This window comes from Capsicum annuum, chromosome 8, assembly GCF_002878395.1.
Source record: "Capsicum annuum cultivar UCD-10X-F1 chromosome 8, UCD10Xv1.1, whole genome shotgun sequence".
Taxonomy (NCBI): Eukaryota; Viridiplantae; Streptophyta; class Magnoliopsida; order Solanales; family Solanaceae; genus Capsicum; species Capsicum annuum.
In genome coordinates, this window is record NC_061118.1 from 125,107,393 (window position 1) to 125,251,571 (window position 144,179).

Here is a 144,179-nt window from a genome sequence, read left to right on the forward strand (position 1 = left end):
CTTGATGCTGACGATTCACAAACCCTAGGTAGTTTCTCCTCTCTTATTTAAGGAATGATGTTAAGGGATTTACAGAGATGAAATAACACATTTTAATACCCTATAATCGTCCAAAAGGAGTTGGTAACATTTTAGGGATATGAAAAGACTTTAGTGCCTATAAAATAAATCAAAATGGAGTAACTTTTGATGCCCAAAAAGGTGTTCGTGATGCAGACCCATCGTGGACCTTAGGATTTGAAATGTGGAGCTAGAGATCCATGGTGTGGAGCATCGCAGACCTCATCCAGTAGCCCTTCACGAATATCTGCGTGATCCAGTCCTTTGTAGAGTGTCCCATGCGCGACGCACACCCATTTTCATCATCTAAAAGCACCCTCAACATGTTCCATAAGGACTTAACCTGATATACCATCAATATAGGGGCCTTAAGGACTCATTTTATGCATTATTTAAGTGAAAAAATTGGAGACACAGGTTCTCAAACAATGAGGACTCACCAACCGCAGAAATGTAGATGAAGGTACTGAAAGATCACTGTCGTTGCTGAGACTGAGCACCTGAACCGATAGCATGAGGTAATATATAATACAAAGGAGTATGGGAGTCAGTACTTAGGAATGTACTGAGTATGTGAGGGTGGATGCAGGATTTTAAATAATATCATAAATGTATAAGAAAATCATGCATGCTAACAATAATAACTCTCTTCGCCTGAATTATCTAAAACATCATTTTCGGATGTCATCAGTAATAACATAAGCTTCATAAATCTCATAAATCATTTAACTCAACTCAACTTTGACTCATAACTTAGAGTGACTTGGTATCTCATGGTACTTAGATCATTATGGACATGAAAGTTTCATATAATCGACATGACTACACCATGTGAGCCACATAGAGTCTAATGTTTTGCCCTCCTAAGAAGAGAACCCCACATTGGCAGGGGTGTTGTACTCTTGCCAGGGATTATAACCTTAATCTTGTTATCGTAATCCCATACTCGGCCTCTGTCCCATAATTATCAACATTATCCTACGGTGGAACATAGTTTTGGGGAAATACTATATTTCCCGCTCGGTGCTAAATACTCCTCCCAGACTCAGCTCAGAACGTGTTAGGAAAACCACCTTAATTAATATCAAGTCATGGGTTTATTTTAAAGATCAAAACATAAATATATAGATATATATATCATCTACAAATAATAAACATCTTGTGGATTCCTAACCCGAATCAACTTAAAACAATCTTTCTCAACATCAAGTACATTTGCTTTTTGAATCATTTTCAAATATCAAACCTTCAAGAAAACATCATAGGACTCATTCTTGACTTTCATTCTCAAATATCGATATATATATATATATATATGTATATTCAATAGTCAAATTTCTCATGGAAAGGCATACCTCATGACACTTGTCTTAAATCCTTAGAAATCATTAATATGTACTGACAATATACAACTCACGGAATAAATTCTCAATTTAAGAAACATGATGGTGAAATAATCATAAATATCAAACTTATTCAACTCAAATCTCATAAATCATAAATAAATAAATTTGGGTGTAAACCTACTTACGAAATCATGTAAATCAATAATAGAAAGTAAATCTTTAGGCACAAGAACGAAATGAGTGTTCTTGTTCAAGCCCCACATACCTTGGATTATAATTTTGGAGATGTAGAAACTTGTTTGGAACTTCTTCCTTACATTTTTGAGCTAATATCCTTGATGCCTTTGACTAGGGAAGCTTAATTCTTGGACAACTTGGAGAAATCTATGGAAGATCCTTGAATTTCTTGGAAGAAGATTGAATTTTTGGGTTTTGGAAGAAACCCTAATTTCTAGATGTTTCTTGGAAGAGGAAAGGAGAAAAATGAATGGTTATTCTCTACTAGGATATATATAAGACCATATGGAGTGGAAATGACCAAAATTCCCTTTTAAAAAAAGCTGAAATTCTCTGATCGGGGCCTGTGGTGATTGATCTGATGGTCTGTCAAGTCTCTTGAAGGTCCACTAGATCATCCGTCATTTGAGTACTAAAACTGGAATGTTCTGCCTTGATGTGATGGTCGAAGTGATGATCAGTCAGGAAACCTATGGTCCACCAAGTCGTCCATCACTCGAGGGCTAGAAATGAGACATTCTATCTCGACCTGATGAACCGCTTGACGGTCCGTCAACTTTTTGACGGTCTACCATCTTGGACGTCACATGGTTACGAGGAAGAGGGGTCACTACCTTGGCCCGACGGGAAACTTGACTGTCCACCAAGGACGTGAAGGTCCGCCAGGTCAACCTTCAGACCTGGGCGATCCGATATCGCTGAGTAAAATAGCTATAACTCCCTTGTTTGAAGTCAGATTTCAATGAAATTGGTATTGATGGAAATCTTATTCAATGCTCTACATGACAAAAAGTAGAAATTAGAGAAATACAACATATTTTAAACATCAATCACTTTGGAAGTCTTACATATCCACTAAAAATATGAATTTAGGCTTCAGAAACGATTAGGGTATTACAACCTTCTTTCTAAAGAGCCTCAAAAGGAGCCATTTGGATGCTAGAGTGATAGCTATTATTATAGACAAATTCTATTAGCGGCAAGTGATCTACCCAACTACCTTTAAAGTCAATGACGTAAGCCCTTAGTATATCTTCAAAAGTATGAATGGTAAATTCCACTTGCCCCTCCATTTGTGAGAGGAAGGCGGTGAAAGGTTTACTTGGGTGCCCAAGCCTCTCTGAAATAACCACAAAAACTGGGAAGAAAATTGTGTACCACTATCCGATATAATGGATACTAGAGCCCCATGTAAACAAACTATTTCCTGAGTAAACAACTTTGCATAATCATATCTCGAATATTTAGTCCTCACAACCAAAAAGTGAGTAGACTTGGTCATGCTATCTACAATTACACAAATAAAGTCGTATTAGTTTCGGGATCGTGGAAGCCCTGCAATAAAGTCCATGTTGATCATCTCCCATTTCCATAAAGGCAAAGTTATGTCCTAGGAGGTACCACCTGGCCTCAAATGATCCATCTTAACTTATTGATAATTCAAACACTTAACCATAAGTTAGCAACATCTCTTTTCATGTTGATTCGCCAGTAAATCTCTTTCAGGTCATGATACATTTTTGTGGAGCCATGGTGAACAACATACCTGAAAGTATGACTTTCATTAAGAATCCTTTCACACAACCCATCCACATTCGGTACACATAACCTACCTTGGTATCTGAAAATTCCATCATCTCCAATTTCAAATGCCATAACCTTTTATTGACCAACATTCTCTTTGATCTTCATCAATACGGAAACTTTGTACTGCTTTTCCTTAACTTCTGCACATAGGGATGACTTAGCTATCTATTGGACAAACAAACCTCCATCCTCAGAGTCTAAGAGTCGGACTCCCAGATTAGTAAGACGATGAATATCCTTTACCAAATTCCTCTTTTCATCCTCAAACTAAGAAAGACTTCCTAAGGACAACCTACTACGAGCACCAGCAACCACATTAGCTTTACATGGGTGATAGTGTTGGGGCATGTCATAATCCTTCAACAATTCCAACCACCACCTCTACCTAAGATTCAACTCCTTCTAGGTAAATACATACTATAGACTATTATGATAATTAAAAAAGTCAACATCCACCCCAAAAATATAATGATGCCAAATTTTATGTGCAAACACCACAACCGCCAACTCTAAATCATGGGTGGGATAGTTTTCTCATGTACTTTTAACTGCCTGGATGCATAGGCCACCACCTTACCTTACTTCTTAAGTACACATCTAAGTCCCACTCGAGACACAACATAGTACCTCATAAAATCTTCTATTCCCTAAGAAAGGGTCAACACATGTGTAGTAGTCAGTTTGTCCTTTAACCTCCCAGAACAATTCTCACAAGAATTAGACCATGAAAACTTTACTTTCTTCTGATTCAATATGGTAAGCAGAGCATATATGGATGAAAAATTCAGTACAAAACTCCTGTAATTCCCTGCTAAATTCTGGAACATATCCTTACTACCTCAAACTTTTGGGGATCAACCTTAATTCCTTTCCTAGAAACAATATGCCCTTGAAAAGCTATTGCACTAAGCCTAAACTCACATTGAGAAAATTTTGCATATAACTCATAGTCCGTAAGAGTCTAAAGGATGATTAAGAGGTGATTGGCATGATCCTCTTCATTTTTAGAGTAAATAAAAATATCGTCAATGGAGACTACAACAAACAGGTCCAAGAACTGATGGAACACCTTATTCGGGAGATCCACAAATATTGCAAGGGCATTAGTCAGTCTGAAGGACATGACCAGGAACTCATAGTAAACATATCAATTTTGGAAAGATATTTTAGAAATGTCATCCTCCATATTATTCAATTGGAGGTAACCCGAACGAAGGTAAATCTTAGAGAAATATTTAGCACCCTGAAGTTGGTCAAAAAAATCATCAATTTGGGGAAGAGGGTATTTATTCTTAACTGTGACTTTGTTCAGTTGACAGTGATCTATACACATATAAAAGAAGCCATTTTTCTTATGCACGAAGAGTACAGAGGCACCCCAGGGGTGGGCACTAGTACAAGCTTCCTTCTTGGTGCAAGAGAATGCCCCTCCCACTCTATGACTATTTCATTAGGAAAATAAAAGGTGGCCTTTGTGGTTTTATAGTCTAAGGTAGTGTAAAATGAGTGAAGACAGTCCATCCCTAAAAGAGTATCAAAATCAACCATATCAAGTTCTATAAAATAATCCATAGTATCCTATGGAAAACAGACACCACACACTTTTTATAAACTTTTCTAGAAATAATAGTCATCAACAAAAGTAGAAAAGGAGAAGGGTTTAGAAATAGTTTATGGCTTAAAACCAAAACTCATTGCCACATAAAGAGTCACATAATACAAAGTAGACCCAGGGTCATGTAACACATAGACATCACAAAAGAAGATCTATAATATACCGATAACAACGTCTAGTGAAACCTCTAAGCCCTAGAGAGTAGATAAGGAATACAAATGGTTATGAACCTCACCTGCTCTAGAAGTGTTCTCCTTAAACCCTAGGGTAGAATATATAGAAGTTGGGCCCTTACTGCCCCCAAATTTTCACCTTCTTGAGGGGGAATCCCTCTAAAAATGACCAGGTTGGCCATAAGTGTAGCATACCTTATCTCTAAAATAACACCCCTAGGTGATTCCTCCAATAATTACAAAGTAAGGATAAGGTATAGAGGGTTGATTTACACTCTCATGAGACTTAGTGCCCTGATGTCACGGCTCACCATTAAGATAGGGCCTCTGTTAACCAAAAGACTTAGGTGCAGGCGCACTAGCTAATGAAAAATCACTGCCCCAAAATTTTTTCTTGGACCACTACCTGGCCTATTTACCACTCTTCTGGTCAATGACATTCTTATCCACTGACTTAGCTTTCTTAGTCAGTCTCTTTTCATCCCCCATTTGCTTTTTATTCTTCTCCTCTACCTGTTTTATGTACACTATTAACCTGGAGATGTCTATATCCTTATTTAGTATTTCCCTATTATAGTCTAACACCAAATCATTATAGAGTACAAATGTGAACTTTCTTATATGAACCCTTATGTTTCACACCAACTCTATAGCATAGCAAGAAAGCTGGGAAAATTTTAATTCATATTCCTTGACGCTCAGCTTTCCTTGTTTTAGATTAACAAACTACTCGGCCTTGGCTTCCCTCAATTCCTAGAGAAATAAATGATCTAGTAAGGCTTCTGAAAACCCCCCCATACAATAAGTTTAGCATTTTTACCTCTCCACTCTTTTCACTTATCGTACCAGTTGTAAGCCACGTCCTTCAGCTGACAAGCCATAAATTCTACCCCCTCAATATCACTGGCATGCATTACTCTTAGTATTTTCTACATCTCATCTATGAACCCTTGAGTCCCTCTTCAACCTTTGTGTCTATAAAGGTAGGTGGGTTTAGCCTTAAGAACTAGCCAACCCGAGTGATTTTAGAAGAAATAGGCACAAAACTCACATCTCTAGATCAATGAGACTGAAAAGCCACATGTTGGACAATCATATGGATAGACTATTATAAATCAACATTTGAAACCTCTCTCTGTTAGGACTGAGTACGATTAACACTAGATAGAGGAGACTGAGGATGGATAGTTTAGACTGGAGGAACACCTGGAGTAGTAGTGAATTCTTGGGTAGGTCTTTATAACGGGTACATCCCATGAGTAGGATAGACATCTTTTGCATTAGTCACAAAAGTGATAGAGGCCCTGACTGAGGTGTTCTACTCATTGGATGTACAGGAAATATGATATGACACATAAAAATTCAAGTGTTAGGAAATATTCAGACTTTATAGCATGAGCTAGAACATGAAGAAAATGGAAAACATTACTAAATTCCTTGTAGCTTTCCTCTTAGAAGCATGAAGCGCTATATACCCATAAAAATGACTCTACCTGACATAACTTTGTAGAAATCCTTGGACCCTGAATCGTGCTCTAATACCAAGCTTGTCACAACTCGAGTTGGGGACCTGGTCACGAAGGTGTAATGCCCCACAAAATTCTCTTCTAGTCTGAGCCTTAGAGTATATTCAGTAAAGTGAAAATCTGAGTCTAAAAGTTTCAGAAATATCTTCCAAAGTACGACATACTTTGGATCATATGGAATTTTCATAATTTCAACTTTTTGTCATGTAGAGCATTGAATAATCTTTCCATCTATACAAAATTTGCCCAAATCGGACACTCAGGTGAAGAGTTAAAGCCATTTTAGTGTGACAGTGTGCCACCAGGCCCTTCAGCACATCGTGGAGCCAGCCAAAATGGCTATCATCAAAATCCAATGAACCTTCGCGATTCCACCACGTCACGATATAGTTTCAGTTCGCAACCAAGGGGCAAATACAATTTCCACCGCGTCGTGCCGTCATGCAGTTTCCTAGTTGTCGAAATTCCAATGAGCTGGTGTGATTATGGCACATCGTGCCAACATGTAAAATCGGGATTTTTTAGCTTAATTCCAAGGAATTTTTGGTCTTTTCCCCTTATCCCCAGCCTCAATAAATACTCGGTTAAGGAATCTTAGCCTCATTTCTCTCCTTCCACTTCAAAGTTGGGGTTTTTAAAAAAATCAAACCCTCTCTTCTTCTCTAACCAAAAACCAAGAAAGACCAAGAGAGAGATCAAGAGTCAAGGGAAATCAAGAAAATCTCTTCAAAGGATTTCAAGAAAGAGTTTCCCCAGGTATGTAGATGTCAATTCTTGGATCCCTTTCATATAAGAAGCTCAAGTACCCTTTTCTAAAACTCAAAGATTTCATGTTTATGAGTTGTTAATGATTCTTGTCAGTTGAAATTGATGTTCCAGCTGTTTCTGAGTTTTGATTCATGTTTGTTTACAAGATTTATGAGCTTTGACCCTAGTATATGGAATTTATATGATGTTTATAATGAGCCCTCTTGAAGTGGTTTCCTATGTGATGTGTCCATGTTATTTGGGTATAGAAATGGTTGAATAAGCAAAGCATGACCCCAAAAAGTTTGATAAAGATCTTAGGTGAAGCATAAGGGATATTATAGTATCTTGAACAGGAAACCCCCAAAGTGGGAGCTAGTCTAAGCATGCCTAGTGTTTGATAAAATACCTTAGTGAGTAAAATGTGCCATGATAGTATGAAATCCCTAAGAAGGTGTAAACCTATACTTGATTAGTGTTGTTGAAAAACCTTAGTGAACAATTCAAGATATTTTGATTGTAAATTCACCAACTATGTGCTCTCTAATATATGCTAAGCTTCTAATACATGTCAAGTGGTTATCAATTAAGTTGAGACATGATAGTAAGAAGTTTTTCCCAAATCATGTGATGTCCAAATACATGCCAAGACTAATATACGTGCAAAGTATTTGATGCAAGACTTTGTTGAAGTAAGTATAATCTAGTAGCATGTTTTCCTACGCTAGTATATGTTGATGTTTCCTAAATGCTTGATGCGATGTCTTAATGATTGTAAAGATAAAGGTATGTTGATGTTTCCTAAATACTTGAAGAGATGCTTTAATGATAATGATGATGAATGAATGATAGTGATGATGAATGAATGATTTTTATGATGATAATGAATGAATGGTTGTGATGATGGAGGAATGATTATGCTTTATTTTACGTTATCGAGTCTTGGGGGTATTTATACCCAATAACTTAGCTATTGTTTAGAGCCCGTATCAGTTTCATGATAATTCCAGTCAAGCCATGACTCTTAGAACTCAGTGAATTATAGAACACTATATCCTCAAATAGTTACAGGACTTAAGAAATCTCAGTTATCTCTGTAATCTCCATATTGCTAGTAATCTAGCCTTAGTCCTGTTCTCAGCTCAGATATAACAGTATGCAAGTGTTCAATTCTTATCATGGTAGTGACCAAATAATTTATTCAATCTTTATACCGTCCATCAGATACCGCGACCAAATAATTTATTCAATCTCTATACCGTCCATCAGATATACCAGAGAGTATTCGACTATTATATTACCTTAGGTCAACTTTCTGGTAAGGGTCATCCGCTAGAGAAGATTGACCAGAGAGAGGTCTTTACCCGTGGCACGGTATTGACACCTTTCTAGATAGGGTTATAGGTTGGACCCCACCTATGGTAGGTTGGGGAATATCGATTATGTAACTACTTCCCATAGTTTTAGTTTTAGTTTCAGATTCAGTCTCAGTCTCAGTATCAATCTTCAAAAATCAGGACTGTCAGATACAGTTATCTATCTCTATGAGGAACTCAAATAGTTCCATTGATTCATAGACCATCCATCAGATAGGCTTGGTCACATATACAATTATTTGATATCATACTCAGAGATATGCTGCCAGACATTCTTGATCACAGCCTCAGATTCTATTGAGTATTCTTGTTTTCAGATTTAAATATGATCATTTCTTTACCACTGATAATAGCTTCCTTAATCATCCGTTAGAAAGGTTGATCTTTAATCTTGTTAGTTGAGAGCAGTAAACTCAGAATTTAGTCATTGATGTAAGTACATCCAGTTTATAAGTCATCAGTATCAAATGAGTCAGTGTCTCAGTATCTCAGTATCAATAGTGAGTTAAGTCTCCAGTAAGACAGTATCTGAGTTTCAGTCTCTAGAGTTGTGATAATTGTGACTATTGCCTATGCATTCATGTATGTGTATGTGTTCTCGTGCAGTATTTTCATGATTATTCAATTTAGATATTATGCATGCAGGAGCCCTTGCATTTAGCCTTACCCTGTCTACATACTCAGTACATCCCTGTACTGATGCATTTGTGCTATGGTTTTTTATTTGGCACCATAGGTTCAGAGGCATGAGACTCAGAGTTTCCTCAGTAGTTAAGTCCCAGTCAGCAGCAGTAGTCATAGCAGTGAGTCCTCTTCTTTTGAGGAGGAATCTCTGTTTACTATTATTGCATCAGACTTTGTATATATTTTTAGTAAATGGAGTTATTTGAAGGCATGTCCCATCAACTCCATAGTTCACTTCAGATGGAAGTATTAGTATTTAGTTTTCAGTTTTGAGTATTCATAGATGTATTGAACCTAATGGCTAGTTTCTACATTTTGTTTAGATATTATGCAGTGCACAGGTACTGATATTAGTAAAGGGTTAGCTTGTGGTCTTTCGGGGTCAGAAGCACCGTGTGACATCTTAGGGTGTTATAGAAGGGCATCTAAAACCATGAAGGTTTGAGAACCGCTTAGCATACGATCATAAGCATAATCCATAGAAAGTGAATATGTGGAAGATAAATTAAAACACAATAGGGCTCTTAGTAAAAAGAAAGAAAATACATCATAATTTCAATCTATGAAAATCAACTTCAATCAAAAATAGTCTATGAAGCCTCAACTAGGTTAAACATACTAGTCTGTCTAAACTAGGACAAGGCCCCTGGCCGAACTATAAATTAACCAAAACATACATATGGATAGAATTTCTTCCAAAGTAAGGGAGGCTTACTAACTTTGGAAATCTAAGAGTACTCTACAATTGGACAATGACTCAGAATCAATGACGTAGGATGGTCAATACTTGGAATGTATTGGTGTGTAGAACAATTCAAAAGTAGTATATATACACATCATATACCATAATCAAGAGCATTATGAAAAATACGTTAATGCAATAGAAGTCAGACTTATGGGAATACTTAAACAGCTTTAAATTATTCTTGGAAAAGAATTGATTAAACTCTTTACTTTAGTTCTCAGCTAGATGGTTCACCTAACAATTTTAATTACCCAAAGGCTATATGGGTCCGCCCTTAACTTGGTGGCCAAACCTCCAATCCAAGTTTTCCATAAGAATTGGAATTTACATAAGTTGGTATACCTTTTTGCAGGTATACCATTGGCATCACTCATACATGATATCCTAATTATCCCTCTTGCAGGATAATATTTGTATCAGCAAAACAAGATTTCTGGTGATAAGCCTTTACTCTCAAAAATTCTTACTTTGGGTAACAATTTAGCTCTCTTTAAGACCAATTTTAGTTTTTTAAAATCATTCCATGTGATTACAAACCTTTACTTTTTTCATTTTTAAGGGCAGTTCATATTAGGTACCATTATATGTAGACTTTCAAGCCATAGTATATTATATACTATAATATACATATCATATCCGTAGCAATCTTCATTTAAAATCATGGTAATGACCACCAAGACAATATTTATGTATCACAAGAGAATTCTTATTTCAAAAACATAGAAGAACTTATGCAAAACACTCTTCTTTTATGACTTTAATACATTGTGGCCATCTCTTTTATCCATCTCATGAAACCTTCCATTTAATATGAATGAAAATTTAGGAAGTAGAGAAAATACCCTTTTAGAAAGAACCAAACCATGTCAATTCATTATTAATGATAAAGCATTTGATCCACACTCTTAATCATGCATTTAAATATTCCATACTATCTTAAAGCATGTAAATTTTCATTATAAAAGAGGGAAAATATAATTCATTCTCTTAAATTGATTCTCAAAACTCTTACTTATACACATACATAATTATTCTTTGAAAATCCATAAAGAAGACAAAATTTAGCCAATGATACTTAGAACAGTTCTACACACCTTGTATTAGAGAAGATGTAGTGTAAAATCCATCCTTGAAGCTAAGGATTCTCAAAACCTAGGTAGTTTCTCCTCTCTTGTTTATAGAATATTGTTTAGGGATATAGAGAGGTTAAATAACATATTTTAAGACCCTATATTTATCCATAAGGAGTTAGGAACATTTTAGGGATGTGAGAAGACTTCAATGCGCTTAAAATAAATCAAAATAGAGCAACTTTTGATGCCTGAAAGAGGGTTTGCGACACAGGACCATAGCGTACCTCAAGATTTGAGATATGGGCCAAATATGTAGCTGGATGTATGAAGCATAGAGCTATCACAGACCTTATCTAGGGGCCTTTTAAGGCCTCTTCTATGGTACGAAGCCTTTGCAAAATATCCCATGCATGACGTACTCCCTTTTTCATCATCTAAAAGCACCCCTCAATGAGTTCCATAATGACTTAAAATTATTTACCATCTGTATAGGGGTACTAAGGTATCTTTTATGCATTATTTGAGTGACTGATTTGAGGTGAATTTATGCTGCTCTGTGTTGTTGTCTAAACTTATTTAGGCTTTTTTTGAGGATGTTTTATGTGCTTAATGTGTTGATAATGATATAACTACACATATAAGTTTTAAATTACTTTATTACGATGTTTAAGGTATTTTTCAATCATTTAGAGTCTAAACAAGAAAACTAGTGTTACTAGCTTTAGCTAGGTGTCATTCTAGTTGATCTCGATGGATTCTTGTGTTTATGATGATTTCCTGATGGTGTAATTATACAATTATATGTGTAAAAACTTGTTTATAGTGTTCAAGGTTCAATTGAATCAAGCCAAGGTTTAAAACACTAAGCTAAAGATTAAAGGGCGAAAACTAGTTCTTAGCTTAAGTTTCTAGTTTATCGTCTTGAATTGTATGTTGTTTTGAGCTCTAATGTTTGGTGTTTTATGATATAGGATGCTTTTTGAGTTTATTAGGATGATATATGGATGAATTACAAGCTTTAAATCAAGCTTAAACAATATCACAAGGCTTGGACTGGAATAAACAAAAGCATGGGGCAAGACCTGATGTAAAACGGACACATTGTAGTCCATGGGCATGTCGTGGAGCATAGACACTTCTATGTGGCACTTTTCATGCCTTGGGATCTTCCTAATAGACCAAAAACATTTTGTATCTATAATTAGTGTGAATCTCACACCCTATGTACCGCGATAAAGGGTGCCACGGGGACCCTAGTCAAATTTTAGCAGATTTGTTCTCCTATAAACAGGACACTTAAATATGACCTAAGACACCTTGGACGACTTGTAAACTTTGATATAGGCTAGAAAAACTTCAGTTTTCTTTACTTTAGTTTTTTTGCGGATTTTATCATGCTTTCTATCTTTGTAATTCCGGTTATGTCCATGAGAGGCTAAAAGCCCCTTTCTGGGGTTAAGGCCAAGAATGTGATTACTATTACTTTGAATTGATTTTTTTATTATTGTTTATCATTTTTAGTTATTTATTTATCCTTTTTATCACTATTTTAAGGATTATCTACCCTTAGAATTCATTCATAGTAAACTTGTGAGCCCGAGAGAAGGAACAAGAAGATAATAAGTAAGGATGAATAGAGTAGGATAATAATCTTCTATAAAACGAAGTTATAATTTCTGTGTAGGATAGAGATATACATACATGACCTATTTGATTCACTTACAGGATGAAATATAAATGTATTTAACTCAGTAATCACATCCACGTTATACAATGTAGTTGTAGAGGTAAGTTAGATAGTTGATTAAAGGCTTGAGATACTATAATCATAATATCAACCCTGTGAATCAACAACCAAGATAAATCACTTAACCACTGAAGTTCAATATCATAGTATGACTGTTCATAGTGCTTGAACCCTGGGATTCATTATCATCGATTGTCCAAGGCATTTACCTTTCTGCATTATCTATTTTACTTTTTGTTTACAACTCTAAAACTTTTTTAGTTACTTTCACTTTAATCTCAATAGTAAACTAGAATTGGATAGTTAATTGACACAAGTACCTATGGGATCGATATTTGGATTATTTAAGGTCACTGTATTTCTTGATGAGACCACATACATTGGCGTGTATGATTGGGATCAACAAGTTTTTGACACCCATGTTGGGGAGTTGTAAATAGGCAACTATTTTCTTTTACTTTTTTGTCACACTATATGTCAGCCTGGGATAGATAGTTTTTGAGTGATGATAATTCTTGTTGTTTTTATTGAGGACCCCATTAGGAGAGTCTTTGTCCAAATTTTAATGGAAGTGTATGGTTGGTACATTCACAAGATGAGGTAGATATTGTCCTGTCTGTGGAGAAGACACAAGAATTTCTTGAGATTGACATCGAAAAGGTGAATAAGAGTGAGTATGTTGTGGAGTGTGTAAATTTGGAAGTGGGATTGATTGGTCCTTATTGAAAGCATTTTTCTATATTATGTTTAGATAATGACATGTCTGTGGAGTCATCTTGAGTAAGGAAAGAGTGTGAAGATGAGGAATAAGAAGCCTATATTCTTAAATTTGCACTAGACAAACAATACAGAAACATGCCTCACTTTAAGGCCGAGTGGTTTAACATGCATCCTCCATTACTCAGTTGTTTAATCTTTGTACCACCACCTATGAGCAAATCAAAAAGATGGATGCAAGGTTGGAGATAAAATTCATATACTCAAGGTAGAGAAAAAAATTAATGTGGGTCATGTCGTGGCACTAAATCAGGTGTTGCTTGAGAGGCAATCCAAGTTAAGGTAGATCTATATTTTCAGTATTTTTAGTTTTTACTTCACATAGTTTTTATTTTATTTGAGTCACGGGTTGATGAGAAATTTGAGTACCAAAATCCTGAGCTAAGGAGTATGGTGAACACTAAATATGGGGTCCCTGGATCCTCTTGATGTATAAAGATGCTACTATCTAGGCCTAGAGGCCTCTGGGAGTAGTTTTATCTCTACTATTAAGTATACTTTGGCAACAAAATAGAATTTTAAGTGTGAGGTGAGCAAATTCCCATTGTTTCGGGTGAAGTGATGTTGTTGGGTCTTGAGTCTTAGTTGTTTTCTATGTTTTTGGTTAAATTTGAAAAAAATTTAAAATTACAAAAGATTATCTCTTTTTAGTTTTTAGTTTATTTGGGTCATTCTAGTAGGTGCACACTTCACCTACCCCACGGTTGTTCTTTTTGATTCTTTTTAATAGAGGCTCCCTTTGAACCCAGTATCCTTTTTCTTTTTAGGAGTAAATTTTATTGTTTCTTTGTGTAGGATAAGTGAGATGTTCTTGTTGGTGTTATGTGTGATTACATATGGTAAGAGGTTTCTATTAGAAGAGAATGTTTATTGTGTGAATTATTACTTTTGACACTCTTAGGCTCTAGTTTATGACTTTTCTACATCTTTGCTTAATGTTGAATTCATGTGATTTTTCAGTTAAGATTCTATGATAATCCTACTTAAGTTGACCATGTTTCATGTGTGTGTGAGGTTGTTGTGTATTCCTTGTTATACCTGATTTCTAGAACTTGCCTGGTACGTACAAAGTAAAATAAAAACTATTGATTTAGGAGATAATATATGTATTTCTTTGATAGCCATGTTTCATACCCTCTCTTACCTACCCTTTTTCATAATCTTAGTTAATTCTGTTGAGCCTTTAGCTTATTTTCTTTGGTAGTCTTATATATATCCTGTATCTCCTTATTTCATTGACCGTAATTTGATCCAAAGCTCCTAAGTGCTTTAGTTGAAAATAAATTGACTTGAGGAGTTTGAAAATTCAAGTAGGGAAAAGGTGAAATTGAAGCCCCAAAGTATTAGCTCTTGGTATTAAAAATTAATATTTGTTGTAGTTGGGAGTAGTGTAATGAAAAGAATTAAGAAGTGTTCAAATAGAATAAGATATGAATAGAAAATACTCCTTTCCATACTATATGAGAGTGAGCTTAATGATATTGGTAAAAACAAAAGATGTGAGTAGACACAAGTGAGAGATAAAGTTTGTTGTAGAGATTGTTCTTAATTTTATAATGTGATGTATTAAAGCGCTTAGGGAATATAGTCACTATTCTTGGTCAAAGTAGTTCCTACCCTTCCCTTAGCCTACATTACAATCCTTAAAGACCGGTTTGATCTTGATATTTAATAATCTAATATTAGTAGAGTACTACCCCAAGGGCAAGCTTATTGTTCATCTTGTGTAACTTGTGAATTCTTTGTGAGAGTGAGCGTAATTTGATTCTTGTACCCACTTTTTGATAATTGTATCTAAGTGAGTGATTATGGGTAACTCTCATGTAGTGAGGGAAAATGTTTGATGATAGTTTGTTTATTTATATGATGTCTCTTATTGAGCAATATGTGTGAGTTTTCCAACTTTGTGAGTCAATTCTTGAGGTCAAGATGTCTTGAAGTTGTGTTCGTAAGCTTTTAATTGTGTATATAACATGTTTATTGTAAAACATTGCATTCTGTGTAGTCATTGTAGTACTAGACTAAATGTATTGCTTGTTATAGAAGTATGGGGTGTCCTCTAATTATAATGCTTAGAGCAAAGAGTTGTTCTAGGACGAACAAGCCTTCAAGTATGGGGTGATGATCTGAGGTGAATTTATGCACCTCAGTGTTGTTATTTGAACTTATTTAGGATTGTTTTGAGGATGTTTTGTTTTCTTAATGTGTTGATAATGATATATTAGAGCATCTAAGTGTTAAAGTACTTGATTAACATGTTTTTCAAGCAAGTTTAGAATAAAATTGGTCACTTACTGTCTAAACAAGAAAACCAGTATTACTATCTTGAGCTTGGTGTCGTTCTAGTTGATCTCGATGGTTTCAAATATGTATAATAAGTTACTAATGATATGATTGTATAATTATATGTGAAATTTTTATTTTGTAGTGTTCAAGGTTCAATTAAATCGAGCCAAGAATCAAAACCCTAAGCTAAAGATTAAAAGGGCGAAAACTAGTTCTTAGCTTAAGTTTCTAGTTTATCGTCTTGAAGTGTATGTTATTTTGAGATCTAATTTGTGGTGTGTGATGCTATAGGATGATTGGTAAGTTTATGATGATGGTAAGTTTATAGGAGCACTAACGTAGAAATTTAAAAAGAAAAAAAAGTGTATATTAGATTTTAAAAAGGATATGACCCCACTTTATATATATATAAATATATATATATATATATATATATATATATATATATCCCAATCCTAACCATCTTCTTTTTCATACCGGTTCACCCCTTACCCCTAGTTTTTCTTCTTACACCCCTCTACCTCCATCCCCATCCCTATCCCATTTCTCCTTCACTTTATCAATTTCTTCAAGAAAAAAATATGTGTGAAAAAGTTGTGAGTTTTAACACACACTTTTCAAAATTCATTATTGAGAAGAAGAAGAAGAAGAAGAAATAGAAATATATAACCAATCCATTTTTGTTTCTTTGTTGCTGATTGACTTTTTCATGTGATTTTAGTAATGGGTATTTAATTTTATTGCTAAATTTTTCCTAAAAATGAATGCTGAAGCTAGTTTTTGTACTTTATTTATAGTGGAGTTCACTTCATTTTTCTGGAATTTTATTATGGGGTTCTTTAAATTGGTTGTTAAACTATTTCATTAAAGATTTACTTGATTTAAAAATAGGGTTCTATGATTTGGCCCAAAGAAGAAAGAAAATGGGGTGAGAAATTTTATTTTATTTTTTATATATGACAATTGAAATGGGGAAGAAAAAGGTATGGGGGTAGGTGGGAAGTTGCAAGGGATATAAGCGTGAAAAAGAAAGACCACAGATGAGGGGGATGGGGTGAAAAAGAGAACCTTTTTTTTAATATATATATATATATATATATATGACATTATTTTTAAAATATATTTTTTTACGTGGCTTCGACGTGGCATTCACATAGTGCTAATGTGTAGGCACGTTTAATGCACTCTCCATTGTGAGAGTGGTATTATATCTTTTAGGTGGTATTTAATTCACGCAAAAGTTGTTTAGGGGGTAAATAATTACCTATAAAGTTAAATTACTAAAGTAAGTTGTGGCAACAAGTTCAAGGGAATATTTATACTTTTTTGTCACGACCTGAGACTACCTCCTAGTCGTAACAAAGTTCTTAAGGCCACAAGTAATCCCAAGCTAGCCCATGATCTGGCACAAGCTGTAAATACTATAAGGAAAGTAACTAAATATTGTGTAAAAGTCACTTACAAAGTGTTTAAATAGTTAATTCAAAAACAAAGGAGTCTGAAACACATTACTAAAAACATAACTAACTGTCTAATTGTCTGAAAGCCTCTAAGCATGATGATTTTTTGGAACAGGTCCCCAACTAACTCTGGATACTGAATTAATCATGAAATGAAACATTAGAAATCATGATAAATAATATAATTAGTCCTTCACTGATAAGGACTCACTAATGTTGTAGCTGAGTGGCACACAAGCTGTCTAAGTATGACTGGGGAGCTGAGTGTCTGAACCAATATTACAAAACAACATAGCGCAAAAGAGAGTAAGCGGTCAGTACTTTAAATGTACTGGTATGTGAGATGAAGACTACCTGATGTGTGTTTATATAGAGCATGAATGCATGAACATGAATATCGAATGTAAGACCAAGTATAAGAATATACTGAAATGATCTGAATAACTAAATAACTAATATATGGACACCTAGTCATGCAAACCTGAACTGATATGATCTTAATACTTAACTGAAATCGTAGGAGCTATCATACAACCAACATACCCCAATCTAATCTAATTTGGGTCCAACCTATAACCCTAGTTGAAAAGGTGTAGTACCTTATCACGGGTTCCAACACTGGCTGTGTGGATCCAATAATATGTTGTCCTGAAGGACTAGGCTTTTAGTTCTCTACTAGTGGATTAACCTTAATAGAGTGTCATTCCTCAACTTGTGGGTAACCTCTCATAACCTATGCTGACTACCTAGTTCTGTAACTTAGGGACTTCTACTAAAGGTCGCAGTCCTTTACAGGAGAAATTAAACTGAAAGTGAATTAAACTTAAGAATTTGGAGAACTTTGGGACTCAATTGGTGAAACTAGCCCATTGATGAATATGCCACATACCTGAAGTAGAATCCTTGAAGAGGTATTCTATAGAATTGGACTTGCTTGAAGAACCCTAATTTTCTCTCGAGGGAGAAAGAAACCGTTTCTTTGATTCCTCCTTGATGAAATTGATAATTATGTTATGATTTGGGGATTTGGGATCTTTTATACCACCCCTTGTGAAACAAAAATGACATGGGTTTATCTTTTAAAGGAGTGTGCAAAGATATAAAAGTATTTGAAAAACTATACGGGAAAACACGCTCCCAGTCATTACGACTCTCCTCCCTACATGTTACGGCTGGTTAAAAGTCATGGTCTGAGTTGTAACCTAGGATATTGGGATTCTGAACACATTCTATTATGACTACGACTCACTACCTAATGACTGACTATGAGTCATTAGGTGAAGTCGTAGTCTAAGGCTTGATTCTTGGATCCTTTACTGGTTAGGGTACGGGTCCATACAATGACTTGTAAGGTCTGACTATGAGTCGTGTGCTGGAGTCATAACCACTTGAAGAGATTCTTGGTTACATATTGCTATGACTATGAGTCTTTCCGAATGACTCGTAGCCATTTATTATGGGTCATAAGGAGTAGTTGTACGCATTAGGATAATACATGGGGCTTTCACTGGAATGGATATGATTTATTTGAATTACTCGTCATGTATGATAATAAATCATCACTATGAGTCATTGTCACATCAGTGTTTCGATCCCCTAGGAAAATCTTCCATACGACATTAGATTGAGATAAGACTTAAAGCAGTGGAGCGCTAACTTAGTGCCCTATCTTTTAAGGGGTCTAGATCTTGAAAATTTTGGGTATTAAAATATCTCCCCCTTAGGATCATTTATCCTCGAATGATACTAGCGGAGCTAGAGTACAAGGAAGACTGAGATCATGCACTGAAAACTTATGAGTTGAAATGAATTCATTAATTTATAGTATGACATAAGGATGGTAAGATAGCTAAGATTTAAAAAGATTGAATTTATCTAAATGACCATTACCTCAAGTTGAATCTGAATTCATAGAGAAGAGATAGGGATACTTGGCTCGAAAATTATCTTTTGCTTCCCAAGTAGCTCACTTAATGGACTGATTTCTCCACAAAACCTTTACTAAGTCCACTTTTTTGTTTCTCAACCTAGGAATCTGATGGTCAATGGTATGAATTATGATCACTTTATAAGAGAGATTATTTTCCACGCATAATTTCTAAAGGAACGACAAAAGATGGGTTACTAACTATTTCTTTAACAGAGAGACGTGAAATACCGGATCCATTTTATGCTAACTCTATAGTCAACTCTAACTAATAAGATACCTATCCAAAATAGATTGAAATCATATAGAGGCTAAAATAGCGGGTACTGAGCTTTCCCTTCTTACCAAACCTCTTCACTCCTCTCATGGGTGAAATTTTTAGATACATAAAATCCTTAACATCAAATTCAAGATCTCTTCTCCTTACATCTGCATAGGATTTTTAATGACTTTAGGTTGTCTTCAGTTTTTCTCAAATGAACTGAACTTTCTACATTGCCTTGTATTTTGAATTTGGCCCTATCAAAGCAACCTCACCTACCTCAAACCAACCAATAGGAGATCTACACCTCCTACTATACAGAGCCTCAAATGGGGCTATGTTAATACTGGAGTGATAGTTGTTATTATAGAAAAACTCAAACAAATGTAAGTGATCATCCCAACTACCATTGAAATCAATTAAACAAGCCCTCAACGTTTTCTCTAATATTTGAATGGTCCTCTCCGCCTGCCATCTGTTTTTGGGTGAAAAATTATACTGAGATGAATTTGAGTACCAAGACCCTTCTAAAATGATGGTCAACAAAGCCCCATGAAACCTTACCAACTCCCTGAGATAGAGTCTAGCATGATTCTCGACTAAATATGAATTATAAACTGGCAAGAAATAGGCTGATTTGGTTATTCTATCCATGATGACCCAAATCAAATCCTGTTGATGACATGCATAAGATAACCCTGTAACAAAATTCATATTCACCGCTTCCCATATACAAGTGGGGATGCTAAGATCTTGAAGTGTACCATTAGGTCTTTGATGCTCAACCTTAACTTGCTGACAATTCGAACACTTAGCCATGAATTTGGTAATATCCTTATTCATATGATTCCACCAAAAGACTTCCTGCAAATCACAGTACATCTTAGTGTCTCCTAGGTAAATGAAATATCGGGAACCATGTGTCTCGGCTTGTATCTACTGTATCAAATCATCTATATTTAGAACACATAACCTACTCTAACAAGAAAGAATACTATCTCCCCTTTGGGAGAAAACCTCAACCTTCTGATCTTGAACTGCCTCCTTTAACTTAAGAAAAATAGGGCCTCTATCTTCCTGTTCCTTCACCTCGGAAACCATGGAAGATTTTGAATCATTCTGAACCCATACACTACATTTAGCTAAATCAACCTACCAAACACCCATTCCATCTTAATAATGAACCTTGCGAACTAACTTCTTCTTAATACCCTCAATATGGGCAACACTTCCCATAGACATCCTACTAAGGGAAATAGCCATAATATTGCCCTTACCCGGGTGATACAACACACTCATATCATATTCTTTCAACAATTCAAGCCATTTTCTCTAACAAAGATTTAGGTCTTTCTGTGTGAATGTATACTGCAAACTCTTATGATCAGTAAACATATCTATATGGGAACCATAGAGGTAATGCCTCTAAATTTTTAAGGCAAAAATAATTATCGCCAAGTCAAGGTTAGAAGTCAGGTAGTTTTTCTCATAAGTTTTGAGTTGTATAGAGGCATAGGCTAAGACCTTACCTCGCTTCATCAACATACACCCAAGTCTTACTATGGAAGCATCACAATAAACTACAAACCCATTTGAACTTTTGGATAGAGTTAATATCGAAGCAAAAGTGAGTCGAATCTTCAACTATTGAAAACTCTTCTCATACGAATTTGACCATTAAAACTTGAGTTTCTTGTGATTCATTTATATATGGGAGAGGCAATAGAAGAAAAATCCTCAACAAACTATATGTAGTAACTCGCTAAACCCAAGAAACTCCTAATATCTGATAGAGAGATGGGTCTGGGCTAGTTTCTTACTGCTTCAGTCTTTTGAGGATTAACTTGAATACTATCACCATAAATGATGTGACCGAGGAAAGATAGTGATATCAACCAGAATTCTCACTTACTAAACATGGCAAATAGTTGATGATTCTCAAGGGTCTACAAAACAATCCTCAAATGGCATGCATGATAACTTTTACCATGGGAATAGACAAGGATATCATCTAGGAAGACAACTACAAACATGTCCAAGTACTTATTTAACACTCTATTTATCAAGTCCAAAAAATCTTCGGGAGAATTCATTAGTTCAAAGACATAACTATGAATTAAAAGTGACCATATCGAGTTCTGAAGGTTGTCTTCGAAATGTCACATTCTCTAACTCTAAGTTGATGATATCCGGATCTGAGGTCAATCTTAGAGAAATAGTTCAATCACTGATATTGGTCGAACAAGTCATCAATCATGGGGAGAAGATACTTATTCTTGATTGTGACTTTATTTAACTGACGGTAGTAAATGCAAATTCTGAGAGAATTATATTTCTTATGCACAAAGAGAATGGGAGAACCCCACAGGGAGACACTAGGCTTGATGAAGCCCTTATCTAGTAGATCTTTTAATTCCTTAAGCTCAGCGAGAGCTATTCTGTATGGCAAAATTTAAATAGGTTGTGTATCTGGAAGGAGATTTATTCCAAAGTTGATTTCACTCAGGAGGAACTCCGAGAAAATCTTCTTGGAACAATTTTGGAAACTCATTCACTACAGAAACTGCCTTAAGACATGGAGTTTTAGAATTTGAGTCCCTGACTCAGACAAGATAATAGATGCAACCCTTAGAGATCATCTTCCTTTCCTTCAGATAAGATACGAATCGACCTATAGGCACTGAGGTACTACCAATCTATTCTATGACTACCTCATTAGGAAACTAAAACTAGACTACTCTATTTCTGCAATCAACTAAGGCATAGCTAGAGTGGAGCCAATGCATGCGAAGAATTACATTAAAATTGGTCATCTCTATTTCTACAAGATCAACTAAAGTAACTTTTTGAGATACTATGATTGGGAAATTTTTGTATACCAGTCTAGCTATAATAGAAATACCGACTGGAATAGACACTAAAAAGGTCTCTAAAAGAATTTCTGGGTTGACAATGAAGTCTACTACTATATAAGGAGTCACGAAGGATAGTGTAGTTTTTGGATCTGATAATGCATAAACATGAAGGTAGAAGAGTTGTAATATACCTGTTACCACATCAGGAGAACCTGCCTAATCACGTCAGGTCTGTAGGGCATAGAGCCGATTCTAACATTGCCCACTGGTGGCTGACTTCCTACTTATGGGTCAACTTTATGGAGCTGAAGAGAAATTAGTCTAACCCTGTTGACAAAAACCCTTACCCCTATAGGCAACCACCATACACTCTCTGATCTGTGGCTTGACTTGCCACACCCAAAATATGTGTCACTACCGTCCTTACACTCACCTATGTAATTCTTAACGCATTTCCTGTAAACGGGGTTAGTGTAGTGATAAATCTCAAGTTACACATCCAATTAATTGCAAGGCGGCTGTTGTCAATACAATTACCCAATAAGAGTTAGGTTCGAATCCACGAGGAACAATGTGAGTGGCGATTGAGTAGGTTCAAACTAAAAGTTACATACTAAGCTTAAACCTATGATACAAGATAGTTTGGGGGTTTTCAATCTTTGTCAAGTGTGAAGGAAATTCTTGGGCATCTAAGAGACTAATTTGAGACTAAGAATAATTAGAGTGTAATCAATTAGAACGGATATTAGGATTATACTTTCCAAGGGGAAAGATGTGCATGGGAACATGATAATTCGATCTAAATTCTAATCATTAACGATATGGTAGGCTAGGTCTAATGTCCTTGAAGCTAGTTTTTTCAACAAAACCATAGGGATTTCACCCATTGGCTCTTTTGAGCACCTAATAAGTGTGTCAATCAAAACCACCCAATACCTCAATCAAGGCATCCCTACTTCTAGGATGATACTCGTGGTATAGTTAATGTCACAACCACCCTTATGTCAAAGATAGTGATAGATTGGTAAAATATACACATAATTATGTATTGTTGATTTGGTGTCCATATCTCTCTTTCAAGAATGATATGGATTCCTAAAGTTCACCCAAAGCTCTTCTTTCGAAGATGGTCTTAAGCTTTCTAGAATTTGGAGCTTTCACCCATCAAACCCATTTAGGTATTTGGGGCTTTCACCCATTAAATCCCAACCTATTTAATCAAGCAATAATTGAACCCATCATCAACAAACTAAAATCTACACAAATACATCACAACCCACACACTTGCACCCTATTCAAACATAATCCTAAGATGAAGAATTAGCAAATAATAAAAATAATAGACACAAATAAATCATGAATTCCATCAAATAAATTCATGAAGGATAAAAAGAATGCAAACAAAATTTTAAATCTCCACAAATCTCTAATGACATTAACTAATTCTTCACTTGAAAGTCACTTTAATGTCTTCTAAGGCCAAAATTAGTACAAATTAGGCTCCAAGCTCCAAGAAATTACAAACCCTAATCTAAGATAAGGTGGAGGAGTAGGGTTGTAGTATGCTTGATGATGATCCTACAAATAAGGGTTTTAAGCCTTTAAATGGGAATTTGGGGTCAGCTGGCCAAACTTTTGTTTCTTTCCTTGGGCAATTTTTTGCTCTCACATGATCACGACAGTTTAATCAGAATTGCACTTACTATAATCACGGTTAGTCCATCATGATCGCATTTGGTTAACTAGATTGACTTTCCGCGATCATGGGTGTTACTAAGGGCTAGATCCTGATCCTTCTTCAGCTTGTCCAGCTTTTGCACTTCGATTCCCTTATTGATCCTTTTTAGCTCAAGTTTGCTTTTTTCTTTTAAGCACATGTACACCTGCAAAATATAGGAAGTAGTACATTTAACCCAAATATGTCTCACTTTTACACTAAAACCATAGTAGTGTGTGTGAATGTTTAGTGCATATGAGTAGTAAATTGACCAATCATCAATAGCCCCAACTTAAAAGCTTTGCTCGTCCTCAAGCAACACTACTTTTTACCATTACCCAAATGATCATGATGATATCAACTTGATTACTACCACAAATAACTCTTAAAATATAGGCAAGATAATTTTCACGACACCCCTCAACATAACACGCAATTTTCAAGGATGCAAAAGACTTTAAAGAGAAAGTTTCTAACAATCACTAATACTCTAGAAGTAACTCCTCTTTGACCCCATTCATATTATACTCCCTTTTTCGTCATTTTTTTGGTAGATGACAAAATCACCCGCCTTGAATTGTTCATATGCCTCCTTACTAGAAAGAAAATGACACACACCAAGCTACCACATATGCAATAAGGGATTTAAGTGTAAAAACTCTCTGCCTCACAAAGGAACTCTCTACGTTAAAAAGTTTCATACCATAGGCTTGCCCCTATTTTCAATCTCAACTATACAGAAAGTAAATGGTTGGAGATCTCAAAAGACTTTTTAAGCTTGTAATATAGGTTTGAGTTAGGGTAGGATACCATTTGGGTCAACAAGGCTACTCCTTTCCTTGAACATTTACGTCTCATTAATCACTTTGCCTTTTTTACTATGGCCCACTCTTATTTGTTTTCTCTCTTTTATCAAGCCTGCTTTTTGCTTCCTTTGTTCACATATTTTTCTTTCAATTCATTTTTGTTGCAATTTTCATGTAATTCTTTCCTTTATTGGATCCTTTATTTTTCTATCCCTTTATTTTCAACACTTAGGCACATTCAGCATTTCACTAACACTTTATGGCCCTAAACTTCCTTCCATCAATTTGCACCACCCCCAACTTAGCCTTTTAGCCTCAAGATGCATTATCAAGTTCCAGGAGGGTATGGTTCAAAAAAGAGATAAAAAGAATGGTTCACTACTTGTAATGTATTTTCCAAAAGAAACTCCAAAGGCTCAAAATGGGTAACTAAGGATTACATCTATGGATAGATAGGCTTTTTAGGCTAAAGCGGTTTCCAAAGATACAAAGAGCGCATAAGATCATTTCTCCATCCAAATACAATAAAAATTATCTTTGAAAGACTAATGACGGAAGTTCTAGATATCACAAGTTATACATCAGATATAGACAAATTATCTCACTACACATGGCATGCAAATTCCCCAAGGAGGCTCAATTGCCCTTCCGATTAGAGAAATAAAATAAAGTATCTATTAATATTAACAAGTCAAAATTAGTGGAGTCACAAAAAGAAAAAAAGTTTTGTTACATGGTCGCTCGCATCCATCCCTTTAATTATTTGAAAATTTTTGGACGGAGGGGTTTTTTTGCTTTGCATCAGCACCCTGCTTAATTCGCTAAACATGACAATGCCAAAGCTTTAGTCTCACAATTGTATTTCATATGGGCCACCATATGGGCACCCGGATTCTGCCATAAGTATACAATGCAATCCTAATTTTGTAATCGACAGGTACTCAGACTTCCTCTGCAACCCTGACTCAAAACTCTACTACGAAGAGCTTCCCTTAAGAATGTTGTTACTCAATCCATCTTAGGGAAAGGATCATCCACTATCATTATTAAAAAGTAAGAGAGAACTAAGAAATAAAAACAATCAGTTCACAAAATATCAATGCTTTACATGAACTAAGTTCAAGTATTGAAAACCAATTAATACACACAAGGGTAGAGCCACACCCCAAACAAAAGGACTTGTAGTGACCTCACTACACAATTTAAAAGAACGAGAAAGGTGATAAGACTCCCTAAAACTGCATCGATAACCATGTTGAAAGATGGACACAGATGTGTGATCGTGGCCTGAGTGGTGCGATCGTGGTGTCGTGATTGCAGCATGTGTCCTACAATCATAGTACCTGAGGCCATCTGCTCCTCTATTTTGCTCTATTTTTTTGCATGGCCGCTACACTTCCAAACTTGGTTTTCCCTTGTTTTTGGCTTCCAACATACCCCAAAGCACCTACAAAATATTAAAAAAAAATTATTTATTCAAAAGTAAAGATGCAACTATGAAAATGATGGGTTTCCTCCCAACAAGCACTTGATTTAACGTCGTGGCACAACACCTTTTTAATCCTCATTTGTGTCTCCACTTAGAGAATTTACACATTTTGCCCAATATTTGATCATTCCATCTTCGATGCTCCTTGAACAAAAGTAGGGGCATGACAACACATGTTATATCATGCCACTTTGAAGACTTGAATCTTTTTCCCAATTTTATGTCAAATTTTTGAGTGGGCTCCTAGGGTAAAGGTAGAAACATCAATAGGCCACTAATTGAACATCGAAAGTTAAGATCCTTAGCCTTTGGGTGTGGTGTTCTCATGTGCTCCTTTGGGATGTCGAACCCCAAAATATAGGGATGGAGTTCGTTCTCCCCCAAATTAATCATCTTCTTGGGTGGATAGACTTTCTTCAAGTCCACCAAGCATAATGTTTAAAAATGGTTAGAATGGGTCTTTCTCTCAATTCCAAAATTGTATCCCTATTAGCATCACTGACCAAAAATAGACTAGAGTCGTCATAAGAGATTTACTTGGTTTCTTCTTTTGACTCTAGCACCCTTTTCTTGACTTCAGTATCTTATCTCATGATTGGTTCGGTTGGTTGGTAAATCACCAAGGATTCATAAAAATTGAGCTTATTTTGAAGGGTGGGCCCACTCGTGGTATCTAAAAGGTTATCCTTAACACCCACTTTTTCTATCCTTGTGATTTCATCATTACATGACCCCATGGATTGAAGTATAATAGTTGTTTCCTCCTCTACCATTGTTGTCAACTCTAAGATATATTGAAGCATTGCGTCAACGCCACTCTTTCCCATGCTCCATTCTTCTATTTCTTCATCATAAAACCTATTCACATCAGAAAAAAATAGCAATTGGGTTAGTATAATGGGGAGATGGGGAATTCGGACAATCACTCTTATGTCCATATAGACCACCACATAGAGAACAAAGATACACCCTATGAGATCAAGATGGTTCACACATTCTTCGGGAAGCATATCCATATCTTGCCAAAAGTGGGTTCCATTATATTATGGATATGGATTGTCACGATAGGATTTCCAACCACCAAACTCACACTCATTCCAAGATGCCATAGTAATAAATAAACAAAAATAAAAATCTACCTATGGAAAGAAACATAAGAAAATATCAAATAAATATTTACAAGTTTAAAGCAAAGAAAGAAAGCTAAAATTCCAAACTAACTCAACACGCTAAATTATTCCCCAGCAACGACACCATTTTTTGATAATGTTCAACTTACACATCCAATTAAATGCAAGGTTGTCATTGTCACTATAATTATCCAACAAGAGTTAGGGTCTAATCCACGAGAAATAATGTGAGTGGCGATTGAGTAGGTTGAAAATAAAAGTTACTTACTAAGCTCAAACCTATGATACAAGATAGTTTGGGGGGTTTCAATATTTGTCAAGTGTGAAGGAAATTCTTGGGCTCCTAAGAGACTAATTCAAGACTAAGAATAATTAGAGTGTAATCAATTAGAATGGATCTTGGGATTATACTTTCCTAGGGGCAAGATGTGCATGGGAACATGATAATTCGATACAAATTCTAATCATTGATGATATGGTAGGCTAGGTCTAATGTCCTTGAAGCTAGATTTTTCAACAAAACCACAGGGATTTCATCCATTGCCTCTTTTGAGCATCTAACAAGTGTGTCAATCATAACCACTCAATGCCTCAATCAAGGCATCCCTATTTCTAGGATGATACCCGTGGTATAGTTAACTTCACAACCACCCTTATGTCTAAAAGAGTGGTAGATTATCAAACTATGCATAAAATTATCTATTGTTTCTTTGGCCTCCACATCCATCTTTCAAGGATGATATGGATTCCTAAAGTTCACCCAAAACCCTTTTTTCGAAGATGGTCTTGAGTATTCTAGTGTTTGAAGCTTCCATCCATCGAACCTATTAGGGTATTTAGGGCTTTCACCCATCAAATCCCAACCTATTTAATCAAGCAACAATAGAACCCATCATGAACAAACTAAAATCTACACAAATACATCACAACCTACACACTTGAACCCTATTTTAATATAATCCCAAGAGGAAGAATTAGTAAATCATAAAAATAATAGACCAAATAAACCTTGAATTCCACCAAATAAATTCATGAAGGATAAAATAATGCAAACCAAACTTTAAATCTCCACAAATCTCCAATGGAATTAACTATTTCTTCACTTGAAAGTCACTCTAATGTCTTCTTAGCCCAAAATTAGTACAAATTAGGCTCCAAGCTCCATGAGCCCAAAATTAGTACAAATTAGGCCCAAGCTCTATGAAATGACAAACCCTAATCTAAGATAAGATGGAGGAGTAGGTTTGTAGAATGCTTGATGATGATCCTACAAATGAGGGTTTTAAGCCTTTAAATAGGAATTTGGGGTTACCTGGCCAAAATTACATTTCTGCCCTTCGGCTATTTTCTGCTCTCACGCAATCGTGCCAACTTGATTGCGATCTTACATACTATAATCGCGTTTAGTCCATCGTGATTGAATTTGGTTGACTAGCTTGACTCACCGCGATCATGGGCTAACCCGCGCGATTGTCATGACTGAGGGCTAGATCTTGATATTGCTTTAGCTTGTCCAGCTTTTCCACTTCAATTACCTTTTTGATCCTTTTTATCTCAAGTTTGCTTTTTTTTGTTTTTAGCACTTATACACCTGCAAAATATGGGAAGTAGTACATTTAACCCAAAATGTGTCTCACTTTTACTTTAAAATCATAGTAGTGTGCGTGAATGTTTAGTGTAAATGAGTAGTAAATTCACTAATCATTATGCGACTACTATTAAGACAACCTTGGGATATAGATCCTGGTACTCTATCCCAATAGTCCTATGCATAAGATGGGTCTGGGGATGAAGATTTCAAGAAAAACTGAGAACTATTTCTACCATCAGATATTTGCTAAGAAAATTTCAAACTACCTATTTTGGACCTCTTATTCTCCTTTTTCTTTTATTTGATCTTTTATCCTCAGTCTATTGAGTATGAACCATCAACATGGAAAGATTAATCTCCTTAATCGACATAGCTATTATGAACTCTTTGACTATATCCTTAGATACACCATATTCAAACTTGCTCATCCTGGCCCTAGATCAGCCACCATGGTCAGAGTATACTTTTCTAACTAGGTGAAGTTGAGTAAATAATCCTTTTTACTGATTCTACCTTACTTTAAATTAATGAGCTTCAATACTTTGCACTCCCTCAAATCTAGTGGGAAGAATCTGTCTAAGAAATCACTAGCAAACACATCCCACTCTACAAGCCCTACATCATTGCCTCTATCCTTCCTCTATTGCTTCACCTAAGTATGAGATACTCTTTGAAGTTGGTAAGTATCTAATTTAGCACTTTTCCTTGTAGTAATACACTTGATATTTTTCACCTTTTACATTACATTCATAAACCCTTGTGCATCCTCCTTAGACTTAGATCCACAAAATATTAGAGGACTCATCCAAGTGAAGTCCTAAATTTTGGATGTTGCTGTATTTGCTATAGGGTTGGATGGGAAAATAGCCTGCTGGTTATTCTAGGAAGCCATAGATTGGGCTAAATCTATGAAAGCGGCCCTGAATGTAGCATGGGAGACCTACTTATTCAGAGGGTTATCCTGGATAGGTGGTGTAAGCTGATCCCTATTTCTCTTTCTGTTTGCCCTTTTTGGGAGGCATTTTCTATAAATGGTAGAGAATGAGTTAAAGGAGAACTATAACGAAGCTCATGCATCATCATACGACAGGAATACTAATAGAAGGGAAACATTTCTAAAATGTCCCATAGCCTCTCACCCATAAGTGTGGAATGCTTAACACCCATGAACAAGACTTTACTTAATACGTCTTCAGATACCATAGGACACTTTAAACCTTTTTTTATGATACCAAATATGTCATGACCCAAGTCTACCCCTAGTCGCAACACTATGTTTAAAGCCAATAGTGACCCCTAAGCTAACTCATGACCTGGCACAAGCTATAAATACTAAAAGAAAGGTAACAAAATGCTAAGCAGAAGTCATTTAATAAGTGTTTAAATAGTTAAGTCAAAAACAAAGGTGTCTGAAACACATCACTAAAACTATAACTAATTGTTAGACTGTCTGAAAGCCTCTAAATATGATGAGTTGTTGGTATAGGTCCCCAACAAACTCTGGATATTGAATTAATCATGAAATGAAATATTGGAAAGCATGATAAATAATATAATTAGTCCTCGACTGATGAGGACTCACTAAGGCAGCAGCTGAGTGGTACACGAGTCGTCTAAGTATGATTTGGGAGCTGAGCATCCGAACCTATGTTATAAGACAACATAGCGCAAAAAAGAGTATGTGGTTAGTACTTTGAATGTACTGGTATGTGAGATCAAAAACTAACTGATATGTGTATATATGAAACATAAATACATGAACATGAATATCGAATGTAAGACCAAGTATAAACATTCACTGAAATAATCTGAATAACTAATATATAGACTCCTGGTTTTCCAAACCTAAACTGATATAATCTAAATACTAAACTAAAACTGTGAGAGCTATTCTATAACTGACATGCCTCAGTTTGAGCTAATTGGTTCCTACCTATAACCCTAGTTTGAAAGGTGTCAGTACCTTACCACGAGTACCAACACTGGTAGTATTGATCTATTAACATGATATCTCAAAAGACTAGGGTGTTAGTCATCTACTGGTAGGTGACCCCTAAGAGAGTGCCAGTTCTTAACTGAAGAGTGACCTCTCATAGCCTACGTTGTCTACCTTATTCTAAAATTTAGGGACTTCTACTAAAGGTCACAGTACTTTACTGGTAGATTAACCTTCATCCTTAGGTTCTCTTAGTTCTAAGTCCTAAAACTAAACTGACAATGATATTGATGAAAGGCTTAACATGACTAATGCTGACATATGCTCAACTTGATAGTATTCATAATTTAATGATATAAGTATGTTCTGAATGACTTGTAACTTGACATCTAACACATATATGAATAGAATATCTAGGTATTAGGTGTTCATAACTCACTAGAACATTCTAATGCAAACTGATCTTTGACAAATATTGAACTGAACAATCCATGGTATGGGGAAAAATCATGATTAATACTCATTATTTTAATAATTAGGCATGATGTAGACATTTTCATTATCAAACATATAGAAGCACAATTATTATGAGGGTATATATTTTCATGGAAGAACGTGAGAGTTTAACTTAATAAATTATGAATTTCATACTTCTCATGGAACCCTAGACAAAAAAGGAAATTAAACATAAGAATTTAGACAACTTTGGGACTCTATAGGTGAAAGGAACCCATTGATGAATATCCCATATACCTGATGTAGAAGAGTTGAAGAGATCTTCTTGAGAACTAGACTTTCTTGAAGAACCCTAGTTTGCTCTTGAGGAAGAAAGAAATTATCTCTTTGATTCCTCTTGGATAAAATTAATGGTTATGTTATGATTTGGGGATTTAGGTTCTATTATACCACCCCTTGTAAAGCCAAAATGAAGTGGATTTGGATTCTAAGGGAGTGGACAAAAACATAAAGGTCCTTGGAAATACATGTAGGAAAACACGCTCTTAGTTGTTAGGATTCACCTTGCGACTTATTATGACTGGTTACGAGTCTTGATCTAAGTCTTAACTGGGATCTTGGGATTCTAGAAACCTTCTGTTATGACTACAACTTTCCACCTAATGACTCATTACGACTGACTATGAGTCATTGGGTGAAGTCATAGTCTGAGGCTTGATTCTTGGATCCTTTACTGGTCACGCTATGTGTCCACACAATAACTCGTAAGATCTAACTATAAGTTGTATGCTAAACTCATAAACACTGGAAGGTATTCTTAGTTACATATTGTTATGACTACAAGTCCCTTCGAACGACTCATAGCCACTGATTATGGGTCTTAGGGAGGAGTTGTAGGAACTAGGATAAAACATAGGGTTTTCACTAGAATGGCTATGATTCACTTGTGACAACTCTTCACGTATGGCAACGATTCGGCATGACTGAGTCATTATCACAACAGTGTGTAGGGCCCGTAAAAAAATTTTCCACACTACATTAGATTGAGACGAAACTTGAAGTGTTGGAAAGTAAACTTAGTAGCCTGTCTTTTAAGGGGTCTAGAGCTTGAAATTTCAATGTTTTACATTTTTCCCTTTAATATTTTCCACAAATACAGTTAAAAAATAATAATAATTAATTGTAGGGATTTTTTATTATAGTTAATTAGATAATTAATTGTAGTTGATTTTTTATAATTAATAATAACAATTTTTGTAGTTGTTTTTGAAGAATAATTTTTTTGAGGTTTTGACTATTGGTGTTTTTGATTTATAATTATAATTATTTTAATAATAAAATTTATTGGGGTTAATTCATCATAAATTAGTCATAGTAGTTGTTGAATAAGCACCGTAAATAATTATAGGGATGCTCATACTCTAGAAGCCATCATAATAAGTTGTTGGTGTCACTTTCTACCGCAAATTGACAACTATTTTTTAGTTCATTTTAATTTTTTCTATTTTATTCTATTGTAATACAACATAGAAATAAATATATGACTTTTGTTAGTTAAAGAAATTAGCATCATCCCAAAAAAGGTTAATAAACACCTTTTCATAATGTCTTTTATTAGATAATGCAATGACAAAATATTTAAAAAGCTTGTTGCAACTCTTAATAGTTTTGAAGGTTCTGTTTATAATTTTTTTTACTTTAGACTATCATGATGAAGTTTAGAAATTTTATCTATTTTATTTTTCTTAAATATTGTTCTCCCTTAGTTTCAAAAAGAATGACCTACTTTTCTTTTTAGTCCATTTCAAAAAGAATGACCCCTTCTCTTTTTAGCAACTTTTAAATTTTAACTTTCCACATGGAATGTTTAAGACCACAAGATTGAAGGATATTTTGGTACACTTGACATATCACTAATTTAAGTTAATTGTAGACTTAATTAATATTTTTAAAACTTTCTAATTTTTTTAAAAATATAAATCAACCCACACTCACGAAACTCTCCTCTCTCTGGAAATCAATCGTCTCTCCTTTCTTTCTCTCGATAGTTTCTCTCTCTAACTTCTCCCAACCAACAACTTTCTAAATTTCACCCTTCAATTATCTACAACTTCAACCTCTGGATACAAATAGTTTTGAGTTCTTTCCCATTCCTTTTTTACTTTCTACCATCAGTCAACGTGACAACATTCTATGGTGGCAACAACTTTGAGTTCTTCTTTGTTTCTTTTTTATTTTCATAAGTAAAAAATTTGGGCGTTTTAGTTATAAAGAAAATGAGAAACTTGAGTTAACTTCTTTTCTAGTATTAGTTAACAATTTCAATATTTATTTCTTAAATTTGCGATGGAGACTCAAGAATACCTTAATTTGTGGTATTTCTTTTTTTCTCTTTTGAAGTGAAATATGATTTTTTTATTGTTACTGTAGTTGTTGTTGTCAAGCATTGTTGTCAAAATAGGGAGAGTTGAATTTTTATTTTTTTAGAGACATCTATTGTTACCAAATCTAACAAACAACTGTTGATTTATTGGTGTTTGCTATTTTTCTATGTTTTTGTTATTTGTATTTGTACAATATTGATGTTGTTGGTGTGTGTTATTTCATAGGTGATTTTAGTAAGTAAAATTATAATTTTTAGTTGAATTTCTCATCTGGGTGTATCTGCTACTGCTATTTTTTCAACAATGGATAAAACATATGACTCATCTGCTGCAACAGTTACCCACATGTTGTTGCAATATATGACTCATTTGTTGTAACATACTACCCACATCTACTAGATCACTTCCATATAACTAGCATCACTAACCAAGCAATTATTATTTCCACTTTTATGATCATCCACTGTTCAAACTTAGTATCTAGTGCTAGCTATGATTAACCACAACTTCACACACCATTCTTACATGTCAAAACATCATGAAATAGTAGTCCACTAGAACCTTATAATAATGATATTTGATCATAATCTTATAGTCTATATAATTATAGTCCATAAGCGCATCTCTCTTCTACACATCTCTAGTACTTATCCATCCATATATTTAAATTATACCAATAGCTCTACAAACCTCACCCAATTTATTTTTCACAACTACACGGGGAACCTGATTAGTGGTGATTTTTACCACTCATTTACATCCAACATTCATACACTTTGCCTTGATTTAAATAATTTAGTGAGACATAAATGTGATTAAGTGAATTAATATCCACTCCTTGAAGGTATAGAGTTGAAAATATAGAAAAAAGTGGATTAAAGCTTGAAAAGATCAAAAGAGAGCAGAAGAAGTGTAGTCTAATACACAAAGCCGAAAGGACCTCAGGTATCTTGCTCATAGGCGGAATACTGTGATTGCTATCAGCCAAGCAGAGAACCTATTTAGCTTCTGGTAATGCGATCGTAGTGAGAGGGACGCGATCAAAATCGAGTAAGTTGGCCAGTATCATGAAATCTCTTGGTTATAACTGGGACCACAGTTGTGTAATCACAATCAAGCCCTACGACCACAGCATAGCGGGCTAAACAAAGGAAATATAGTTTGGTAAATTATATAGCTGAGTCAAGATTTATATGGAGAATTCAAGAAACTCTAGACACATAGGGAGAAACCCTAGAATTTGGGAAAGAGAATAATAGAACTTTAGATAGTTTTTTTGTTATTGTGATTTTTGTTTTCAAAGAGAAATTAGTGAAATTGGATTATGGAATTGAAGATCATTTTATGCTCTCTTAGTATAAATTCCATGGTTGAATTACTTGGTAACTTTCTTTTCCCTTATCTAATGAGTAGCTAATTTCTTTAGTTTTGGGATTATATTGAATTAGAGTATAGTAGTGAGCGGGTATTGTTGTGTTTGCATGGATTTTAGTGGTCGAGTATAGATTACACCATTTCTTGAGCTTATGTGTTAGAATTTTATGGGTGAAAACTCCAAATCTCCAAATGGGTTTGATGAGTGAAAGCTCCAAGCTCTAGAAACCCTATGTCATCCTCGAAAGAGGGATTTAGGTGAATATTATACAACCCATAACATCCTCGAAATAGGGTTATCGGGGGACAAAGCAATGGTGAACAACTAAGACTATGGTTTACTACCTTTTGCAATCTTAGAAATAAGTGTTTAGGATGTGTGAATCGGGCCAAGAGTATCATCCTATAAATAGGGATGCTTGGTTGAGGTTTTGGGTGGTTATATAAACTACACACTTGTTAGGTACTCGAAAGAGCCAATGGGTGAAATCGTTGGGGTTTTATTGAAAGATTGACCCCAATGAACTTAGACCTAGCCTATCCATTAGTTAACAACAAAATCCCATGATAAAACAATATTATCCAACATAATTTACCTCTAAGGAGACGTAATCCCAAGATCTCTCCAAATCTGGAATTCGAACCAAAGATAGTCTTTATGTAATACCCCATATTTTCCTAGCATAATTTAAGTCCCAATACATGAGTATTCATATGTAAAATTTTCTAAATACCTATTATTATTTAGTTTAGATCCATCCAATGTGTAGGAAATTCAATTATCTTTCTAATGATATAAAATTTGCCCAAATCCAATAACCGTGTAAGAAGTTATGGCGATTTTATGTTTTAGTCGTTAAAAACCATCATTTTCGTCACTAGTTCATTGTGAAGCAAGTATAAATGATAATTTTCAATTTTCAGTAAGGGACCGCGATATTGGCACATCGCACCAAGGACCCAGTTCATATTTGGTAATTCCAGTGAGCCTCCACGATAATATCGCATCATGGAGGTGGCCAAAATGGCATTCCAAAGGCTTACCGTGATTTCATCACGTTGTGCCAAATTCCAGGTCCCAGTTGTCAATTTCTAATGGCCCAACATGATAGCACCGCATCAAGTAGGAGCCAAAAATTGGGATCTTCAGTTTCCAGCCCGAGATTTTAAATTCATTTAGGGGTATTTGGATTTTTTTCATGGCCCTAATCAGCCTAAAACATGAGATTTAACCACTAAGTGACCTAAATAATCATCATTGATTCAATTCCTCTCAAAATAAATGATCCCCTTCTAAAGAACAAGAAACCCTAGTTCTCTAATTCAAGGTGAAATCTCAATGTCATTCATATGGGAGTAGGATTTAGCACCAAGCGAATGTAGGGATGGCAGCTTCCCTTTCAGATAGGCAGGGTCATTAGTAGCAGTCCCTATACTCAAGAACTATATAGCCAGCATAGGATATGAGAAGTCACCCATCAGTTTAGGCTTGACTATCTCGCAGGTGTCACCCGTTAGATTAGGCTTAACACCCTTCGTTCTTTGGGGAAATACAGTCTACCAGACTAGTGGATCCACATAGCCATCATTAGTACCCATGGCATGGTAATAACACCCTTTCAATTGGGGTTACAGGTTGGACACCAATCATCTCAGATTGGGGCGTGTTGGTTAGACGATAGCTCCTATAGTCTTAGTCAAATAATCAAACCAGTTGTTCAGTCACAGTGTTGTTTGACCAAGGCATACAAATATCAATTATTTTAGTATTTTAGGTTACAGACTTTTATTTAGTTCATGTTATATGCTTAAACATGCATCCCCAATATCTACAGATTTCACGTACCTTCAGTATTTGTAGACTTCCATGCATACACAGTATTTATAGATTTCACATATTTTTAGTATCTATAGATTTCATGCTCTCTATTTAGTACTTCATGTTTTATATATATATTTAGAAAGTTGTTATTCCTATTCATGAAACCATGCATGTCTGGCTACCTCATTTAGCATACCAATACATTCAAAGTACAGATCACATACCTTGCTTTTGCGCTATGATATATTATATCATAGGTCCTAAGGCTCAATTCACAGATCGTGCTTAGACTTTTTAGTCTCTCAGCTGTAGCAGTGGTTAGTCCTCATATTTTGAGGATAGACTATTTTACTTTATGTCTTAAGTTCAGTAGTTAGTGAAGTTATTTGGGGTTTTTCCTATCAACTCACAGTCAGTTATTTTAGAGGCTTTCAGAGGTTACAGTTAGTTATTCAGTATTAAAAATTTAGTTGGCATGTAAGTCAGTTACTTAAATCCATAATTTAGTATTTGTTTCAGCTATTTAAAACCTTTTGGCATATCGGTTATTCTTGCACATTTATGATTATGTTATTCGATTCTTACCATAGGTACCAGCTCATGGGTTAGCTTGTGGTCCCTCGAGATTGTAAGCATCGTGTGACGCCTAGTGTGTACTCTTGGAGCATTATAAACTTGGTATCAGAGACTAAGGTTTTAAAGTGTCCTAGGAAGTTTGAAAGTCGTGGCATGTACAGTCTTGTGCATGAGTGTGTAGTGCACCACAATTATGGGCAGGAGGCTATAAGGTAGTTAGGAAAATCTTCCCTTCTTTCAGTATTTATGTCGTATGAGTAAACATGATCTTAAGTCAAACTCTTAGTGTAATCTATTTCTTCCTTTCATTTATAGAACATGCCTCCCAAAAAGAATAACAGAAGAGGAGAAGAAAACCAGCCAGCACCTTCGCCCATCTAGGTACACCTTCTGGACGAGCATGTTTCTTATGCAGAATTTTGAGTTGCATTCACCACTCTATAAAACTCCATAGAAGCTCAGAATGAATGGCCAGCTGTTGTTCAGGCCAACCCATTGGACCTTACTATTGCAGCCAGGATTCAGGATTTTACCTGAATGAATCCTTCTTCCTTCACAGGATCCAAGTCTAAAGAGAATCCATAGGAATTCTTAGATATGGTGCAAAAGGTAACGGATATTATGGGGGTAGCATATAGTGAGAGTTCTGAGTTGGCTGCATATCAGTTATAGGGTATAGCCCATACATAGTTTAAGTAGTGGAAGCTAGATAGAGGTGTAGATATAGATCCTGTAGAATGGGAAGAGCTTGCTACAACTTTCTTATATAGATTCTTTTTATTGGAGTTGAGGGAGACCAAGGTATTAGAATTTATTAACTTGAGGTAGGGAAACATAAGCGTGAAGGAGTATTCCGATAAGTTTACTCAGTTAGCTAGATATACTCCCCATTTAATAGCTCATAATAGAGCCAAAATGAGCAAGTTTATATCTGATGTGTCTAGTAATGTGGTCAAGGAGTGTAGGATAGCAATGCTGATTAGGGAGATGGACTTGTCTAGGTTGATAGTCCATGCTCGAAAGATAGGGGAGAAAAAGATTAAGGAAAGAGAGAGAGAACAAGAGGGCTAGGATGGGTAGTTTTAATTTTAGTTAGCCAAGGTCAAAAAGTGGTAATTGTCCCCAATTCCATTAGAGGTCTTCAGCCCCAGCTCCCTCTTCAGCCAGTGTGCCAGTACCTAAATTCAAAAATGATAATCGGGATAGGGCAACACATTCTAAGTCCTAAGGTAATGTTAATAATGCCCATACGAATCCTCTGTATTAGAAATATGGCAGACACCATTAGGGTGAGTGTAAAGCAGGAAATGATGTGTGCTTCGGATGTGGCAAGCTAGGCCATCGGATTTAAGAGTGTTGGGTAGTTGCTCAGAGAGGTAGGGAGTTGGGTCAACAGGGCCAATCCAATCAATTGTTAATTACATCCGGTTGCCTAACTCAGCAGGGTGCCACTTCCAGTGCTAAGAGTGGTCAGCATCCAAATAGATTATATGCTCTTCAGTCCCGCAAAGATCAAGAAAATTTTCCTAACAAAGTTACTGGTACGTCACAGGTCTTTCACTTACATATTTATGCTTTACTAGACCCTGGAGCTTCTCTTTCTTTTGTAAATCCATATATAACCATCAATTTCAGAGTCAGTCCAAAACTCTAATAGATCTCTTTTCAGTATCTACCCCAGTCGGTGTTTCCATTGCAGCCAGACAGGTATACAAAAACTGTTCGGTCATAACATCTCATAAAGTTACCTTAGTTGATCTCATGGAGTTAGGGATGATGGATTGTTACATCATTCTTGGTATGGATTGGTTGCATTCATTTTATGCCTCACTTGATTATAGAAATAGAATAGTTCATTTTTAGTTCACAAATGAACAAGTCCTTGAATGGAGGGGTAGTACTACAACTCTTAGGGGTCTACTTGTTTTGTACCTTAAAGTGAGAAAGATGATATCCAAGGGGTGTATTTACCATCTTGTTCGAGTCAAAGACTCGATTCGGAGACCAATCCTTATGTCAGTTTTTGTAGTCAAAGAATTTCTAGATATGTTCCCTAAAGATCATCTCAGAGTTTCTCCGGAAAGGGAAATTGACTTCATAATAGACCTTCTTCCAGACACTCATCCCATATCTATTCTGCCAGATAGAATGGCTCTAGCTGAACTCAAAGAACTAAAAGAACAGTTGAAGGATCTCTAAGATAAAGAATTTATTTTACTTAGCGCCTCCCCATTGGGCACTAGTTCTATTTGTGCATAAGAAAGACTGTTCTCTCAGAATGTGTATTGATTACCGTTAATTGAACAAAGTCACCATTAAGAATAAATATCCACTTCCTAGAATCGATGATTTCTTTGACCAACTTTAGGGAGCCAGTTATTTTTCTATGATAGACCTCAGATCAGTCTATCATTAGCTCATAGTAAGAGAATGTGACATTCCAAAAATAGCTTTCCGAACTCTGTATTGTCACTTTGAATTTCTACTCATGTCCTTTGGTCTCACCAAATGCCCCAGCAGCCTTCATGGACTTGATGAACCGAGTGTTCAAGCAGTACTTGGACATGTTCGCCATAGTTTTCATTGATGACAGTCTTGTTTACTCCCGTACCAAAAATGAATATGCAGACCATTTCAAAATTGTGTTATAGACTCTTAGAGCTCACTAGTTAGTCGCTAAATTCAATAACTATGAATTCTAGCTAAGATCAGTAGCTTTCCTTGTCCATACTATTTCTGGTGATGGAATTAGAGTTGATCCTTAAAAGACCGAGGCAGTGAGAAACTAGCCTAGACCCATCTCTCTATCAGATATCAGGAGTTTCTTGGGTTTAGATGGCTATTACCATTGGTTTGTTGAAAGGCTTTCTTCTATTGCTTTCCTCATGTCCATATTGACTGAAAAGAAAGTTAAGTTTCAATTGTCAGATTCCTTTGAAAAGAGTTTTTAGGAGTTGAAGACTCGACTTTCCTTAGCCCCACCTCTGACTTTGCCAGATGGTTCAGATGGGTTTGTTGTGTACTGTGATTCATCCATAGTAGGTTTGGGTTGTTTCCTTATGTAGAGAGGTAAGGTTATAACCTATGCCTCTAGAAAACATAAGTCCCATGAGAAAAATTATCCTACTCATGTTCTCGAGTTAGCAGTTGTAGTGTTTGCCTTAAAGATTTGGAGGTGTTACTTGTATCGGATGCATGTTGATGTGTTGATGTGCTAGATTTTTGTAGAAGCTTTAAGAATTTTTAACTTTAAATAATTGTAAGTTATTAAGTAATATTGGTGTTTAGCTGTGATTTTGTTATTTTATTACCTTAACTAGGATTTAGTATAAATAACATCTTTTAGGGTTTTTGATTAATTCATAATTCATCTATGAGACAATTAACCTAGGGAAGAGAGGCACATAACATTGCGCTCTTACATCATTTATTCTTCTTGTTTTTATCAATTATTTTTGGGTTTCTACCTTGTCATTCAATTGAAGAAACTACTTGTTGTTTTCCATCTAATCGTAAGTTATCTTTATCATTATAAATTCAACTTGTGATTTCTTTCATCAAATCATGATCGGCTAATTCTATTAGCCGGCGTTATGGGATATATGGATTAGGGTTTGATATGATACTAGGTGTTAAATGGATTCAAAGAGTAGTGGAACATCTTGAAATTCTATTATTTTAACTGAAATCTACTGGTTGCAAACATTAGGTTATGCCTTAGGTTTTATTTGCTTCTAACGGAGAAATAGACTAGAGGACGTGAATTATCAACAGGGACTCGGAAGCTACCAACCTTCTGTTTAATGATTCATGCCGTAATTGGATTAATCTACCTGAGACAAAACTCTATTGGAAAAAGATAAGTTATCTAAGTTTGAGAGAATTAGATAATAAATTGTCTGGTGAGGTCGAGAGATAAGTCAGATAGTATAATCATCAGAGATTTTCTGTTGTTCTAATCATTCCGAGAATCTCTAGCATTACCTAGTAGCTGTCAGTACCCAAAACCCTTTGTGAACATAGCCCTGGTTTCCCATTTATATTGATTATAAACATTAATATTGAAGTGACAACATTACTTCATACTTTCAAAACCCCATCTTAATTTTATATTTTCGTACCATTTGTTTGAATTGAACTTGTAGCTATAGCTTCAAATTAGCTTAATCTCCACTCACGTTTTCCTTGTGGATTCGACCCCAGCTCCAAAGTTGGGTAAATATATTGAAGACGACCTCCTTACACTAATTTGAGGTGTAAGTTAAGCGTTATCATGTGTTCACAGATCACAAGAGTTTGTAGTATGTGTTCTCTCAGAAAGATTTGGATTTACGTTAGAGAAGGTGGTTAGAGTTATTGAAAGATTATAATATGAGTGTTTTATATCATCCAGTCAAGGCCAACGTAGTGGCTGATGCTCTCAGTATGTTGTCGATGGGTAGTATTGCTCATGTTGAGGATAGTAAGAAAAAATTATTTTAGGAAGCTCATCAGCTTTCCCGACTAGTTGTCCACGTAGTCGATTCAGTAGAAGGTAGTGTATGGGTGTAGAGTAGTTTAGAATTCTCTCTAGTTTTTGAAGTAAAGGAAAAGCAGGATAGAGATCCCAATTCAGTTAAGTTAAAAGAATCAGTCAGAGATTAGAAAGTAGAGGTTGTCTCCGAAGGGGGAGATGATGTGCTGCATTGTCAGGGTCAGCTATGTGTACCTGGCGTAGATAACTTGAGGTAACAAATTCTTGCATAAGAACATACGGGAGACCTATTGGTGGAGTGTGATAAAGAGAGATATTAGAGAGTTTGTAGCTAAGTGCTCTACATTTTACCAGGTTAAGATTGAGCACCAGAAGCCTAGTGGGTCCATGCAGGAGTTCAGTATTCCCACAGGGAAATGGGAAAAAGAGAACATGGAATTTGTTATGGGTTTGCCTCGTACTCATCATCGGAATGATTCTATTTAGGTTATCATAGACAAGATGGGCAAATTAGATCATTTCTTGCCAGTCTATAAATCTTATTTAGACGAGGACTATGCCAAACTTTATCTCAGAGAGTTGGTTAGGTTGCACAGTGTTCCCTTATCTATCATCTCAGATAGAGGTACCCAATTTACCTCTTATTTCTAGAAATCATTCCAAAAGGGTCTTGGTACCCAAATCTACCTCAATACAGCCTTCCACCCTCAGATAGATGGTCAAGATGAAAGGGCCATTCAGAATCTTGAGGATATGATGAGAGAATGTATAGTTGATTTTAAAGGTAGTTGGGATAATTACTTGTGTTATATTGAGTTCGCATATAATAATAACTATCATTCTAGTATCCAGATGGCTCCGTTTGAGGCTCTTTATGGTAGGAGATATAGATCTTTGATTTTTTAGTTTAAAGTAGGTGAGGCCACGGTAGTATGGTATGACTTGGTGTTTAATGCGTTAAAAAAGGTCCAGTTGATCAAACAAAGGCTTAAGGCAGCCCAGAGATGACAAAAAATGTATACAGGTGTGACGAGAAAGGATCTCGAGTTTGAGGTTGGTGATTTTGTTTACTTGAAAATATCTCCCAAGAAAGGGGTAAAGAGGTTTGGCAAGAAAGGGAAACTAAGTCCCCGATATATCAGTCCCTACAGAATTCTCAGTCATTTTGGAAAGGTAGCTTATGAGCTTGAATTGCCTTCAGATCTAGCTTCAGTACACCCAGTGTTCCATGTATCATTCTTGAAGAAGTGTATTGGTGATCCAGCTATAATTGTTTCCCTACAAAGTGAATATGTTTAGAACAGTCTTTCCTATGAGGAAATTCCAGTCGAAATTCTTCAACATCAATTTCGTAGACTAAGGAACAGAGAAGTTCCACTAGTCAAAGTTCTTTGGCGGAATCAAACCATTAAGGGAGCTACTTAGGAAGCAGATGCAGATATACGGACCAAGTACCCTCATCTTTTCTCTAAAATTTCAGATTCGGTTTAAGGTACTAATCTTCTAAATATTTCTCTCTATAATGATCAGTTTTAGTTGCACATCATGTTCATCTCAGTCGTGTATTTATAGATCAGTCCAGTCATGCATTCCATGCATCAGATAGGCATGTTTAGTGTGTAAGCTCAGTCCATTAGTTTTCCTCAACTTAACCAGTCTCATTTAAGAACGAATGATCCCAAAGAGGAGATATTATAATACCCCGTATTTCCCTATCATAATTTAAGTCCCAATACATGAGTATTCATATATAAAATTTTTGAAATACCTATTATTTTTTAGTTAAGAGTCTACCATTGCGTAGGAAACTCAATTAGCTTTCCAATGATAAAAAATTTACCCAAATTCGATAATCGAGTAAGAAGTTATAGAGATTTTAATTTTCAGTCGTTAAACAGCGTCATTTTGGTCACTAGTGCATTGTGGAGGCGGTCTAAATGACAATTGTCAATTTCTAGTAAGGGAATGCAATATTAGCGTATCACGTTAAGGACCCAGTTCATATTTGGAAATTTCTAGTGATCCTCCGTGATAATGGTGCGTCGCGGAGGTGGCCAAAATGGCATTCCAAAGGCTTACCGTGATTTCACTGCATCGCTTCAAACTTCCAGGACCCAGTTGTTAATTTGCTATCATACCAGAGGCAAATCGGGATCTTCAGTTTCCAGCCCGAGTTTTAAAATTCATTTAGGTGTATTTGGGTCCTTTTCCACGGCCCTAATCATCCTAAAACACAATATTTAACCCCTAAATGACCTAAATAATCATAATTTATTCAATTCCTCTAAAAATTAAAGGTCCCCTTATCAAGAACAAGAAACCCTAGCTCTTAAATTCAAGACCAAATCTTAAGAACTCATTATCAATCATCTGAAATTCATTAACCCAGGTATGTTAGATATTTATCCATGGGTTCCATTCACCCATTGAGTCCAAATATATGATTTAAATTGCTAAACTATGATCCTTTCAAGTTATCTTGATTTTAAATTATGATTAAACCATGAATTTCAATGAATCTTGTCCGATACCATGTTTTAGCGAAATTGATGTCTATTACTACACTCCATATGTTTGAATATTGTTGTCCACTAATTTAATTTATGATTTGTGATAATGGTATTGAAGTTATGCTGTACTACAAGATTTAAACTAATTCCCATGCTCTATATACACCATGCATATCAAGTGTTTGATAAAATGCTTACACGAATGAATATTTAATAAAAGCCTTTATACTATGTCTTCCAAGCTTTAGTGTCATTTTACTGTTATATCTTTTAAGTTTTTGGGGTATTAAATAACCAAAAACCATTGTTGCTTACTTAGTCGCATCTCAGTATCTTCAGAACAACTTTAGAATACATCATAAGTATTACTAGATCAGTCAGTTAAACTCAGAAATAGTCATTAACTAAGTGTAATTTAGATGGGAGTAGGATTTATCACTGAGCGAGTGTAGGGATAGAGGCTTCCCTGTTAGATAGGCAGAGTTGTTAGTAGCAGTACTATATAACTACATAGCAAGCATAGGATATGAGAAGTCACCTATCAGTTTAGGCTTGACTATCTCGCAAGGGTCACCCATCGGATTAGGCTTGACACCCTTTGTCCTTTGGGGCAATACAGTATACCAGACTAGTGGATCTACAGAGCCAGCATTAGTACCTGTGGCACGGTATTAACACCCTTCCAACTGGGGTTACAAGTTGGACCCTAATTAGCTCAGATTGGGGCATGTCAGTTAGATGATAGCTCCCACAGTCTATGTCCAATAATCAGACAAGTAGTACAGTCTTAGTGTTGTTTGACCAAGGCATACAAATATCAGTTATTTTAGTATTTTAATTTGCATAATTTTATTTAGATGATCTTATATGATTTTTCATGCATCCCTAGTATCTACAGATTCCACGTACCTTTAGTATTTACAGACTTTTATGCATACACATTATTTACGGATTTCACATATTTTCAGTACATATAGATTTTATGCTCTCTATTCAGTACTCCATGTTTTATATGTAAATTTAGATAGTTGTTAGTCCTGTTGATGAAACCATGCATGTTAGCCTACCTCATTTAGGATACCAGTGCATTCAAAGTACTGATCGCATACCTTTCTTTTGCGCTATGATACATTATATCATAGGTCTTAACACTCAGTTCTCGAATCGCGCATAGACTTTTTAGTCTCTCAGCACTAGCAGCGGTGAGTCCTCATATTTTGAGGATACACTATTTTACTTTATTTCTTAAGTTTAGTAGTTAGTGGAGTCAGTTGGGATCTGTCCTATTAACTCATAATCAGTCAGTTTAGAGGCTTTCAGACATTATAGTTAGTTATTCGGTATTCAGACTTCAGTTGGCATGTAAGTCAGTTATTCAAATTCATAATTCAGTATTTGTTTCAGATATTTATAACCTTATGGAATATCAGTTATTCTTTCGCATTTATGATTATGTTATTCAATATTTACAGACTTTCATGCATACATAGTATTTATCGATTTCACATATTTTCAGTATTTGCAGCTTTCATGATCTCTTTATTTAGTACTCCATGTTTTATATGTAAATTTAGATATTTGTATTCCTGTTCACGAAACCATGCATGTCAGCCTACCTCATTTAGCGTACTAGTACATTCAAAGTACTGATCACATAACTTTCATTTGTGTTATGATGTATTATATTATAATACCTATGCTTTTTCTTAGCTTTAAGATAATCTCAAGGATGTTATAACTTGATTTTAAGCAATAATTCATTCTATCACATAAAAAATTGAATAAGCTGTCCATCGATATATAATTTGCCCAAATCCGACACACGGGCGAAAAGTTAGAGCCTTTTTAGTGATACAGTGTTTGACCTGAGTCTTCAGTGCGTCAGGGAGATAGTTCAAACGGAAATTGTCAAATTTCCAGTGTTTCTCCATGATACTGGTGCATCGTGCCAAACTTCCAGGTCGTAGACAAGGTGGCAACGCAATAGCTCCGCGTCGCGCCACCATGCAGTTTCCTAATTGTCAATTTCCATAGATAGGCGCGATAACGCCGCATCGCGCCAAGGGCCCAATTCGGGAAATTTTACTGAAAATTTAAATTACGTGTCCAGGGTTAAAAGGGCCAATTTCCCCCTTCCCCCGCCCCTATATTAGCTTTCAAACACGAGATTTAGCCCTTATTCATCAAAAATATTAATCTTTTTCTCAAATACTCTCAAGAACTCAAGCTAGGGTTTTCATAGAAGGTCCAATTTCAAGAAGGTTTCACCATCAATCTTCATAAAATCACGAACTAAGGTATGCATAGTGTTCATTCATGGACTCCTTTTGTCCATGAAGTTCAAGAATCCCTTTTCAACTACAAGTTATGGATTTTCTTCATGTGTTCATGCTTTGTATGTTCTCTTTCATGTTGATAAATGAGGAATTGATTTCTATTCCATGATTTGATGATAAATTCCATGTGGGTTGATTAGTATAGACAAAGATTTACGAAATTACATGACTAAAAATGTTTGATTAAATGCCTAGATGAAGGAATATTGTCTAACTGGCATGATATGATGAAATCCTGATGTATGTACAAGATCGTGCCTATTACATATTTGATGAAATGCTCTTATTATTGTAGTATGTATGAAATGCTCTTATTATTATAGTATGTATTACGATGTTAGTCAAGTCTTCAAGTAAATCATGCTATGTCAGTTTCCTTCTATCGAGTCCTGGGGGTACTTATGCTAGAAATATTAGTTTTGTGCCTCGATCCATGTCATGTTTTCACGATACTCTCAGTCAAGCTATGAACTCTTAGATTTCAAATAGTCTTATGACTCAAGAAAAATCTCTATGATCTCATGACTCAGTCAGTTGTCAGATATCAATAGTATTCTGTCAGCCATGAAAATTCAATAACTCAGTCCATGCTCAGCTCAATTCAGTAAATCATTTCTAGTGTCTACTCAAATAGGAGTAGGAATTAGCATCGAGTGAACCCAAGGATGGGGACTCACCTATTATATGAGGGAGTGATTCTTAGAAGGAATCCTTACATTCCAAAACTATGTAGCCAACATAGGTTGAGATATCATAGCCTGTTATATGAGCATAGATGAGGTGGCTTAACCTATTATGTAAGGGTTCCCACCGTTCTCTCTAGAGTTACCTGCTATATGAGGGTTACTCACATATTGTCCTTACCAATGGCGAGGTATTGATACCCTTCCAATTAGGGCATAGTTTGGACCCCAGCTCAGCTATTATAGCATATTTGGAGTATGTCAGTTAGATACCACTTCCCACAGTTTTATGTTACAGAATCAGGACTGTCAAATACAGTCAATCAGTCTCAGTAATAGAACTCAGATAGTTCTTCATATTTTAGGACTGTTAGATACAGTCAACTCAGATACAGTACGGAACACAGATAGTTCCATCAGATTCAGGACTGTCGACTACAGTCACCCACGTTATTAGTTATACTCATATATAGTCATTCATGTTACCAGTAATTTTATGTTATCAGTATTCAGATTTAGTAATCACAATATCACATTTTCAGTTACAGTTACATAATTATGTATGCATTCTCACGTTTATGTTTCACAGTCAGTTAGCATTAGCATACATGTGAACCCTTGTATTTAGCCTACCTTACATGTATACTCGATACATATGTACTGACGCATTCGCGCTATGGTGCTTTCTTTTTATGTTACACCATAGCTTTAGAAATACGAGTTCCAGATCAGCAGTAGATTCCAGATTCAGCAGTCAGAGTAGAAGTGAGTCCTCATCTTTCGAAGACATAATGATTTTCTATTATGTCATTAATTAGATTATTAGTTGGAGTTAGTTGGGTACATGTCCCATCAACTCCTTATTCAAATTCTTCAGACAGTAGAGGCTTTCAGACTAGATACAGAATATCATATTTTAGACTTTATTTTTGTTTTGGGTATTCTATTACCCCCACACAGATGTTACATTATTCAGTTATGTTAATGATCGAATCTTATGGTATTTTAGTACATGTTTCCGCATTATTATGTTATCTTATGCACTATACATGTACATATATCAGTCATAGGTTAGCTTGTGGTCCCTCAGAGTCATGAGCACTGTGTAGCATTCTGGTTCAGCAAATCGGGTCGTTACATATATCATAGGTTCTGAAGCTGATTTCCTAGATTGCACTTAGACTTTTCAGACTCTAAGCAATAGCAGCGGTAAGTCCTCATATTTCAAGGATAGACTATTTTACTTTATATCTTAATTTCAGTAGTTAGTGAAGTTAGTTAGGGCCTGTCCTATCAACTCAAAGTCAGTTAGTTTAGAGGTTTTCAGACATTATAGTTAGTTGTTCAGCATTCAAACTTCAGTTGGCATGTAAGTCTAGTTATTCAAATTTTCTTTATCTTATCAGATTCAGATAATCATTTCTTCTGATACATAATTCAATATTTGTTGTAGATATTTAAAACCTTATGGTGTATCAGTTATTCTTCCACATTTATGATTATGTTATTTAGTGCTCACAGCAGGTACCAGCTCATGGGTTAGCTTGTGGTCCCTCGAGACTGTAAGTATCGTGTGACACCCAGGGTGTACTCTCGGGGTGTTACACTTTTCCATGTACTGATTAAAGTTTGTATGAAGAATCTTCAAACAAATTGCCCCCATTTAATTATACATGTTTTTTCCATTAGCATTCCGGGTAACCTTATACTAACTTAAGCACCCATAGGTTTGAAGTCTATAGCATTCATTTCCTTAGATTTGACCCTAATCTACATTGGGTTACTTGACAATGACCGCCTCACACCAAAATTATGGCAGTGAGTTGAGCGTTATCAAATCCCTACATTAACAATCCCTAATATCCTAATACCTTAATTAATGACCTATTCTTTTCTAACACCATAACATACCATCAAGATCTCCTTTCCTACTTCAAGCAGACAACATTTCACTTTAACTAGTAACTCAGTCTCTGCCATCCACCAAGAAAATAATACTACATTCATTACCCCTAAGGTGACACACAAGGATGTTTTATCATAACACAAACTCGATAGCATGCATAAATTCATATATATACTTTTGATCAATCGGATTCCCACCTTTCTTGTCACTACACTTCTAAACCCACACTTCTAACTATGAGAATGTTCTACTACTTATAAATCATAACACTCTAAGTTGTAATATCCCTCGAATGCAAACTCTATCTAATAATAAAGGTTCACACTATCTCCACTCATGAGCACTATCTGTATTGAAGGGTTAATGAGGAATCTGAATACATATCTTACTCTATCTTAACTGAATAACTCATAAGGTTGAGGAAATAACTTTCAACTTGAGAATCTTATAACATACTAGCGATCTCCTCTCAAGCCCCTCATGTGACTTCTGAAGTTACTGATAGTAAATCTGAGAGCATCATATTTGGAGGAATTGAAACTTGCTAATCATGTTATCTCAAGAATAAATCATAGATAAAGGATTATGGAGTAACACACAAATCGATAGAAGTTTTTGAGAGGAAAACTTCATAGCATGACCTAGCGCATGAAGAATGGAAATATTTCTTAAATACCTTGTAGACTCTCGAAGAAAATAACAAACGTCACCATACCATTTTGCAAGAATCTACTAGACACGACTTTACAGACACCCTAGGACACTTGAACACTGTGCTCTGATAGCAAGTTTGTAACGTCCCAAAACTACCCCCAGGTCATCACACAGTGCTTAGGACAACAAGTGATACCTAGCTAACCTATGTACTGGTATAATTCATGAGCAACTGAATAAGATACATAAATCTTGAAGAAATGAGCAAAAGAAAAGTCTTTAGCTAAACATCTTCAAAACAAAAGAATTAAAATGATTACAACTCTAGTTATCCAAAACAAAACAGAAATCAAATACATCAACTCTACTAACTGTCTATGAAGCCTCTACTAGTATTGACTATAGGTAGTCGGTACATGACCACCATTTATCCCAAATCAATAGACTGAATAAAGAAAATAAGATTCTACTCAAACTATGATTGACTCAATCCCTTAAATCAGGAGACAATGTAGCACAAAGACATATATGTGGATTAGTACATCTAGAATATACTGAATATGTGGGGATGAATGCATAAGTAAAACAACACTGAATATACTTATAAACTTTCAAATAATGATGCTAAGTGTAAATAACTCACCTTGGGCTTTAATAAAACCAAAACTACGAAATAATAAACATAAGTAATAAAGCATAATGATAAACTTTGTTTGCCATAACACTTAGTTCTAAAAGCTTTACCTTTATTCTTTCTTAGGAAGGTTCTTCTAACTGACATACACCATGTGAGCTATCATAGAGTCCAACAACTTACCCACGAGGGGGAAAGATAACATTGGGAAAAGTTGTCCTACCCTTGCCATCAGAATAGGACCTTAACTTAAGTAATCACTGTATATAACCCATATTGGGACTTTAAACCTATGGTGGCTCATAGTTTTGGGGCATGTGACCTTGGACTCTTAACCAACTCGGTGTTAAATACTACTCCCTTATTACTTATATGCTCATACTTTAGGAAATCTACCTTAAAATAACATAAGGGTTTATGATGATAACCAATTATGCATCTATTTGCTTTAAATTATAATCAAGATAAACAAATGTGGGTTCCATAACTTAGCTTAGGATCAAAAGATCACTTTTTTCTTTAAATCTTGATATAAACTTATCAAAGAGAACTTAAGAGAATGATCTTCTTGAAATATCAATACTTAAACTTAGGGCTTGAAGTTCATGCTTTAAAATCATGATGATTTATAACAACACTTCATGATCAATAACAATCTTGAAATACTTTAACAATATCAAATCAAGATAGTGCAATCACATTTATAATAGAAATCTTATAAGTTAAAACATAAACATAAGCACTTCTTAGTAATCTTAAAGCTTTAAATCTCGTGATAATACATGTTTCAAGAATATAGAAACTTAGGTATGAAACCTAATTCAAAACAAGAAACTTTAATCTTACAATCATGCGGCATAAGGGTAAAAGGATACCCTTGTTCATAACCCCACATACCTTAATAGGCTCGATTTGATGGAGAAAACTTGACCTTGAAAGCTTCAATGATGATCTTGAAAGCTTTTCTTCGAATTCTTATACTAGAAAACTTGAATTCTTGTTTATGTTGAAGATAATGTAACTTGAAGTTGAAGTTATTAGGAGGAGTTTGGGGTTTGTTCTTAGAGAAGAATGCTTTCTTGGAGAGAAATTATGAATAAATGAGCCAATAATTCTCCTTGGGGGATTTAATTATGTGCTATGGACGAATTTGGGTGGGGGTAAATGACCCATTTTCCCTTAAAAATTCGGAACCAAAATCTGTAAAATAGGGGAGGGTGATGAAGTGTGTGTTGTGGGCTAATCGCGCGTCCTCTCTGCCTTTCTCAGGAAAAATAGCCATAACTTTTTGCTCGGGTATCGAATTAAGGAGAAATTGGTATCATTGGAAAGCTGACTCAATTATCTATAATTTCTTAGGTCTTGAGATGCAAAATTCTATGTATATCCAAAATTATGTACGTTCAATGTATACCTTTGTAGAATTCAATACCAAACTTAGATGAATCAAAGGCTATTAGCTCAACTTTGTTCTAAGTGATTCTTCTAAATATTTTTCACCTCAAAATCAATTCACACACTAGGATAAAGATCATGATATGTATATTCAAACTAAATTCATAGGATTAGAGTTTACACTCGTAAGAACGGCGCTTCAAACTCTAGCCAGAAAATGTAGGGTGTCACATCTCTTTACACCCCTGAACATGAATTAACTCAAAAACTTACATCTCGGGATCAGGAAGTTCAATTAAAAAGTCCTCAAAGTTAAGAGATTAAAAGCATGAAAAAGTCTCCAACACTTGGTGAAATTTTCAGGTTGTAATCCTCTTATGCATACACTAAGAGTTGAACTGAACTAAGGATAATACGGGGTATTACAATATAATGCATCATATTTTATGGAAAATCAATTTAGTAAGTAATCATGTCAAAATTTACAATTGTACCAAAAAACCTCTTTCAAAAGCTTGAATTTTGAAATCAATTTCATGCCTACAATAAGGTACAAGTATAGAGACAAATATATAGTCAAGCTCTATAATCTAACCAATCAAATGACTGGACCCCCACTCCATATCCATTCATGCAACCTGACTTCCCCACCTAAGTCACAACCTTTCCGCCATTTTATTCCTTGAGTCATCAACCTCATCTAACCAATAAATTCACTTCTACAATTTTTGCATTTCTATCCCCAAACTTACACGCTTCCTTTACCAAGATCAAGCATCCATATTCAAATCTAGGACCTACCAACTGCCATGTAGTACTACCATAGTATCCTATTTAAAAGGGAATATACATATAAGATCCTTCCCCATTAGAAGGGCACCTTAAATTTCTATGTCCCCAGACCGATAACTTATTCTTTATTAAGGAAATCATTCCCCCTTATGCCTGAAAGCACAAAAGCACTCCACGGAGAGATACTAAAATAGATGGAACCTTTATCTAAAAGATCCCTTAATTTCTCATTAAGCCCATTGAACCCACCCGGAACCATTTTATAAGAAAGGAATAAAATTTGGACAAGTTTCAGTTGTACATCATGTTCATGTCAATTGTGTATTTATAAATCAGTTCAGTCATGCATTCCATGCATTAGATATGCATGTTAAGTTGTAATTTTAGTCCATGAGTTTTCTTCATCTTAACTAGTCTCATTGGAGGATGAATGATCCCAGGAAGGGGGATATTGTAATACCCTATATTTCTCTAGCATAATTTAAGTCCAAATACATGAATATCCATTTATAAAATTTTTGAGATACCTATTATTTTTCAGTTTAGAGCCTGCCATTGCATAGGAAATTCAATTAGCTTTCCAACATAGCCATTAGGCTTGACACCCTTCCTCCTTCTAGGAAATACAGTATAACAGACTAGTGGATCCACATAGCTAGTGTTAGTACCCGTGGCATGGTATTAACAACCTTCCAACCCTGGGTTATAGGTTGGTGATGATAGGCGAAATTACGCGCCTATATCAATATATTTTGCCCATATTTTAGCCTAGTTTCGAGAACTAATTATCTATTTCGTACACTTTTAGTCCTTTTTCCTGTAAATGAGCTAACAAATGTGATTAGGAAAGTTTCAGGTATAAATGATGCAAAATACAGCAATTTATGGCTTACTTGACGCAAAAGAAAGCTCACAAACGAGATGGAAAGGAGCTGGACGCATAAAGGACTAAATCTGCTGCATGGAAAATCTGTCCCGGGCTAAAACAGCATTTCTGAAGACTTTGGGACTTACAGACACAAAGCTGGATTTTGCCATAATACATTAACCTAGTGCAATTAGGTTATGTGTTTCATCATTCTATTTGGATTATAATTTTGTAACCTTACCCTAGTACAATTGGGTCAAGGATTTCATTAGTATATTAGGATTTGGTTATTTATTTTATTAGTTTAGTAGGAGTAGGATAGGAGTATTATAAATACCCTATCATGTTAGAGATTTTAAAGAAGAGGGGAGACATTCTGACAATTCATTCATCTCCTTACAATTAAGACATCTTCCTACAACCCATTCTCAATTCTTCATTCTTCTACTCTTAAATTCCACAACAAGAGAATCGTTACTTGCTACGGAATCACTAAAACCACACGCCAAACACCTACTATTCACGCCATCCACCATGCAAAACGTGATATCCTTCGCATTCATGGGTAACTAAATCTCTTAGTTGGGGTTATGGAAGCCGAATGAGTTACTATCTATAGCTATGAGTTTGTGAGTTCAAGACAAGTATATTGCTTATATCATTATTCTCTTCATCTTAAATCTACATTCTTTGCGGTTCAAACACAAGAACACGCCATTCTAACATCTAACCTGTTCGAGAGAAAGGTTATTTGTCTAGAAAAGAAGACGCATAGACCAACGCCAGTCTAACATCTGACTTGTTCGAGAGAAAAGTTATTTGTCTGGAAAAGAGATAATGTCAAGGTAGTAGGACACCCTTTCCTATTAAAAAGCTAGTGCCGTACCTGGACTAACTTCTTGGAGAATTCGTACCGTTAGTCACGCTTTAAGCTCGAGAGAGTTAAAGTGAAATAGTCCTTGTTTAGGTCGAGAGACGCTTGGATTTACCATCGACTACAATTCTCTATAAGCAATTACATGTCAAGACTCTACACACTCATAGCCAATAGAGACGTATACCTCAGAAGGTGGACATAACCCCAACGCCTCAATTCTCATTGTTTCACAACCTACGAAATACTCTCTTTTTACTTTATTATTTTCAGCTTTTATTTCATTACTTTGGTTACTTATTACAATCCCCCTTTCTTACGAGACTTGCACCAAAAATCTAATAATTTCACTTACTTGTTGACCAAGCTATTCTCTGTGGGATCGATACCCAACCCAGTTGGGTTCTATATTTGCTAACGACCGCTTTACACTCCCACGAGAGCTGTAGATTGAGCGTTATCAGTTGGACCCTGATTAGTTCAAATTGAGGCATCTCGGTTAGATAAAAGCTACCATAGTCTCAGTCCAATAATCAAACCAGTAGTTCAATCTCTGTGTTGTTTGACTAAGTCCTATAAATATAAGTTATTTCAATATTTTAGTTTACAGACTTTTATTCAGTTCAATTTATATGCTTGGTCATGCATCCCCAGTATCTACAGATTTCACATACCTTCAGTATTTATAGACTTTCATGCATACATAGTATTTATAGATTTCACATATTTTCAATATCTACAGATTTTATGCTCTCTATTCAGTACTCTATATTTTATATGTATATTTAGACAGTTGTTATTCGTGTTCATGAAACCATGCATGTCAGCCAACCTCATTTAGTGTTCCATTACATTCAAATTACTTATCATATACCTTTTTTTTGTGCTATGATGTCTTATATCATAGGTTCTAATGCTTAGTTCCTGAATTGTGCTTAGACTTTTTAGACTCTCAGTATTAGCAATGGTGAATCCTCATATTATAAGGACAGACTATTTTACTTTACGTCTTAAGTTTAGTAGTTAGTGGAGTTAGTTGGGGCATGTCCCATCAACTCACTGTCAGTCAGTTTAGAGGCTTGCAAACATTACAATTAGTTATTCAGTATTCAGACTTCAATTGGCATGCCAGTCAGTTATTCAAATTTTCTTTATCTTATTAGATTATGATAGCCATTTCTTTAAGTTCATAATTCAGTATTTGTTTTAGATATTTAAAACCTTATGGCGTACTAGTTATTCTTCTGCATTTATGATTATGTTTTTCAGTGCTCACAGCAGGTACCAGCTCATGGGTTTGCTTGTGGTTCTTCAAAACTTTAAGCACCATGTGACATCTAGGGTGTACTTTCGAGGCATTACAAACATGGTATCAGAGCCTAAGGTTTTATAGTGTCCTAAGAAGTCTAAAAGAAGCATCAAGTAGAGTCTTTTGCATAAGTGTGTAGCGCACCACACTTATGGGAAGAAGGCTACAAGGCATTTAGGAAAAGCTTCCCTTCTTTCAGTATTTATGTTGTGTGAGTAAGAATGAGCTTAAGTTAAACTCTCAGTATAATTCATTTCTTCCTTCCATTTATAGAATATGTCTCCCAAAAAGAATAACAGAAGAGGAGCAGGAAACCAGCCAGCACCTCAGCCCGTCCAAGAAGAGCCTCTAGATGAACATATTTCTTAGAAAGAATTCACAGTTGTGTTCGCCACTCTAGCAAACTCTGTAGTATCTCTGAATGAATGGCTAGCTACAATTCAGGCCAACCCAGGGGCCAATACTATTGTAGTCAGGAAGGATTTCACCCAAATGAATCCCCCTTCCTTCATAGGATCCAAGTCTGAAGAGGATCCATAGAAATTCTTTGATATGGTGCAAAAGGTAATGGATATTATAGAGGTAGCATCTAGTGAGAGTGCTAAGTTGGTTGTATATTAGTTACAGGATATAGCCCATACATGGTTTAAGCAGGGGAAGGTAGATAGGGTTGTAGATGCAGGGCTTGTAAAATAGGAAAAGTTTGATATAGCTTTCTTAGACAGTTTCTTCCCATTAGAGTTGAGGGAGGCCAAGATGTTAGAATTTATTAACTTTAGATAGGGAAACATGAGTTTGAAGGAGTATTCAATCAAGATTACTTAGTTAGCTATTTATGCTCCCCATATAGTAGTTTATAATAGATCCAAGATTAGCAAGTTTGTGTCTGGTGTATCTGATAAGGTGATCAAGGAGTGTAGGACCGCAATGCTAATTAGGGAGATAGACTTGTCTAAGATGATGGTCCATGCTCAATAGATAGAGGAGCAGAAGATTAAGGAAAGATAGAGAGGGAACAAAAGAGCTAGGATGGGTAGTTTTAATTTCAGTCAGCCAAGGTGAGAAAGTGGTAATCGTCCCCAATTCCATTAGAGGTCTTCAACCCCAGCACCCTCTTCAACCAGTGCCCAGTATCTAAATTCAAAAATGATAATTGGGATAGGACAGCAAGATCTAAGTCCCAAGGTAGTGTTAATAGTTCCGTATGAATTTTCTATGTCAAAAATATGGCAGACACCATCAGGGTGAGTGTAGAGTGGGAAGTGATGTGTGCTTCGGATATGGCAAGCCAAGCCATCAGATTTGGAAGTTTCCAATACTTTCTCAGAGAGGTAGGGATTTATGTCAACAAGGCCAGTCCAATCAATCATCAGTTCCATCCAGTCTCCCAACTCAGCAAGGTGCCACTTCCAGTGATACCAGTGGTCAGTGTCCGAATAGATTATATGCTTTTTAATCCCACCAAGATTAGAAAAATTCTCCTAATGTAGTTACTGGTACATTACAGGTCATTCACTTACATGTTTATGCATTAATAGACCTTAGAGCTTCTCTTTCTTTTATAACTCCATATATAGCTATCAATTTTGGAGTCAGTCCTAAAACTCTAACAGAGCCCTTTTCAGTGTCTGCCCCAGTAGGTATTTCCGTTGCATCTATGAAGGTATAAAGAAATTGTCTGCTGATAATATCTCATAAAGTTATTTTAGTTAATCTCGTGGAGTTAGAGATGACATATTTTGACATTATTCTTAGCATGGATTAGCTCCACTCATGCTACGCCTCAGTTGATTGTAGAAATAAAATGGTTTATTTTCAGTTCCCAATTGAACCAGTCCTTGAATGGAGGGGTAGTACTACAGATCTTAGGGGTCAGCTTATTTCGTACCTTCAAGTGAGAAAGATGATATCCAAGGGGTGTATTTACTATCTTATTTGAGTCGAAGACTCAAATTTAAAGACTCCAACCCTTATGTTAGTTTCAGTAGTCAGGGTATTTCTAGATGTATTCCATGAAGATCTTCTCAGAGTTCCTCCCAAAAGGGAAATCAACTTTGGAATAAACCTTCTTTTAGACACACAACCCATATCTATTCTGCCATATAGAATGGCTCCAACTGAACTCATAGAACTAAAAGAATAGTTAAAAGATCTCCTAGATAAAAAATTCAATAGACCCAGTGTCTCCCCATGGGGCGCACCAATTTTATTCGTAATAAAGATGGTTCTCTCATAATATGTATGGATTACCATTAGTTGAAAAATGTCACCATCAAGAATAAATATCCACTCCCTAGAATTGATGATTTGCTTGACCAACTTTAGGGAGCCAGTTATTTTTCTAAGATAGACCTTAGATCAGGGTATCATCAACTTAAGAGTCAGAGAATGTGACATTCCAAAAATAGCCTTTTCAAACTCGGTATGGTTACTTTGAATTTCTAGTCATGTCCTTTGGTCTCATGAATGCCCCATAAGCCATCATAGACTCACTGAATCGAGTGTTCAAACAATACTTGGACATGCTCATCATAGATTTCATTGATGACATTCTTGTTTACTATCATAGGAAAAATGATCATCCAGACTATTTCAGAATAGTGTTACAGACTCTTAGAGCTCACCTGTTGTTCACTAAATTCAGTAAGTGTGAATTCTAGCTAAGAACAGTATCTTTCCTAGGCCATACTATTTTTGTTGATGGCATTAGATTTAATCCTTAAAAGACCGAGACGGTGAGAAACTAGCCTAGACCCATCTCTCCATCAGATATCAGGAGTTTATTGGGTTTAGCTGGCTATTACTGTCGATTTTTTGCAAGTTTTTCTTCTATTTCATTCCTCATGTCCAGATCGACTCAGAAGAAAGTTAAGTTTCAGTGGTCAGTTTCCTACGAAAAGTGTTTTCAAGAGTTGAAGACTCAACTCACCTCAGTCCTAGTTCTTACATTGCCAGATGATTCAGATAGATTTGTTGTGTACTGTGATTCATCCAGAGTTGGTTTGGGTTGTGTCCTCACGCACAGAGGTAAGGTTATAGTCTATGACTCAAGAAAACTTAATCCCCATGAGAAAAATTATCTTACTCATGATCTCGAGTTAGCAGCTATAGTGTTTTCCTTAACGATTTGAAGGCATTACTTGTATAGGGTGCATGTTGATGTGTTCATAGATCACAAGAGTTTATTGTATGTGTTTACTCAGAAAGATTTGAATCTGGGTCAAAAAGGTGGTTAGAGTTTTTGAAATATTATGATATGAGTGTTTTGTATCATCGAGGCAAGGCCAACATAGTTACAGATGCTCTCAGTAGGTTGTCTATGGGTAGTATTGCTCATGTTGAGAATGGTAAGAAGAAGTTAGTTTAGGAAGTTCATCAGCTTTCCTGACTAGGTGCCCGCCTAGTCGATCCAGTAGAGGGTAGTGTATGGGTGCAGAGAAGTTCTGAATCCTCTCTATATTCTGAAGTACAAGAAAAGCAGGATAGAGATCCCAGTCTAGTTAAGTTTACAGAATCAATCAAAAATCAGAAGGTGGAGGTTTTCTCCCAAGGGGGAGATGGTGTGCTACGTTGTTAGGGTCGACTATATGTACCTGGTGTAGATTACGTATGGCAACAAATTCTTGCAGAAGCATATGGTGCGTGCTACTCTATTCATCCAGGGGCCACTAAGATGTACTTCAGTTTGTTGTGGGAAATCTATTACTGGAGTAGCATAAAGAGAGATATTGCAGTTTGTATCCAAGTGCTCTACGTGTCAGCAGTTTAAGATTGAGCACCAGAATCCTAGTGGGTCCATGTAAGAGTTCAGCATTCCCACGTGGAAATGGGAAGAAGTGAAAGAAAGTGCACGTGATCGTACAAGTAATATAGTGATTTACACAATCAGATATTGTTCCCCCAAGGACTGAACAACTAGAAATTTAACCAGTTTTTAGTTTTAGACAATGAGTATTAAGTGTTGTAAAGTATCAAGATGGTTTTGAAATTGAGAATAAAAATGTAAAATAATAAATAAGAAATAAAATTTAATGACTAGAGCAAAGCACGCAACGATTGTAAACAATAATGATAAGAATTCCAGGGTTGAGTCTTTTCGAACAGTCATACAAATCTCAATTCTTATAGCAGTCTAATTGGTTATCGGGTTGTTGGTTCACAAGGTTTAAGCTACGATTTTTGTCTCCCAACCTCAAATCTTCTATCTATTGAATATTGTAGCTACAAATCCCACAAAGATACAAGCATTCTTCTATATTCATTAAGTAATCTTCTTGCAATTGAATAAAATAAGGCTTCTAGGTATATCTCTATCCTAGATGCTAATTCAAACCCCTTATTTTATAAAAGGGTAAGAACCTTGCTCCTTAATTTCCTCATTCTAATCGACGATTCTCCTCGCGGATTCACATAGGAATATAAATTTATTCTAATGGCAGCCAAGTATTAAAATAGTAAGCTCAAGAAATTAAAAACAACCCAGATGATAATCCAAAAAGAAACTACTATAAAGAATATCAAAGAGTAATCATGTTCTTGGCCTCAACCCTAGAACAAGGGTATTTATCCACTCATGTTTGAATTCAACATCAAAAATAAGAAATTAATCATACCAAGAATAAATCTTGAAGTAAAGAAGGTGAAAAATATGTCTAAGAACCCTAAAAGAGAGAACTTTATGCTTTTCCATCGTTCCTCTACTTGCCAAAAGTCCCCCCAAATTATCCTGGATTTTTCCTTTTATAGCTGGGACAAAATACTAAAAATCTTCCCGATTTCGCTAGACGGTGCATGGCGCCATGCCATCCAATGCCATTTTCATTTAAAATCTAGGCAATTGTGGAGTATAATTATGCAGTGAAATTATGAAATACACCCTCAACGCGATGCGCCACTATCACGGTGAGCCACTGGATTTAGACAATTGTGAAATATCCTTCCTCCGCGATGCGCTAAAATTCCTAGTCGCACAAATTGACAATTGTGACTGCACTGCAATGCGATGAAATTGTAAACCTATACTGGAAAGTCACAACTGTGACTTCCTTCATCTCCGAGATGTTCCATAATTGCGGACCAACACTGGATTTTGCCTAATGGGAATTTTAGCTTCTCTGCGTCGCACCATAATCATGCTCCACCATTGGAATTCAACCAACATAATTTTGTTGGTCTGTGCAATGCGGAGACTCTGCAAATAGGAATTTTTGACTTCCAGCTTTCCTTTTTGAGATATATTTCAATACCTTCTATTCCTCCAATAATTCTATATCATCACTGTATCCAATTACATCAAATTCCTCACGATTTTAACCTGAAAGCACTAATCATATCCATTAGGCATGAAATGGAATTATAGCTGAAATATACTCAAGAATTTATATAAAAGTTCTCGAAACAAGTCCAAATCAGGGTACATATTGTTTCTTTGAACATATAAATATGTCCAAGATCACCTCCCCACACTTAAAACCTTGTTCGACCTCAAACAATTTAATTCAAATGCACAATCACTTCCTCTTTACACCACAATCTTAAAGTTATGTTGCAATAGGCACTTACACTTTGCAATATTGTATTCTAACACAAATATGTCATAACACTTTTAGCGCATAAGACAAGTTATTTCAAATTTTTCTATCTATACAATGAATTTCCAACATATCGGCAAACTCAATTTAAGTACTCAACACGGAAACACAACAAGTACCTCGACTTTTATCTGCATGTATCCTCTGTCAAAGAAACCTTCCCCATACTTAACTCACAATAATATAAATACACAAATTAGGGGAGTATCAAAATCAGTTCACTCTCTCTCAACAAAGAATTCATACATGTTAGTTAATGAACCATAAGCTTGCCCTTAGTGTACTACTCCACTAATAGTTGGGTATTGGGATGGAGGATCAACTAGGTCTTTTCGGGTTGTAATAAAGGCTAGGGGATGGGTAGGTTCTATTTGTGAAATAGTGACTATCGTACCTAAGCTCTTTAATATACAACTGTCAAATACATCACTATTATCTCCCCATTCTTTTATTTTTCACCCCCCTTTTTCATTTATCTTATTCACTCAAAACATGGTGGGAGTATTAAATTTTTCCTCAGAAATACTTTCCTTTTTTTCACACCAATTTTATGCTATGCACCCCTATTATAGCCACCCTTAAGTTTAGCAACTTATCTTCATTAAGGTGCCCATCATCCAAAATGGACCAGGGTCAAAACAAGTTCATTGTAACAATTCTGGCTCAAATTAGAAACTTTTTAAAGCACAGTTTCTTCTTACTAACTCCCAAGCACACCACGAACTTTCAAAATCAATAACCACTACTTTGGGGCTTTAATTTCACCTTTTCCTTCTTATTTTTTCAGACTCCTCATACCTCTTTATGTTGTACTAAAATGCTTAGGAGCTTATTTTGATCAAATTAAGATTTATCAAAGAACGGATAGGGCAACTTATACGGTAACTAAAGAATAGGCTAAATGCTCAATGGGGATGAATAGGACTATGCACAAGGGTAGGTATATTAAGGCTAAAACATGGCTATCAAATAAATACCTACATAACTTCCTACACCCAATACCTTTTATTTCGCTTTATAAACATATCGGTCAAGTTCTAAACATTCCTATACATGTAGAATATAGGCAAATCCTCATACAAATAATGCATACACAGAATCAAATTGATTCCTTAAGGTTCCCGATCTTGTCCTTTATTGAATTCAAAATTAAGCCAACACACCAAATTTTACCTATCGAGATTGAACCATTTGTACTTAATTAACCTAAGGTAAAATATGGATAGTGAGTAGCGATTCCCTAAGTTTGAGAGAATTAGGAAATTAGACACTTGAATAGGTCGAGAGACATTTGAGCATATCATTGATAAATATAGCTTGTCATCCTAACCACCGTGAGAATCTTGAGTCACCTTTAGCATCTTTCATGTACTATAAGCCCTAGTGAGCATAATTCTGGTTATTTCATATACTCTTGATTGACAAACACTGAAATTAAAGTGACCAAAAATTATTTACTAATCTCTAAAACCTCCATTTTATCTTTTTATATCATTTGTATGAATTTAACTTGTAGCTTTAGTTTCAAACTAGTTTAATCGCCACTCACATTGTTCCCTGTGGGATTCTACCCCAACCTAGTTGAGTTTTATATTGACAACAATCGCTTACACCCATTCAAGAGTGTAATTTGAGCATTATCACTTGGAAATCATCCCCAAACTCAAACTTGGCCTCTTTCTCCAATAATTTGCACATGGGGCTTGCAATCTTTGAGAAATCTTGAATGAACCGCCTGTAGAATCCTGCATGACCCAGAAAACTTTGCACTCCTTTGACTGTGACTAGATGTGGCAAGTTTTCATTCACTTCAACCTTTGATTTATATACTTTTAGTCCTTTACATGACACTTTATGTTCTAGAATAATTCCTTCCTTAGCCATAGAGTGGCACTTTTTCCAATTTCGCACCAAGTTTGTCTCTTCACGTCGAGCTAGGACTCTGTCAAGATTCTGCAAGCACTTTTCAAAAGAATTATCATACAAAGAGAAATCATCCATGAATACCTCCATAAAGTCTTCAACCATGTCGAAGAATATCACCATCGTACATCTCTAAAATATAGCAGGTGCATTCCATAGGCCGAAGGGCATGCATCTGAACATGTATGTGTCGTATGGATAAGTGAAAGTGGTCTTCTCCTGGTCTTCCAGTGCTATAATAGTCTGATTGTAGCCAGAGTACCCATCTAGAAAAAAATAATACTCTTGTCCCGCCAATCTATCCACTATTTGGTCAATGAAAGAAATAGGATAGTGATATTTGTGAGTCGCTTCATTCAACATCCGATAGTCAATACAGATCCTCTAACCGGGAACCATGCGTGTGGGGATCAACTCATTATCATCATTAGTTAACACAATTATCCCTCCTTTCTTTTATATACAGTGCACTGGACTCACCTATTTGCTATAAGAAATTGGGTAGACAATGCCACTATCTAACCACTTGGTTACTTCTTTTCTGACCACCTCCTTCATCACAAAATTCAACCTTCTTTGTTGTTGCACTATCGATCTATAATGCTCTTCCATGTAGATGTTATACATGGAAAATGTTGGATTGATTCCTATAGTTTTGGACATTTGCCAACTAATTGCCTTTTTCACCTCATTAGAACTACTATGGATTCCTTTACCTGTATATTTGATAATCCTGCAAACAAAGTAACAGGCAAAGTATCTTGATCACCAAGAAAAACATATTTTAAATAAGGAGGTAGAACCTTAAGTTCTAGTTGAGAAGCTTCTTCAACTAAGGCTTTGGGTGATGGGCTAATTGGCCTAATCAATGGCTCGAAAGGCACTTTCTTCATCTCAATCACTGCCAAATTCATTACCTGGACCAATTCCAATGCTTTCACAACTCCATAATGATTATGACCCATCAGAGCTCTCTCTAATAGACCATCATAGAAATGAAACTGCCATTTCGAATAAAGATCAATACCGATACAGATGACAACTCCTCATATATAGTTGGCAGTTTCAGCCCCTTGTACACATCAAAGACTTCTACTTTATCATACGCTCGCATTGTTATTTTCCTAGCTACTACATCAATTAGTGATTGCTCCATTGCTAAGAAGGGTCATCCCAAAATAAATGGAACCATAGGATCAACCTTAAAGTCAAGAATTACAAAATCCACCAAAAAGATTAAAGATCCTACTTTCACCAACACATCTTCAATAATACCGTCCGGCCTAGCAAATGATCGATCTGCCAACTGCAAAATAATAGTAGTGGGTTTGGGACTCCCAAGACCCATCTTCCGATACCATGATGTGGACATAAGATTTATGGTAGCTCCCAAGTCACACAATCCCCGTGAACTAATGGTCTGTCCAATGATAATCTACAAGGTGAAACTACCTAGATCCTTAATCTTTGTGGGCAATTTGTTTTGAATCTTGGATATGCACTCTTGAGTAAGTGCAACTGTAGTATACTCAGTCAACCGGTTCTTATTCGTAACTATGTCCTTCAAGTATTTTACATATTTTGGCACACTCTGCAAAATGTCAACAAGAGGAAGATTTACTAGTACCTGCTTCAAAAGATATAAGAACTTCTTGTAACTTGCTTCCTCTTAATGCTTCCTTGCCCTTTAAGGAAAGGGTAAGGGAAGAGTCTTTTTCTCCATATGAATTTCTCCACTTGCCGCTTTTTTCTTAACTTCTTTCTCTGCATTGTCTTTAGCACTCTAACCATTGATTGTAGGACTAACCTGCTCCTGAATAGTCTCCTTAGTTTGTATCCCACTCTTTGGTGTAACTGCATTTACCTGCTTGGGATTTGTCTTTGTATTTCTTGGTAATTCTCCTTTAGGTCTTGTATTCTATGCACCTGCAATTTAACCCAATTGCAACTCTAGATTTCTCATAAGCAATTGTTGACTCTTTAACTTCGCTGCAAACTGTGCTTGTTGAGTCTTTATTTTTGTCTCAAACTGCGCTTGTTGAAATATAAACTGCTTTATTAACTCCTTTATATTACTGGTTTGAGTAGTAGCTTTATTGTTCTGAGCTAGATGTTGACTTGGTTGCCCTGGTCCGTTGAACTGATTTGCATTCTGCTGATTTCCATCCCATAAGAAATTAGGATGGTTCGTCCAGTTGGGGTTCTACGTGTTACCAAAATTTTTTGTCCCTGCCGATTTGCATTTCCCACATAGTCGATAGAATCTATATTAACAGAATATGCATCTATTATATGCTCACCACTTCCGCAAACCTCACACTAAGAATTCACCTATTGGACTGCATTCATTATGGCTGCTAGTTGTGTAACACCCAACTTTATGTTATTAAGTTAAGTAATCATATGATTTTGCATGGTTACGATCTGTGCCTGTAATGCGGTAAAATGTTCTACCTCCAATACCTCTGCCACCTTTCTAGGAGTACTCCTCAAATCTGTATGCCAGTTAGGGTTCCCTTGTGAAATCTAATTCAGTAGTGTGTACAATTCTTTATATGTCTTCTTCAGAGCCTATCCACTGGCTGCTAAATCAAAAAAAATCTTTGTATTTGGCTTCAATCCCTTAATGAAACTATGCACAAGAACATTGTTTAACTGATGATGGTGAGGGAAATTTTTGAGTCTCTCCCAACCTCAGATCTTCTATCTATTGAATATTGTAGCAATAACTCCCACAGAGATACAACTATTCTTCTAGATTCATTAAGTAATCTTCTTCCAATTTAACCAAACAAGGCTTCTAGGTATATCCTTATCCTAGATGCTAATTAAAACCCCTTATTTTATAACAGGTCAGAACTTTGCTCCTTAATTTCCTCGTTCTAATCTATGATTCTCCTCCCGAATTCACATAAAAATATAAGTTTATTCTAATGGTTGACAAACATTAAAATAGTAAGCTCAAGAAATTAAGAACAACTAGATGATAATCCAAAAAGAAACTGTGATAAAGAATATCAAAGAGTAATCATGTTCTTGGCCTCAAACCCAGAACAGGGGTATTTAGCCACTCATGTTTGTATTCAACATCAAAAATAAGCAATTAATCATACCAAGAATAATTCTTGAAGTAAAGAAGTTGAAAGGAATGTCTAAGAACCCTAAAAGAGATCACTTTGTGCTTTTCCACCACTCCTCTGCTTGCTAAAAGTCCCCCTAAATTATCCAAGATTTTTTCTTTTATAGATAGGATAAAATACTAAAAATCTTCCCAATTTTCCCGACAGCGCGTAATGTCATGCCATACAATGCCAATTTCAATTAAAATATGGGCAATCATGGAATTCAATTATGCAGTAAAATTATGAAATACACTCTCACCGCGATGTACCACTATCGCGGTGAGCCACTAGATTTTGACAATTGTGAAATGTCCTTCCTCCGCAACACGCTAAACTTCCAGGTCGCACAAATTGACAATTAGTACTACACCGCGATGCAGTGAAATCGTGAACCTACACTGGAAAGTGAAAACTATGACTTCCTTCTTCTCCGTAATCTGGATTTTGCCAAATGGGAATTTTAGCTTCTCCGCATCGCGCCATAATCCGCTTCGCCACAGGAATTCAACCAACGCCATTTTGTTGGTCTGCGTGATGCGGAGACTCTGTAAATATGAATTTTTGAATTTTTGCTTGCCTTTTTAAGCTATATTTCAATACCTTCTATTCCTTAAATCATTCCATATCATCACTATATTCAATTACGTCCAATTCTTTATGATTTTAGACTGAAAGCACTAATCATATCCATTAGGTGCGAAATGGAATTAAAGCTAAAATATACTCAAGCATTTGTATAAAAGTTCACGATACAAGTCCAAATCTAGGTGCATATTGGTTTTTTGAACATATAAATATGCCCAAGATCACCATAACTCTTATTCAGCCAAGGGCTATGCCAAACTTTATCTCAAAAAGTTGGTTAGGTTGCATGGTATTCCTATAGCTATCATCTCAGATAGAGGTACCCAGTTTAGCTCTCATTTCTAGAAATTTTTCCAAAAGGGTCATGGTACCCAAGTCCACCTCAGTACAGCCTTCCACCCTCAGAAAAACGGTCAAGCAGAAAGGACCATTCAGACTCTTGAGGATATGTTGAAAGCATGTGTAGTTGATTCTAAAAGTAGTTGGGATGACCACTTACCTTTGATTGAGTTTGCATATAATAACAGCTATCATTCCAGTATCCAGATGGCTCCATTTGAGGCTCTTTATGGTAGGAGATGTAGATCCCCAATTAATTGGTTTGAAGTAGGTGAGGCCACGATACTTGGTCCTGACTATGTGTTTGATGCATTATAGAAGGTCCAGTTGATCAGAGAAAGTCTTAAGGCAGCCCAGAGCCGACAGAAATCATATGCAGATGTGAGGAGAAAGGATCTCAAGTTTGAGGTTAGTGATTTTGTGTACTTGAAAATATCTTTCATGAAGGGGGTAAAGAGGTTTGGTAGGAAAAGAAAACGAAGTCTGAAATATATCAGTCCTAACAAAATTCTCAGTCATTTTAGAAAGGTAGCTTAGGAGCTTGAGTTGCCTTCAGATCAAGCTTCAATACACCCAGTATTCCATGTCTCATTGTTGAAAAAGTGTATTGGTGATCCAGCTGTAGTTTCGCCCTTAGAAAGCATAGATGTTCAGAACATTCTCCTCTAAGGAAATTCTAGTCGAAATTCTTGATCATTAATTTCATAGACTAAGGAAAAAAAGAAGTTCCACTAGTCAAAGTTCTTTGGCAGAATCATATCGTTGAGGGAGCCACTTGGGAAGTAGAAGCAGTAATGCAGACCAAGTACCCTCATCTTTTCTCTGCAAATTTAGATTAGGTTTAAGGTACTAATCTTCTAAATATTTGTCTCTATCATGCTCAGTTTCAGTTGCACATTATGTTCAAGTCAGTCGTGTATTTACAAATTAGTTTAGTCATGCATTCCATGCATCAAATATGCATGTGCAGTGTGTAAGCTCAGTCCATCAGTTTTCCTCAGCTTAACCAGCCTTATTCGAGGATGAATGATCCTAAGAGGATGATATTGCAATAACCTGATTTCCCTAGCATAATTTAAGTCCCAATAGATAAGTATTTATATATAAAATTTTTGAAATACCCATTATTTTTTAGTTTAGAGCTTGCCATTACATAGAAATTCAATTAGCTTTCCAACGATATAAAATTCGTCCAAATTCAATAATCGGGTAAGAAGTTATGGCAATTTTAAGTTTTACTTGTTAAACATAGTCATTTTGGTCACTAGTACATCGTGGAGCCAGTCTAAATAACAATTCTCAATTTCCAGTAAGGGACCGTAATATTGAAGCATTGAGTCAAAGATCCAATTCATAATTGGCAATTTCCAGTGAGCCTCCGTGATAATAGCGTGTCGCGGAGGTGGCCAAAATGGCATTCCAAAGGCTTACCGCAATTTCGCCATGTTGCGCCAAACTTCCAGGTCCTAGTTGTCGATTTCCAGTGGCCGGAAGTGATAGTACTGCATCGCACGAAGCTAAAATTGGGATCTTCAATTTCTAGCCCGAGTTTTTAAATTTATTTAGGGGTATTTGGGTCTTTTTCCATGGTCCTAATCAACCTAAAACATGAGATTTAACCCCTAAGTGACCTAAATAATCATCTTTTATTCAATTCCTCTAAAAATTAAAGATCCCCTTCTCAAAAACAAGAAACCCTAGCTCTCAAATTCAAGACCAAATCTCAAGAACTCAACATCAATCCTCTCAAATTCATTAACCCAGGTATGTTAGATGTTCATCCATGGGTTCCTTTCACCCATGGAGTCCAAATATCTTATTTAAATTGCAAAATTATGATCTTATCAAGTTATCTTGATTTTAAATTATGATTAAACCATGAATTTCGATGAATCTTGTTCTATACCATTTTTAGCGAAATTGAAGTCTATTACTACACTCTACATGTTTGAATATTGTTGTCCACTGATGTAATTCATGATTTGTGATAATGGTGTTGAAATTGTGATTTACTACAATCTTTAAACTAATTCCCATTCTCTATATACACCATGCATATCAAGTGTTTGATAAAATGCTTACAAGAATGAATATTTTGATAAAAGCCTTTATGCTCTGTCCTCCAAGCTTTAGTGTTATTTTACTATTATTACTTTTGAGTCCTGGAGGTATTAAATACCCAAAAATCATAACTATTTACTTAGTCTCATCTCAGTATCGTCTCGTCTCAATATCTTCAAAACAACTTCAGAATAAATCATGAGCATTACTAGGTTAGTCAGTTAAACTCAGAAATAGAAAGTAACTCGGTGTCGTTCAAATGAGAGTAGGATTTAGCACCGAACGAGTGTAGGGATGATGGCTTCCCTATCAGATAGGTAGAGTTGTTAGTAGCAGTCCCTATACTTTAAAACTATGTATCCAGCGTATGATATGAGAAGTCACCCATCAGTTTAGGCTTGACTATCTCGTAGTGGTCACCGGTCAGATTAGGCTTAACACCCTTCATCCTTCGGGGCAATACAGTATACCAGACTAGTAGATCCACATAGCCAAAATTAGTACCCTTGGAATGGTATTAACACCCTTCTAACTGGGGTTACAGATTGGATCCCGATTAGCTCAGATTAGGGAATGTTTGTTAGATGATAGCTCCTACAGTCTCAATCCAATAATCAGACCAGTAGTTCAGTCTCAGTGTTGTTTGACCAAGGCATACAAATATTAGTTAATTCAATATTTTAGTTTTCTGACTTTTATTTAGTTTATGTTAAAAGCTTGGTCATGCATCCCCAGTATCTACAGATTTCACATACCTTTAGTATTTACAAACTTTCATGCATACACAGTATTTATAGATTTCACATATTTTCAGTATCTACAGATTTCATACTCTTTATTCAGTACTTCATGTTTTATATGTATATTTAGACAATTGTTATTCCTATTCATGAAACCATGCATGTTAGCCTACCTCATTTAGCATACCAGTACATTCAAAGTACTGATCGCATACCTTTCTTTTGCACTATGATGTATTATATCATAGGTTCTGACGCTCATTTCCTGGATTGTGCTTAGACTTTCAAACTCTCAGCAGTAGCAGCGATGAGTCCTCATATTTCCAGGACAGACTATTTTACTTTATGTCTTAAGTACAGTAGTTAGTGGAGTTAGTTCGGGTCTATCCCATTAACTCACAATCAGTTAGTTTAAAGGATTTCAAATATTATAGTTAGTTATTCAATATTCAGACTTCAGTTTGCATGTCAGTCAGTTATTCAAATTTTCTTTATCTTATCAGATTCAGATAGTCATTTCTTCAGATTCATAATTCAGTATTTTTTTCAGATATTTAAAACTTTATGGCATATCAGTTATTCTTCTACATTTATTATTATGTTATTCAGTGCTCACAGCAGGTGCCAGTTCATGGGTTAGCTTGTGGTCCCTCAGGACAGTAAGCACCATGTGACACCCAGGGTGTACTCTCGGGGCGTTACACTTTACCATGTACTAATTGAAGTTTGTGTGAAGAATCTTCAAACAAATCCCCCCATTTAATTATACATATTGTTTCCATTAGCATTCCGGTAACCTTATAGTAACTTAAGCACCCATAGGTTTGAAGTCACAAAATTCATTCTTTTAGATTCGACCCCAATCTATATTGGGTTACTTGACAATGTACGCCTCACACCAAATTATGAGAGTGAGTTGAGCATTATCAAAACCCTACATTAACAATCCTTAATAACCTAATACCTTAATTAATGACCTATACGTTTCTAACACCATAACATACCATCAAGATCTCCTTTCCTACTTCAAGCAGATCACAATTCGCTTTAACTAATAACTCTTTCTCTACGTTCCAGCAGGAAAATAATACTATATTCATTACCACTAAACTGACATCCAAGGACTTATTAGCATAACACAAACTCGATAGCATGCATAAATTCATCTATATACTTTTGATCAATCGACTTTCCTACTTTTCTTATCACTACACTTCTAAACCCACACTTCCAACTATAAGAATGTTCTACTACTTATAAATCATAACACTCTATTTTGCAATATCCCTCGAATGCAAACTCTATCTTACAATCTAGGTTCACACTATCTCCTCTCATGAGCACTATCTGTATTGAAGGGTTAACGAGGAATCTAAACACATATCTTACTCTATCTTAATAGAACAACTCGTAAGGATGAGGAAATAAGTTTCAACTTGAGGAACTTATAACACACAAGTGATCTCCTCACAAGCCCCTTGTGTGACTTCTGAAGTTAATGATAGTAAATCTGAGAGCATCATCTTTGGAGGAATTCGAACTTGCTAATCATGTTATCTCAAGAATAAGTCATAGATGAAGGATTATGGAGTAACACACGAATCGACAGTAGTTTCTGAGAGAATAACCATACAGGATGACCTAGAGCATAAAAAATGGAAATATTTCTTAAATACCCTGCAGCCTCTCCAAGAAAAGAACAGACATCACCGTACCATTTCGCAAGACTCTACTAGACACAGCTTCACAGACACCCTAGGACACTTGAACCTTATGCTTTAATACTAAGTTTGTAATGCCTCGAGACTACCCCCTAGGTGTCACACGGTGCTTAGGATCACAAGTGATACCAAGCTAACCCTTGTACTGGAATAACTCATGAGCAACTGAATAAGATACATAAATCTTGAAGAAAAGAGCGGAAGAAAAGTCTTTAGCTTAACATCTTCAAAACAAAACAAAATAATTAAAACGATTACAACTCTAGTTATACAAAACAAAATTGAAATCAAATACATCAACTCTACTAACTGTCTATGAAGCCTCTACTAGTATTGTCTATAGGTAGTCGATACATGACCCCAGCTATCCCGAATCAATATGAGTGAATAAAGAAAACAAGATGCTACTCAAACTATAATTGACTCGAGCCCTCAAATCCAAATGACTCATCACCTGCTAACTAAAAACTGCAAACTGTCTGATTATAATGTACATGCTACAACTTGTACCTACATTATGAGATAATGTAACACATAGACATATATGTGGATCAGTACTTCTAAAATGTATTGAGTATATGGGAGTGAATGCATGAATAAAATAATATTGAATATACTTATAAACTTTCAAATAATGCATGCTAAGTGTAAATGACTCACCTTGGGCTTGAATAAAACCAAAACTACAAAATAATAAACATATGTAATAAAGTATAATGATAAAATTTGTGAGCCATGACACTTAGTTCTAAAACCTTTACTTTTATTCTTTCTTAGGGAGGTTCTTCTAACCGACATCCACTATGTGAGCTTTCATAAAGTCCAACGTCTTACCCACAGTAGGGAGAGCTCACATTGGGGAAAGTTGTCCTACCCTAGCCATCGAAGTAGGGCCTTAACTTAAGTGATCACTATACTTAACCTATATTGTGACTTTAAACCTATGGTGGCGCGTAGCTTTGGGGTATGTGACCTTGAACTTATACCCATCTCGGTTTAAATACTACTCCCTTATTATTTATATGCTCATACTTTAGGAAATTCACCTTAAAATAGCATAAAGGTTAATAATGAAAACCAATTATGCATCTATTTGCTTTAAATTATAATCAAGATAAACAAATGTGGGTTCCATAACTTAGCTTAGGATCAAAAGATCACTTTTTTCTTTAAATCCTGATATAAACTTATCAAAGAGAACTTAAGAGAATGATCTTCTTGAAATCTTAAAATTTAAACTTAGGGCTTGAAGTTCATGCTTAAAAATCATGATGATTCATAAAAACACTTTATGCTCAATAACAATCTTGAAATACTTCAACAATATCAAATCAAGATAGTGCAAACTCACTTATAATAGAAATCTTATAAGTTAAAACATAAACATAAACCCTTCTTAAAAATCTTAAAGCTTTAAATCTCATGATTATCACATGCTTCAAGAATATAGAAACTTGGGTATGAACCCCAATTCAAAACAAGAAACTTAAATCTTAAAATCATGCAATATAGGCACAAGGGTGAAAGGATACCCTTGTTCATAACCCCACATACCTTAATAGGTTCGATTTGATGGACAAAGCTTGATCTTGAAAGCCTTGGAGATGATATTGGAAACTTTTCTTCGAATTATTGGACTAGAGAACTTAAATTCTTGTTTATCTTTAAGAGAATGTAATGTGAAGTTGAAGTTCTTGGCAGGAGGTTGGGGTTTGCTATTAGAGAGGAATTCTTTCTTGGAGAGATTATGAATAAGCGGGCCAATAATGCTCCTTGGAGACTTTAACGATTTGTTATGGATGAATTTGGATAGGGGTAAATGACACATTTTCCCTTAAAATGCGGAACCAAAAGCTATAAAATAGGGGCGGGCGATGAAGCGTGTGCCGCGGGCTAATGATGCACCCTCTCTGCTTCTCTCACGAAAATGGCTATAATTTTTTGCTCGGGTATCGGATTAAGGAGAAATTGGTATCATTGGAAAGCTGACTCAATTATCTACAATCTCATAGGTACTGAGATGTAAAATTCTACCTATATAAAAAAATTATGTATGTTCAAAGTAGACATTTGTACAATCGAATACCAAACTTTGGATGAATCAAAGGCTATTAGCTCAACTTTGTTCTAAGTGATTCTTCTGAATAATTTTCACCTCGAAATCACTTCACACACTAGGATAAAGATCATGACATATTTATTCAAAATAAATTCATGGGATTAGAGTTTACACTTATTAGAATGGCACTTCAAAGTCTAGCCCAAAAATGCAGGGTGTTACAGCTCCTTACACCCTTAAACATGAATTAATTCAAAAACTTACATTTCAGGGTCGAGAAGGCCATTTTAAAAGTCTTCAAAGTTAAGAGGCCAAAAACATTAAAAAGTCTCCAATTAGAGACAAAGACACAAGCAAGATCCATAATCTAACCAATCGAATGACTAGACCCCAAGTCCATATCCATTCATGCAACCCGAATTGCCGACCTAAGTCACAACCTTTCTTCCATTGCATTCTTTGAGTCATCAACCTCATCCAACCAATAAATTCACCTCCACAATTCCAACATAGCAATCCCCAAGATAACATAGTCCCTTTACTAAGATCAAGCATCTAGATTCAAATCTAAGACCTACCAACTTCCATGTACTACTACCAAAGTACCCCATATAAAAGGGAATATACATATAAGGTCCTTCCCTATTAGAAGGACACCATAAATTTCCTCGTCCCCAAACCGACAACCTATTCTTTATCGGGGAAATCATTTCCCCTTATAAATGAAAGAATGAAAGAACTCCACGAAAAGACACTAAAATTGATGGAACCTTTATCTAAAAGTTCCCTTAATTTCTCCTAAAGCCCCTTGAACCCAACTGGAACCATTTTATAAGAAAGAAATAAAAATTTGGACGAGTTTTTGAAACAAGACCAATCTCAAACCAACCTCTCAACTAGAAAGACACCATGAGGGATGCCAAGAAGACCTCAGGAAATTCATTCACCACTGACCCAAGCCAAAGAAGGAACTCCCAAGTTAGGATCTTTAACTTGGACCAAATAATAAAGACACTCCTTTGGAGACCAATCTCTGAGCTCTAGGATAGGATATAATTCTTTCCCTTAATAGCTACGGAAATAAAACCACCGCCCTACTCCATAACCGACTCACCTTGGAGCCTAAAGATACCCTTTACGGATCCAACAATCCAATGACGAATAGCACGATTGCAACCAATCCATTCCTAAAGAACATCATAATGCACCACATCAAAGTGAAATAATTCCACCAAAACCCCTTTGTTACAAACAAATACCACACACCCCTATACACTCTTTTGACAATTGAAGAGTCATTTACCGAGTTAGAAATAGGAAAAAAAGAGTTTGAAATAACCTTCGGACCATACCTAAAATACACAACCACTAATGAGGTCACAAAAGAGAGAGGAACTCAAACCAATTAAAGCATACACACCACCAAGAAAGGAGTTCCCAACATACCAATATCGGTATCAATAGATTCCTCAGACTCTCGAGGGATAGTAAGAACATTGAGATGATCTTGATCAATGTTGAAGATAGAAGTAGCACCCAAGCTCTACAAGGAGGATAGGATAATGCGAGTTAGGCCTTATTAGCCAGATATTGGTCACAAGGTGCCCTAGAAATATGACCAAACTAAAACAACCTGCCTCCCACTCGATTTGGGTAAAGAGCATAAGCCATAGAATAAGAGTTAGGACTTACCCAACTATTTCTCTTGGACAATTTACCACCATATTGTTAGCCTCCCCATTATTTAGAAAATCAAAACCCTATGAGTCGGACTAGATCCATCTATGTTATCCTCAAGTGAGACAGGGGAGTTTCCATGAACCTTTGATCATTAGGGAGATGACAACACACACGCAAATATATGTGGTCTACCAAGTAATATAGTGGCCTTAAACAAAGCCTAGTATCGACCCCAAAGGTACTAGTTCTAACAACTATTCAATTCTAATTCACTTATTGAGGTTAACTTGATGCAAAGTGTAACCAAAGAAGAGTTTGAAAGTTGTAAACTAAAATTAAAGTAAACAGTGCATAAAGTAAAGACGAGAGATAATCAATAGAGTAAAGGACGGGGTTAAGACACTTAGAACAGTCACACTAAACTATTGAACTTTATTAATTAGATCACTTATTTTGGTTGTTGATTCGTAGGGTTTATTGCATGATCATGGTCTCCCAACCTCTAATCGTCTACCTAACTTGGACATTACAACACCATCAGTAAGCGGGGATGTAATAATCCAATTAAGTGCTTAAATCTATCATCCTACATATGAATTAAGTAAGGATTCTAGGTATATCTCTATCTTAGTCGCTAATTCAAATTCCTTAATTCATAAAAAAATATGAACCTTACTTTATTCATCCCTATGTTCTATCTTCCTATTCCCCCTTTCGAGATTAAAAGATCAATAATATATGTATTCTAAAGGAGCGCAATCCTTAAAATAGTTAAAACAAAGATGAACAAACAACCAAATATGATAATAAATCTACATGAATTAAGTTCATAATGATAGAAACCATGTTCTTGGCCTTAACCCCGGAAAGGGGGTGTTTAGCCTCTAATGGACATAATCATCATCTAATTAATTGAGTTGATGATCCAAACCATGAAACAACTAAATATAAATAATGTTAAACCTAAAAACATATATCAGAAGGCCCTTAATTGTTCCAAGATGTCACAAAGTAGTTTACAATGAGTATAACGTCCTCTTTAGAGTCAAAGGCAATTTGGCCGTGTATAGGATTTGGTCTACGCTGCATTGTCAAGCCTACTGGAATTGGTGGATCATTGCATGGCATAAATCGTGAACTAAGACAAGATGGGAGTTTCAAATCGCATAAGGAGAGCATTGCATCACACCTAAATTGTGTAGGCTTTTTGGAATTCTTCTTTGACGCCAACTCTAAGTCTTTTACGTTGTCCTCCATCCCACACCTTTTGGTGTTGTTTGCCTTTGTGTTGGCTTGTATTTCCTTGATATATCCCCATAATCAACTCACCAAGCATCCTAAATGATCAAAAACCAAAGTTTAGAGCTCAAAAAAATACAACATTCTCAACGATGAACTAAAAGCACGAGCTAAGACTAGGCTCACCCACGTTAGTCTTTAACTTATGTTTTAACTCCTTATTTAATCCAATTGAACTTTGCACATTATAAACAATTTATTCCACATATAATTACCCAATAAGACCATTAGGATCTCCTTATACACAATAGAATCCATCAAAAATAACTAGAACAATACCTAGCTCAAGCTAGTAAAACTAATTTTCTCGTTTAGACTCTAAATGATCCTTTTAAACCGAAAATTGTTTGAAACCACCTTTAAATATTGTAATAACCTAATTGAACACTTATATGCTTATTTATATCAATATCAATACATAAGGCACATGAATCATCCTCAAAACAAGGCCAAATAAGCTAAGATAGCAACACTAAAGTATGTAAATACACCCAATATCTTCACCCCACATTTAAAGCCTTGTTCATCCTTAAACAACTCGTTACTCTATGCATCTTAAGTAGGAGACTCAACAATTTTACTACATTCAAGACACTCAAGCTAGAACTACAATGACTACACAGAATGCAAATTTCTACATGAGGCATATTATGTACACAATTGAAAGTTCAAGAACACTACTCAAAAACATCCTAGCCTCAATAATTGACTCACCTAGTTGGAAAACTCATACATATTGTTTAATAAAAGGCATCATACATATCACCCACATTCATCAAACATGTTCCCTCAAAATAAGAGAGTTACCTATAATTACTCATATGAATGTAATTTATAACCCAATGGGCAAAAAAATCAAGTTAAGCTCACTCTCACAAGGAATTCACAAGTTACACCAGATGAACTATAGGCTTTGCCCTTAGTGTAGTACTCCACTAATATTAGAATGCTGAAGCTTAGAATCAAATAGGTCCTTAAAGGTTGTAATGTAGGCTAAGAGATGGGTAGGAATTATTTTTTTATAATAGTGACTATCTTCCCTAAGCATTTTAATACATCACTTTTTACATTCAATGCACTTTCAACAACCAAATTACACCACTTTTGTTTACTCCTTTCTTTTGATCATAATCATAAGCCTAGATGTTTCAAAAGTAGCAATTCACACAATCAACATGCTCTTTACAACTAAAATGCTTGCATCATGCAGTAAAATATAGCACTTATAAGAACATCTTACTTATTTCTAACCTAGAAAATTTTAAATTTACACTAAAAATGGGAATTTCCCTGCCCCACACTTAAAAATCTACTTTGTCGCCAAAGTATATTTCAAAGTAGAGTTAGAAATACACCTTGAGGCCTCGAGGCCTAGCTAGTAGCATCTTTAAACATTAAGAGGGTTTGAGGACCCTAAAATCAGTCTTTTTCATGCTCCTTAGCTCAGATTTTTGGTACTCAGACTTCCCATCAACCTGTGACTCAACAAAAATAAAAACTAGTGAAGTAAAAACTAAAATACTAAAAATAAAACATACCTACTTAACTTAGGTTGCATCCCAAGAAGCACCTGATTTAGTGTCGTTGCACGACCCACATCAACTCAACAATATTACTTTATTCTCTTTCTCCTACTTGGAGTCCATCTTTTGATTTATTTATGACCTCTTAAGTGTGAACTCTTAAGTTATAGCTTCTTCAACTTTTGTCTTTTTAGGCTCATCAATTTGCATCATGTCAGACTTAGGTATTGGAGGCTTGGGCCCCTCAATAAGGAAGCCTGAAGAGGTCTTTTGTCAAATAGACTCCATCGCCCTACACTTATCACCTTAAATCATAGTAATCATGCAGAATTCTTTGTAATAGAATAGTGTGTTAAGTGGTTTGTACACTTTAAAAATCATATTTTCTTCCTCCAACCTCATTGTGAGTGTGCCCTCTCACACATCTATAAAATATTATCCCGCCGCTAAGAATGGATGTCCTAAGATAACTGGTACTCTTTCATCTACCTAAAAATCTAAAACAATAAAGTCAGCAAGAATAATAAATTTACCACCCTTAATGAGAACATCTTTTATCTCTTTCAGGATGGGCTATGGTCCCATTTACCTGTTGTAGTAGCACAGAGCTTGGTCTAGGCTTTCTTAAGCCCAAAGTATAGAAAAACGATAGGGTCATCAAGTAGATACTTGCCTCTAAATCACTAAGATCCTGAACCACATAGTTGTTGCCAATTTGATTGGGGAGAGTGAACTTCCTAGGGTCCTTAAGCATTTTGGGCATCTTTTGAGTCACTACAAAGCTACACTCCTCAGTAAGTGCTACATCCTCCACATCCTTCAACTTAACTTTATTGGTAACCACATCCCTAAGTACTTAGCGTACTTGGGTATTCCATGCAAAATATCTAAAACAGGTAAATTAATGTAAAGCTCTTTAAACGTGTCAAAGAACTTCTTCAAGCATAAATCTTTCTTCATTTTTCTTAACACTTATGGGAAAGATAGTTGTGGAATCTTCTTTACTTCTTTAGCAACTTTTTCTTTTGAGTACTCAAACTTTCTCGAATTTTAAGCAACTTCCTCAAATACCTTTGGGGGAATCAATTCTATATCAACATCCTTAGTTTTCTTTGGAGGTTCTTCACTCATCTCTCTCCCAGTACTCAAAGTAATTTTCACGACTTGTTTAGGATTTTTAGTATCACTTAGCAATCCACCTTGCGGCCTGGTGTTCTGCGCTACTGCTATTTGAACTACCTACAACTTTAAGCTTCTTATAGCTGCTTGCCGTCATTTTATATTTGCTTCCAATTATGCTTAAGCAGCTAAAATCTATTTCACCATCTCTTCCAGATTACTATTTATGGCCTGCTTTGCTTGAGTTTGTGGTTGCTGAAACTGCTACTGCTGGGCATTTCAATATTGATTTAACAACTGAGTTTGCCAGTTTATGTTATAGGCATTCCCATAGTTAGGCCTCTGAACATTGCCCACAAAAATCACGGACTTAGGATTTGTAGCACATATATCTACAGAATGACCACTATTTCCATACACCACACACCAAGTGCTTGTTTGCTGAAATATATTCACTATGGTTGCAAGTGGTATAGCACCCAATTTCATGTTGTTGAGTTGTGTAGTCAACTGATTTGGTAATACAGTAATTTAAGTAGATATTTTGGTAAACTGATCTACCTCTAAAATACCTGCAACCTTTTTAGTAGAACTCTTTGAGTCTAAATGCCACTCTGGATTTCCTTATGCAATCAGTTTTAACAAAGTATATAGCTCATCATATGTTATCTCCAGAGCTTGACCACCTATAATTTAATCTAGCAAAATCCTTGTGTTATGGTCAAGTGCCTCAATAAAATTATGTGTTAATACCTCATTGGACAATTGATAGTGTGGACAATCCCATGGAAGAGCTTTGAAATGCTCCCAAGCATTATATAAATTTATTTTGGCTTATTTTAAAGAACACAATCTTACTAGAAAGTCTCGTAGTCTTGCTAGATGGGAAAAATTGGATGAGAAATCTCTAAGCTGAGTCATCCCTGGTAGTGGTTAAATTTTCTGGCTCAATATTCAACCACTTTTTCACTTCCCCCAATAGTGAAAAAGGAAATAGCGCCAGCCTCACAGTCAGTTGACACACCCATACGAATGAATATGTCACTGATCTCCCAAAAGTTCCATAGATGGACTTGTGGATCTTTATGTGAATGTCGTGTGAACTATCTACTACTGATCAAAAACTGTACCATATTCTATTTAAGCTAAAAATTACCTACCACAACTGGTCTTTGAAAAGAGGAGGTTAAATTCGTTGGAATTGGGACTGCCACATCTCTAACTGTCCTGTGGGCTACTTGTTCTTCATCCATGAGAGCAGGATTTTCTTGATCTTCTTCTATTTCCAGAATATGGGAGAGAAGGATTGCTTCTCTCCTTTGTTGATGGAAGTGTTGCTCGAGTTTGGGGCTTGGTTTAACCAATTCCCGATTCCTTACCAGCTTAACAACCTAAAAACCTGTTTCCTACAAATACAAAACCAAGACCAAGCATAAAGCACCAAAGAAATCTAAAAAATAAAACTAAAACTAAAATAGTTGCCAAATTACTTGTCCCCGACAACGGCACCAAAAAATTGACATCGCACATGCAAGTATACATGGTCTACCAAGTAATATAGTGGCCTTAAAGAAAGCTTACCAAATAATATAGTATCGAATAATATAGTATCGATCCCACAGGGTCTAGTTCCAATAACTATTCAATTTGAGTTCACTTATTGAGAGTAACTTGATGGAAATTGAAATCGAAAGAGTGTGTAAAAGTTTTAAACTAAAATTAAATTAAACAGTGCATAAAGAAAAGACTTGAGACAATCAATAGAGTAAAGTCCAGGGTTAAGACACTTAGAACAACTGTACTATGCTATTGAACTTCTTTCATTAGATCACTTATCTTGGCTGTTGATTCATATGGTTTATCACATGATCATAGTATCCCAACCACTAATCGTCTATCCAACTTGTACATTACAACTACATCATTGATTGGATATGTATTAATCCAATTAAGTGCTTAAAGCTATCATCCTACATATGAACAAAGTAAGGCTTCTAGGTACATCCCTGTCCTATTCGCTAATTCAAATTCCTTATTTCATAAAAGAATATGAACCTTAATTTATTCAACCCCATGTTCTATCTTCTTATTCCCTCTCCTGAGATTAGAATATAATGCCCCGAGTCTATACCCCAGATGCTACACGGTGCTCATAATCCCAAAGGACCACAAGCTAACCCATTACTGGTACCTACTGTAATAACTTTGTAATAGATACTATAATGATTGTGGAAATAGGCAAAAACATATTCCATATGGTTTAAATCTATAAATAAATCTGAATACGGTATTAAAATACCAAAACTGAATATAAGTACTATAAAACTGAACAACTGTCTAAAAATACTCTAGTTTGGAAAGCCTCTAAACTAACTAAACTGTGGATTTGAGGGGACAAGTCCACAACTAACTCCGACTACTAAAAATAATAGCTAAATACTAAAAATAACAAGTATTTCCTCAAAGTATGAGGACTCACCACTACGCTGAAAGTTGAAGATCTGAACTGCTAAGGGTGCTCTGGAGCCCATGCATATGAATCTATGATATAAGACATCATAGTGCAAAAAGCATGATCAGTACTTTGAATGTACTGTTATGCTTAGTGTGGTAGGCTGAAATGCATAGGTTAATATGCATGAACAATACTAACTGAATAACATGAGTATGACTGAATTAGAGTACGTGCATGAATACACAGACTGTAACTGAGATAGTAAGAATACTAAGTACTTAGTCTGAATACTAATAACTGATATCAGAGTTTACTGATACTATATTACTAATTATCTAAATGACTATATCTAACATTCCTAAATTTTGTGGAACTATACTGAGTTCAGTATTGAGCTGAGTAACTATATCTGATAGTCCTAAATTTGTAGAACTGAACTGAGTTCTATTTTGAGACTGAGACTGAAACTGAGACTGTGGGAGATAATCATCTAACCAACATCCTATTTCTAATCTAATTGGGGTCCAACCTATAACCCCAGTTAGAAGGGTGTCAATACCATACCACGGGTAACAACAAGCTATGAGTTAACCCTCTCTAACAGAAAGCACTTGCATTAACCCTCATTGGCAGGATAACTCGAATGAGATATATCAACCCTCATGATATCTGGCAGAAAGATATCTCAACCTCCGCTAGCTACATAGTTCTATAATACAGGGATAGCTGCTAAGGTTCAAACTATCTACTGGTAGAAATACCCATCCCTGGGCTCGCTCGATGCTAAATCATACTCCTAACTGAATAGACACTGAACTAATTTCTAGTTTGTACTAGGCTGGACTGAACTATTACTAATAATACTATTTAACTGAACTGAACTAGATTCACTGAGTTTCATTGACTGATGGAATACTATTAAATTCTATTAGTTGACTGAGTTTACTGAGGTCTGGGCTGAGTACTAAACTAGACTGGACTAGTACTAAGTCTACTGAGTTTTTCCTGAGTTCTGTGACTGACTGAGAGTACTACTAATCGTGACATGACTGGTACCATTCTATGACTGACCATGGCTCTAGGTAAACAGCTAAATTGTCGAGTACAAGTACCCCCAGGACTCGATAGCATAAATTAAGAGATATGGCACAAACTTAAAACATGTAAACTAAGTACTTGATCATCATTCATTCATTGGCCATTTTAACAAACACTTGTATGGCATGAACTTAAATACATGCTAACACGATATAATTCCACTATACAACTCATATGCTTAATTCATCAATCACTTAAAATGCATAAAATAGGCACATAATACTAATCAACATGTGACAACACAATTCTAAATATCAAATTCACAATTTGAAGGCTTTAGCATGATCTCACGTGATAACACATATAATTTAATTAACCCCACATGAAATTTATCATAAAACATGGATTTGAAACCTAATTAGTCATTATAAACATGAATATTATCAAACCCAATATGGAATTCATGAATTTCATATACTTGATGTTTAAAAATAGTTTCTTGGACTCCAAGGGTGGAAGGGACCCTTGGATAAATACTTTACATACCTTAGTTCCTGAATTCTGAGGGATTGATGGTAAGTTCTTGAGTTCTTAATTTGAAATTGAATATCCTAGGGTTCTTGTTCTTGAGTATTTTGAGGAATAATGAGTATAATTTCTCTCCAAAGGGTTTAATTTCATGTTTTGGGGGTTAAAGGTCATAGGAAAAAGATCTAATTACCCCTAAGGATGCCATCTTTTAATGACTGAAAATATATGTTATTGATGCGTAGGCCGATGCACCGCATCATTGGCATCAATGTGATAGCCAATGCACCACTTTGAGTCCGCATTAGTTCATTGGAATTTGCACTAGGGCTGGGGGAAATTATCCATTGACGTGATGGTCAATGAAACGCATCGAGATTGCATCGACCAACTATTTTTGGCATTCAAACATGGTCTAAGTATGGTCCAAAAAATCTGAAACTCATCCAAGAACACCTATTGACCTTCTGATCATGAATTAACTTGAGTATCAATATTTAATGGATGTAAAGGTCTTGAAATAAGATTGTTAACTTTTGAAGGCTAAAATGGCACTTAGTCTGAATACTTAGCTAAAATATTCTAAGTTTGGGACCCCTTCATAAGCCTAAAGAATTGATTTAAGCTAAGAATTTTATGGGGTATTACACAAAAGGTTGAGAATATATGTATTATAAGGGCACACAAACCTTAAAATAGTTAAAACAAGGATGAACAAAAAACCAAATATGATAAACAATCTACACAAATTTAGTTCATAATGATAGCAACCATGTTCTTGGCCTTAACCCTGAAAAGGGGGTTTTTAGCATCTAATGGACATAATCATCATCCAATTAATTGAATTGAAGATCCAAACCTTGAAATAAACTAAAGATATAGAATATTAAACCTAAAAAGGTGTAGCAACAGCCCCATAATTGTTCCAAAACGTCACAAAGTAGTTTACAATGAGTACAAAGTCTTATTTATATTTAAAGGCAATTTACCCGTGTATGGGATTTGGTCTGCGTTGCATTGTTCAGGCCTACTGGAATTGGTGGCACATCATGTAGCATTTCTCTTGGAATAATCCACACTGGGCATCGCAAGTCGCATCAGGAGAGCATCATATTACACCTCAATTAATGGCATCCTAGTGTATTCAAGGATTTTTCATCAGTTTCTGGATTTGTTTGTCATTGTGTTCATAGATGGCATCCATGTGTATTCTAAGAGTATGGTAGATTATGCCAATCACCTCCGTGTTATGTTACAGACCTTAAAGGAGCAGCAATTTTAGGCCAAATTCTTAAATATGAATTTTGGTTAAATTCTATCACTTTTTTGGGTCATATTATTTCTATCTAGGGGATCATGGTGGATCCGTAAATAATTATAGTGGTTAGAAGGTTGCCTAGACCCATAACTCCAATTGATATTTGGAGCTTCTTGGGTTTGGCTAGATACTATAGGATATTTGTGGAGAGTTTCTCAACTATAGCTACCCGTTGACTCAAAAAAAGGTAAAGTTCTTATGGTCTGATACTTGTGAGGGGATTTTTAGGAAGCTGAAGGAAAAGCTAACTTCGGCTCTGATTTTGACTTTGTTGGAAGGCACTATAGGGTTTGTAGTTTACTGTGATGTGTCCCGGGTAGGACTTGGTTGTGTTATGAAACATGGTAAAGTGATAGCCTATACTTCTAGGCAGTTGAAGATGCATGAGAGGAATTAATCTACTCGTGATTTAGAATTGTTAGTTGTGGTATTTTCATTGAAAATCTAGCGGTACTATTTGTATGGAGTGCATGTGGATATGGAACACACCTAGACATCTTCTCAAATCATAAGAGTTTGCAATTTGTGTTTACTTAAAAAGAGCTTAATCTCAAGCAAAGGAGATGGCTTGAGCTTCTCAAAGAATATGATATGAGTCTTCACTACCGCCTACGTAAAGCTAACGTAGTTGTTGATACTCTTAGTAGGTTCTCCATGGGGAGTCTGTCTCATGTGGAAAAGGAGAAGCAAAAGTTGGTAAAGGATATTCACTATTTTTCTAACCTTGGAGTTTGTCTCTTAGACTTCGATGATGGTGGTGTATTAGTATATAAAGTAGTGCAGTCATCTCTTAGTGCAAATATCAAGGAGAAGCAAATGTTAGACCCTGTCTTGATAAAAATCAAGGGTGATGTAGGTGGGAAAAAGGTGATGGCAATTGAGGTTAGTGGTCATGGTACCTTGTGGTACCAAGGGCGGTTATATGTTCCTAATATTGGTAGTTTGTGAGAAAAGATATTGGCTTAGGCACATGAATCGCGCTACATTGTTCATCTTGGTTCAATAAAAATATATCCTAACCTCAAGGAGATGTATTAGTGAGATAGTATAAAGTGGGATTTGGCTGATTTTATAGTCAAATGCATAGTGTGTCAACAAGTGAAAGTTGAGCATATGAGGCCTTAAGGGTTGTACTAAGAAATTGAGTTGCTTGAATGGAAATGGAAAGTAATCAACATAGATTTTGTTATCAAGCTTCCACGGTCTTGGAATCAATTCGATTCATTTTGGGTCTTTGCGGATAGGATGACAAAGTCAGCTCACTTCTTGCCAGTGATTACTAACTTTTTTACTAAGTATTACGCGTGGTTGTACCTCCAAGAGATTGTGAAGCTACATGGGATACCTATTTCTATCATCTCTAATTGTAGCACGCAATTTTCATGTCACTTTTGGCAGTCATTTTAGAAAGAGTTGGGAACTAAGGTTAGTTTGAGTACTGCTTTTCACCCACAAATGGATGGGCAAGTAGAGAGGATTATTCAGATGTTGGAGGATATTCTTTATGCTTGTGTCATTGACTATAGTGGTTGTTGGTATGAGCATCAACCTCTTGTAGAGTTTTCTTTCAACTATAGTTACCATTCTAGTATTTGAATAGCCCCTTTTGAGGCATTGTATGGTAGGAGGTGTAGATCTCCTATTGGGTGGTTTAATCTTGATGAGGTAGATATGTTTGGTCCATACATGGTTTATCAGGTTGTGGTAAGGTGAAGGTGATTTGGGATAGGCTTATGGCTTCTCAAAGTTTCCAAAAGTCCTATATGGATGTAAGGCGTAGAGACTTGGAGTTTGAGGTTAGGGATTGGGTGTTCCTATAGGTGTCTTTCATGAAGGGAGTGATGTGGTTTGGGAAGAAAAGAAAGATAAGTTCCCGGTATGTTGGTCCTTATATGATTTTTAGAAGGGTTGGTAATGTTGCATATGAATTAGAGTTGTCTTCTAGTTTTAGCACAGTTCATCCGGTGTTCCATGTATCTATGTTTAAAAAGTGTGTTGATGATCTGTATCAAGTGGTTCCTATCAAGGACATTGGTATTTTGGATTCTCTGTCCTATAAGGCAATCCTAACTGAGATCTTGGATCATTAGGTTCGTCGATTACAAACCAAGGAAATGGCATCAGTAAAGGTTCTATAGAGGAACCATAAGGTGGAAGAGGTTACTTAGGATGTGGAAGAAGACATGAAGTTCAAGCATCCGCATCTTTTTTCCAATATGGATATTCGTGCTTAAGGTATGTATTCTTCATAAGTTCCTTATTTTCTAGTTTGGGTTAAAGAAAATGTTGATTTCTTTGCATTTTTCTTTCTAACTTGGTTTAATATCATAATGGGGGTATTGGGATATAAATCGTGCTTATACTACCTTGTCCATCATTTGAGGATGAATGATCCAAGTAGGGAAGAATTGAAACACCCTGGGTTTTGGTCCTTAGAAATTTCTTGAGTTTGGAACTCTTTGGACATCATATGACTTGGAGTATTTGATGTATGATAGGGTACAGTTTAGGGGGTCTTGGTCGTATGGTGATCAGTGTGGTTTTTTTGGGTTCTATCCAAGGTACGAATGGATCATACTAGTTGTATGTTAGGGTACGAGTGGTATGATGCCAAATATTATGATGCCTAAAGTCTAGCATAGAGGAGTCTATTCAGCTTAAGGTACAATTCTAGGGTACTAGTCGTATGTTTGTGTAACTCCCCAAATTAGGTACCCAGAATATTGCACGGTGCTCATGACCCCGAAGGACCACAAGCTAACCCATGACTGATATTTGTACCTGTTTACTGCATAATATACTGTATAAATGCGGAAACATAAACTGAAAGGTCATAAGGTTCAAATCTGTAACATAACTTATAAATCATAACATATGGATGGGGTATAAATACCCAAAACAAAACTGTCGAAACATACTGTAGTCTAAAAAGCCTAAAAAACATGAGTGTCTGAATAGGGAGTTGTGGGACATGTCCCCAACTAACTCCGACTGCTGAAATAACCAAGTACTGAAATAATGAAATAACTAATCATATCGTCCACGAAGGATGAGGACTCACTATTGACTAGCTGGTGATATCTGGAATCTACTGATGTTCTGGAGCTCATGTATCTAAACCTATAATATAAGACACCATAGCGCAAATGCATCAGTACTTTGAATGTACTGGTATGCATGTGAGGTAAGATGATTGCTTGGGGTTCATATGAATGAACAATACTGACTAACGGACTAATATGAACGTGAGAATACGTTCATGAATAAATAGTAACTATATCTGAGATCATGATAACATGAATTTATTGGTAACTAACATGACTGATAACTGAGTTCTGATGACTGATATAACTGATAACATGAGTGAATGTATCTGACAGTCCTAAATCTGATGGAACTAGATGACTTCCATACTAAACTAAGTTGACTGTATCGGACAGTCCTAAATTTTGTAAACTGTGGGAAGTAGTTATGTAACCGACATGCCTCCAATACACCATTATGGATGAGTTGGGGTCCAATCTGTAACCCCAATAGGAAGGGTGTCAATGCCGCGCCATTGGTAAGGACAATCTATGAGTAACCCTCATGTAATAGGAAACTCTAGTAAGAATGGTGGGAACTCTCAAATAACAGGTCAGGCCACCTATCTACCCTCATATAACAAGCTATGATGTCTCAACCTACGGGCTATGTAGTTTTGGAACACAAGGATTGCTTCTAAGAATCACACCCTCATATAACAGGAAAGTTCTCATCCTTGGGTTCACTCAGTGCTAATTCCTACTCCCATCTGAATAGACACTGAAAATGATTAACTGAACTGGACTAGACTGAATTCATGGAGTTTTATTAGCTGATGGAATACTATTAAGATTATCAAATTACTGAGCTTTCCTGAGCATGACTGACTGGGTTCTATGGACCATGGCTTGACTGAGGCTATTGTAAAAACATGACACTAAATCTAGGCATACAGCTATATTTTTTGGATACAAGTACCTCCAAGACTCAATAGAGGGAAACTGACAAGGCATGACATTCTTGAATACATGACCAATATCAACAATCCATAATACAATAATTGGTGATATTTCATGGGCATTTGATTATCTTAGCTTGATACGTGAATAAGATAGCATGTATACATAGCATAATTTCATAAGGCTACCTCATGAGCAATCCAACAATAATTTCAGCACATAAGAATTACATGGAAGTCATTTTGGATAACAATTTAGCTATAGTGCATAATTTCTATCCTCCTAGTCATTTTATCAAACACCTTACATGCACAACTTAAGGCATAGGTGAAATCATCAAATTTTACAAATCATAAAATACCAAATTCATGGATTTCAATATATATGCTAATGCAGGTTTCATAATTTCACATAAGGATCCCAACATGGGAATCAAACAACAACCATCACATAACTTGAGCAACCCAAAACAATATAATCATGATTCATAATTTAAAATAAGGTTCTTGAGCTTTATGGATGAAAGGAATCCATAAAACAATACAACTCACACCTTATTTCTTGGTTTAGCGAAGATTGACAGAGAGACTTTCTTGAAATTGAATCCTCAATTGAAACCCTAGCTTGTTCATCAGAGAAAATTGAGAGAAACTAGTATATTTTGGGTGGAGAATGGCTAAATCGCGTGTTATTGAGTTTAGGTAAGGGTGGAAAATTGACCCTTTTAACCTTGGATACATCTTTTAATTTCAATGAAATTTTCCCGGATTGAACCCTTGACGCGATGCGGCGCTATCGTATCGGTAACTTAAATTTAACAACTGGGAAATTGAGGGATTGCGCGATGCAGAACCATCACATTTCCACTTTATTTGCAAACTGAAAGTTTGATGCAACACGGAGAAATCATGTTGAGACACTGGAAAAAGGACAATTGCCATTTTAGCTTGTGGTACAGTGCGCCACTAACTAATTTGGCACTATTTTATGACAAGAACTTGAAATAGTCATAACTTCTTACCCGGTTATCGGATTTGGACGAATCTTATATCGATAGAAATCTTATTGAATTTCCATATGAAAAAAAGTAAAAATCTTAAAAATTCCTCATGTAATAAACATCATTCAATTTAGAAGATAATACTAGACATTCTTAAGATAAAATTAGTTAGAAAACTTCAGGGTATTACAATATCTCCCCCTTGGGAACATTCGTCCTCGAATGAGACTGATTGAGAGGGGAGAAATGATAATCTGAAGTACACACTGAATATGAACAATGAAATATGACTACATAACTAACATTTCTGAGATTCATACCGAGCATGCATATCTGATGCATAATTTCATGACTGGGCTGATACCTTAATGCATGACTGGGAGTACTGATAAGCTGATCACATATATCTGATGCGTGAATTCATGATGGAACTGATTACATGACTGAGATTTCTAATAACTGAGTCTTCTCATAAGAAGAATGCATGTTTAATGCATGAACACATGACTAATCTGATTCATGAACAAATAAGTGGATATGCAATGGTACTTAGTACTAAGTTTAAAAATGAAATCCTGAACATGAGGCTGATACCAAATCGTAACTAAAATCTAGACATGAAAACTGAAAAACATAAGAAGAACTATTACCTTGAGCTAGATCTGAGTTAGCAGAGAAGAGGTGAGGATACTTTGTATGCATATCTACTTCTTCTTCCCAACTAGCTCCCTCAACGGACTGATTTCACACAAGAATTTGACTAGAGGGACTTCTTTGTTCCTTAGTCTACGAGTCTGATAGTCTAGGATTTCGACTAAAATCTCCTTATTAGAGAGACTATTCTGAACATCAATTCTCTCAATAGGTACTACCACTGATGGGTCACCTATGCACTTCTTGAGCAAGGAGATATGAAATACTGAAAGAACTGAGGCTAAATCTGAAGGCAACTTGAGCTCATAAGCTACCTTACCGAAATAACTGAGAATTTTGAAGGGATCGATATATTAAGGACTGAGCTTTCCCTTCTTGCCGAACCTCTTCACTCCCTTCATGGGAGAGATTTTTAGATAGATATTGTCACTAATCGCAAACTCAAGATCCTTTTTACGTACATCTGCATAAGACGTTTGTTGGCTCTGAGCAGCCCAGAGTCTTTCTTTGATCAATTATACTTTATCTAAGGCATCGAATACAACGTTAGGCCCTATAACTAAGGCTTCACTAACTTCGAACCAACCAATTAGAGATCTGCACCTCCTACCATAGAGAGCTTTGAATGAAGCCATCCGAATACTAGAATGATAGTTATTATTGTATGCAAACTCAATCAAAGACAAGTGTTCATCCCAACTACCCTTGAAATCAATTGCACACGCCCTTAGCATATCTTCTAGGGTCTAAATGGTCCTTTCTGCTTTCCCATTTGTCTAAGGATGAAAGGTCGTAATGAGATGAATTTGGGAACCAATACCCTTTTGGAATGCTTTCCAGAAATAAGAGGTAAAATAGGTACCTCTCTCTGAGATAATAAATAATGGAACACCGTGCAACCTGACCAACTCTCTGATGTAGAGTTTGGCATAATCCTCAGCTGAATAAGAGGTATGAATTGGGAGAAAATGAGCTGACTTGATCATCCTGGCTACAATGACCCAGACTGAATCATACTGACAATGAGTTTGAGGCAAACCCATCACGAAGTTTATGCTTACTTCTTCCCATTTCTAAGTAGGAATAATGAACTCCTGCATAGGTCCACTAGGCTTATGATGCTCTATCTTAACCTACTGACATGTAGAGCACTTATCCACAAACTCTGTAACATCTTTCTTTAGCCCACTCCACCAATAGATCTCCCGCAAGTCATGGTACATTTTTGTTGCCCCTGGATTAATAGCGTAGCATGCACCATGCACTTCAACAAGAATTCACTACCTTAAGTCATCTATATCTAGAACACAGAGATGACCCTGACAACACAATACACCATCTCCCCATTGGGAGAAAACCTCTACTTTCTAATCCTTGACTAACTGTTTCAACTTGACTAGACTGGAATCTCTATCTTGCTTTTCTTTTACCTCAGAAACTAGAGATGATTCTGAACTACTCTGAACCCATAAATCACCCTCTTCTATATTGAATAAGAGAAAACCTAGTCTGGCAAGCTATTGGACTTCCTGAGCTTACTTCTTCTTACTACTGTTCTTAATGTGAGCAACACTACCCATAGACAGTCTATTGAGAGTGTCGACCACTACGTTGGCTTTGCCCGAATGATAAAGGACACTCATGTCATAATCTTTCAAGAGCTCTAACCACCTTCTCTGATAAAGATTGAGATCTTTCTGAGAAAAGATGTACTGAAGGCTCTTATGATCTATGAACACATTTACATGAACACCGTATAGGTAATGTCTCCAAATCTTTAAGGCAAATGCCACGGCTGCTAACTCAAGATCATGAGTTGGATAATTCTTCTTATGAGGTTTAAGTTGTCTGGAGGCATAGGCTATGACCTTACCATATTGAATTAGGACATAACCCAAACCTATTCTGGATGCATCGCAATACACTACGAAACCATCTAAACCATCTAGAAGAGCTAGGACTGGAGATAAGGTGAGTCAAGTCTTCAACTCCTGAAAATACTTTTTGTAAGGATCTGACCACTGAAACTTAACTTTTTTCTGAGTCAATCTGGACATAGGGGATGTAATAGAAGAAAATCCCTCAATAAACCGCCTGTAATAGCCAGCCAAACCCAAGAAACTCTTGATATCGGATAGAGAGATAAGTCTGGGCCAATTTCTTACCGCTTTGGTCTTTTGAGGATCAACTCTAATGCCATCACCGGAAATGATATGCCTAAGGAATGCTACTGACCTTAGCCAAAATTCACACTTACTAAATTTGGTGGACAACTAATGATTTCTGAGAGTCTGAAATACAATTCTGAGATGGTCTGCATGATCATGCTCGCTGCGGGAATAAACTAGAATATCATCTATGAAGACTACAACAAACATTTCCAAGTACTTCTTGAACACACGGTTTATTAAGTCCATAAAAGCTGCTGGGGAATTAGTAAGACCAAAGGACATGACTAAGAATTTGAAGTGACCATACGAGTACGGAAGGCTATTTTTGGAATGTCACACTCTCTAACTCTGAGTTGATGGTATCTTAATCTGAGGTCTATCTTGGAGAAATAACTAGCACCCTGAAGTTGTTTAAACAAGTCATCAATTCTAGGAGGTGGATACTTGTTCTTTGTCGTGACTTTATTGAGCTAACGGTAGTCTATGTACATTTTGAGAGAACCATCTTTCTTTCACAAAAATAAGACTGGTGCACCCCATGGGTACACACTTGGTTTGATAAATCCCTTATCTAAGAGATCCTTTAATTGTTCTTTCAGTTCTCTGAGTTATACTAGTGTCATTCTGTATAGCGGAATACATATAGGCTGAGTGCTTGGAAGAAGATCGATGCCGAAGTTTATTTCCCTTTTAGGAGGAATTCCTGGAAGATCTTTGGGAAAGACATCTGAATATTCATTCAGAATTGGGACTTAATCAAGGCTGCGAGTTTTAGAACTAGTGTCCTTAACACAAACAAGATGATAGACACATCCCTTAGATATCATTTTCTGTGCCCGAAGGTAGGAAATAAGCCAACGTTTGAAAGCGGATACACTACCCTTCCACTCTAGGATGGGTTTATTTGGAAACTAGAACTAGACTATTTTGTGTTTATAGTCGACTATGGCATAGCAGGAATGAAGACAATCTATGCTGAGAATGAAATCAAAATCCATCATCTCTAATTCGACTAAGTCTGCTGAAGTGACTTTCTGAAATATCATAACCAGGCAGTTCTTGTATACCTGTTGGGCTATGATGGTTTTACCCACTGGGGTAGAGACTAAAAAAGGCTCTTCTAGAATTTTGGGACTGACTCCGAAATCAATTGCTATATAAGGAGTAACAAAATACAAGGAATCTCCTAGATCTATTAAAGCATAAATATGCAAGTGAAAGATCTGTAACATACCAGTAACCACATCAAGAGAATTTTCCTGATCTTGCTGGGACAAGAGAGCATATAGCCGATTTGGGGGCTGCCCACTAGTAGCCCTGGAAATGGCACCCGACTAATTTGGGTGACGGGAGTTAGCTGAGGAATGGTTCTGCTGACCCTGAACACCTGGCTGAAGATAGTCTTGGACTCTGTGTCCTAGCTTGCCACATCCAAAATAAATACCACTGCCAGCTTAGTAGATACCCTACTGGTGCTTGCCACAAGTCTGGCAAAGAGGATAGGAGTGGGCACTACTAATACTGCCTTGAGACTTAGAGCCTGGAGCTCTATCTTTATTACCCTCCCTAAACTTTGGAGCTGGAGCACTAGCTGAAGAAGGAACTAAAATTGATGAGTTAGGACGAAACTTAAAATGATTTCCTCTTTTTGATTTGGTCCTTGCTCTCTTATTCTGCTTCTCCCTCATCTTAATCTTTTGATTTTCTATCTACTGAGCATGAGTCATAAGCCTAGCTAGAGTCATGTCACTATTCAACATCACCGAGCTATACTCATTGACCACACTATCATTCACCCCAAAAACAAACTTACTTATCTTAGCCCCGCTCTCTGCAACCACATGAGGGGCACATATGGCAAATTAAGTAAACATAAGAGAATACTCTTTCACTGTCATGTTTCCTTGCCTGAGGTTAATAAATTCTAACACCTTAGTCTCTCTCAGCACTAAGGGGAAGAACCTCTCTAAGAATACGGTGAAAAACTCCTCCCACTTAATAGGCCCTGCATCATCTAGACTTTCTGAGTTCCACAGCTTATACCAAGTGTGACCAACATCCTGTAATGCAGCTACTAGCTCAGTACTCTCACAATGAGTAACCCCCATGATGTCTATAACCTTCTAAATCCAATCGATGAATTCCTGAGGGTTCTCATCTGACTTAGACCCGAGAAAGAATGAAGGATTCATTTGGGTAAAGTACTGAATCCTGGCTGCAGTTGAATTGGCCACTGGGTTGGCCAGAATGATAGCTGGTCATTCATTTTGAGCAGTAACTGACTGAACAAGACAAGTGAATGCAGCTCTAAACTCTACATGAGAAACATGTTCGCCCAAAGTTCTTCAGGCTGAGGGGCTGACTAATTCCTGTTTCTTCTTTTAGGAGGCATGTTCTGTAGAAGAAAGGGAGAAACAGATTAGACTAAGAGATTGGCTTGAGATTATGCTCAATGGCATGACATGAATACTGAAAGATACGAAACTATTCCTAAAACATCTTATAGCCTTATATACATAAATTTGGCGCGCAATATACCCATGCACAAGACTCTACTAGATATGGCTTTCAGACTTCCTAGGATACTATTGAACGTTAGGCTCTGATACCAAGTTTGTAATGCCCCACATATGGTACCCAGAATGCTACACGGTGTTCATAACTTCGAAGTACCCCAAGCTAACCCATCACTTATATTTGTACCTATTTACTGCATGATATACTGTATAAATATGGAAACATGAACTGAAATTCCATAAAGTTCAAATCTGTAACAACTTATAAATCATAACATATGGATGTGGTATAAATACCCAAAACAAAATTGTCAAAACATATTGTAGTATGAAAAGCCTCTAAAATATGATTGTCTGAATAGGAAGTTGATGGGACATGTCCCCAACTAACTCTAACTGCTGAAATAACCAAGTACTGAAATGATGAAATAACTAATCATGTCATCCTTGAAGGATGAGGACTCACTACTGAATGACTGCTAATATTTGGAATATACTTATGCTCTGGAGCTCGTGACTTTGAACTTATGGTATAAGATACCATAGCACAAATAAATCAGTACTTTGAATATACTAGTATGCATGTGAGGTAGGATAAAGCATGGGGTTCATATGCTTGAACTATACTGACTAACGGACTAATATGAACGTGAGAATACATGCATGAATACATAGTAACTATATTCGAGATCATGATAACATGAATTTACTGGTAACTAACATAACTGATAACTGAGTTCTGATGACTGATATAACTGATAATATGAGTGACGCTATCTAACAGTCCTGAATCTGATGGAACTAGCTGAATTCTGTACTGTTCTGAGTTGACTATATCTGATAATCCTAAATTCTGTAACTGAAATTGTGGCAAGTAGTTATCTAACCAACATGACCCTAATACACCATTTTGGCTGAGTTGGTGTCCAATATGTAACTCAGGTTGTTAATACCGCGCCACTGGTAAGGACAATCTGTGAGTAACCCTCATATAATAGGTAACTCTAGAGAGAATGGTGGGAACCCTCATGTAACAGGTTAAGCCACCTCATCTACCCTTATATAACATTCTATGATGTCTCAACCTATGCTGGCTACGTAATTCTAGAATGTAAGAATTGCTTCTGAGAATCACATCCTCATATAACAGGTGATTTCCCATCCTTGGGTTCACTCGGTGCTAATTCCTACTCCCATCTGAATAGACACTGAAAATGATTCACTGAACTGGACTAGACTGAATTCATAGAGTTTTGCTAGCTGACGAAATACTACTAAGATTACTAAATTACTAAGCTTGCCTAAGTCACATGACTGACTGGGTTCTATGGACCATGGCTTGAATGAGGATATTGTGAAAACATGACACTAAATCTAGGTACACAGCTATATTTTTTGGGTACAAGTACCCCCAGGACTCGATGGAGGGAAACTGACAAGGCATGACATTCTTGAATACATGACCAATATCAACAATCCATAATACAATAATTGGAGATATCTCATGGTTATTTGATTATCATAGCTTGATACATGAATAAGATAGCATGTATACATTGTATAATTTAATCCAACAACAATTTCAATACATAAGAATAACATGGAAGCCATTTTGAATCAAAATTTAGCTATAGTGCATAATTTCTATCCTCCTACGCATTTTATCAAACACCTTACATGCACAACTTAAGGCATAGGTGAAATCATCAAATTTCACAAATCATAAACAATCAAATTCATGGATTTCAATTTACATACTGACGTAGTTTTCATAATTTCACATAAGGATCCCAACATGGGAATCAAACAACAACCATCACATAAATTGAGCAACCCACAACAAACCCACAACAAAATAATCATGATTTATAATTTAAAATAGGGTTCTTGCGCTTTATGAATGAAAGAAATTTATAAATCAACACAATAGATACCTTATTTCTTGGTTTAGTAAATATTAATGGAGAGACTTTCTTGAAATTGAATCCCCAATTGAAACCCTAGCTTGTTCATGAGAGAAAATTGAGAGAAACTAGTATATTTTGGGTGAAGAACTACTAAATCACATATTATTGGGTTTAAATAGGGGTTGAAAATTGACCCTTTTAACCCTGGACGCATCTTTTAAGTTCAGTGAAATTTTTCCATATTGGACCCCTGGCGCAAGACGGTGCTTTCGCGTCGTGTCACTGTAATTTGACAATTGGGAAATTGAGGGATGACGCGATGTGGATCCATCGTGTTGCCACTTTATTTGTGACCTAGATGTTTGGCGAGACACAAAGAAATCACGCTGAGACATAGGAAAATGGACAATTGTCATTTTAGCTTATGGCGCGGCGCGCCACTAACCAATTTGGCACTGTTTTACGATAGGAACTTGAAATAGTCATAACTTCTTATCCAGTTATCGGATTTGGCCAAATCTTATATCGATGGAAATCATATTAAATTTTCCACATGACAAAAAGTGAAAATATTAAAAATTCCTCATGGAATAAACATCATTTAATTTAGATGATAATACTAGACATTCTTATGACAAAATTAGTTAGGAAACTTCAGGGTATTATAGTTTGGGTATGGATGGCCTTGGTGGTCATATGTTGGATAGTGTTGGGGTCCAAAGGATGCCTAAAATACTGGTGATAGGTACCACTCATATGATAGGGTACGATTGGAGGGTGTATGGTCGTACCTTCCTACAGGAAATTTTATGCAGTTTAAGTTGGGGATAATCTAGATATTTCCCCTCTTAACCTCTCATAACCGCATAACATAAAACACCTTTTAGGGATTCATTAACCTATTTTCAATCAATCAAACTCTCCTAAACACTCTCAAATTCTCTCAAGGCTCTCGGGTCAAGAAAGGCTAGGGTTTCTTTAATAAGATCAATTTTGGGTTTAAAAGGGTGGTTTCTCTCTATCTTTTTTGTAATCTAACGCAAGTTACTCCTCCCTCATAGTTAGTTCAAATAAAGGCATGATTTAATGTATATTTTTCAAGGCATAATTGTGGTATGGTTTTGGGTCTTGAATTATATGTTTAAGGCTGGTTATAAATGGTTGGTTATGGTCTTCCCATGTCTTACTTATGGTTTTTTCATATTTTAATGGTGGTTTGAACATTTGGTTGCATGGAAATGGTAAATTGATACTTGGTTTTTGTTTTGCAAACTATATACCCTCAACATATTTGACAAAATGCCTATGAGAATGCTTTTGTTATATTATTGAACTTATATTGAAAACTTTGCATGGTATAGTGGCAATGGAACCCTAAATTGGTTTAGATGGTTTTAAATGGTTAAATGATAGAGTATTGGTAGTCATGGTTGTGGTATAATTGAAAGTCTTATGGGATACATGGGAATCCCCTTAGCAAGCATATTAATAAACTACTTGTGAAGTACATGGAAATCCCCTAAGTAAACTAAATAATAATGAAATCTCCAGGTAAATGGTAATCCCATCTTTAAACAGGGCCTATATGTAATGGGAAATCCCAAGCCCAACCAGGAATGGGAATTGCCCCCGTTACCCAACCCAACCACTAAATGAATACCTTGGGTTGGCTGAACTCTAGACCTATAATAAGATATCATATCCAACCATGTGGTGACTCTGGGATAAGTCCATAAACGAGATGACCCCAATCGAGTCAAACCAACCAAACTAATGTGGAAACCATAAACCAATACCATGATAAAAAACCAAATGTATACAAATATAACATAACAAATCTAAACCATACCAAAGTGTACAATTGTCCATACAAAGCCTCTAGACCAACCAAAGAGTACTTAGTCGGGACATGCCCCCAACCATAACCAAAATAAAAATTTATGAAATAAAAGGAATATTTAAAGTAAACTATGACATGAAATAGATACATGTTGAACTATGGAATCTCACCACTTTAATCCAATGGTTGATCCCAGATATGATCACTAACTAAGAGGAATAGAATGGTTGGTTCCTACATAGCATGGGTATATATCTGTCAGTAGATGGGTTAGTGGATGAACACTAGCATGCACTCAAGATAAGGATAAAATAATGCCAACCAATGAAAACCAAGTAAAACAATCCATAATGCATACAATTATACATATATAAGTGCTGAGAAAGGGAATTCGGGTTTAGCATGCCTTTAAAACCTTTACCTGGGCTATGTAGTTTTGCTGTCCTAAGAGACCCACAGGCAATATGGGTTCAACTCCCTCTGCTGAAAGGGCCTCAATGCGTATAGTCTCACGACCAGAGAAATATCACATTGGTATGAGTAGTACATCCCCTAATATGAGGTGTGACATCATGCACACGGTCCACCAAGACTAACCCCATATCGACAAATATGAGTTTCTAGTTTTTTTCCCCCGAGACCCCTACCTTCCACAGCTTAGCTACACCTCCTCCTTTAATGCCTAATTAAAAACTATTTCCAAACAATCCATTTACCATTTATTAACTGAGGCCATTTAGTGGTGGTATCATCATACCAACCATACTAGCAAGTACTATCCATAGCCAATCATGCAAGATTTTGAATTCCTCATGCCATGAATTTGAGTTTTCCATGCTTTATTTAAGTGAATTCTATGATAGATCCTAAATTCATGATTTTTAGTAATATTCCCATGTTTTAAATTATTAATTTCTATATGTTTGATGAAATTCCCATATCATGTTCAATTAATTTTAAAATAAATCCCAAGATATGAATCTATCCATGTTATCCTATTGTTTTCCCATGTTTAAGATATTCCCATGTTAAAGTTCATGACCTAATATATTTGATGAATCGCTCCATGTTAAAGTCTTAATCTCCATGTGTTAGATGAAATGCCCAAGTTATGGGTTTCATTTAATAATGCTTTCTCATTATGGTTTCGAAGCTTTAGTATGTCCCTATTATTATTGTTATTGAGTCCTGGGATTATGAATACCCAAAATTTAGCTTTTGCCTTAGTCTCAGTATTTTTAGAATAGTTTCAGATAAACCATGAGCCTTGTCATTCAGTTAGTATCATGTTATATTGTTGGCTTAGTTAAGCTAAGTTTAGTCCAGTAGTCAGTGTCATTCAGTTGGAAGTAGGATTCAGCATCGAGCGAACCCAGGGATAGGGCCATTTCTACCAGTTTAGGGTTTGACCCTTAGTAGTAATCCCTGAGTTCCAGAACTATGTCCCTTAGTAGTAATCCCTGAGTTCCAGAACTATGTTGCCAGCATAGGTTTGAGATTTCTTCCTGTCAGTTTAGGGTTGACACATATCTCACAAGTTTTCTGCCAGTATAGGGTTACTCATTAGTCCTTTGTGACACCAGTTTATTGGATCCACCCAATCAATGTTAGTACCTATGGCACGATACTGACACCCTTCTAAGTGGGGTCACAAGTTGGACTCCAAATTAACTCTTTGGGTTATTTTGATTAGTTGATAGATCCCACGATCTTGGTTTAGTATTCAGTTTAGTTCCCACGATCTTGGTTTAGTATTCAGTTTAGAGTTTAGTTTTAGGTTTGCTTGACCATAGCATATAGTTATCAGTTATTCAGTTGCCGATATTTTAGTATCTCAGTTTACAAACTATATCAGAATCATGTTTTATGCTTAGTCTTGCATTCTCAAATTTTATAGTTTTTATGCATTTGTGCTCAGCTATCTTATGTTGTTTAGTAGTTCATATTCATATATCACTTACTCAGTATGTATATGCTAGTTATCCCTTTTTCTTAGACTTTACTCATTCCGTCACCTAAGCGCCAGCTATTCAGTTAATTAGATCAGTTCAGTGCATATATGTTTGTTTTTGAATGTTTATGTATTCATGTTTTACCATATCCCAGCTTCATTTCTACTTATTCTACAAAAGTAAAGATTTTAAGAAACTAAGTGTAGTGATTTACCAGCTTACAAGATTATGTCTGTTGCCCATGCTTTTAAGATAATTTAGCTTTCAGTTTATTTCAGCCTATTGGTGAGCCTACTTACACTTAGCATGCATGTTTTATGATTTCATACATAATTAGTTTTACTTATTGCATTCACCCCCTCTTACACAATACATTCCAGACGTATTGATCCATATATACGTCTGTGTGGCTACATTGTTTCATAATATAGGTACTAGTTGTAGTCCACACATCATGATCAGATAGTTGTAGTTTCCAGCACACAGGGAATAAGTTCTCCTATTTTGAGGACTTCAGTCAGATATTGTTCATGTACTTTACTTTACTACTCATATGTATTGATTAGTGATAGTTGGAGGCATGTCCTAGCCATCTATAGTAAGTATAGTAGAGGCTTCATAAATATCAGTCAGAGTCAGTCATGTAATTTTAGTTCTTTCCTCAGTTTTATCAGATTATAAATTGTATTAGTATTATAATTTCTTGGATTTTATCATGATTAAATCTTTGCATAGAAGAACCAGCTCTTTAATATATTATAAATTAGTTGCTCAATAGTATGCCATTTCATGGTTTAGCTTAGGATAACTTTTGGTTCCAAGAACCGTGTGGCGTTCAGGGTGTACACTCGGGGCGTGACAAACTTGGTATCAGATCACAGAGTTTAAGTTTCCTAGGGTATCTATGAAACCATGTCTAGTAGAGTCTTGTGGAATAGTACGGAGACATTTGTACTTTTCTTCGAGGGGCTACAGAGCATTTAGAAAATGTTTCCCTTCTTTCATGTCTCAAATCGTGTAGTAGAAGTGTTCTTTGAGGAACTTATGCAGATTCTCACATTAATCCATTTATGCCAGATATGTTTTTAAATCCTTCCTCAGAATCCTTTGACAGCATATGATCTAGAATTAGAAGCACGGACCTAGAAGTTTAGCAATGGTAGAGTTGGGATAGTGTTAGCTGGATTGAGAAGATTATATATTCATGGGGCTAGTTGTATGAAAGGTGAATCAATAGGCTTAAATAAATATATTCAAGAATTTAAATTGTTAATTCAAAATTAAGTATGATTATGTGTATATGATCTAGAGGTGTATCCAAGATGATAAGGAATTCTATTATTTCTAAGTTTTAACAGTGCGTGTGCTTAGATAGTACCCTTGAGTTGTTATATGTTAGAGTGTAAGTTTGAATCTTGGATGATTGACCTAATAGAAAGTAGAGATGAAATTCTAGATGGTGTGAACTCATGGTATGGTGATACTCTAGAAAATTCTAAGTTAGTCAGTGTTTAAATTATTATATCTTGACTATTGGAGCTATAAAAAGCAAAGAGTTGTATATCAGAAGGAAGTACTAGCAGTTGGTTTTACACCTTTAGGTCCAGTTTTTCAGGGTAAGTATAGTATTTATGTGTATTATTATGTCTCAGACTCTAGAGTAAATTGATTGCAGATCATATTACAGTTTATTAAAGGAGTCCGTAGACTTAGAGTGGTGGCTTAAAGCTAAGGAGAAGATGATAGAACAAGTGACCAAGTCAGGCTCTCAAATTCTAGCAGTGATGAAGTATGTTATAGAATAGCAGTAAGGGAGGATGATGCCCAACCCATTCTTATCTCAGCATAAATTTTTTCAGTCTTCACAATATATACTCATGCTTTACAAGTCAACTCCATGATCAGATGTAATACCCCGCATTATTGGGCTAGTCTATGAACCATTGTTCTTACGTGTATAAGCTATAATCCTAGTGGTTCCCATGTGAATATAAGTTTTATGATCTTTATCCTCATTTTTGATAAGCTTTTTAGGTGAAGAATTTTCAAAGTAATCACTTAGAGCCTAGTGGAGCTAAGATCCTTTGATTTGTCCAAAGTTTGATATTCGATTCTACAAGGGTCTACTTTAAACATGTATAATTTTTTTATACATGAATTTTTTCAGCTCAAGACCGACCAAATTGTATATAATTGAATTATCTTTCCAACTATGCCAATTTCGCAAAAATCCAATAATCGAATAGAAAGTTATGGCATTTTCCATGTGAGGCAATAAGCCAACACGATCTTGATGCGTCGCATCGACTACGCCTCAACACGAAAAAATAACGCGGATCCAAAGCTATTTTACATTATAATTCAATTCTAAAAGGGCCTAGGGTCACTTTGGTCAATTCCTATCACCCAAAACCATCCAAAATACATAATTTCACCCCCAAAGAAGCAAAGATACCTCATTATTCATCTTTTCATCTTAAGAAGCAAAACCCTAGCTCATCAAACTTCCTCCCCAAGAAATTCAAATTCCTCCAAATATTCTCCAAGGAAATTCAATATTAAGGGTTCCCAATACAAAAGCTCTAAGAATTCATCACCAAAGCATCAATGAAAGTCCAAGATTCAAGCTTTTGCTTTCAGTTCATCAAAGATCATCAATTAAGGTATGTGGGGTTTGAATAAGGATAAATCTTTCATCCTTGTGCCCAAAACTTGCTTTTAATTACAAAATCTATTTGAATTTATGAGATTTTCCATGATTTAGAAATTGAATTACATGACTTTATTCATAGTTCTATGCCTTGTGCAGTAATTTCCAGATTTTAAGATGATTTATGAATGTTTACATTACCAAGTATGAATTTTGAGATGTTTTAACATGAGATTGATGCTTGGGTCATTGGAACTTATTTTAAATATTGTTGTTTCAAGATTGTTTGTGCTATAAGCACCTTATGACTAGATTATTTTCAGATTTCAGTTAAAGAATCCACTTTATTTTAGAAAGACTTGATATTTAAAGAAAAGTAAAGCATGGTTGTCTTTCTGCAAACCTTTGTGTAAATTTTAAAGTGGATTTTTTAAGATTTTTAGCATGATATTGGGAGTAGTATTTAGCACCGATATGGGTAATTTACTATGGTTTCTTACCCTAGAACTACATGATAATGTAGGATTTAGATTATTCCCACTCCTACATGGATGACTGAGATTATGATCAGTGAGATAAGATTGTTCTATTTTGATGGCAAGGGTAGAACAGCCCTAACCTTATGGGGGATAGTCATGGGACACCATGGATGCTCACATGGTGTACATGTCCGTTAGAAGAACCTCCTAAAAGATGTTCCCTACTCTTAAAATAGCTTATTGATTTAAAACCTTAAGATAAAGTATTTTTTGTTACAGAAAGCTTTATAAAGTATTTCCCTAATAGTAAAGGCTTTAAGAAAAAGATTAATAGAAAAAGCTTTTAGAAAACTAAGTGTAAAGGCTCACAACTTTATTTCAGATTATGCTTTACTAAAAGATTTTAGTGTAACGCCCCGAAATTTGGGTCCCGGGATGTCACACGGTGCTTAGGGGCGCAAGTGACCCCAAGCTAACCCTCCTACTGGCATAACTCATAAACAACTGGATAAAATGCTTAAATCTATATAAAGTTAGCGAAAATATAGAACTTCTATGAACTTGATCAATATTAACATGAACTTTACAAGATTACAACTCTACTTTTACAAATAAAACTGAAACTGAATACATCAACTTCTACTGACTGTCTACGAAGCCTCTACTGGTATTGACTTTAGATAGATGGGTCATGAATCCTAACTACCCAATCTTAATATGGCCAAAGTAAGAAAAATAAAACACTTTTCGAACTGTATAACTGACTTATGCCCTCGAATCAAACGGACTCATCACCTGCTGACTGGAAGCTGTGAACTGACTGAATGTGGTATCTGCGCTATAACTTGTACCTACATTATAAGGCACTATAGCATATAGAAATATATGGGGGTTAGCACTTTAAGGAATGTACTGAGTATGTGGGGGTGCAATTCAACATTATAAATAATATCATAAATGATTATGAAAACCATGCATGCAAATGATAACAAGTTTTTTCGCCTGAATTAACTGAAATATATTCCTTGTAAATCATCAATAGTAATACAAGCATTATAAATCTCATAAATCATTATACTTAACTCAAACTCTTAAATCATGACTTAGAGTGACTCGGTAACTTATGAAACTTGAACTCTTATGGAATTGGGAGTTTCTTATAACCGACATAACTACACCATGTGAGCCACATGGAGTCCAACGTTTTGCCCTCCTAAGGAGAGAACCCCACATTGGTGTGGGTGTCGTATTCTTGCCAAGGAGTACAACCTCAATTTATAAATCACAATCTCATACTCGTCCTTTGGCCCACAATCATCAATATCAATCCTACGGTGGCACGTAGTTTTGGGGAAATACCATATGTCCCGTTCGGTGCTAAATACTCTTCTTAGACTCAGCTCAGAATGCATTAGAAAATCCACCTTAATCAATATCAATTCATGGGTCCATTATAAAGACCAAAAATATATATATATCTCATTGGTAAATCATATATAACTGTGGATTACCAACTCTACTCAAAATCAAAAATCTTTCTCAACATCAAGATGTATCAATTTATTTAGTCATGGCAACATTAATAACTTTGAGGAAATATCAAAACTCATTATAACAACTCAATTTTATGAATCAATATACTCAATAATCAAATTTGTCATAAGGAAGATTAAAGATTGACATATGTCTTGAAAGCACTTGAAATACCAACTCATGGTAGAACATGAAATTCACAATATTAAATATCAAGTCATAATTCGGAAGTTGTAAAATAATCATGTATCAAAAACTTCAAGAAAACATCATAGAACTCATTCTTGACTCTCAAACTCATTTTCCTTGGGCTGACGAAGTTGTCAGAAATATCATCAGAAAGTGACGACGTCGTCATAAATGGCACCAGAAACGTGACAGCCCGTCAGAACCGTCGTCACCATTTTCCAGCTTTACCATGTTGGAGTAAAATGGACATAACTCTTTGGTCCGATATCATATTTTGGCGAAATTGGTATCGTTGGAAATATAATTCAATTATCTATCTTTTGATAGGTCATGATATCAAAAATTCCAAGCATATCAGAGATATTCTCGTTTGAATTTGACTATATTAATATCCTTCCCAAGAACTCAATCGGTAAGGAATGTTTTCATTCTCCCAATCGTTAGGACATATTTAAGGCCTTAATACACACCATCCTTGATTATAAAACAACCAAAGAACTATAATTTATTTATCAAGATCTTGATTCATGGTTGCACTATTGGTTAGAGTCTCGGAGAATTGCAAAATGGCTCTAACTTTCTCACCGAGTGTCCGATTCGGGTGAATCTTATGTCGATGGAAAGCTTATCCAATTATCCACATGATAGAGAGTAGAATTTATGGAAATAAAACATGAGATAAATAACAATCAATTTGAAAGTCATCCATATTCACTCAAAAGATGGATTTAGGCTTAAGAAACGATCGGGGTATTACATTTAGTTACAAAATTTCAGTTTTCAGATTTCAAATTTAAGAGTGAGTCCTTTCTACACTTATACAGTATGATTTAAAGAGAGAATACAACTACAAATTTTAAAAATAAATATTATGACTCACTAGAATTATAAAATAAGATTTATTTCTTATTATTTCATATTTCTTTATTTCAGATATTCCAGCTTATGTGAGTCATTTACATTTTGCATGCATGATTTCATAAATTGTGATAATAATAATACTTTACTTATGCATTTCTCCCCCATATACTCAGTACATCCTCAAAGTACTGATCCATATATATATGTCTATGTGATACATTGTCTCATAATGTACATACAAGTTTAGTATGCACATTCAGATTCAGACAGTTGCAGATTCCTGCCAGCGAGATGATGAGTCCTTCTACTTTGGGGACTTCAGTTAGATTTATTTCTGTTCGTTAATTTCTTAATCATACGTATTGATTAGTAATAGTTGGGGTCGCGTCCTATATATCTATAATCAGTATAGTAGAGACTTTACATATGTCAGTTAGAGTCAGTCATGTAACTTCAGTTCTTCTTTTTGGATTTTATCATATTATAAAGTTGTATTAATATTGTATTTTTACAGATTCCACCATTATTATGTTTCCGCATAATAAACTCAGTATTTATTACATGTGTAATCAGTTGCTTATTAGTATGCCAGTTCATGGGTTAGCTTGGGATCACTTATGGTCCTAAGCACCGTGTGACGTCTCAGAATAGATTTTCGGGGCATTACAAACTTGGTATCAGAGCACAAGGTTCACATGTACTAGGGTGTCTGTGAAGCTGTGTCTAGTAGAGCATTGTGGAACGGTACGGAGACGTCTATACTTTTCTTTGAGAGGCTATGAGGAATTTACGAAAAGTTTCCTTTCTTTCATACTCTAAATTATGTTGTAAAGTTATCCTTCAGAAACTTCTGCCTACTCATCTGTTACCCTAAAATTCTTCATCTATGACTTATTTTTCAGATAACATGATTAGCAAGTTCCAGTTCCTCCCTAGATAATGCTCTCAGATTTGCTAGCAGAAGATTCAGAAGTCACACAAAAGGGACTTGAGAGCAGCTCCGTAGTGTGTTAAGTTTCTCAAGTTAAAAGTGTATGTTCTCATCCTTATGACTTGTTCAGTTGAGAACGAATGATATATGTATTTAGATTGCCCATTAACCCTTTCAATATAGATATTGCTCATGAGGGGAAATAGTGTAAACCTAGATTCTTAAATGTAGTGCGTATTCGAGGGATATTATAAACCTGGAGTGTTATGATTCATAAGTAGTAGAACCTTCTTATAGTTGGAAGTATGGGTATAGAAGTGTAGTGACAAGAAAAGTGGGAATAATGATTGATAGAAAAGTATAGAGATAAACTTATGCATGCTATAGATTTTATGTTATAGTGATATACCCTAGTGTGTTCGTTTAGTAAAAGGTACAGAAGAAGTTATTAGTTAAGGTGAATTATTGTTTGCTTAAGGTATGAAAGGAGTTATTGGTGGTAATTATTGTGTTAGAAAAGTATAGATTATTAATGAAGTATTCGGTGGTTTAGTATGGTTATTTTAGGATTCCCTTGAGGTTGCAAAAAGGAGTTAGTTGAAACTTTGAGAACTATGGTTGTAATTTAGATGTGTAGAAGGATAAATAGAAATGATGTGTAGAATGAGGATGTGTTAATATATTATGATAAGATAGGCCATATGATTATGATTGATTATTGTTGTTATGAAGTTCTAGTGGATTAGTGTTTCTTGATGTTTTATTCTATATTTTTCAAGTGAGATTTATATGTGAGGTTGGGTTGTTAATCATGCCTAGCACTAGACACTAAGTTTGAATAGTAGATGGTCATAAAGGTGGATGTAATGATTTCTTGGTTAGTGTGGCTAGTTGTATGGAAGTGATCTAGTAGGCTTGAATAGTGTATGAAAGAGCTTAAGTTTCTTTTTTCGCAATTTAATATGATGTTGCAAGTATGATGTAGAGGTGTGCCCAAATGCATACACTCCAGATATGGATAAAATAATACCAACCAGTGAAAACCAAGTAAACATCCATAATGCATACCACCATACATATATATAAGTGTTGGGAAAGGGAATCCGGATTTAGAATGCACTCTAAACCTTTACCTGGGTTGTGTAGCTTTGTCGTCCTAAGACACCCACAGGGAATATGGATTCTGCTCCCCCTGCTAAAAGGTCCCCAATATGTGTAGCTGCACGACCAGGGAAATATCCCACTGGAATGACTAGTACATCCCCTAATATGAGGTGTAACATCATGCACACAATCCACCAAGACCAACCTCATACCGGTAAATATAATTTCCAGTTTCAGTTCCCTCGGGACCCCCACCTTCCACGACTTAGCTACACGTACCCCTTTAATGCCTAATTAAAAACTATTTCCAAACAATCCATTTACCATTTATTAACTGATGCTATTTAGGGGTGGTATCATCATACCAACCATACTTGCAAGTACTATCCATAGCCAACCACATATTGGTATAGGGGACCTTAGGTGCCCTTCCAATTACCACATTAAATCCACTTGGGGGAATCCATACCCCAAAGCATAACCATTTATCCATTTACCTTTCCAAACCATTTAATCCATGCATAAATCCTTTACCAAGTTTAAAAAAGCAAGAGTTCCACTTTAAAGAAGTCAATGCAATGAACATATTTTTTAAGCATTTTGTCAAACAAATTAGGGGCATAGTATATATCCAAAACCAATCCCAATTACCAAAAACTATTCCTATATAATCCAATTATCCAAACCACCATTAATGCATAGAAAAGCATAATTAAAACAATGGGAAACTATAACCAACCATTCATAAACAAAACCCCCAAATCATATTTGAAAACCCAAAATCATTCAACAATAAAATCATGAAAACCAATAGTAAAATCACGCCTTTAGTTGGAACTAAGTATGAGGGAAGACAACATGTCTTTTACATGAAGAGTCACCGAATAAATCTTGACTATTGAGAACTTTGAAGAACACTTGAGAAATCCTAGCCTCCAATCTTTCAAGAGTGAGTTTGAGAGAGTATTTTAAGTATTTTAATCCTCTAACAAGTGTTACGGAAGACCATATAGGGTTATATAACGTGAGTAAATAAGGATTTAGGAGTAGGAAATATCCAAACTACCATTGACTTAAAATTAAAATAATCCACATCCAGGGGTACAACTCCCCCTTACCATTTGTATCCTAGGATACGAGTGGTACCCCAACTCATACCCAAGACCATGCCAAACCTTACCTATTGCTTCTATACAAATCCACCTCCCTTAACTCGTACCCAAGGGTAAGAATGACACCCCCAATCGTACCTTACCAATTGTACCTTGGAAAGATTACCTGAGACCACTCAAACATGCTCCATATGACTTGCCTTGAATCACTTGTATGTTCCTATATGACTCTTACCTAGTTGAGTCATATCTTGGGTGTAGATAAGCCCAACATACTTTTTAGGGTATGAGTGAACCCTCAAGGAAGCCTATGAATCATATACAAGGGTATGAGTAACTCCCTTGAGTCGTACCAAGTCTATAAGTTCAAAACGTAATTTTTCAAGAGTCCAAGACTTGGGATGTTTCATTCTACCCCACTAGGATCATTCATCCTCGAATGATGGGTAAGGGTAAGGACAAGCACGAGATAACACCTTAGCACCCATCAAAATTTCCTCCAACCACACTAGAGGACAAGAACACAAACCATGTTAGAAAATCATCACATAACCCAAACGTGATTTAAACCCCAACACCTCTATAACGACCTCCAACTAAGTTAGAAAACAAAAATACAAGTGGAACCATTCCTCACCTTTATCCAAATCAAAAAACAAAGATGGGTTGAAGAACACATATCCAATGGACAAATTCTCAAAACAAAGAACCCATGTGGATCCTTGGACTCCATATCCCCTTCCGCATCCCAAATGGCTTTCTTGGAATTTTAGTTGCACCATGGAACCTTTAATGAAGCCGTACCTTTCATTCACAACCGGTGAACTTAACGATCCAAGATCCTCATTGGGACCTTCCTAAAGAACAAAGAATTTGAGATACCTATATTAAACAAAGGAACTAACCAACCAAGGACCATCTACACCTTACTCCAAGACAAACACATAGAGTACCGGATGAATGGACTCATGTTAGAAAACAAGTCTAATTCAACGTAGAATTTACTGAGACACATCGCTATGAGAGCTTGACTCTAACCATACACCACCAATCCGATGTTCAAGCCTATACAAAGCTAAGAGGAGTTAACTTAGGCCATCGGGCTCTACTCCTTACATCAATCTTGAAACACATCTCCACTTTCATCACTATTGTAATATGGAAACCATAAGTAAAGGACATAAACAAGCTTATATCCTATCATTATAATCGAAATCCCCAACCTATGATTGAACACTCAAATCCAAAACCATATAACCACCATGCCATAAAGGCAATTTATAAAAATCATGCCTTACCAACCCTCTCAAGAACCCAACACAACTATGGATATATCTACCAATCATAATATTCAAGCCTACCACTCATATACCCATGGTATGATCTATACATCAAAAGATCTAGCACCCTCTATCATTTTCACAAGTATTTCCCCCACCTATTCCTTCCTAACCATTTCTCGTGACAACAACTTTACCTCATCTTCCAAAACCCCAACGTTAGTAGTCACCCGAGATTCTCCCCCACTGAGGGACTCTTACGTTCCCCTGGTTCAACACATCACTATGCTCCCAAGTCACTACCACCAAAATTATAAGAAGAGTCATTAATGTACCAAAGTATAAGAATTTCCCATGCCACCCAAGGCAAGACAAAGATATTCCGAAACAAGACATGACACCATAGGCACGAAGTACTTCATAATGATAACCTAGACCATAAATGAAGAAACATCCCGATCAAACCATACCAAAAAAAGAATTCTTTAAAATAGACATCAAAAGAAACACAACCACCTATACCATGGGTAGTGCAATATAAAGTCAAAACTCATATCCCAAGAATAAGCCAAATCAAAAATACAAACCTTAAGCATAAGTATTATAAGAATACACACAACACTAGTAGAGTACTCTCTTAACCGAGATAGTAGACTATCACTAAAAAATTCAACCCGACCTTCCCTTGAAGTTTACCACTAGAAGTAATTTAAGACTAACCATCAATCTTTACCCCATTACACCTACAAACACCATACTCTACCCAAATGGGTATCACCAAGGGTGTACACTAAAAATACTTAGTTTTTCTAAACCCAAAGCCTAATTCATCCCAATGCTACCTAGAGCCCAACATATAATGTGAAAACGATTAAACAAAATTGACTCCAAGGTTTCTAATTAAAATAAAACCATTTAAAATCAAACCGTGGTCGCCAAGTCCTTTTAAAAATCATTTGAATCTAACCAAAACCAATTCATGTTCCCCCTTAAGCATTTAGACAATGGAAAGATTTATGAATCATCAAACCATATGATAAAACTATATTCAATGGCAATTTCATAAATAATTTGAGGGCATATAATTTTTCCAAAACCAAAAGCAAGTAATTGGGGAATCCATAGAGCCTCGAAATTCATTTACCATTCCTGTGCATCCCAAGATGTTCATAAACATTAACAAAGAGTATATATGCAATTACCCAAGACTACCTCTTGGGTGTCACATGGTACTTAGGACCACAAGTTATACCAAGCTAACCCTTGTACTGGCATAACTCATGAGCAACTGAATAAGATACATAAATCTTGAAGAAATAAGTAGAAAAAAAGTATTTAGCTGAATATTTTCAAAACAAAACTATTAAAATGATTACAACTCTAGTTATACAAAACAAAATTGAAATCAAATACATCAACTCTACTAACTATCCGTAAAGCCTCTACTAGTATTGACTATAGGTAGCCGGTACATGACCCCCAGCTATCCTGGATCAATATGACTAAATAAATAAAATAAGATGCTACTCGAACTCTGACTGACTCGAGCCCTCAAATCAAAAGGACTCATCACCTACTGACTGAAAGCTATAAACTGTCTGATTATGATGTGTGTGCTATAACTTATACCTACATTATGAGAAAATGTAGCATATTGACATATATATGAATCTGTATTTCTGAAATGTATTGAGTATATGGGGTTGAATGCATAACTAAAATAATAATTGAATATGCACATAAACTTTCAAATAATGCATGCTAAGTGTAAATGACTCACCTTGGGCTTGAATAAAACCAAAACTGCAAAATAATAAACATAAGTATTAAAGCATAATGATAAACTTTGTGATCCATAACATTTATTTCTAAGAGGTTTACTATCATTATTTCTTAGGGAGGTTCTTCTAACCGACATACACCATGTGAGCTATCATGGAGTCCAACGTCTTACCCACGATGGGAAGAGCTCACGTTGGGGAAAATTGTCCTACCTTTTACATCAAAATAGGACCTTAACTTAAGTGATCACTATATTTAGCCCATATTGAGACTTTAAACCTATGGTGGCTCATAGTTCTAGGGCATGTGACCTTGACTCATACCCAACTCGGTGCTAAATACTACTCCCTTATTACTTATATGTTCATACTTTAGGAAATCCACCTTAAATTAGCATAAGGGTTAATAATGAAAACCAATTATGCATCTATTTGTTTTAAATTATAATCAATATAGTTAAATATGGATTCCATAACTTAGCTTAGGATCAAAAGATCACTGCTTTCTTTAAATCTCAATATAAGCTTATCAAAGTTAACTTGAGAGCATGATCTTCTTAAAATCTCAAAACTTAAACGTAGGGCTTAAAATTCATGCTTAAAAATCATGATGATTTATAACAATACTTCATGATCAATAACAATCTTGAAATACTTCAACAACATCAAACTAACATAGTACAATCTCATTCATAATAGAAATCTTATAAGTTAAAACTTCAATATAAGCACTTCTTGATAATCTTAAAGCTTTAAATCTCATGATAATCACATGCTTCAAGAATATAGAAAATTAGGTATGAACCCTAATTCAAAACAAGTAACTTGAATCTTAAAATCATGCAACTTAGGCACAAAGGTGAAAGGATACCCTTGTTCATAACCCCTCATACCTTAATAGTCTAGATTTGATGGAGAAAGTTTGACCTTGAAAGCCTTGGAGATGATCTTGAAAGATTTTCTTGAAATTCTTGGACTAGAGAACTTAAAATTTTGTTTATCTTAAAGAGAACATAACTTGAAGTTAAATTTCTTAGGAGGAGGCTGGGGTTTGTTCTTGGAGAGAAGGTTTTCTTTGAGAGAAATTATAAATAAAAGGGCCAATAATGGTCCTTGGGGGATTTAATTATGTGTTATGGACGAATTTAGCTTGGGTAAAATAACCCATTTGCCCTTAAAATAGTGAACCAAAAGATGTAAAATAGGGGCGGGCGATGGAGCGTGCGTCATGGGCTAATCGCGCGCCCTCACTGCTTATCTCAAAAAAATGGCGATAACTTTTTGCTTGGGTATCAGATTAAGGCAATTATGTACGTTCAAATTAGACCCTTGTAGAATCGAATACCAAACTTTGGATGAATCAAAGGCTCTTAGCTCAACTTTGTTCTAAGTGATTTTTATGAACATTTTTTACCTCCAAATCACATCACACACTAGGATAAATATCATGACACGTATATTCAAAATAAATTCATGGGATTTAAGTTTACACTCGTAAGAATGATGCTTCAAAGTCTAGCCCAAAAATGTAGGGTGTTTCAACTCCTTACACCCCTGAACATAAATTAACTTAAAAACTTACGTCTCGGGGTCAGAAAGGCCAATTTAAAAGTCCTCGAAGTTAAGAGGCCAAAAATATGACTAAGTCTCCAATACTTAGTGAAATTTTTAGGTTCTAAGTCTTTTATACATTCACTAGGTGCTGAACTAAACTAAGGATAATATGGGGTATCACAATATCTACCTCTTGGGAACATTCATCCTCGAATGAGACTAGTTAGACTGAGAGTCCTGTACTAAGGTAACTGAAATCATATACTAAACATGCATGACTTGGAAGATGATTGTCTAACTGAGTCTAAAATATGATACATAAATTGAATATCATGACTAAACTAATTTCTTGAATACATGCAATGACATGAGAATAGTTATAAGGATAAGATAGAAACGAAAGAGTCAACTTATGAGTAACCATTGCCTCAAGATGGATCTGGGTTCATGAAGAAAAGTTGAGATGTTTAGGGCATGAAAACTCAGGATATTACAATATATCCTCTTTGGGATAGTTCGTCCCCCAAATATATTGACTTGCCTGAATTATAAAGGAAAGACTAAGATGATGCACGGGACACTCACGAGCTGAATCATGACTTAATATCTGAATCTAAAACTGATGCATGATGCATGAACTGAGCTAAATTTGTTATTTCCATGAATGCAGATATTTTACCTCATTGAATGGCCTTACTCATGAAACTTTGGGTAGTAAAACTAAATTGAAAGTTTAAAATCTATAGAAGCTTATCGGCTTGATTGCTAAACTGGATCACAAGCTCTATAGTATAGAACATAGACATATAAATCATAAGCTATGATAGAATTACTAGGCCTTAGGCAGTGCAACTCCTTACTTTCAAGCTTAGCAACACTTCTTAAATACTCCCTCAACTATACTATTCCCCTTAAATACCATACTAATTTGATTCAACTTAAGATTTCCACATAGGCATTGATAAATCCATCTACTAAAGACTAAACTAAACTAAATTCTCTCACCATGTTCAATCCTAACTCAAAATTATAAGATACAACTTGCTACACCATAATACTAGCCTCAACCATATGATTCAATCTTCTATATCTCTTTCATAGTTCACACCCTAAGCATAATATGCCTTACCTCTTTAATGACTAACTTTGAACTCTTACTATAGATTCACTAGCGCATATGGCATTCCTCCACTTACATCCCAACATGACATTCAAGCCTATCATTATAACCACATATGAACTTTAAGGCAAACACCCATAAATGCATACTTCTCATATTCACTAAACCTCTATCAATAATAACTTTCTTGCACTATGCTTATGATGACATAGACATAATTCTCAAATAACTATGATATATACTAAAGATTAACCTCAATATTCCTTCATCCTTTAGCCTTAGATAGAAAAGCATAAATAATCTTTCTTCATAAGGGTCATCAACTCCCTCTTAGCTAAACCATTGCTTATCTATTATCATCACTACTATCTTAACATAAGAAGAAGTCACCGAAGGGCTAACACAAAAGGACCTAAAGCATGAAAGAATACTATACATAACTTTAACACCTAACTAAGGCCTAAGAAATAGAATATCAAACGCGTGAATTTATTAAAGAGATCTAAACTGAGGACGGACATGATATAATGTAAATTTCACTAGTATCGTGAGTTCTAAGAACTGATCATACTTTAAAACATGAGTTCATACTTATCATAAGCTATTCAACATGAGACTAGAGTTCATAGATTTATAAGGGATGACTCAAATCACAGAGTGAAGCTGTTACTTACTTACTAGAAGTTGAGAATGGACTTGAATACACATGAAGTATATAAGCATTAGTCTTTGGCATAGATCTATCATGTAAGACATGAATTTTGTTTATAATGATTGAAATCCAAGGAATACTCTAGAGTAAAAAGGATCACTATCTCATCACAAATCTTATTGACATATATTACAATATAATTCTCAAAACTAGATTTGGTTCTTTACTCCACTATCTCCCCCTTAAATCAAAGCTGACATTCTAAGCTTATGGGTCTACTCTATATCCTTGAGACAGAACCATAATTTTTTTACTCTACCAGTATACACATGAATGTTCACTCACCTAACTAAACTATATCTAAGCAATACTAACTTCATTCTGGGTCACTCTCTTAGTACATACCACTTTTAACTTCCTTTAGCTTTAACAGTCATCATCATAGACTTACACTCTATTAACTCGACAAATATACCTGCCTCACTAAACACATAATCTATCTCACTAACTCAAATCACACCAAAAGGCTCAGCATCCTCTATCCCTAGCTCCTTAACATAGCCATCAAGAATATACTATATGACTAGCCTTATTCACACTTCAAAACTCACGGGCATTATCTAAGCACACATGACACTTAATAATCCTAGAAAATAATTTAATTCCTATATCACCTTGGGCATACCTCTATATCATACCTACAACATCATACTTAATTACAAATAAATGAACTTAAACTCTTACATACACTATTGAAGAAAACTAGATCATTTCCATATAACTAGCATCATTAGCCAAGCAATCATTATTTCCACTTTTATAATCATTCACTATTCAAACATAGTGTCTAGTGCTAGGCATGATTAACCACAACTTCACGCACCATTGTTACGTGTCAAAACATCAGGAAACACTAGTCTACTAGAACCTTATAATAATGATATTTGATCATAATCTTACATTCTATCTAATTATAGTCCATAAGCATATCTCTCTTTTACACACAGAACAAGGATATGGTATCAATAAAGGTTCTATAGAGGAACCACAAGGTGGCATAGGCTACTTAGGAAGCAAAAGAGGACATAAAGTCCAAGAGTCCGCATCTATTTTCCAATATGGATATTCATGATTAAGGTATGTGTTTGTCATAACTTTCTTATTTTCTATTTTTGGTTAAGATGGAGGTTGATTTCTTTTGTATTTTGCTTTCTAACTTAGTTTAACGTGGGAATATTGGTGTTGGGATGTAAATCATGCTTATACTACCTTGTCCATCATTTGAGGATAAATGATCCGAGTGGGTGAGAATTGAAACACCCTGGGGTCTGGTCCTTAGAAATTTTCTAAGTTTTAAACTCTTTAGACATCATACGACTAGGTGTACTTATCATATAATAGGGTATGATTTAGGGGGTCTTGGTTGTATGGCGATCAGTGAGGTTTGGTTGGGTTCTATCCATGGTATGAGTGGATCATACTAGTCATATTATAGGGTACTAGTGGCATGATACCATGCCCTAAGTCTAACATAGAGAGTCTATTCTGCCTAAGGTACGGTTCTAGGGTACTAGTCGTATGTTTGGGTACGGGATGGCCTTGGTGGTTATATGTTGGACAGTTTTGGGGTCCAAAGGATGCCTGGGATATGAGTGATGGGTACCACTCATATGATAGGGTATAATTATAAGGTGTATGGTCATACCTTTCTGCGGGAACTTTTATGCAGTTTAAGTTGGGGATAATCTAGAAATTTCCCCTCTTAACCTCTCACAACCCCACGACATAAAGCACCTTTTTAGGGCTTTATTAACCGATTTTCAATCAATCAAACTCTCCTAAACACTCTCAAATTCTCTCAAGGAACTCAGGTCAAGAAAGGCTAGGGTTCTTTAATAAGATCAATTTGGGGCTTACAAGGTTGGTTTCTCTCCGTCTTTTTTGTAATCAAAGAAAAATTACTCCTCCCTCATAGTTAGTTCAACTAAAGGCATGATTTAATGTATGGTGTTCATGGCATAATTATGGTATAGTTTGGGGTCTTGAATTATATGTTGGGGGTTGGTTATAAATGGTTGGTTATGATTTTTCCATGTCTTAATTATTGTTTTTTCATATTTTAATAGTTGTATGAATATGTGGTTGCATGGGAAGGGTTTATTGATACTTGGTTATGGTTTTGAAAACTCTATGCCCTCAACATATTTGATAAAATGCCTATGAGAATGTTACATTGTTGAGCTTTTATTGAAAACTTTGCATGGCATAAAGTGGTAATGGAACCCTAAATTGATTTGGATGGTTTTAATTGGTTAAATGGTAGTCTTGGTGGTTATAGTTATGGTATAATTGAAAGCCTTCCGAGGTACATGTGAATCCTCTAAGCAAGCATATTAATGAACTACTTGTGGATACATGGGAATCCCCCAAGTAAACTAAATGATATTGAAATCTCCGAGTAAATGGAAATCCTATCTTTAAAAAGGTTTGCTAAGGACATTGCTTGCAAGCTATAGTCAATATAATGATACCACATCTTATAGCCTTGTTTAATAATAAATGGAATTGGTGGTTTGTTTATGTGCTAAAATGTTTTAATTGGGCAATAATGGTGGAGTGTGATAGCTAACTGTGAAGGTGTGAGTCCCATGGACGGACACTGGAAACTCATATTTGCCAATATAAGGATTGGCCATAGCAACCACATGTTATACTTATGGGGTACTCGGGAATCCCCTAAGTTAAACATGTGTACATGTATTATGGAGAGTGAAGGGTACACATGTAACGACCTAAAAACTTGATGAAATATGTAAAATTTGTGATTTTATATGATTTAATAGTTTTACCCCTCCCCTCAGTTGCATTATGGTATTTTTGAGGTGTGGGGGTGATTGACATGATTTTGATGAGTTTTGGTATCAGTTATGCAATATTGTGGTTTTTGATGGCTTTGGGAGCCTTATTTTGGACATATATAGATATTCTTTTATCCATGTGACGGATGGTTGAACAGACTATGCAAACAACAATGGAATATCAATTTTAGTCTAGGTAGACCTTTGGTTCGGGTCCCAATTCACCCAAGCTCATTTGGATCTATGGATCGAAAAGTTGAAAAATTGGAAATATAGGTGTGAGACTAATCTGAGGTGATTTTATACACTTTTGTATTATTATTCTAGCTTATTTTCCCTTGTTTTGAGAGCAATTCGTGTGATTAACGTGTTCATATTGATATAAATAAGCATTATGTATCCAAGTATGTGATTACAATGTCCAAAGTATTTTTCACACAAGTTTGTACTTAATTGAGTAATTTAGAGTTCAACCCGGAAAACTAGTTTTACTAGCTTGAGCTAAGTGTGTGTCTAGTTGATCTCGGTGGATTCTAATATGTTTAATTTGTTCAAAATATTTTAATGGTGTAATTATAAGTGGAATAACTTGTTTGTAATATGAAAAGTTTAATTTGATTAAGTCAAGAGTCGAAATAATAAGTGGAAGATCATTGCGAATTTGGCTTATCTTACCTTTTGTTTTGATTCATTGTTGAGGTTATTATGTTCTTTTGATCATTAATATATGGTGTATGATATTGTAGGAGGCTTTGTGAGCTGAATACAGAGATATATTGATGATTTATAGGCTAAAAATTCATTGGAAATACAATACAAAAGGCATGGGCAAAGGATAGGACATGCAATACTTAACCAAAGTTTTAAAAGCAAATTCCAGTGAGTCGACGCGAAGACGACGCATTGCGTTGAAATTTCCAGTACACACAGTCCAGTGACACGTTCATCACATGTCGCACCGATGTAATTAAACACTACAGAAGCAAGTCAGCACCGACACGGAGACTAGTAATAATACAATTGCATGGTGGAATAGAAAAGGAATCTTTGAGGGTATCTTATTGGGATTTGTGTCCATGTCTAATCCCACTTAAATTTGGAATACACATAAATACTCACCTGGTCAACTTTGGAAAAAATAAAAATCTGGACACGTAAGGAAACTTGGACAATATATATTATTTTCGATGGAGAATTTTTGTGACATTCTTGGACACCTAGAGCAAAACGGAGGAAATTTGGAGCTGCTACACGGTTTTTTTTAGGTTTAATATTTTTTAATTAGATTTTAATTGTCCATATCATGTATTTAATTAATTGGATCTTGATTATGAATATTATCAGCTAAAACCCCTCTTTTTGGGGTTAAAGTCAAGAACATGATTACTATTATTTTGGACTAATTTCAATTAAATTTACTTATCATATTTGGTTGTTTGTTTATTCTTGTTTTAATTATTTTATGAATTGATTACCCGAAAATACATATATTGTCAACCTTTCGATCTTGAGAGAGGGAATAGGGAGATAGAACATGAGAATAAACAAAGTATGATTTGTATTCTTTTATAAAATAAGGAACAGAAATTAGTGTCTAGGACAGGGATGTATTTAGATGCCATACTTGATTCAAACGTAGGATGATAGATTTAATTAACTTAATTGGATTATTACATCCCCGCTCAACGATGTAGTTATAATATCCATATTAGGTAAAAGATTAGAGGTTGGGAAACTATAATCATGCAATTAACCCTACGAATCAACAACCAAGATAAGCAAGTTAACAAAGGAAATTCAATAAGATAGTATGATTGTTCGAAGTGCTTTAACCCTGGGCTTTAATCCATTGATTGTCCCAAGACTTTTTTTTATGCATTATTTATTTTATTTTAAATTTAAAAAATTAAAAACTCTCTTTTTGGCTACTTCATCTCAATTGTTAAACTAGAATTGGATAGTCGGCGAACGCAAGTCCCTGAGAGATCAATACTTGGACTTTCTTAAGGCCACTTTACTACTTAATAAGACCATGTACACTTGCATGTGTGCTTTGGCGCTATCAAGTTTTTGGCGCCGTTGCCGGGGACTTGTAACTAGAAAACTATCTTAATTTTTGTTTTTCTATATTGAGTTGTAAAAAGTTTTTATTTAGTTTCTTTTTATTTTTATATTTTTCTTTTTATCACACTTCTTGACATGGCAGCCTGGGATAGGTAGTTTTCGAGCGATGACGATTCGATATGGTGTATGGTTTGTAGCAATAGTGGTCATTCTGAACATATGTGTGCAGTCAACCCTAATTTAATAATTTCTTAATCTTTGTACCACCTTTCTATGAGCGGGGCAAAAAGATAGATGCAATGTTGGGGGTGAAATTTATATCCTCAATGTGGAGGAAAAATTTGATATGGGTCATGCCACGACACTAAATTAGGCGTTTCTTGGGAGGCAACCTAAGTAAAGTTAAAGTAGGTATGTTTTCTTTTCATTTTTTAGTTTTTATTTCATGTAGTTTTTGTTTTTGGTTGAGTCACAGGTTAATGGAAAGTCCGAGTATCAAAAATCTGAGCTTGAAGCATGGCAAAAATAGAGTGTGAGGTCCCACAGACCTTCTTCATGTAAAAAGATGCTACTAGCTAGGCCTAGAGGACTTAGGGAGTATTTCTATCTCTTTCTTTTAAATTCACTTTGGGGACAAAGTAGATTTATAAGTGTGGGGTAGGGAAACCTTCAAATTTTGGCTCAATTTAAAAAAAAAGGAATAAGATACTCTTGTTGGTGGTATTTTTTATTACATGATACAGGTGGGTTTGTTTGTAAAAGTATGTTGAATAGAGTGAATTGCTATTTTTAAGACTCTTAGGCTCATTTTTTGTGACTCCTGTACTTTTTGTCTTAAATTTAAATTTGTGCTATTGTTTGATTGGGAGTCTATGATGATCCTATGTAAGTTGAGCATGTGTAATGTATGATACGATGTATTTTTTATACTCCTTGTTGCATGTAATGTCTAGAACTTGCCTGATGTATGTTTGAAGACAAATAAAGAATATGGATTTAGGATATGATATAGGTATTTCTTTGATAGCCTAGTTTTATACTTCTTTTTGACCTACCCTTGTGCATAATTTTGATTAACCCCCTTTGAGCCATTAGCTTATTTTCTTTGGTAGCCTCATATGTAGCCTAATCCCCTTCTTTGATAGATCATAATTTGATCCAAAAAGCTCCTAAGTGCTTTAATTGAAAAAAATAATAATTAATTGAGAAAGGAGTTTGAGAAATTGAAAAAGAAAAAGGTGAAATTGATTACCCTAGGTAATAATTATTGGTGTATAATTGATGTGTGGTGGATGGTTGTGATATAATTTATGCTAAAAATATTTTCATGATTGTGAAAAAAGAGAAAAATTCATTCTTGTGGTAGTAAACTATGCGTCCACCAAGTGTTTGTGAAAATGCTTAAAATAGATGGGGCAAAAACAAAAGGTATGGATGAATGGATAAGTGTAATTTGGCTGTTAAAGATTGATTTTAAATGTTTAATGTAGTGTATTAAAGCGCTTAGAGAGGTTAGTCATTATTCTTGGCCAAAATAGTTCATACCTGTCCCTTAGCCTACATTATAACCCAAAAAATTCATAATTGATCCTAAGTTCATCATTTCGATATTAGTGGAGCACTACACTAAAGGCAAGATTATGGTTTATTGTGTGTAACTTGTGAATTCTTTGTGAGAGTGAGCGTAATTTGATTCTTGTACCCATCATATTATAAATTATATTTATGTGAGTGATTATGAATAACTCTTGTATTGTGAGGGAACATGTTTAATGAATGTGGGTGACTTGTATGATGTCTTTGATTGAGTAATATGCAAGAGTTTTCCACTAGGTGAGTCAATTCTTGAGGTTAGGGTGTTTTGGAGTAGTGTTCATGAGCTTTCAATTACGTAAATAACATGTTTTGTGTAGAAACTTGCATTTCGTGTAGTCATTGTAGTACTAGATTGAGTGTCTTGCATTCAATAGAAGTGTAGCATCACCTCAGATTTTGATGCTTAGATTAAAGAGTTGTTTGAGGATGAACAATTGTTTAAGTGTGGGGTGATGATCTGAGGTGGTTTTATACACTTTTGTATCATTATTCTAGCTTATTTCCACTTATTTTGAGAGCAATTCATATGCTTAACATGTTCATATTGATATAAATGAGCATTTAAGTGACCAAGTATGTGATTACAATGTCCAAAGTATTTTTCACACTAGTTTTTATTTAATTGAGTAATTTAGAGTTCAACCCAGAAAACTAGTTTTAAAGGCTAAAAATTTATTAAAAATACACTACAAAACGCATGGGCAAAGGATAGGACGTTCAACACTTAACCAAAATTTTAAAAGCAAATTCCAGTGAGTCGATGCAAATTCGACGCATCACGTTGACATTTCCAGTCCAACCAGTCCAGTGATGCGTTCGTCAATGCATCGTGTCGATATAATTAAACACTACAGAAGCAAGTCAGTGCCGATACGAAGACCAGTAATAATACAATTGCATGGTGGAATAGAAAAGGAATCTTTGAGGGTATCTTATTGGGATTTGTGTCCATGTCTAATCCCACTTAAATTTGGAATACAATATAAATACTCACCTGGTCAACTTTTGAAAAATAAAAACCTGGACACATAAGGAAACTTGGACAATATATATTATTTTTGGTGGACAATTTTTGTGACATTCTTGGACACCTGGAGCAAAATGGTGGAAAATTATTTGGAGCTGCTACATGGTTTTTTTTTAGGTTTAATATTTTTTAATTAGCTTTTAATTTTTCATATCATGTATTCAATTAATTGGATCATGATTATGAATATTATCGGCTAAAAACCATCTTTCCGAGGTTAAAGCCATGAACATGATTACTATTGTTTTGGATTAATTTCAATTAATTTTGCTTATCATATTTGATTGTTTGTTTATTCGTGTTTTAATTATTTTATGGATTGATTACCCATAAAATACATATATTGTCGACCTTTTGATCTTGGAAGAGTAAATAGGGAGATAGAACATGGGAATAAACAAAGAAGGATTTGTATTCTTTTATAGAATAAGGAACACAAATTAGCATCTAGGACAGGGATGTATTTAGATGCCCTACTTGATTCAAACGCAGCATGATAGCTTTAATTAACTTAATTGGATTATTACATTTCCGCTCAACGATGTAATTGTAATAGCCATATTAGGTAAAATATTAGAGGTTGGGAAACTATAATCATGCAATTAACCCTACGAATCAACAACCAAGATAAACAAGTTAACGAAGGAAACAATAACATAGTATGATTGTTCGAAATGCTTTAACCCTAGGCTTTAATCCATTGATTGTCCCAGGACTTTTATTTTTATGCATTATTTATTTTATTTTTAATTTAAAAAATTACAAGCTCTCTTTTTGGTTACTTTATCTCAATTGTTAAACTAGAATTGGATAGTCGGCGAATGCAAGTCCCTGAGATATCTATACTTGGGCTTTCTTGAAGCCACTTTACTACTTAATATGACCTCGTACACTTGCGTGTGCACTTGGGCACTATCACGGACCCACATTTGATCGAAACAATCTCGGATAGAAAATCTGACTTTGCCAGTAGATCCAGAATATTGATTTTAGGGTGTTATCATGTTTGGAATGATTTTATGATTTTTAAATCTCACTTTGACCCTCAGTTTGGAAAATTGTAATTTCAGGTTTTGGGGGTCAACTTTGTGAAAAAGATTTTTTTTTTTTGAAAATCTGATATTGTCATCATATTCGGAACATCAAATTTAGTATGGTTTCATATTTCATTTGCATGTATTGAACTCTGAACGAATTTCAGACACCCCGTCGATGTCCGATCGACCAAAGAAAAATTGTTATTGCAGAAAATCTGCTATAAATAGCAGATTTTCACCTCTTTTTGACCCATTTTGCTCATTTTCATCTTGACTCTTGGGAGTTAAACCCGAAAATAGTGTGGGAGATTAATATTAAAGTTTGTGAGAGCTTGAAAAGCTAGATTAACACCCACAACAACAACAACAACAACAAACCCAGTGTATTCCCATCAAGTGAGGTCTGGGGGGAGGGGGTAAAATGTACGTAGTTCATACCGCTACCTACGAAGAAGTAGAGAGGTTGTTTTCGATAGACCCTTGGCTCACGATAATGCATAGTCAACAAGGTCATAGTAATGCATGAAACAAAAAGGGTGGCATAACCAAAATAAGAAATGAGAAATAGTAAAAATAGAGCTAAAAGAGACACAAAAATAAGAGCAATACAAAAATAAAAATAGGAAATAAGAAATAAGAAAAGGACAACCCCTAGTAGTAGCATACACTAACGGATCGTACCAATGGATAGAGTCCTCGGATTACTAACCCAGCTAAACTAGAGCACCCTAACTACTAGTTACAACCCACACATGCATTAAAATTCTACCCTTATCCGCAACCTCCACACCTTCCTATCTAAGTTCATGTCCTCAGTAAGTTGTAACAGCCCCATGTCATGTCTAGTCACTTCTCTCCAATATTTCTTCAGCCTACTTCTACTCCTCCTGAAACTATCCAAAGCTAGCCTCTCATACCTACGAACTGGGGAATCCGTGCCCCTCCTCATCACATGCCCAAATCATCTCAACCTTCCTTCCAATATCTTTTCCTCCACCGAAGCCACTCCCACCTTCTTCCAAATTTAAGGTAAGAATTTCACCTTTTTCTTAATAATTTCTTGATTAATTTCTCAAAACCCAAAAAATCTTAGGAATTGATTTTAAACCCCAATTTATCTTCTTTTCACTTGGATAGTATTTTTACCTTATAATTACTAGTTTCTCATCAATTGAACCCTTAAAACATTTTTGATTCTTGATTATAACCCAGATTTCAAAGATTTTTACCTGGTAAAGCATAAAAATAGTTTTTCTTCAATTTGAACCTCATTTTTACTCAATTTGACTTGGGTTTTCAGCTGTTGATTTCTAAAAATATGAAAAACATATTTTTGAAGTAAAGTTCTAATTTTGTCTTTTTTTGAAAATCCGTTTTGGGGGTCCGTTTTGACCCGAAGCTAAAAGTAGTCAATATGAGTGTCGTTGGTTTTTTTTTGATGTGTAGATTCCAAATTTTATGCTTTTAGTAGAGTTAGAGATTATTTGTGAAAAGTAAGGTCATGGATTCAAAGTGTAGTTGATCGATTTTGGCTTTTGAGGTAGGTTTTGGCTTAACTCTTTCAGACTGGGTTGGATAGTAAATGATGATATAATATGCATGTTAAGGGTGGGAATTAATCATGAAAATGGCTATTTATGTGTTGTGCCTATGTGGGGCCCAATATGTGATATAATTATCGAAATTGAGTTATTATATGATATGTGTGACCGTATAGGGTCCTATGTGATATCAATAGCTATAACCCCCTGATTTTTTAAAAGGAAATGCTACACGGTGCTCATGACCCCAAAGGACCACAAGCTAACCCATAACTGATATCTGTACCTGTAAACTGCATAATATCTCATAAAATATATAGAAACATGAACTGTAAGGCCATAAGGTTCAACACTAATACATATTTGAAAAATATGGTATAACAATACCAAAAAGAAACATAAATACTGAAGTCTGAACATCCAATCTGACATCTAGTTTGAAAGCCTCTAACTGAACTGAATAAGGAGTTGATGGGACATATCCCCAACTAACTCCAACTACTGAAATAAAGTAAAAACTGAACTAGAAATGAAATCATCATGCCCTCGAAGGATGAGGACTCACGTCTAACTCTGACTACTGATCTTGGAATCTACTGCTGATTTGGAACTGATGCCTGTGAACCTATGGTGTAACATAAGAGAAAGCACTATAGCATAAATGTGTCAGTACGTCTGAATATACTAAGTATACGAGTGAGGTAGGCTAAATGCAAAGGGTTATATGCATGGAAAATACTGACTAATATGAACATGAGAGTACATACTGAACTCGTGGAGATACAGATTACTGAGTCTGAATACTGACAACATGAGTGTACTGATAATGAGATTTTGAAAGACTAAGTTTACTGATATTGATATGTAAATCACTAATAAGTGATGGATCTGATACTGTATTACTGAATACTAAGAGACTAATATTGCATTACTGATAAATGAATAATTGTTTCTGATAGTTCGAATTATGAAGAACTGGTCTGATTGACTATATCTGACAGTCCTGAAGCTGAGTACTGATAGCATGAGTTCTGATAACTATTGTGATTGATAGCATAAGTGACTATATCTCATAGTCCATAAATTTGAAGGAAACTATCTGAGTTCCATTCTATTTCTGAGTTGACTGTATCTGACAGCTCTGATATACTGAAATCTAGAAAGCTATCTGAGTTCTTTACTGAGACTGGGTAGCTATAGTTGACAGTCCTGAAATCTATAACTGAAACTGTGGGAAGTAGTTATCTAACCGACATGCCCCAAATACGCTATAATGGCTAAGCTGGGGTCGAATCTCTACCCCGACTGGAGGGGTGTCAATACCGCGCCACTGGTAAGGAAAGCTGTGAGAGCCCTATATTGGTAGGTACCTAATGAGAACGGTAGGAACCTTAAACTGATGGGTTAAGCCACCTCATTAACCCTAATCTGATGGGTTAAGATGTCTCAACCTACGCTGGCTACGTAGTTCTAGAACACTAGGATGACTACTAAGAATTACATCATGACTGGCGGGTGAGTTCCCATCCTTGGGTTCACTCTGTGCTACTTCTACTCCCATATGAATGACACTAAAATGAATAACTAAGCTAAACTAAATAACTAAACTGAACTGATTAGCTGAACTAAACTGATTAACTAGACTGATACTAGTAGTATTGTTTAGCAGAGCTAAACTAAGTTTACTGGATTCCCATGACTGATGGAATGTACTGAGTTCTGAGGACTGGTTGAGAGTACTGAAGTTACTAAGATTGACTGTGAATACAGAGGTTGCTGAGGTTACTGAGCACTAAGATTACTGAGATCACTGGACTACTGAGATTACTGAGATTTCTGAGTTTTCCTGAGTCATATGACTGACTAAATTCTATAGATCACGGCTTGACTGAGAGTATCGTGAAAACATGACATGGCTCTAGGCACACAGCTATATTTTTTGGGTACAAATACCCTCAGGACTCGAGGGAAGGAAACTAACACAACTTGAATTTCTTGAGTAGACGACCATCAATAAAAATCCATAATACATGAGTGGGGGATTTCATGAAGTACATGGTCATCATAATATCTATCATGAATAGGAATGCTTATAATCAAGTCATAAATCTCATATCCTAATATAATGGGCATTCCAACAACATATACTATTCATAGCAATTGCATGGAAACCATTCAAGCATAAGGGAACGGCAACATGAAACGTTTAGTTCATATTGTAACATTTTGCTTGGGTATTGGATTAAGGCAAAATTGGTATCGTTGGAAAGATAATTCAATTCTCTACAATTTGGTGGGTCTAAATCATCCAAAATACCATATTAACATCGATTTATAGTCGTTCAAAGATGACCCTTGAAAAATCAAATACTAAAACTTGATGGATTCAAAAACTCTTAGCTTGTATTACCTTAAGTGACTCATATGAACATGTTTAATGTATCATAAGCTATCTTATCGGTAGGATAATCATTATAAGTATGGAACTAAACTGAGTTTCAAATATGGTTACTGAACTGAAGATGACATTATAACTAAGCCTATAGCTAGTACAGAAGTACTGAATTCAAGGACTAAACACTGATCACTGAGTGCTGGATACTGAAACTATAATTGAGTTGGCAACTGAGTTTTTGATGGCTACATGCTGGGGACTAACATAAGTCAAGGATCTAAATGTACATTTACACTTTATACTTTCCCAACTTCTAAATACGACCCCTTACTAGATGTTTACTTGCACATTTATCATGATATTCAAGCCTATCTTCACAACTACACCCTTGTGTAAAGTAAGCATGCAACAATTTTCTCTTATCCAAATAACTGCTCATCACTACAATATTCCATAAGGAGAGCTAACTGGAGGAGTAAATCAGGAGGACCTGAAACATGAATATATACAAACTAAACTTGACACATGACTGAAAATTAAGGAATAAAATATCAATAGTTTGGATTTACCAATAAGGTCTGAACTGAGGATATACATGAAATAGTCTAAATGTATCTGATCTGTAGGGGCATAGCATGAGTCATGGAAGCCAAGTATACTGGAAAGCATGATATGCGTACATGAGTCTAGAGCCGCATGACCTGAGTCTAGAGTTTTTTGTACTCGTGGGACATGATTCAAATACTGAGGGAGCTGGAACTGAACTCCTTATACTGGGAACTGAAGGCGCATATAATCCCATGGAAAGTATGTGAAAGTAGATTGTTCACATGGAACATGAATTGTAATGTGGAGTAAAAGGGACTCATTATGCTGGATATTGAATTTATACATGATTATAGTTCATGACCATAAAGGTAGTATGCAATGCCTGAGTTGGTTTTGTGATTACTGAAGTGAAAAACTCTACACTGAGATAAGAATGGGTCTGGAATTGTCTTTCCTTACTGCTTTCTATATATACTGACTCTACTATAGAAATCTGAGGGCCTGGCTTAGGTACTTGATCTACCATCACATACCTACATTATGTTCAACACCTGTCTGTCTTACTAAATACATCATCTGATTCTATTTCCTCATATACTACTAATATCACATTCACACCTTCATTCTTAATTTTGAGTCAATAAAATTAAGTGTTTAGCTCGTACTGTTCAAGCCTACTGATCTAATCCCCATGAATACATAATCTGATCAAATCGAATAATACAATCCCAACTCTATTACTGCTAAACTTTTGGGTTCAAGAATGAGTTCTCATGATCATGAATAAAATTTGTTCGACCTTGTAACAATAATGAACTGATGGGATACTGTTTGAGTCTGTTTCTAATCTCATAACTGACCGTAGGGACTGTCTCAGAAAGCCCTATCTTTAGGACTTTGAACTTCACTGTTTCTATTACCTTGAAAGTAAGGTAAAGTGAACATGAGGGGTGCATGATATGAATCTACATGGTTTCCTTAAAGAAACTTGCTATAGCATGATCTTGAGACATGAAAGAAGGGAAACTATTCCTAAAATATCTCATAGCCTCTTGCACATAAGTGTGGTGCATAACACGCCCATGTACAAGACTCTACTTGATGTAGCTTTCAGACTTCCTAGGATACTGTTGAACCTTAGTCTTTGATACTAAGTTTTTAATGCCCCGATTTTCTGAACCGAAATGCTACACGGTGCTCATGACCCCAAAGGACGACAATCTAACCCATGATTGATATTTGTACCTGTAAATTGCATAATATCTCATAAAATATGCAGAAACATGAATTGTAAGGCCATAAGGTTCAATACTAATACATATTTGAAATATATGGTATAACAATACCAAAAAGGAACATAAATACTGAAGTCTGAACATCTAATCTGACATCTAGTCTGAAAACCTCTAACTGAACTGAATAAGGAGTTGATAGGACATATCCCCAACTAACTCCAACTACGAAAATAAAGTGAAAACTAAAATAGAAATGAAATCATCATGTCTTCGAAGGATGAGGACTCACGTCTAACTCTGACTGCTAATCCTCGAATCTACTGCGGATTTGGAACTCATGCCTCTGAACCTATGGTGTAACATAAGAGAAAGCATCAAAATGCAAATGTGTCAGTACGTCTGAATGTACTGAGTATATGAGTGAGGTAGGCTAAATGCAAAGGGTTATATGCATAAACAATACTGACTAATATGAATATGAGAGTACATACATGCATAAGTAACTGTAACTGAACCTGTAGAGATACAGACTACTGAGTCTGAATACTGATAATATGAGTGTACTGATAATGAGATTCTGAAAGACTAAGTTTACTGATATTGATATGTAAATCACAAATAAGTGATGGATCTTATACTATATTACTGAATACTAAGAGACTGATATTGCATTACTGATAAATGAATGATTATTTTTGACAGTTTGAATTATGAAGAACTGGTCAGATTGACTGTATCTGACAGTCCTGAAGTTGACTGCTGATAGCATAAGTTCTGATAACTGTTATGATTGATAGCATAAGTGACTATAGCTCACAGTCCATAAATCTGAAGAAAACTATCTGAGTTCCATTCTATTTCTGAGTTAACTGTATCTGACAGCCCTGATATACTAAAATCTGAAGAGCTATCTGAGTTCTTTAATGAGACTGGGTAGCTATAGCTGACAGTCCTAAAATATGTAACTAAAATTGTGGGAAGTAGTTATCTTACTGACATGCCCTAAATACACTATAATAGCTAAGCTAGGGTCGAATCTCTGCCCTGACTAGATTGGTGTCAATATCGCACCACTGGTAAGGTCAGCTGTGAGAACCCTATACTGGAAGGTACCCAATAAGAATGGTGGAAACCCTAAACTGATGGGTTAAGCCACCTCATCAACCCTAATCTGATGGGTTAAGATGTCTCAACCTATGCTGGCTATGTAATTCTGGAACACAAGGATGACTACTAAGAATCACACCCTAAACTGGCGTATGAGTTCCCATCCTTGGATTTACTCGGTGATAACTTCTACTCCTATCTGAAGGACACTGAACTGAATAACTAAGCTGAACAAAATAATTGAACTAAACTAATTAGCTAAACTGATACTGATTAACTGGACTGATACTAGTGGTATTGTTTAGCAGAGCTAAACTAAGTTTACTGGATTCCAATGACTGATGGAATGTACTGAGTTCTGAGGACTGGTTGAGAGTACTGAAGTTACTGAGATTAACTGTGAATACTAAGGTTGCTGAAGTTACTGAGATTACTGAGATTACTGGACTACTAAGATTACTTAGATTTTTGAGTTTTCCTGAGTCACATAATTGACTGAATTTTATAGATCATGGCTTGACTGAGAGTATCATGAAAACATGACATGGCTCTAGGCACACAACTATATTTTTCGGGTACAAGTACCCCTAGGACTCGATGGAAGGAAACTGACACAACTTGAATTTCTTGAGTACACGACCATCAATAAAAATCCATAATACATGAGTGGGGGATTTCATAAAGTACATGGTCATCATAATATCTATCATGAATAGGAATTCTTATAATCAAGTCATAAATCTTATATTCTAATATCATGGGCATTCCGACAACATATACTATTCATAGCAATTGCATGGAAACCATTCAAGCATAAGGGAACGGCAATATGTAACGTTTCGTTCATATTGGAACATTTTGCTTGGGTATTAGATTAAGGAAAAATGGTACCGTTGGAAAGATAATTCAATTCTCTACAATTTGGTGGGTCTAAATCATCCAAAATACCATATTAACATCAAGTTATAGTCGTTCAAAGATGACCCTAGCAAAATCGAACACTAAAACTTGATGGATTCAAAAACTCTTAGCTTGTATTACCTTAAGTGACTCATATGAACATGCTTAATGTATCATAATCTATCTTATTGCTAGGATACTCATTATAAGTCATGCACTAAAATGCTACTCACGGGATAGGAGGTTTCATACGTAGGAAAAATGGTTCGTCTCCTAGCTTAGAAACATACGGGTATTACAATAGCCTTGAATATATGTGAAATGATTAATATGATACCATTGGTGTATTGTTATTATATTCATACTTTATTTGGCATATGAAACATATGGAAATTCATGGATAAAATTGAAATAATGAGAAGATATTGGCTCACATGGTTGTAGAAATATATCACTGTGGTTGGTTGTGAAAATACTTATTATGATTGGTTGTGAGCATTATATTCCCATATCATACTCATTCATGAAACATTGGTACCACCGTGGCAACATCTAAGAAATACTGGCAACTCTTTTTTAAAACCCTACCAAAGGATATACCAATTTTGATTCTTGATTATAACCAGATTTCAAAGATTTTTACCTGGTAAAGATTAAAAATAGTTTTTCTTCCATTTGAACCTCATTTTTACTAGATTTGACTTGGGTTTTCAGCTGTAGATTTCTAAAAATATGGAAAACATATTTTTGAAGTAAAGTTCTAATTTTGACCTTTTTTGAAAATCCATTTTGGGGGTCCGTTTTGAATCGAAACCAAAAGTAGTCAATATGGGTGTCGTTGGTTTTATTTTGATGCATAGATTCCAAATTTTATACTTTTAGTGGAGTTAGAGATTGTTTGTGAAAAGTAAGGTCGTGGATTCAAAGTGTAGCTGATCGATTTTGGCTTTTGAGGTAGGTTATGGCTTAACTCTTTCATACTGGGTTAGCTAGTAAATAATGATACAATATGCATGTTAAGGGTGGGAACTAATCATGAAAAATGGCTATTTATGTATTGTGCTCGTGTGGGGGCCAATATGTGATATAATTATCAAAATTGAGTTATTATATGATATGTGTGACCGTATGGGGTCCTATATGATATCAATTGCCTTGAATACATGTGAATAATTATATTGTGTTGTTAATATGCTTAATATGATACCATTGGTGTATTGTTATTGTATTCATACTTTATTTGGCATATGAGACATATGGAAATTCATGGATGAAGCTGAAATAATGAGTGAATATTGGCTCACATGGTTGTAGAAATATATCACTGTGTTTGGTTGTGAAAATACTTATTATGATTGGTTGTGAGCATTATATCCCCATATCATACTCATTCATGAAATATTGGTACCACCGTGGCAACATCTGAGAAACACTGGCAACTGCTTTTTAAAATCCTACTCGAGGGATATGCTAGGGAGGAGATATTGTAACACTTTATGAAACCCTTATTGAGGGATGTGTCAAAAAGGAGATATGAAAAATGTGAATTGTATACGGGTTGATGAACCCCCCATGGGTCCTGTGTTGGGGGGCTTGCCTCTGTAGGTGTATGAAGGGATTATGCGATGATCCCGAAGGTTGTGCGACGACTTTGTGAATCATCATCATCATCATCATCAAATACATTGAACTTTCTTTATAGTGTTATGTTGTGTTGTATTTTCATATTGACTTGTCATCTATGTATTTATCGTATCTTTTTTTACTTCTATTTGATGATCTTATATATGCATGTTTCCCTTGTTCTTCTTATATATGATAAAATACGTACTTTTGTTCTATCTTGGTGTGTTGTTGCAATATATGTGAGATATATTAAAACTATTAGTGCAAGCGGTATGGGCTACTGTTGTGGGACATTTTCTGATTATAGGTGATGTGCCCTTAGTGTATATTTTGTATGCTTTATTTACTACTTTTCTTGGTCGTTCGATGCTACCTACTGAGTACAAGTGGACTATACTCATGCCAACTGCACCCTTTCGGTGTAGGTTTTAGATTGATTGTACCTTAACTTGCTTGAGTCGGGCAATTATTGGAGCTTCCAAGGTAGCGGTCGCACATTCATACATCTGAAGTTCACCTCTATCTTTCTATAGTAGTTATGTCTTTATTAGTATTCAGAGATAGATATTATTCTTTTTTGAATTTTTTTTTTTTGATTATTTTCTAATGTATCTGACTTTTGGATTGTATTAATAGTTCTTACACTATTGACACCTAGTTTTGGGCATGATTGATATTTTGGATATTCTTTCCGCATTGAAATAATAACTTATATGGTTCGGCTTCATTTTAGAAGCCTTACCTTGGGATATTTTTGTCTTTTTTCTCTTTTTGTATCGGTTTGGGTGATAGACTTACTTGTTAAGGAATGCCGCGACAAGTGCCATCATGACCTACATTTTTGGGTCGTGACAAATTAGTATTAGAGCAGCCAGGTTTCAATGGTCTTAATGGTGTAAGAATGGGATATCTAATAGAGTCTCATGAATCAGCACGTAGATGTCCATATCTATCTTCAAGAGGCTATAGGATATCTTTAGGATACCTTCCTCATTTTATTATTTATCATACAAAGTTCTATTATACCTTGTGTGTTGTGTTGTATTTTACTTTTTTTGCACGGATGGTGTAGCTTATACTATATCTTATTAGTTGAGAGATACAGTGAGAGATTAGTGGAGGTTGCATGTCAGTTGTAGACCTTATGATTCACCTGAGATAACCTAGGATCAGTTTGCCAAGGCTTTCCTAGAGAGAGATTTATGCATTTCAATTTGAGAGATCGTATACGGGATGAGTTTGATCAATTTAAAGCAGGGCTTTATGACATTTTTAGAGTATGAGGCACGCTTTTTTTTCTATCTTCAAATATTCTTATGATAGCATTTCCACTGAGACTTAGAAGATTTAGAAGTTTGTGGAGGGTTTGGATGTTTCCCTTCAGTTGGCTACATCTCAAATGGTTGTGTTTGGGGCTTTTTTTTAGAGTATTGTAGATTATGCTAAGATGAAAAGGGGTATTCTTAGTACATATTAGGGAGGATCCAAGAAGGCATAACATTTTTGTGATTTCAGGAGTCAGACCTATTGAGTTAGAGATTTTAGAGGTTCTCATAGATACCATAGTAGGCCAATGTAGGTGACTTATAGAGCTTAGGTAGTGGATCTTCTATTTCGGTAGTTTAGGGTGGCCGTTTGGGCCTAGTTGTACATTCTCCTATTGATACTGGTCGTAGAGGTGTTAATGCATTCGATAAGATTAGCCATATGGCCAAGGACTGTGCTCTTTGTGTGTTTAGAGCTACTCTTATTTCATCTGTGAGGGGTAAGGGTTATACTAAAGGTGTGAGAGGTAGAGATGGTAGAGCCCATGGTGGTAGTTATGGGGATACTCAACTAGTTGGTAGTCATGGACAGTGTTATGCTATACCATCCAGACCTGAGGCAGAGGCTTCTGATGTTGTGATTACAGGTATCTTCCTTATTTGTTTCAGACCTACATCTATATTATTTGATCCTGGATTAACTTTCTCCTATGTGTTTGTGTATTTTACTTTGGGTTTTTATTCTATTAGTGAGCCTCTTGCCATGCCTATTCGTGTATCTACCTCGGTAAGTGATTCTTTAGTGGTGAATCGAGTGTATCATCTTGTGTTGTGACTTTTGTCGAGCGTGAGACTTCGTAGATTTGCTTGTATTAGATATGATCAATTTTGATGTTATTTTAGGAATGAATTGGTTGGCTCCTTATCATGCTATCTTAGATTATTTTCTAAGATTGTGGCTTTAGCTTCACTGGGTGTGCCAAGGATAGATTGGAAGGGTACACTTTATTCGGGTCCTAAAAGGATTATATCTTATGTTTAGGCTCATAAATTGGTTGAGAAGGGATGTTTATCTTACTTGGCCCATATTCGTGACACCAGTGTTGTTTTGCTTCCTCCCTTAGATTTTGTTCGTTAGTTTATGGATGTATTCCCTACGAACTTGCCTGGCATGCCTCTGAATTGAGATATTGATTTCAGTATTGATGTTGAGCCGGGTACCAAGCCCATTTCTATTCCTCCTTATAGGATGGACCCAGTAGAGTTGAAGGAACTGAAGGATTAGTTGTAGGAGTTGTTAGATAAAGAATTTATCCAACCTAGTGTTTCACCTTGGGGTGCGCCTATCTTGTTTATAAAGAAAAATAATAGGTTTATGCGGATGTGTATTGATTATTGGCAGTTGAATAAGGTGAAAATTAAGAATAAGTATCCTCTTCCTTGCATCGATGATTTATTTGATCAGCTTTAGGGTGTTGTGGTATTTTCAAAGATTAATTTGAGGTTCATTTATCACCAGTTGAGGATTAGAGCTTCGGATATTCCAAAGACATCTTTTTGAACTCTAAATGGTCATTATGAGTTCTTGGTTATGTCATTTGGGTTGACCAATGCCCTTGTTTTGTTTATGGAGTTGATAAATTAGGTGTTTCAATCGTATTTTACCTCCTTTGTTATCATATTTATAGATGATATCTTGGTGTATTCAAAGAGTGAGGATGAGCATGAGAAGCATTTGCGTATTGTTCTTCAGAGATTGAGGGGTGAGAAGTTGTAAACTAAGTTCTCTAAGTGCGAGTTTTGGTTGGAATGTATTTCTTTCTTGGATTATATGGTGCCTAAGAAAGGTATTATGGTTGATCTAGATAAGATTCCAGTGGCTCGTGATTGGGTTAGACCTACTTCACCCACCAAGATTTGATGTTTTATTGGCTTGGCCGGGTATTATCGGCATTTTTTTAGGGTTTTTCATCAATTGCAGTTTCATTGACCAAGTTGACCCAAAAGAAGATTTGTTTTTAGTGGTCTGATGCTTGTGATGCGAGCTTTCAAAAACTCATAGATTTGTTGACTTCAGCTCCTATATTGGCTTTGCCCAAGGCAGGCATAGTCTTTTTTATTTTTTGTGATGCTTCAGGTGTTGGGTTAGGTGTTGCATTGATACAGGAGGGCAAGGTAATTATGTATGCATCTCGTCAGTTGAAGCCTCATGAGAGGAATTATCATGCCCGTGATTTGGAGTGCTGCGCACTTGTGTTTGCCTTAAAGTTGTGGACGCACTACTTGTATGGAGTCTGTTGTGAGATCTTCTCAGATCATCGTAACCTTCAAGTACTTCTTTACTCAGTGAGGTCTTAATATGAGGCAGCGCCATTGGCTTAAGTTGCTTAAGGATTATGACTTAACTATCTCTACCATCAGAGCAAGGCTAATATGGTTGTGGATTCCTTGAGCCGAAAGTCAACTAGTATGGGTAGCTTCGCACATCTTTTGATCCATGAGAGAACCTTGACCTTAGAGGTTCAGTCTTTGGCTAACCAAATGGTTAGTCTTGATATTTTGACACCGGGGCATGTTTTGGAATTTGTGGATGGTAGATCTTCTTTGATGGAGCAAATTCAAGCTCATCGATTTGATGATGTTGGATTGAGGTTGATTTGTGATAAGGTATTGAGTGGGGAGGCTAAGGAAGCCTTACTTGATTCAGATGGAGTTTTATGGATTGGAGGCCGAGTTTGTATGTCGAGAGTAGGTGACTGGATTAGATTGATCTTTGAGGAGGCCCATTGTTCCAGATATTCTATCCATCTAGATGTGACTAAGATATATCCTGATTTGAGGCAGCATTACTAGTGGGGTGGTATAAGGCAAGATATAGCAGATTTTATGGCTCGTTGCCTATGTTGCCAACAGGTGAGGCCAAGTATATGAGGCCTAGTGGGTTGCCTCAGAGGTTATCCACTCCCTAGTAGAAGTGGGAATGGATCACCATAGGCTTTGTGACTGGTTTGCCTCATACATCTCAAGGTTCTGACAGTGTTTGGGTCATCGTGGATTGATTGACCAAGTCTGCTCATTTTATTTTGATTTAGGTCTCATTCAGTGCTGAGAGGTTGGCCCATATCTACATTCGTGAGATTGTGTGTCTGCATGGTGTGTTGTTGTCCATTATTTCAAATCGAATTTTTTCACTCACATCTCACTTTTGGAAGACTTTTCAAGAGAAGTTGGGTACTCGATTGGTCTTAGCACAATATTTCACACCAGACTAATGGCCAGTCAGAGAGGACTATCCAGGTTTTGGAGGATATGTTTCGCGCATGCATGATGTATTTTGGTGGCCAGTGGGAGCAGCATTTAGCTTTAGCAGAGTTTGCATATAATAATAGCTACCATTCCAGTATTGATATGGATCCTTTTGAGGCATTGTATAGTAGGCATTGTCACTCCCTAATAGTCTAGTTCGATGTTTCAGAGGTGAGACCTCGAGGTACGGACTTTCTTTGTAAGTCTTTGGATAGTGTCTGGGTCATTCAAGATAGACTTAGAGCGGATCAGAGTAGGCAGAAGTGCAATGCTGATCATAGACTTTATGCCTTGAGATTTGGTGTTGGTGATCGTGTTTTCATTCGAGTTTCACCCATGAAGGGTGTGATGGGTTTTAGGAAGAGGGAAAAGCTTAGCCCCAGGTATATTGGTCCATTTGAGATTCTTCAGACTATTGGTGATGTGGCTTATGAGTTGGCTTTTCCCCTGATCTATCAGTTGTTCATCCAGTTTTTCGTGTTTCTATGCTTCGTTGTTAAATTCATGATGAGTCTCATATCATTCGTTAGGAGTCAATTCAGTTAGATGAGCAGTTATCTTTTGTTGATAAGTCGGTCTCCATATTGGCTAGGGATGCTAGGCGGTTGTGCTCTAGAATAATCTCTGTAGTTAAGATCCAGTGGCAACATCGATCTATAGATAAGGCTACTTGTGATTTTGAGTCTGATATACGTAGTTCTTATCCCCGGCTCTTTGTTGATTCAGGTATTTCTTTTGCCTTAGTTTGAGGACGAACTAGATTTTTAGTGGTGGATGATGCAAAGACCTAAAACTTTGATGAAATATGTGAAATTTGTGATTTTGTGTGATTTGATTATTTTACCCCGCCCCGTAGCTACATTATGGTATTTCTAGGGTGTGGGAGTGATTGACATGATTTTTGATGCATTTTGGTATCATTTATGCAATATTGTGTTTTTTTATGGCTTCGAGAGCTTATTTTGGACTTATGTGGATATCTTTTGATCCGTACGATGGATGGCCGAACGAACTGCACCAGTAGCTCTAAAATATCAATCTTAGGCTGGGTAGACCTTTGGTTTGGGTCCTAGTGCACCCGAGCTCATTTCGACCTATTAATCAGAAAGTTGAAAAATTAGAAATATAGGTGTAGGACCTACATTTTGTCGAATCGACCTCGGATGGAAATTTGACTTTTCCAGCAGATCCAGAATGTTGATTTTAAAATGTTAGCATGTTTGGTATGATTTTACGGCTTTTAAATCTCATTTCGATCCTCGATTTGAAAAATTGTGATTTCGGATTCCGGGGGTCAACTTTGTGAAAATAATATTTTTTTGAAAATCTAATCCCTCCATTGTGTTTGGAACATTGAATTTAGTATGTTTGCATTTTTTGTTAGCATGTATTGAACTCCGAACGAATTCCGGGCACCCCATCGAATTCGGATCGATCAAAGAAAAACTGTTATTGCAAAAAATCTGCTATAAATAGCAAATTTTCACCTCTTTTTGACCCATTTTGCTCATTTTCCTCTTGCCTCTTAGGATTAAACCGTAAAATAGTGAGGGAGGTTAAAATTAAAGTTTATGAGATCTTGGGAAGCTAGATTAACACTCATTTCTTGATTTTACTACGGATTTAAGGTAAGAATTCACCCTTTTCTTAGTAATTTCTTGATTAATTTCTCAAAATCTCAAAAATCTTGGGGCTTGGTTTTAAATCCCAATTTTACTTATTTTCATTGAAAAATATTTTTACCTTATAATTACTAGTTTTTCATCAATTTAACCCTTAAAACAACTCTGATTCTTGATTTTAACCCGGATTTTAAAGATTTTTATCCGGTAAAGCTTAAAAATGGTTTTTCTTTAATTTGAGCCTCATTTTTTACTCGATTTGACTTAGATTTTTAGCTGTAGATTTCTAAAAATATGGAGAATGTGTTTTTGAAGTAAAGTTCTAATTTTGTCCTTCTTTTTCGAAAATCCATTTCAAAGGTCCGTTTTGATCTCAAACAAAAAGTAGTCAATATAGGTGTCGTTGGTTTTGTTTTGACACGTAGATTCCATATTTGATATTTTTAGTAGTGTTCAAGATTATTCATGAAAATTAAGGCCGTAGAGTCAAAGTGTAGCAGACTGGTTTCGACTTTTGAGGTAGGTTACGCCTTAACTCTTTCAGACTGGGTTGGGTAGTAAATGATGATATAGAATGCATGTTAAGGTTAGGAACTAATCATGAGAAATGTCTATTTATGTGTTGTGCCCGTGTGGGGGCTTGTATGTGATGTAATTATCGAAATTGAGTTATTATGTGATATGTGTGACCGTGCGGTGTCCTATGTGATATTAATAGTCTTGAATACATGTGAATAATTATATTGTGTTGTTAAGATACTTAATATGGTACTATTGGTGTATTTTGTTATATTCATACTTTATTTGGCTTATGAGACATGTGGAAATTAGTGGATAAAACTAAAATAATAAGTGGATATTGGCTCACATAGTTGTAGAAATATATCATTGTGGTTGATTGTGAAAATACTCATTGTGATTGGTTGTGAGCATTACACCCTCATATCATACTTATTCATGAAACATTGATACCACCATGGTAACATCTGAAAAACACTGGCAACACCTTTTTAAAACCCTCCACAAGGGATGTGCCGGGGAGGAGAATACTACAAAATATTTTCCGAAAAATATTTTCCATCCACCAATCAAACATAAGAAAACAACTAAGAAATTAACTTGTTTTCTAGGAAAATATTTTCCATAGAAAACATTTTCCTTCATACCAAACACACCTTAAGAAGAAATAAGAAGGCTGAAATAGCCCAATAAGTCTAGGGGTGACAAATTTGGCACAAGCCTGATGATCCGTCTAACCCACCCAGATTATAATGGATTTGGCATGACTCATTATTAAGGAGTGCTAAATTTTAACAAAACCAACTTTACTCATTTATTTTGATGGGTAAACTACATAAATAGCCTCTTTAATGGGTGGCTTTGCTTTTTCTATCCCCCATAAGAAAAGTCCTACAAAACTAGTCTCCCTTATTTTTTTATATACTAGTTTAACCGCACTGTCTCGCACGTATGACATTTGATTATTTAAAATTAAATAATTTTGTCTATTGTGGAGATTTTTAGTGAAATGTAAAAAGTTCAACTCACTTTTCAAAGATCTTTTACATTTTAATATAATAATATAGATATAAACATATATTCTAGTGTAAGCGCATATTTTTTGGGTTTGCCAGTAGTACCACTTTCCCTTGCTGCCAGAGGTTAAGAGAGACACATCAATTTGAATTATATTTATGGTATAATTATTTTATTATTATTATTTAAAATCTTCTCTTATTTTTAAAGTCAAATCTTTACAAATTCATTGGTTACATTCTTTTTACATACTTACAACTTTTAAAAATTTGGTGTTTCTTAAATCTTTCTTATTCGAATGCTTTTATAGTTATTTCTAAATTTTTCAAATCTTCTAAAAATTAAATTTAGTTGATTTAGAATTCGTAAACTAACGAAAAAAATATTAGTTGTCTTTAATGTAATACCCCAAACTTTCTTTAAGTCATACCTAGTCTCCAGAAAAGTTAGTGATGACTTCCTAAATGATTAATATTTAAATAGGATAGAATTTTCCCAATTTTGATGTTTAATCATGTGAGAAATTGAATTATCTTTCCAATGATACCAATTTCGTCCAAATCCGATATCGGAGTAAAAAGTTAAGGACGTTTTACAGAGAATTGTCAGAACTGCCCAGAAGCGACGGTCAAGCCAACGGACTGTCGAGCTATCGATGGACCTTCGCCCAAGCCATTGCAACTAAGGTAGTGAACCCAACTTCTGGTCAAGTGCGGTGGCCAGGACCGATGGACTATCGAGCTAGTGACGGACCGTCGCCTAAATCATAGCAGACGAGGCAGAAAGTTCAGGTTCTGGCCAAAATGTGACGGTCAGGACTGACGGACCGTCGAGCCAACGACGGACCGTCACCCAAACCATCACCACTTTCGATCAGCAATTTTAAGCCATTTTTAAAAGGGTATTTGGGTCTTTTTTTAACCTTTTTAACCCCTAAATATACCAGACCAGAGGTCATAACTTCATTATTTATCTACAACACCAAATTAGGGTTTCTCACAAAGATCAATCCCCAAGAACAAGAAACCCTAGGTGTTTAATTCCAAGTCAAGAATTCAAGCTTTCCTCCACTAATCTTCAAGAAATCATCCACCCAGGTATGTTAAGTGTTGATTCATGGGTTCCTTTCATCCATGAAACTCAATAAACCCTATTTGAAATATAAACTTTGGATTCCATGGTATGAATTGAATTATATCCATGTTTATGTTGTTGTTTGATTTCTAAGTTGAAGTCTTTAATGACTATCATGAAAATATGTTAGTATGTGGTTGAAATTCCTGCATTGGAAGTGTAAAATATTGCGATGAAGTATTATTTCAATATTCATGCCTAAGCCTAAAGATATGTATGCAAGGTGTTTGATAAAATGCCTAAGAGAATAGGAATTATGCCCTATGACTTATTTGTAACCAAAATTGATGAATCCATGTTTCTCCCTTATGTTTGATATGACTCCCACGTTATTCTTATGCTTTGTAATGGATTGACATAATGCTCATGAGATTAGGCTTATGAAATTATGATATGTGTACATGCATTCCTATTCATGTGTAAGCTTATAGCATGCGAATACTTCATGAAAATCCCCAACGATTTCACTATGAATTGTTGACTATGGTCATGTGTCAAGAAGTGCCATGTCTTGTTAGTTTCATGCTATCGATGTCCTGGGGTAACTTGTACCCGAAAATTTAGTTGTGTACCTAGAGCCAGTGTCATGTTTTTCAGATACTCTCAGTCACGCCATGATTCATAAAACTCAGTCAGTCATGTGACTCGGGAAAACTCAGTAATCTCAATCAGTTATCAGATCTCAGTAATATTTCGTTAGCCAACGAAACTCAATGAATGCAGTCCAGTTCAGTTTAGTTAATCATGTTTAATGTCTATTAATATGGGATTAGGATTCATCACCGAGTGAGCCCAAGGATGGGAACTCACCT